This window comes from Trachypithecus francoisi, unplaced genomic scaffold, assembly GCF_009764315.1.
Source record: "Trachypithecus francoisi isolate TF-2019V2 unplaced genomic scaffold, Tfra_2.0 Lachesis_group12, whole genome shotgun sequence".
Classification (NCBI taxonomy): domain Eukaryota; kingdom Metazoa; phylum Chordata; class Mammalia; order Primates; family Cercopithecidae; genus Trachypithecus; species Trachypithecus francoisi.
This window is the reverse complement of record NW_022681457.1, coordinates 117876691-117989541: the sequence shown is the minus strand read 5'-3', so window position 1 is coordinate 117989541 and position 112851 is coordinate 117876691. Positions and strand designations below refer to the sequence as shown.

Below are 112851 nucleotides of genomic sequence, written 5' to 3'. Positions count from 1 at the left end.
CGGGTGGATCACAAGGTCAGGAGATCGAGACCACGATGAAACCCCAACTCTACTAAAAATACAAAAAAATTAGCCGGGCGCGGTGGCGGGCGCCTGTAGTCCCAGCTACTTGGGAGGCTGAGGCAGGAGAATGGCAGGAACCTGGGAGGCGGAGCTTGCAGTGAGCCGAGATTGTGCCACTGCACTCCAGCCAGGGGGACAGAGCGAGACTCTGTCTCAAACAACAACAACAACAAAACAAAAACAATTAAGCTGAACAAAAGGCTGAAACATTTGAAAAGCAAACCTTTGGTTATGCTCACACCTGCACTCAAGCACAGAGCTAAAATGAGAGACAGCAAGCTTTCTTGTATGTTCCCTCAAGTGGATGTAGTGTAGCTGCTGAGATTTAGGAAGGTGAAGCTATATTTGGTAACTCAATTAAAATAACCACATTCTCAAGTTACTTACTGGGAAACCATGGTATTCTTAGTATTTTTAACTTGTTGCAACCTGTGCTAACGCTGGCTTTTTTCCTCCTCTCCTAAGTAACTATAACAATCTGAGAATTAGTATTCAGCAGTAGGTATAATTAGTTTGTTTTTTGTTTTTAGCAGAAAAGGATCATAGACTCCAAGGATCTGGCTACTGTGGTGAATGTTCTTGAACTAATCAAGGAATTTCAGATTCGCCCCCTGCAGCCCAGGAGTAGTACAATACACCTATAAAAAAACAAGAGATACTGAACAAACTTAAGCCTGTCACACAGAGAAAATCAATGTTTTTTTTTTCTTTTTTTTTTTTTTTTTTTTTGAGACAGTCTCACTCTGTTGCCAGGCTGGAGTGCAGTGGCAGGATCTCCGCTCACTGCAACTTCTGCCCCCTGGGTTCAAGCGATTCTCCTGCATCAGCCTCCCAAGTAGCTGGGACTACAGGCGCATGCCACCATGCCCAGATAATTTTTGTATTTTTAGTAGAGACAGAGTTTCACCGTGTTGGACAGGATGGTCTCGATCTCTTGGCCTCGTGATTCGCCCGCCTCGGACTCCCAAAGTGCTGAGATTACAGGCGTGAGAAAATAAACTTTATTACTTCACAGCTACATATTATGAGATTGTTTCGGTCAACTACAAGTGGTATAGTCCTTTTCCTGAATTTAGGGAAAGGATGGTAAACATTAGTATCTACATTTCCTCCAAAGGGCTGTATTTCTTTTTCTTTTTTTTTTTTTGAGACAGAGTCTAGCTCTGTAACCCAGGCTGGAGTGCAGTGGCCGGATCTCAGCTCACTGCAAGCTCTGCCTCCAGGGTTTACACCATTCTCCTGCCTCAGCCTCCCGAGTAGCTGGGACTACAGATGCCCGCCACCACACCCGGCTAGTTTTTTGTATTTTTAGTAGAGATGGGGTTTCACCATGTTAGCCAGGATGGTCTCGATCTCCTGACCTCGTGATCCGCCCGTCTCGGCCTCCCAAAGTGCTGGGATTACAGGCTTGAGCCACCGCGCCCGACCCAAAGGGCTCTATTTCTAAGGGAAATGGAAAGACAAAAGAGGTCCTTTTTCATGAAGTTTTCTCTTTCACTGGAGTAGCAGGAAGGTACAGGTCATATCTATGTACTAAAAATTACTGTTTACTAAAAACATATTCAATAAATATCCGGCGCGGTGGCTTACGCCTGTAATCCCAGCTCTCTGGGAGGCTGAGACAGGCAGATCACCTGAGGCCAAGAGTTCGAAACCAGCCTGGCCAACATGGTGAAACCCCGTCTCTACTAAAAATACAAAAAATTAGCCGGGTGTTGTGGCACATGACTGTAATCCTAGCTACTCGGGAGGCTGAGGCAGGAGAATCGCTTGAACCTGGGAGATGGAGGTTGTGGTGAACCCATATCACACCACTGCACTCCAGCGGGGGCAACAAGAGTGAAACTGTCTCAAAAAAGAAAAAAAAGAAAGAAAAATAAAATCTCAAATTGGAAATGAAGGACTTACTCAGAATAATTGACTTGTTGACAAAACTGAGCTTAGAATTCAGGAGAAAATCCCAAACATGGATTGAGTCAGGGGACACATTTTCAGACCCAAGTGATAACTTTTGCTCAGAATGGGTATTCACGCCAGGCAGGCAAGGTTGCTCAGGACTGTAAACTACAATTTGGGAGGCCTAGGCAGGAGGATCCCTTGAGTCCAGGAGTTCCAGAACAGCCTGGGCAACATAGGGAGACCGTCTTAAAAAAAAAAAAAAAAACTAGGCGGGACATGGTGGCTCACACCTGTGATCCCAGCACTTTGCGGGAGGCCAAGGCAGGTGACCATTCTTTTTTTTTTTTTGAGATGGAGTTTCGCTCTTGTTGCCCAGGCTGGAGTGGAATGGTGCAATCTCAGCTCACTGCAACCTCCGCCTCCCTGACCCATGTCGGTCAGGCTGGTCTCAAACTCCTGACCTCAGGTCATCTGCCTGCCTTGGCTTCCCAAAGTGCTAGGATTACAGGTGTAAGCCACTGCGCCTGGCCCGATAATTTCTTCATCTGTGTGTGTGTGTGGGGAAGAATTTAATGTTTGTTATGTGAAACATTTACCATAGGGGATAATACTGAGGTGTGAAAAAAAAAAATTCCCTCTTCTTTCATTTGGGTTTCACCTCTAATAATTATTCCTGGCCAGGCGCAGTGGCTCACACCTGTAATCCCTGCACTTTGGGAGGCCGAGGCGTGCAGATCACGAGGTCAAGCGATCAAGACCATCTGGCCGACATGGTGAAATCCCGTCTTTACTAAAAATACAAAAATTAGTTGGGTGTGGTGGCGGGTGCCAGTAGTGCAGGCTACTCTGGAGGCTAAGGCAGGAGAATCGCTTGAACCCGGGAGGTGGAGATTGCAGTGAGCCGAGATCACGCCACTGTACTCTAGCCTGGCGACAGAGAGAGAGATTCCGTCTCAAAAAAAAAAAAAACACTATTCTTTTTGGTATTTACATTTTTAAACTACCAACAGGATCATCACCTTCTTAGCAGTGTTTCTTATTCTGGCAAAACAAGTTGCTCCTTGTGAATATGACCTTGGGCAATACTGGCTAACCTTGGGACCTCTGCTTTGGTCACAGTAACCAGGTAACATTCCAAATCTGACTAAATCATCTGAATGTGCAATTGTATAAAAAGTTGTTAATCAAGTCTCCTTGGGCCAAGTGCAATGTCTCTGTTTTAATCATAGTAATTCTATGTTTTATCTTGTAAGGTACCTCAATTTATCACCTCTGGGAAGCTCTCCAATGGAGTATAATATTGCAGAAATAAAACAACAACAACAGTAAGCTACCATTTATTTAGCCAGGCACTACGCAAAAAATTTAACAGCTTAGGAAACTGAGGCTCAGAGAAGTGTTTCTAAGATTAACACCATCTCCTATTAAATATCTTCATCAGAATGATCATAACCCTTGAAATAGCAACAGCCAGCTGATGTAGCATTAGGCGCCTGTCACATATATTACTAGTCTCTCCAAGAGTTCATTTTCTAATTTGAATTTTAAATTTTGTGTTACTCCCCTTTAACTTCTTCGAAGCTACCAAACGGGTTACTGAATCATCTGCGTTTTTTACTTACCTTTTCCCCCCACTTTCGTATGGTTATTAAAAATGTTCCCGTCAGGCCGCCTTTTGGTCATCGCATAGGGGCAGTCCCCTCCGTGTCCGGCCAGCCCTCCACACGTACAGCTGTCAGATACTCTGCGGTCCAGCGTTTACACACTGCCCATCCCAGTTAAACACCAGTGAACAAGTACCAGTCGATGCCAGAACCAAACACCGCGTCTCCGCCTCGCCCTGCGGGCCGGTCTCCTCCCAGGAGGATATTCAGGAGAGTGGGAAAACGGCCGGTCCCAAGGTTAAGCGAAGGCGGCAACAGAAAGCGAACTGAACGCACACCTCTTTAGAACACTGACAACGCTGGCCTGGTGTTTTTAATGAACGAACCCGGTCACCTCGAGTGAATTCCGCAGATGCCTAGAGAAGACCCCGGTCCAGTCCTGGCCCCGCGGGCCCGGAGCAGGGAGCCGCGCGAAGCCCGCAGCCGCGAAAACAACTTCGCTGAGCCAGGCCTGGCGCGGGGGCCCGGGCGACGACTCCGCCCTCAGCGGGGAGCGGGGAGCTGGGCCCGGCCGGGCCGCGACGTCAGCGTCCCCGCCCCCGCCGCCCCTACTCCCGGCCGGGCCTCGGGGACCCCCGCCCCACAAAGGGGTGCGAACCCCAAGCAAGAGACGAGGAAGGGGAGGTGCCAGCCGCCGCCGCCCTTCGCAACCCGGGCCGGCAGCCCCGCCCCCACCGCCGCAGCGACCCCCGCCCCGCGCCCGCCGAGACCGAAGCGCTACCGCTCACACTGCCCCTCCCCCCGCGGCCGAGCCGGCGCGGGCCCCCGCACCACCCCCGCTCCCGCGGCCTCGAGTCCAGAAGACCCGCCTCCACACACCGGGCCGCCGCCGCGGAGCCTCATGGGGGTTGAAGTCCCCAAGGCTTCCTTTGTGCGCAGTATTGGCGGGCCGTGGACTACCACTCCCACAAGGCACCGCGCCCGCCCCCCGCGCCACGCCCCCTCTCCGCTGGCTTCCAGTCGTCACCCAGACTACATTTCCCGACAGGCCTCACGGCTCTCCCGCCCTCCCTCCCGAGACACGAGCCGAACTGGGCGTCAGGTCGGGGAGCCGGTCGGGTTCCCGCTCGCCGCCGCCGCCGCCACCGCCCCCCGCAGCCACTCTCCCGCCTCTACCGCCGCGGGAGCTGCATCGTCCACTCCGCTCGGCGGTGGAACCGCCAGTCCGGGGTCACAGCCTGAGAAGCGACGCGCTGAGCCCCCCATCACCTCCAGCCCGGGCGACCCCTCCCGGGTCCGCCCTCGCCCTGCGCAGCCGCCCGAGCCCCCAGCCCCGGGCGGCCCAGCTCCCGCATCCTAGCTCCTGCACTCTCGCAGCCGCCGCCCCCCGCCCGGAACATGGACTCCGACTCTTGCGCCGCCGCCTTCCACTCGGAGGTGAGTGAAGCTGTGCGCCCAAATCGCCCCCGACCACCCCCTCCGCGATTTTGCTCTCCTCAGGCAGCCGGACCCCCGGTCGCCCGGAGCGCCGCCCTCCCCTTCCCCCGCTTTCCCTTCGTCGGCCGCCGCTGGAGCCCAACCCCCGCCCCCTGCTCGGGCCCGCGCTCGGTTCTCCCCACCGGGCCTCGCCTCCGCGTCCCCTCCGCGGACCTCCGCGTCCTCCCCGCGCCCTTTCCCCAGGGCCGTTGCGCCTATTTCTCTCCCCGTGGCCGCCCCTCTCCGGCCTCGCGTCGCCCCGGGACCTGTCGGCGCCCCCAGCCCCTCCCCACCGGCCTGCTTACTCTTTCCCCGCCCCCGGGGACGCGGTCCGAGCCGCCGCCCGCCCGTGGCTCCGGTTGCTCTAGAGGAGTTTTGGGCCCCCCTCGGACGGGGGTCAGCTCCCGCGGCCCCCGGCTGCTCCCCGGATCCCCCGGGCCGGGTGGCCCGCGCCCCGCCCCCTGACTCCGCGCGCGGCCCAATCGGCCCCCGCCCCCTACGGCTCTCGGGGGCCAAGTCCTTCGGGGGCCCCACCCGCTCTGGGGACCCGAGTCCTGCCCCCACCCACCGGCCCCCGGCGCGCTGGCCTCCCCCTTCGGGCCCCCGCCCCCCGCCCGCGGGCTCTGCTGGCTCCGCCCCGACTCACTCCCCCTCCTTCCGGGGATCAGCCCTCGGGGCTCCCGGCCGCCCCCCCGCGCGGTCCCCTCCCCCCAGCCGAGGCGCGTTGGGGTCGCGAGTGCGGGTTCGGCCACCGCGGGCGGGTGGGGGAGGGGAGGCGGCGCAGGAGCCCGCCGGTCTCGCTGCCGCCCCCGGGGGTTCGCAGGGCCTCCCCAGGCCTTGGACCCCCGAATCCTGCCTGGCGCCCCCTCCTACATACCCACGGGATGGGCCCCGCACCTTCCGGGGCCGAGTGTCGCGGGGGGCGGCTGCCGCGGGAGGGCGGGTGTGGGCCGCTCCGCCATCTGTTTTCGGAGGAGGCGGCCAGGCGGGCGGCGTGGGCCTGGTGGGGGCGGCGTGGAGCTCCCCCATTCCCCGCGCCGGTGCCTCCCGCGCGTCCCCGTCCCGAGGCCGCCGCCGCCCTCCACTTGGCATTCGGGTTCTTGACCCACTTCTGCTGGTTCCCCGCCGAAAGAAAAGTTGTTCGCGGGAGTTGGAGGCCGGGGTGGCGGCCCGCGGTTCCCGTGGCTCGGCAGGCTCGCCAGTGCGGGGAGCGCGGTCACCGCGGGCCTTCGCCTTCGCTCCATGGACGGCCCTGGGGTCCAAGGGGGTGGGAGAGGAGCAGGTTTGCCTAAACCAGGTTGAGAAAACAATTTTCTAAGGCGACTGACTTTCTGAAAGGAAACCCGCGGGCTGCACGCCTACTCCTCGCGGCGGTAGGGGCGGCCCGAGACCCCTGCCCCCCATTTCCCCGCCGGCTTTTCCCCAGCAGACCGGCGGCCGGGTAACAGCACCTCGGGAAGAATGGGGGTGGGTCGGACAAGGCACTGAAAGGAACCTCAGGGAACGTGCTGGGCGGATAAACAGCAATACAGCACACTTGTTTTGCTTAGGAGCAAATAAGACATCCATCTCTCCGTGCTTCTCTCAGGAGAAAATCTCTTCTTGTGATGGGTGTTTCTAGACTGAACGGGGCTGGGACCCGCGAGCAAAAACCTCCACTATTCCATTTAAATGTAGGACTAAGCTTCGCAGTAAGGTTCCTGGTTTATTGTGAGTTGAGACATTTGGGTGCCTGGCATCCCGAGTGCTGGGAGAGCGGAGGGGACTCTCTGAGCACGAGAGAGGGGTTCTCAGGTGGTGCTAGCTTGGCAGGGTCAGCCAGGAATCAGCTCCAGGGTCCAGGTCTCCGAGAACTCTGGAGAATGAGAGAATGAGTGGTTGATTATTTATTTATTTTTTTGAGACGGAATCTTGCTTTGTCTCCCAGGCTGGAGTGCAGTGGCATGATCTTGGCTCACTGCAACCTCCGCCTCCGGGTTCAGGCGATTCTCTTGCCTCAGCCTCCTCAGTAGCTGGGACTACAGGCTCACGCCACCACGCCCAGCTAATTTTTGTATTTTTGGTAGAGACGGGGTTTCACCATGCTGGTTTCGAACTCCTGACCTCGTGATCTGCCCGCCTCGGCCTCCCAAAGTGCTGGGATTACAGACGTGAACCACTGCAACCGGCGAGTGGTTGATTTTTGAATCACTTAACATCAGTTACAGCTGCTGCAGCAGTCATCCATACTCAGAATGTAAAATCTGGAGCAAAAAAGGAGTTTTTAGAGCTTCTCCTGATAGGCCTGTAGAGACTAATAGATAAAGTCAGAGAATGCCACATGAGCTCTAAGAAATAGTCCTTTGTACACGTTTTTATCTCCCAGCTGATTTCCCAGCATTCTTGGCATAAAGTGTTAATACTCCTCTTTCTGCTTTCTGAAAATGGTGTTATTTCTTGACCTGAACTTACCTTATCTTGTTTGTGGACCGTGTAAATCTAACGGTATTTTTTGAGTGGTTGACTACAAAAGTTCCAGCTTACTTTTGTTTCTGTGATTCTGCCTAGTAGCCTCTCCTTCAAACACATTCTCTCTTCTCTCTCGTTAATAGGAATACTCCCCCAGTTGCAAGAGGCGCAGGACTGTGGAAGACTTCAACAAATTCTGCACCTTTGTCTTGGCCTATGCTGGCTACATCCCTTATCCCAAGGAGGTAATCTGAGTTTCTGAGACCTTTCTGGATGGGTAGTCAAACCCCAGTGCTTCCACCACAAGCTTGTGGGCTTCTGACTGGTCAGTGGGTCAGTAGATTTGGAAGGGGCTGCTTGTGGTGACCTCAGTCACTAGTGTGGCAGAAATCTGTTTCTTGAGAGTTTGAATTAGCTAGGGAAATGGTTCTAAAACTCTGGTAAGAACTCTGGTAGAAAATGCAGGCTTGTCTAGAAAATGGTTTAGTAAACTTTCTTTTTTTTTTTTTGGAATGGAATCTTGACTCTGTCGCCCAGGCTGGAGTGCAGTGGCATAAACTCCACCCTTGGGTTCAAGGGATTCCTCTGCCTCAGCCTCCTCAGTAGTTGGGATGACAGGTGTGTGCCACCACGCCCAGCTAATTCTTTTTTGTATTTTAGTAGAGACAGGGTTTCACCTTGTTGGCCAGACTGGTCTCGAACTCCTGACCTCAGGTGATCTGTCTGCCTCAGCCTCCCAGAGTGCTGAGATTACAGGTGTGAGCTACTACCCAGCCAGTTTAGTAAACTTTGAAAGTTTATTTACAAATCAAGTATGTGATATCTTGCTTGCTCTTTTTGTTTGTTTGAAATGAAGTTTAGCTCTGCCGCCCAGTCTGGAGTGCCATGGTGCAATTGTGACTCACTGCAACCTCCGCCTCCTGGGTTCAAGCGATTCTCCTGTCTCAGCCTCACAAGTAGCTGGGTGTGCCATCACGCCCAGCTAGTTTTTGTATTTGTACTAGAGACGGGGTTTAACTGTGTTGTCCAGGCTGGTCTCGAACTCCTGACCTCATGATGCCCGCCTCGGCCTCCCAAAAGTGCTGGGATTACAAGCGTGAGCCACTGCACCTGGCCGTCTGCTTGCTCTTAATAAGGGTCTATAGTTATTGACTGTTGACCGTGCCTGGACACTATTCTTGGCCTTTGTAATGCTATGAGGTAGGTGCTATTTTTTTATCTCCAGTTTATAAGATGAGAAAACTGAGGCATAGAGAGGGAAAACTTTGCCTTAGGTCACCCACTAATTAGTGGTGGAGCTTGGGGTTCAAGCAGATGGCTGGACTCTGATGCACATGCTGTCTCTCTCAGCTCCCTGGCTGCCCAAAATGCGTATTATTGTCTTCAGGGACTCATGGCTACAACTTGATGTAGATGAAGGAGGTTTTTTTTTTTTTTTTTTGCTTGTGGGAAAAGGGCAGGACTGGAGGAGAGCTGCTGTGGTGCTCAAACTTCAGGCCTCTTTCATATTCTGTTATTAAGCTCAAAATGGAAGAATCCAGCTTTTTTTTTTTTTTTTTTTTGAGACAAGTCTTGCTCTGTTGCCCAGGCTCAAGTGCAGTGGCATGATCTTGGTCCACTGCAACCTCTTTCTGCTGCACTAAAGTGATCCTCCCACCTCAGCCTTCCAAGTAGCTGGGACTACAGGCCTACCACCATGCCTACCTAATTTTTGTAGTTTTAGTAGATACAGGGTTTCGCCATGTTGACCAGGTTGGTCTCAAACTCCTGGCCTCAAGTGAGCCACCGTGTTTGGCCATCATTTTATTTTTTTTGTAGAGACAAGATCTCACTGTGTTGCCGAGGCTGGACGCGAGGGAGTGATCCTCCTGCCTTGGCCTCCCAGAGTGTTGGATTTACAGGCACGAGCCACTGTGCTCAGCTGCATTCAGTACATTTCTAGCAGGCAAACTGCTAGCACAGGTGGCTAATGCCTACTTTCTTTTTTTCTTTTTTCTTTTTTTTTGAGACGGAGTCTTGCTCTGTGGCTCAGGCTGGAGTGCAGTGGTGTGATCTCAGCTCACTGCAACCTGTTTCCTGGGTTCAAGCAATTCTCCCTGCCTCAGCCTCCCAAGTAGCTGGGATTACAGGCGTCCGCCATCATGCCCAGCTAATTTTTTTTGTGTTTTTAGTAGAGAGGGGGTTTCACCATGTTGGCCAGGCTGGTTTCAAACTCCCGACCTCAGGTGATCCACCTGCCTCAGCCTCCCAAAGTGCTGGGATTACAGGTGTGGGCCACCACACCCAGCCTAATGCCTGTTATTCTAACAAGGAGAACGTTGCCACTGTTTGCAGATGATACACTTGTGATCTGAAGGAACCATAGAGTTTACTTCACTGCTTTGGGGCAGTAATTACCTACTGGATTTTGCAATATTTTGGAATGTCTAGTTTTTTAAGAGTGTCAGGAAATTCTCAAAACTAATTTAAATTTACTTAATACATCTTTTCGAAGGGCAAATGGAAGGAGAGGTTTTACAACCAGGGAGCGATTAGCAGATAGGAGTGGGCGTCCACAGCACTCCCTCCCACAGACACCTGTTGCACATGGATTAATTTCCTGTCTCTAAGATGGGGCTGAGGGTTCGTCAGGGAGTTTCTCTCCTTGTGGCATCACATTCAACTCATGGCACTGTGGTTTTTGTTTTTTTGGGTTTTTTTTTGACACGGAATCTCACTCCATTACCCAGGCTGGAGTGCACTGGCACAATCTTGGCTTACTGTAGCATTCGCCTCCCGGGTTCAAGTGATTCTCCTGCCTCAGCCTCCCAAGTAGCTGGGACTCCAGGTGCCCACCACCACACCCAGCTAATTTTTGTATTTTCAGTAGAGATGGGCTTTCACTATGTTGGCCAGGTTGGTCTTGAACTCCTAGTCTCCGGTGACCCGCCCGCCTTGGCCTCCCAAAGTGCTGGGATTACAGGTGTGAGCCACCGCGCCGGGCCAGAACTCGTGGTACTGTTGCTTCAAGTGTGATGCTGATGGGTAGAGAAGCTCAGAGTTGTGCGGACGTCTCTGGAGGTCTGACCTGGCTGGGTGGCTGGGGATGCTCTGGTCTGGGCTGGATCTTGTCACCAGTAACTGGAATCCACCACCTTTATCTTTTTAGGAACTCCCTTTAAGGAGCAGCCCCAGCCCTGCCAACAGCACTGCTGGTACCATTGACAGCGACGGCTGGGATGCGGGTTTCTCAGACATCGCGTCCTCAGTGCCCTTGCCAGTCTCTGACCACTGCTTTAGCCACCTGCAGCCCACTCTCTTGCAGCGAGCCAAGCCCAGTAACTTCCTGCTGGACAGAAAGAAAACGGACAAGCTGAAGAAGAAGAAGAAGAGGAAGCGCAGAGACAGCGATGCGCCCGGGAAGGAGGGGTACAGGGGTGGCTTGCTGAAGCTGGAAGCCACTGACCCCTATGTGGAGACCCCTACGAGTCCCACCTTGCAGGATATCCCCCAGGCTCCCAGTGACCCCTGCTCGGGCTGGGACTCCGATACTCCCTCCAGTGGATCTTGTACCACTGTGTCACCTGATCAGGTCAAAGAAATAAAAACTGAAGGCAAACGGACTATCGTCCGGCAGGGAAAGCAGGTGGTGTTCCGAGACGAGGACAGCACTGGCAATGATGAAGACATCATGGTGGACTCAGGTGAGTGGTCTCTGAAGGATGATGACCCTTGCTGGCTGCTGGTTAGAGGAGAGGTTATTTTATTAAGTGGTCATCTCTCTGGGGCAGAGGGTCTGGTTCCTTCTGTAGAGTGTGACAGCCCCAGTGTCCAAGGAGGAGAAAAGCTGCAGGAATGTGGATATGGAGATGTTTAGGAAGGGGTTGATTGCCGCTAGAGACAGCTGAGATTCCAAGACCTCAGAACATAAAAAGGATATAGTTCTAAGTAAGCATCCAAGTAAGCATCCAGGCTGGGCGCGGTGGCTCCACCAGTAATGCCAGCACTTTGGGATGCCAAGGCGGGTGGATTGCTTGAGCTCAGGAGTTGGAGACCAGCCTGGACAGCATGGCAAAGCCCTGTCACTGCAAAAATACAAAAAAACGGCTGGGCGCGATGGCTCACGCCTGTAATCCCAGCACTTTGGGAGGCCGAGGCGGGCACATCACTGGTCAGGAGTTCGAGAGCAGCCTGACCAACATGGTGAAACCCCGACTCTACTAAAAATAAAAAAAAAAAAAATTAGCCGGCTGTGGTGGTGCATGCCTGTCATCCCAGCTACTCAGGAGGTTGAGGCAGGAAAATCACTTGAACCCAGGAAGTGGAGGTTGCAGTGAGCCAAGATCGCGCCATTGCACTCCAGCCTGGGTAACAGCAAAACTCCGTCTCGAGAAAAAAAGAAAAACAATAGTTAGCCTAGTGTGGTGGTGTGTCCCTGTAGTCCCAGCTACTTGGGAGGCTGAGGTGGGAGGATGGCTTGAGTGCAGGAGTTTGAGGCTGCAATGAGGTGTGATGGCACCACTGCACTCCAGCCAGGGTGACAGAGTGAGACCCTGTCTCAGAAAAAAAAAAAAAAGTAAGCATCTCCTGGGTAATACCTGGTTCCCACACATTTTGGAGCCCCTTGTGCCTTTTCAGAGAGAACTGTCAGCTTCGAGTGGCAATTGGAAGTGTTGTCCGTTGAGTAGGGGGTTTCGTAGAAACCCAGCTGATGGCGAGGAACGGGGGGAATTTGTCTTCCCTCCTTAAGAGTATCTTTCCTTCCAGATGACGATTCCTGGGACCTCGTGACCTGCTTCTGCATGAAGCCATTTGCCGGCCGCCCCATGATCGAGTGTAATGAGTGCCACACCTGGATTCACCTGTCCTGTGCGAAAATCCGGAAATCCAATGTTCCGGAAGTGTTTGTCTGCCAAAAGTGCCGGGACTCCAAGTTTGACATCCGCCGTTCCAACCGCTCGCGGACGGGCTCCCGGAAGCTGTTCCTGGACTGACTGCTGGCTGGCGAGGAGGCTGCGAGCGTGGAATCGGAAGCGACGGTGTGCTTTTTTGCCCTTCTCTTAGTTGAGCACAGAACTCTCAGCTCTGGTGCGGGCAGATCCCTGCCATTTAGGTGCCTAAGCAAAAGGACAGGCTGTCCGAGGTAGAAACTGTACATAGCCGGTGACCGAATGCAACCTTTGCCGGCCAGCGATGCTGCCAGAGCTGCGTTCCCTGCAGTGGAGGTGGACTGGACACCCACGTGCAGCGGGTTTGGCGCGTTTGAAAATGAGGGTCCATGGTAGCTGTGCATTTTGCTATCTTTGCTAAGAGATTCCCGCTGATTGGGCTCAGTGCCAGCTGTTACTCTGCTTCCACTGTGTTGGGGAGAGGTGTTCGGTTTCCCCGGCCTGTTAATGAACAGCCATATGTGTACGCTTTTTCTTGCGTGTTAAGTCTTTTACCAAAAATGTCTGTACAGCAACCATCCAAGTTGTCCCTACTTAGTGGCTTGCCCTCTGCCCGCGTCAGCTGCTGCCTGACAGGCTGGGGGAGGCACTGGCGGGAGGCCTCGGGCTCCCCTCAAAGGGCGCTGGGGTGGCGGGTCAGCTCGTGGTTCTTAGGTTTCCTTCTGTTTGTTAAAAGGGACCATGTGGCCACTTCTCTGTGGAAAGGGGCTTGGTTGGGGGGTTGAGGTGGCCCATGTTCATAACTCAATTTCCTGTTTTGCACGATGTAAAAACCCTGTCTTTTTGCACGGTACAGCCAAAAGTATTGGCTGATTTCTTGCTGAGCGCCCTCTTAGTTGGTGTGTGAGGTCTTGGTGGGGCCCAGGCCAGCTGTTTGCGAGTGTGGGGACTCGTAGGTTCTGTCCTCGTCTCTTCCTTTCACCTCATTCTGGTAGCAGCATAAAGGTTAGGCAATCACTGGGACCCGCATGGTGTTCCTCTAAATGATAGGGTGAAGGAGAGTTAGGCGGGAGGCCTCTTCTGTTGGGTGATTCTCGTGTGCCCTTTAGACAGGCTGGCCTGCCGGTTCCACAGGGCAAGGTTAGGACTTGAGTCCTTTTTTTCTGTTTGGAGTTGGTGAGTGAGTGATAGGGTAACATGGGCCTTCAGGATGACCCCTTGGAACTGTGCCGAGTTCCTCAGATGTCAGCTGGGATCCTGGACCCGGGAGGCCCCTGCGAGGGCCAGCTCTGGAGAAACCTGGGAGTTGATGCCGGAGGCTGTGAAAGGACTCTGCTCGAGGGCGGGGTAGCCCCGGAACACTGGTGGTTCTGGGGCTGGAAGGGAGAGGGGCTCCGGCTTTCTCTGAAAAGAACACTGCTCTTCAGCAGTTCAAGTACTTGTTCTCAAAACATTTTCTAATTGATTGGTAGGTTTTCGTAAGCATTGTTTCTTTAAGGCATGGAAAGGGAAGAATACTCAAGCGAGTCATATTTGTTTTCAGCGGGATGGGCCCGCGTTCTCCCTGCTGGGGGCTTCCCCTTCATGTGGCACCTTTGTGCCAGGCCACCAGGCAGACTCTTCCCACCTTCCCCCACTGAAGCACCAAGGGGCTTGAACCGTAATTTGGCTAATCAGAGGCATTTTTTTGTCCTAGTATCTTTCACACTTGTCCAACCGTCTTAGTTTTTTAAAGTTCTGTTGCTCGTATTAACATGAAACTAGAGAGAAATAGTTTCTGAAGCCAGTTTATTGTGAAGATCTCCAAGGGGGAGGTTCTGTAGAGAAAAATAGTAAGCTGGTTTAGAAACTACCTTCTCTCCAGACACTTGTCTGCTTCTGACCAGGGCAAACAGCCAGGATGCATTGGAGAGGAATTTGCCAAATATCTGCCCTGAGATAATGCCTGTCCAGTGTCTTCACCATACGAATAACCAAAGCTCCAAAGTGGTTTTCTTCTTTTTTTAAAAAAATTCCACAAGCTTTTAAAGGTGCATTTAAGAATCCACGTGACTTTAGAGTGGAACTGCTGGCCCTGGCAACTATCCTGTGTGCTAGAAGGTTCGACGCCTCTGGACTGCATGTGCTACTCATCTCCATTTTGTTTCCTTGATTGCATTTTTGTTCTTTTAGCAGATCTGTCCCTGTGGGTGGTGTCTAAGAAGTCGGACACCTTGGTTTTTGTGTTAGATTGAGCTGGGCAGCTGCAATCAGCTTCTTTATATGCAAATTAGGCATGACCCATCTGGGGCTCCTGGTTGGTGGCTAATGAAGTGAGGGGAGGGAGGGATGTCACCCCAAAAGTAGGCCCTCCCGTCAGCCTTGGCCAGGCCAGACACTTCACATCGTTTACATGGTTCTGTGTAATTTTAAAGTTTATGTGTATAAAGCGAAGCTGTTTCTGTGAAACTGTATATTTTGTAAATAAATATATTGCTACTTTGAGGTTCATGATTCAAGGTTCAGGCAATTGTGTTGTGTGCTGAAGGACAGTTGTGTTACTTCTCTACTCACTACCTCCCCAAACCATGATTACATCAAGTCTCTGGGAAGGCAACCTCTCAGTGTGCACTTTAGCAGGATAGAAAATGTCCGCGGAGTTAATGTACCTTGCTGGTGAATTCCTCAGAAACAAACCACAGGATGAGTAGATGTGAATGGTTCTTGCAGTTTCTTCATCAGATTGTGGATTAGCTCAAGCCGCAGTGGGTGGTTAGCCTACTGTTGATTGATTTTTTTTTTTTTTTTGAGACAGAGTTTTGCTCTTCTCACCCAGGCTGTGAAGTGCAGTGATGCGATCTCGGCTCATTGCAACTTCCGCCTCCGGGGTTCAAGCGATTCTCCTGCCTCAGCCTCTGAGTAGCTGGAATTACAGGCATGTGCCACCATGCGCGGCTAATTTTTGTATTTTTTTTTTTTTTTTTTTTTTTTTTTTTTTTTTTTTTGAGACGGAGTCTCGCTCTGTCGCCCAGCTGGAGTGCAGTGGCCGGATCTCAGCTCACTGCAAGCTCCGCCTCCGGGTTTACGCCATTCTCCTGCCTCAGCCTCCCAAGTAGCTGGGACTACAGGCGCCCGCCAACTCGCCCGGCTAGTTTTTTGTATTTTTAGTAGAGACGGGGTTTCGCCGTGTTAGCTAGGTTGGTCTCGATCTCCTGACCTCGCGATCCACCCGTCTCGGCTCCCAAAGTGCTGGGATTACAGGCTTGAGCACCGCGCCCGGCCTAATTTTTGTATTTTTAGTAGAGATGGGGTTTCACCATGTCGGCCAGCCTGGCCTTGAACTCCTGATCTCAGGTGATCGCCTGCCTTGGCCTCCCAAAGTGCTGGGATTACAGGCGTGAGCCACTGCGCCTGACCAATTTTTTTTTTTTCTTCTCACAAGATGATGCCTTCCCTATGGCCTGCTTTGAGAAAGCTGCAGCCTCCTCGGAGTTTCTGCAAGGCCTGAGCTGGAATCTCCCTCCCCCTCGGTTGCCCTTTTTGCCTCCTCACGTTTGGGGGTTCCCAGTGACCAAACTTAAGGCAGTGAGCTGTCTGGCCTCTGAACTGACACCACCAGTGGCCAACTAGTACCACCTCCAGTGACGCCAGAGGAGTCCAGACCTATTCACACCTCAAAGCCCTAAAAACACTGACGGGTTGGCCTTTGGTTTCCAGTTGTCCAAGGCTGTGAGTGGCTTTGAGTCCTGGTTGGGTGCTCAAAGCAAGGAGGTGAAAGGCGACGGGCACTGGCGAATGGGGTAAGACTCGCACAGGCACAAGGCTAGGAGTTGGGGTTTCGGGCCTGAGTTGCGGCCTGGAGCACCCCGTGACGTGGCGCCCCGGGTCCCGTCCGACCCAGGAGAGACGCGGGTGGCTGGGATGGCGGGATGGCGGGATGAGCGCGCCCTGGAGCCGTGCCAGGCCAGTCACCACCTCCCGGCGGCCCCGCCCCTCCCCGCAGGTCCCTCCCCTCCCCGCAGGCCCCGCCGCCGCCATCTTTGTTGGGGGCAGCCGGGCCTGGCTCGAGATGCCTAAGTCGTGCGCGGCCCGGCAGTGCTGCAACCGCTACAGCAGCCGCAGGAAGCAGCTCACCTTCCACCGGTAAGAGGCGGGGACCTGGGGTCGCGGGAGGCCCAGACCCGGGGCCCGCGAACCGACTCCGAGGCCTTGGCACGCCGGGCGGGAGCACCCAGGAGGCCCGAGGGCGTGCGGCCCGGGGACAGGCCGAGCTCCTGGGCCCAGAGGGGCTGGCGCCGCCTCGCCCGCCATGGTGATGCGGCGAGGGGCGGACAGAGGGGCGGGCGGAGGGTCAGCGGCGCACCTGGCGGAGCTGGGGCCAGGACACGCCCGGAGCAGAGCAGGTGTCTGCTGAGAGGACGAGCGGGCCGCGGCCGGGGTTTGCTGTGCCCTGGCCCCTACAGCCCCCGTCGCGCGCCGCCCTGAAGGGAGCGCGGCACCTGGGCGGTGCAGTGGAGGAGTGGACCCCCCATGGGGCGTCCAGGCAGTGAGAAGGGACTTTGCAGGGTCGCGGGAGGATGCTGGAGGCTTTGGAGTCTGCTGGTGCACTCCCCTGGCCCGGCCCGGGAGCAATCGCCCTTGGTCAAAGTTGCGCTTTCTCCAAGGTCCAGCCACGGCACCATTTCTCTACCCACTTTGGGCACATCTCCGAAGGGCGGCTTGTGCTCATCGCTCGCATTCCCTCTGCTCCCATTGCACTGTTTTGTGATAAATGCTTTGCTTGAAGTATACATAACGTACATACAGAAAAATGCACGAATCATAAGTACACAGCCCGGCGAGTTTTCCCCAGGTGAATGCCACTGAACTGAAACGTTACCGGCTGGGCTCGGTGGCTCAAGCCTGTCATCCTAGCAGTTTGGGAGGCCGAGGCGGGAGGATCACTTGAACCTGGAAGTTTGAGATCAGCCTGGGCAACAGAATGAGAGACCCTGTCTCTACAAATAATTTTTACAAATTAGCCAGGCAAGGTGGCGTGCCCCTGTAGTCCCAGGTGCTCGGGAGGGTGAAGTAGGAGGATTGCTTGAACCCAGGTTCGAGGTTGCAGTGAGCTATAATCTTGCCACTGCACTCCAGCCTGGGTGACAGAGCGATACCTCATCTCAAAATAAGAAATAAAACATCACTAACCCCGAGAAGACCCCCCACCTGGACCCCCTCCCAGGCCCGCCTCCTCTCTCCTGCCCAAGGAGAACCCTATCCTGCCCTCTGTCAGAGTGGATTGCAGTTCATTTGCTTTCATTGCCACATTGAATGCAAGTACCAGAATTTACTGATTTGTTCTACAATGGAAGGGCATTTGGGTGGCCCCATTTTTTGGATGACCAATACATTGTTCTGGAGGCCGGGCGTGGTGGCTCATCCCTGTAATCCCACCACTTTGGGAGGCCGAGATGGGTGGATCACCTGAGGTCAGGAGTTCAAGACCAGCCTGGCCAACATGGTGAAACCCCGTCTCTACTAAAAATACAAAAATTACCCGAGTGCGCACCTGAAATCCCAGCTACTCAGGAGGCTGAGGCAGGAGAATCGCTTGACCCTGGGAGGTGTAGGTTGCAGTGAGCCGAGATCGTGCCACTGCACTCCAGCCTGGGCGACAGAGCGAGACTCCGTCTCAAAAAACAAAACAAAAAAAACATTGTTTTGGCCAGTTTTGGTGGGACTTGTTGTGGTGCATCTATCTGTTTTGCCTCTGTCAGGTATGTACCTGGGGATGGAGTTGCTGCACCTTCTCTCTTGAAGCCGTTCCTTCCATTCCCATGAGAGCTCTGTCACGTCACTAGTGAGCCTTGTGATGTTAATTGACTTTGTGGCATTTCACACAACTGACCCCTGAGCCTGGGTCACTTTTCTCGCATGGCGCCTGGTACACTTCTTGGCCAGAAGGGGTATCTCTTCTCAGTCTCCTTTGCTGGGTCCTCATTTCCAGCATGAAGTGTTGGAGCCCTGGGGTGTGGGCCATGGCCCAGGCAGGGGTGGCTTCTAGCCGCACTTGCTCCCCAGGGGCCCATCTCATCCAGGCTTATCGGTTCCGCAGGGTTGGCCTCCACACTGACGTCTCCAGATGCATGTGGCTGTCTGTCACCCCAGCACATGGAAAGCCTAAAAAGCACCTCAAATTTAACTCCTAAGATACAAAACCAACTTCTCTTTTTGGAGACAGACTCTCAATTTGTTGCCTAGGTGGAGTGCAGTGGTGCAGTCTCGGCTCACGGCAGCCTCTGCCTCCCTGGTTCAGGTGATTCTTGTGCCTCAGCCTCCCAAGTAGCTGGGATAACAGGAGTGTGCCACTATGCTGGGCTAATTTTTGCATCTTTAATAGAGATGGGGTTTCACCATGTTGGCCGGGCCGGTCTCGAACTCCTGAGTTGAGGCAGTCGGCCTGCCTTGGCCTCCCAAAGTGCTGGGATTACAGGCATGAGCCACCATGCTCATCCACTACAAAACAAACTTCTGATCCCTTTAACCTGCCCTCCTGTAACTTCTTTCATCTCAAACATGAAACTCCTTCCTTCTCAATGTTACCATCTACAGGCAAACCTTACTGCATGACTTTCAAAATACATCCAAATCTGCCCTCTCAGTACCACTTCCTGCCAACACCTGGTCCCACAGCAACCAGGGTGGACTCAGGTTCCATCTCACCTCTGCCTAGAGCCTCCAGGGACTCCCCAACTGCTCAGGGCTCTGTGTCATGCAGTCCCCACTCCCTCTCGCTGTCTCAGCTGGACCTGTGTCAGTGGCCACTCCTGCTGCCTGTTCTGAAACCCGCATCACTCGCGCTCCCACTTCCTGCGGTCTGTGCTCAAACATCACCCCTTCAGCTGCCTTTCCTGACCACCCCAGGGCTTCCCTCTGTCCGTTCTCTGGAGCAACTGTCATCCCTGGAAGACACTGTCCACGTGTGTATGGCTTGTCAGCTGTGCCCCTGCTCCAGAGTATGAGCTCCTTGGGGGCGAGGACTATCTCATTACCCCCGTTCTCCAGCACGAAGAACAGGGCCTGGCTCATGGCAGGCTCCTGGCAAATGTAGCATCGGAAACAGCTCACTTGGGCTCTCTGGCCATGCTCGTGGTCTCGGGTTTCTTGTTAAGAATGCTTTAACAGCTGTGACAGAAGCTTCCAGAAATTAGATGTGATTTAACAAAGCGAGAGGACTGAATGTCCGCAGCTGTCCAGGGAAATACTCTGTGGTGATGTGAAAATTCTGAATGACTCTGAGGCGCTGGGTCCAGCTTTGCTGGGCCTCACATCCCCTGCCTCTGCCCTTAGGTTTCCGTTCAGCCGCCCGGAGCTGCTGAAGGAGTGGGTGCTGAACATTGGCCGGGCCAACTTCCAGCCCAAGCAGCACACGGTCATCTGCTCTGAGCACTTCCGGCCAGAGTGCTTCAGCGCCTTTGGAAACCGCAAGAACCTGAAGCACAACGCCGTGCCCACGGTGTTCGCCTTTCAGGACCCCACACAGGTAGGAGGGCTCTGCGCCTTCTGTCTGGTCACATCCAGCCTGCACTGTTTACCAGCAGCTGGGGGCAGTGGGGGTGGCGGCATGTGCGGGAAAAGCCAAGGCCAAGAACTACAGTGACAACAGCACTGTTGCGCCTCCGGGGTCCACAGCCCTGTGGCCCTGCTGGCCATGACCTCGGCTTTAAGGGAAGTCATAAATTAAAGCCACTTTAAAAATGAATCATTCTATGGCTGGATGTGGTGGCTCATGTCTGTAATCCCAGCACTTTGGGAGGCAGAGGTGGGTGGATCACCTGAGGTCAGGAATTCGAGACCAGCCCGGCCAACATGTTGAAATCCCATTTCTAGGCCAGGCGCGGTGGCTCACGCCTGTAATCCCAGCATTTTGGGAGGCCGAGGCGGGCGGATCACGAGGTCAGGAGATCGAGATCATCCTGGCTAACACGGTGAAACCCCGTCTCTACTAAAAATAAAAAAAATTAGCCGGGCATGGTGGTGGGCGCCTGTAGTCCCAGCTACTTGGGAGGCTGAGGCAGGAGAATGGCGTGAACCCGGGAGGTGGAGCTCGCAGTGAGCCGAGATTGTGCCACTGCACTCCAGCCTGGGTGACTGACTGAGACTCCACCTCAAAAAAAAAAAAAAAAAAGGCCGGGCGCGGTGGCTCACGCCTGTAATCCCAGCACTTGGGAGGCCGAGACGGGCAGATCACGAGGTCAGGAGATCGAGACCATCCTGACTAACACGGTGAAACCCTGTCTCTGCTAAAAATACAAAAATTAGCCGGGCGCAGTGGCGGGTGCCTGTAGTCCCAGCTACTCGGGAGGCTGAGGCAGGAGAATGGTGTGAACCCGGGAGGCGGAGCTTGCAGTGAGTGGAGATCGCAGCACCGCACTCCAGCCTGGGCGACAGAGCGAGACTCCGTCTCAAAAAAAAAAAAAAAAGAAATCCCGTTTCTACTAAAAATACAAAAATTAGCTGGGTGTGGTGGCAGGTGCCTGTAATCCCAGTTATTCGGGAGGCTGAGGCAGGAGAATCGCTTAAACCAGGAGGCAGAGGTTGCCTTGGTGGAGGTGGGGTGTGTGGGCCTGGCACAGGGGTGGGCTCACAAAGAGTTGGATGCTGAAGCCTTGAGATCGGATTCTTGGCCACAGGAGCACCCACCTGGAGTGGGCAGGCAGAGCAGTGGCAGGACAGGCCACAGGCCAGCAGCTCCCTGTGCTGGTGGGTTTATCGGGAGAGGAAAGGGATCTTGAGTGAAGAGTGGAGCCGATGGGAAGAGCAAGGTGGCCACGGAGCAAACACACCCAGAACGGCTGCCTAGGAGCCCTGCCCCATCTGTCCTCCCCAGCGCCCTTCCCAGATGGCCTCATGCACTCTGCCTCAACCTCTTCGGGTCGGCCGTCCCTTCCTTCAGGAAGCCCTCCTGGACCCTCAGACCCCAGCTAGCCTCCACCCCTTCCCGCCCGCCCCTCGGTCTTCCTGTCCCCTGTGGTCCCTGCTGTCCTTCCTGTTTCCCTCATTGGTTTTGTCTTCTCCCCGGAACAGAGTCTCCATGAGGGCAGGGGCTGCTTTCCCTGCTCCAGGCCCCAAACCCAGGACGCTGCCTGGCACAGCACAGGTGCTTGGGGGGGTGTCCATAGATGAGCACTCTCATTACTTTCATGTATTTGTGGTAACGTCTGTCCTGGAAAGATGATACTTGAGCCACTGGAAGTGGGGGACGTTTGTCATTGTAGCCCTCAGTGCTTCCAGTGCCAGGTTGGTGGGGAGAAGCTGGGTACGGCCCCTGCCAGCTCTGCCTTGTGGGCCCTGCACCGGGCTGGCCTGGGGGCTGCAGGTTCTGCATCAGTGGTGCCTCGAGTGGTGAGCTGGGCTTCTGCCGCGTGCTGGCGGTCGTGGGGCCGGGTGCCAGGCCCTGGGGTGACGCATAGGAAGTAGGTCTACAGGGACCTATTCAGGGCACTCTGACCATGATTTAGGGACATCTTTGGAGAAAGAGAAGCACACCAAGTGAGCAGTGTGAACTGGGTTGAGCTTCAGGTCCCTTTCATTTAGCGACCGTTCATTGATTGTGGCACGCAGTGGGCCAAGCAGCAGGGACAACCATGATGCCCGAGGCCTGCCCTGAGCTCTGAGGGTTCTTGGGGTCTGCATCCACTCTGTGTGTCTCTTGCAGCAGGTGAGGGAGAACACAGACCCTGCCAGTGAGAGAGGAAATGCCAGCTCTTCTCAGAAAGAAAAGGTGAGTGCACCGGACCAGGCACTTGAACGTTTAAATTATGCTGTGGGTTGAGACAGGGAGGCAGGATTTTCCCAGCAAGGCCGGCCTGCAGGGCTGTCGCCTTTCCTCATATGCCAGTTTGGATTCCATGTTTTTCTGGAGGGAAGGCCCAAGCCTCTCAGCTTCCTTCTTTTCAATATAAAAGAATCTCAGTTGCTAGTAAGGATGGTGCCTGATTCCCTTTTTCTTTTCTTTTCTTTTTTTTTGTGACAGAGTCTCGCTGTGTCACCCAGTCTGGAGTGCAGTGGCGTGATCTCGGCACACTGCAACCTCCCAGGTTCAAGTGATTCTCCTGCCTCAGCCTCCCGAGTAGCTGGGATTACAGATGCCCGCTACCACGCCAAATAAATACAACAATTTAGCTGGACATGGTGGTGGGCGCCTATAATCTCAGCTACTCTGGAGAAAAATCACTTGAACCCGGGGTGGAGGTTGCGGTGAGCCGAGATCGCATCACTTCACTCCAGCCTGGGCGAAAGCGTGGAACTCCATTCCAAGGGAAGAAAAAAAAAGTTGGCTGGGTGTGGTAGCATGTGCCTGTAGTCCCAGCGACTCAGGAGGCTGAGGCAGAATTGGTTGAACTCAGGAGGCGGAGGTTGCAGTGAGCCAGGATCATGCCACTGCACTCCAGCCTGGGTGACAGCTAGATTCCGTTTCAAAAAAAAAAATTTAGCCGGTCATGGTAGTGGGTGCCTGTTTAATTCCAGCTACTCAGAAGGCTGAGGCATGGTAATTGCCTGAACCCTGGGGGCGGAGGTTGCAGTGAACTGAGATCGCACCACTGCACTCCAACCTGGGTCACAGAGCGAGACTGTCTCCAAAAAAAAAAATTCAGTTCCAGGGTATGTGCTAGGAAGAAGCCTGCAGTTTGTCGAGGGGCACAGACCCCGGAGCTGGTCCCTGGCTGCTGCCACTCCCCCAGAGGGACAGGTAGTAGCTGCGGGAGGGCCCTGCATCTACAGGGCTATAGTGCCTGACTCCGTGCTGCTGTTCCCAGGTCCTCCCTGAGGCGGGGGCCGGAGAGGACAGCCCTGGGAGAAAGATGGACACGGCGCTTGAAGAGCTTCAGTTGCCCCCGAATGCCGAAGGCCCCGTAAAACAGGTAAGACTGAGTGCAAAGGTGGCCTGTGCTTGGACCCAGGATGACTTGCTCCACACAAAATGGAAACCAGTGAACACCCGCCATGAGACCCGTGTGGCCGGGTGTGCAGCCTGCGTTTCAGAGCTCCCCAAATTCTCCACCATGGTATGGGCACATCTGGATTTTGGGAGACCAGCCAGGAGCGTCCGGCTGCCTGGGGGTTGTGCTGGGTGCGTGTCTGGTGGCCTGCTCACCCTGGCCCGCCTTCTTGCTGGTGATGCAGCTCTCAGCTCTCACTCCCCTGTCCTCAGGTCTCGCCATGGAGGCCGCAAGCAACAGAGGCTGTTGGCCGGCCGGCCGGCCCTGCGGGCCTGAGAAGGCCCCCGTCCAAGCAGCCATCTGATCACAGCTATGCCCTTTTGGACTTAGATTCCCTGAAGAAAAAACTCTTCCTCACTCTGAAGGAAAATGAAAAGCTCCGGAAGCGCTTGCAGGCCCAGAGGCTGGTGATGCAAAGGATGTCCAGCCGCCTCCGTGCCTGCAAAGGGCACAGGGGACTCCAGGCCAGACTTGGGCCGGAGCAGCAGAGCTGAGCCCCACAGGCTCCAGACGCAGAGGCGGCAGTGGCACCAGGGCCAGCAGGGCTTTGGAGCTCTGGCTGTGGACATCTTTGTCTGCTGTAGACACTGAGAAAGTTGGTCGTGAGGCCTGCCAGGCGAGGGATTGAGACAGTAGCCAAGCTCCCCGGCGAGAGCCCCGATGCCGTCTGGGGGACGTTTAGAGGCATGGCACCGAGTGCACGTCTGTGAGCCTGACGAGCTTATCCTCCCACGGGAACGGCAGTCCAGGCCGAGGCTGATTCTGGACGCTGTCCTTTCAGCACACGCAGAGTGAGGGTTGTTGGAAGCCCCAGTGTGGGAGATGTTCTTCAGGGAGGAAGCCATGTGACGGGCCCCGCTCCGTGGCCGATGTGTGGCCCCCTCCTCCATCAGCCTGGACGGCAGCTCAGGGTTCTAAGGCGTGACTCCTGTCCCGGCCTGGGGTCAGCGGCCACTGTAATAAAGTGTCTTTCTCTCTGGTGTCACTCCCGTCATTTTCTTTAGTGCTGTGATTCCTTTTGCTAAGAAGACTGACTTCCATGGCTGGGTGTGGTGGCTCACGCCTGTAATCCCAGCACTTTGAGAGGGCGAGGTGGGCGGATCACTTGAAGTCAGGAGTTTGAGACCAGCCTGGCCAACATGGTAAAACCCCATGTCTACTAAAAAGACAAAAATTAGCCAGGCATGGTGGCGCACACCTGTAGTCCCAGCTACTTGGGAGGCTGAGGCAGGAAGATCAGTTGAACCTGGGAGGCAGGGTTTGCAGGAAGCTGAGATCACTCCACTGCACTCCAGTACTGTCACTGGGTGACAGAGCGAGACTCCATCTGATTAAAAAAAAAAAAAAAAAAGACTTGCCTATTTTGTCTAATTTATAGCTTTAGTGAATTAAAGAAAACAAAAGTTCTGGCCTGATTTCCTAACTCGGGGTCTATTTCTCAGGCAATGTTTAATGTAGAAAATGGAACCCCAGCTTCACGTGAAGCCCTGTGGTTGAGTGAGGAGTGAAGGAGGAGGAGGAAGCCTCTGGGGAAGGGGTTCCCTCCCTCCTGAAAATGAACACATGATAAACAGAAGAGCACCAGCCTCTGCTTTCAGGAAAGGTTTATTGTGGTGAGTGCCTTCTGTACAGTCGACTGCAAATGAAACGCAGAGGAAGGTGCCCAGAAGCGCCTGCGGCAGAGGCGCACGGGAAGCCCGGGGCCCAGGCTCATGCAACATGATGCTCACCGCGGCTTGGGCCGTGGGGCCGTCAGAGAAACCTTTTTAAAAAATGGAGATGAATATTACAGAACTAGACAACCCGAACTGCTTTTCAAAACCAGAAGAAGGAGGTTCTTAGCCGTTACTCAGATACCAGTGCTGGGGAGGGAGGCCTGACTTTAGCAACAGCTGTGGGTGGGCTGGAGGCCGGCACAGCTTGGGGCCCCTGCGCCAGCTGTCTCGGCCACCGCCTGTGCAGCGCTTGCTCCAAGGGGTCAGCAAAAGCGACTGATGGCTGCCACTTCCAGGACCCACGAGACAGGCCTCAGGTAACTTTACTGCAGCCAAAGCCCAGGCTGGAGGGGGTCCCGGCTCTGCCGCATTCTGCATCCCAAGTGGGCACATGGAGGAAGGGGTCTGAAGGAAGGCTCCGGAGCACAGGCCCTGGTGTCCCTGTGAGGACGCTGGACCTGCAGGAGCGGGGAGCTGCAGTGCCACCTGCTGGGTGCCACGGGCCAGGCATGGGGTCCAGCCGCCGGGTTGGGTGCGTCTGATGTCTTGCCGAGCGCCTGGTCCCGTTCCTCTTGAACTGCCCTTGCCCAGCACTGCACTCTGGAGGTGGGTGGTGCAGGCGGTGGAGGGGCACAGGCCAGCTCAAGCCCGCTGGTGGCAGGGCATTTTCCCACAGGGATACGGGAAGCCACCTGTGTCAGGGCCAGGCCCTGGGATCGGGAGTTACACTACCCTGTCCCAGGCCAAGGGGGCTGGTGGAATGATTTGAGCAGCTCTGGGAGTGGGGAAAAAAGACTAATTTCCAAACCCGTTTGTTCTCAGATAAAAAGCAGTTTTATAAACCCGCAATCTGCTCCAGATTCAAGCAGTACTATTTCAGCAGGAGGAGGTGGTCATGGGAAGTCAGCGCAGCAGACGCTCCCTGACCCGGAGGCCCGCCTGCTTTCCACGTTGTTTCCCATGTTCAGGATTTCAGGAGAAGCAGCTCACGCTCCTCTGGTGGAGGGCAGGGTGTTCCACAAACACCTCCAGACCCAACCAAGAGCTACGGGGCGGCGGGCTGCGGGCCACACGCATACTCAGGGGACCCGGCAGAGTCAGGGCCAGGGCCCTTCCCTCCAGGAACCGGTCCTTGGTAAAACAGCCACAGGCCACGCTGCAGTCTGGTTCCCAGTGGGGCTGCCTCAGTCTTACCCCCAGCACCCTCAAAAGCTGGGGTGTCTGCATGTCCCTTCACATAATTGATATGGTACCACCTCCTATAATAATAATATAAAATAAAAACATCTGATGTCTGGGTTTTTTCCCTGTTTCCAAATTTGTAGACTCCCAGGAAAATATTTTTTGCAGCCTTTTAAAAATCTGGTTCTTGGCAGTTTATCCATCTGTATCGATCCTGTGGGCTGTAAAGGAAAAGACAGACACAGGTGATCAGAAGGTGGCTGTTCCCACGCTCCTTTCTACTGATGGGGCTCAGCAGTCACCCGGACCAGCAGCTGGCTGGGCCCAGGTGAGGCAGAGCACCCGCTGCCAACAATCAGCTGCTTCTGGAATGTGGAGGTCTGTTTCATCCCCCGCCACTCAAGCCACAGTTTCCAACGAGCTCACTAATTCCACCTGTGAAAGCCCCCCCCCCCCCCCCACCTTTTTAAGGCACAAATCACAGGCTCTGAGTTAATCATGGGTCAAGGGCTAGTTGGCGTCTCTGCTCCCAGGCAGGCAGCTGAGGGAAGGTCGCCGGCAGCTCACACACTGAGCAGCCGCTTTGAGGTCCCCGCCTCCGTTAGCTGGTGACTGCGAAGGGACAGCTACTCACACTGCTTTGGTATCCGGAGTGCCTCACTGTCCAGCACCATCACCTGATGCAGGACGCCCCGGAACTGATAGAGCACTTTCAGGTTCTTCTCTTCCCCCACACACGGGTCATAAAAGCCAGGCAGCCCAGCCTGTAACAAATTGCTACTCTCAGTACTCCAGAAGGTCTAAGACCAGCACTCCTCCTCACTACCACCGGAGGGGCAGTGTGCACAGGCTCTGACTCCTGGGGAGATGCAAACTTTGGGGCTTGAAGAAAAAGAAACAAGAATTTTAAAAAGTTGCCAAGACTTGCTTCTTTTTTTTTTTTTTTTTTTTTGAGACGGAGTCTTGCTCTGTCGCCCGGTCTGGAGTGCAGTGGCCGGATCTCAGCTCACTGCAAGCTCCGCCTCCCGGGTTTCCGCCATTCTCCTGCCTCAGCCTCCCGAGTAGCTGGGACTACAGGCGCCCGCCACCTCGCCCGGCTAGTTTTTTGTATTTTTAGTAGAGACAGGGTTTCACCGGGTTAGCCAGGATGGTCTCGATCTCCTGACCTCGTGATCCGCCCGTCTCGGCCTCCCAAAGTGCTGGGATTACAGGCTTGAGCCACCGTGCCCGGCCGACTTGCTTCTTAATAAAGGCCCCATCGTCACACTAAGACAGGGCCACTAGATGATTTCTAGGGTGCCAGGAGCTCTCTGGCCTGAGCTAACGTGCATTTTCATCCTTCTGGATGGTCCACGCACCAGGCCCCAGAGGCGAGACTCACACATGTTACAAGTGACCTCACGCTCTTTCTGCAATGAGGCAAAAATAAACAGAATCAAATGCCATGAAGGCAGGCACGTGTTCTGTTTGCTGGTGTGGCTGGCCCACAGGCGGGGCTCAGTAAATCCTTCTTGAGTGAGTGGTGAAAGAAATGACTGAATGAAGCAAATAGCTCCAACGTGGGTACTGCTCAGGAGCTGAGCGGCATCCCATGCAGTAGATGCCGATGATGGCAAAGATCCCACTTCAAGGGGCCAGGCTGTCCTTGTCAGACTGAAGCTATTCTTCAAACCACTGTTTGTTTTTTTTGAGACAGGGTCTTGCTCTGTCACCCAGGCTGGAGTGCAGTGGCACAATCACAGCTCACTCTAGCCTCAACCTCCTGGGTTCAACCAGTCCTCCCGCTTTAGCCTCCCGAACAGCTGGGACAACAGGCACATGTCTAATTTTTTCTCTTTTTTGTAGAGATAGGGTTTTGCCATGTTGTCTAGGCTGATCTCAAACTCCTGGGCTCAAGCAATCCGCCAAACTCCTGGGCTCAAGCAATCCGCCCACCTTGGCCTCCCAAAGTGCTAGGATTACAGACGTGAGTCACCGCACCCAGCCCGTTCCGATCTGTGAGCACACGGCATGTGGTGGCTGGTGCTGCTGTACCTTGGAGGCCTCCGTCAGGATGAGCTTTGAGTCCTTCACCAGGCACTGCAGGGGCACAGTCACGTCAATCACCTTCACCTTCTCACTCTTCCTGCTCTTGTCATTGACAAACTTCCCGTACCAGGCATTGACGATGATGAGGCCTAAGGACAGACTCCGAGTAGAGGAAGGCCTTCTCCGGGCACCTCCCTGTGCCGCTCGGAGACCCCCAACGCCCACCCTGGCCCAAGAGAGGACACATATTCTCACCCATTCTGGACTCTTCTGCCTCAATTATCCTTCGGACAGATTCCTGCATCAGCCGGACCTGCCAGAGAACAAGGATGACACAGTCAGGGCCCCACCAGGCCTGCTCCACCTCTGGTCAGAGGGCCACGGGCAGGCAGTCTTGTCCATGCCAACATGCCTGCTCAGGGCCTGGAAAGCAAGGGACCTGACAGCTCTGCTACCCAAGTGGCTCGCTCTGAAACTCCTAGACTTAGGGCAGGCAGCTCTGGGTCAGAAGGTGAGAAGCACCAGAAACGGCATGACCCTCCCGTGGCCACCGGTGGGAGCTCCCTTTCTGGGGATCATAAATGTGTGGGTGGGATTTCTTGACCCAATAAAAAAACACTGCATGCGTTGTCAGCTTTAAAAATAAAGGTATTTCACAGAAGTTGGAATCCCAGCTCCTCCTGAGAAAGGACCTGTGTTCTCCTGTGGCGCCACTCTACTGGGCATAGCTATGCTGCCCACTCAGACAGGCATGTGCTCGCCAGGCCACGCACACAGCCCACAGCCACCTGGGAGTGTGCTCGCCACTTACCCAGGAAGCCTGCTCCCTCCTGCTCCGTAGAAAGGCAGAGCACTCAGAGGGAAGGAAAAGAGGCCAACACTCACCACTTTAAAAAAGCCCTTGTTATGCCTTTGGAGGGTAACTATCTTTAGGGCAGGGCCTGCAGAGCCCAGTAGTGCATCCCACAGTAAAGACTACATGGAGAGGCAAGTTGTTGGAGAAGAGAAGTCTGACAGCCAAGGCCTTGAGACCAGCATGTGGGGTGTGGAGTGTGTCCCCACAGCCGTCGCTTAGGAGCGGTGGGGCAGCACTCACAGCAGACTCCGCCTCTTGCTTCTTCTGCAGCACGTCGCTGGCGGCGCTTTCCCTCTGCTTCTCCAATTCCCTTACGCGAGAGGAACACAAGCCCCATGTTAGCGTGGCTCTGCCCAGCTTCCAGCCAACACAGCGCCTCCCGTGCTGGACCCGAGCCCAGCAAACAGTCTGTCATCTTACTGGAGTTCCAGTTCTAGAACTTTAAAAAATATTCCCACGACAGTCTCAGGCAAGTCTGTTGGTCACAGGCTGCCAGCGTTCATTTTACCCTTAGATGGCTCCGCCCCACCTCCTCACCCAGCTGACGGGACACCCACTGACGGGTCAGTCTCTTTGGAAAGAAGACCCCAGCACACGAGAATTTCATAGATCCCACCAATCTTGTGGGATTATTATTTTTCTTAATTTTAATTTTAAAATAGAGATGGGGGTCTCACTATATTGCCCAGGCTAGTCGCGAACTCCTGGGCTCAAGTGATCCTACTCTCTCGGCCTCCAAAAGTGCTAGGATTACAGGCATGAGTTACTAAATAAGACTTTTGGTAGGAACAACTAATACCACTTTGGACACAGAGATCTGCTTTCCTGTAACAAAATATGGGCCTTGGGGTCAGCATATGCCTGTCCTCCCAGAAGACTGTTCCAGGCCTCAAGCCTCCTAGGGAACTAGGATTCTGAATCCAAAGGCCAGAGGGGCCCAGAAGAGGAGATTCATTCCTTTATCTGAGATTCTCTAAGTGCAATGCTTTATTTACTAAATGAGATATTACAAAGTAACAAATCTATACCAGCTCTCAGTTTTCTGTAGAGATGCTTGCACTAATAATTTAGGTTTCATGGCATGCCCCAATGGATTATCTAAGAAACTGCAAAATAAATTGCGTTTCCATGACTTTCAAGACTATAGTTAATGCAGGCCCCTTACATAAGAATCCAGAACGCATTCCTCTTAAACTCAGGGCCGGGAAAGGAAAACTGTTTATATCTTGAGGCCATGGTTTAGAGACTCAACACTTTTTTTTTTTGAGATGGAGTCTGGCTCTGTTGCCCAGGCTGGAGTGCAGTGGGCGCGATCTTGGCTCACTCCAGGTTCCACCTCCCGGGTTTACGCCATTCTCCTGCCTTAGCCTCCTGAGTAGCTGGGACTACAGGCGCCCGCCACCACACCCGGCTAATTTTGTTTTTTGTATTTTTAATAGAGACGGGGTTTCACTGTGTTAGCCAGGATGGTCTCGATCTCCTGACCTCGTAATCTGCCCGCCTCGGCCTCCCAAAGTGCTGGGATTACAGACGTGAGCCACCGTGCCCAGCCAAGGCCCAACACTTCTATAAACTCTAGTCCTTTCTAAGAGCAGGAATTACAAATGAAGAGAGAACAGCAGTCCAACTACTGACAATGATGAGAAATAGTTAACATTTACCAATCGTGGCCCAGACATCAGCCTAAGCGCTTTACATGCATTAATTATCTCAGGTTTTCCTCATCACCCGACGCAGTAGGCTCTGTTATCCCCTCCATGTTAAGGGTGAGGAAACTGAGGCACAGGGCTGGCTAGTGACATGCCCATGATGTGTCAACTCACTTCTCTTTCTGAGCCCTGAGGTATGGTTTGATGATCAGACGGTGCATGGCAAAGTAGACCACGAGAGGCCCCACGGTGGCATAGAACACGGCGCTGGGCAGAAGCTGGTCCGTCAAGTGAATAGGGAAGAAGTATGTCTGACTGGCCCTGTTGAGCCTGGGGAAAAATACAAAAAACAAAACACCCAAGATGAATCAGGTTTTCCAGGGAAGGGCAATGGGGTGTTAGCCACAGGAGAACTTGCGCTGCGTACAGCTGCGAGTTCAAGGAGGCTGCAGTCTGCTCCTTTCACAGTCCACCGCCTTCTGCTGGCCTCCTGTTCCAAAGTCTGGCTGATGGATCTGACACTGTGACAGAAGAAAGATCCCAGTATCTGCTGACCTCCAGTCAAAGCAACAAGAACAGTTCACAGGGTCAACGTCCCCTACAGGTGCATTCGGTCATAGGCTGGAGAGGACAGGAATAGGCTCCTCCAGATGGCGCTGGAGAGTCACATCTCAGTCCTTAGCTGAGGTTTCCAAAGAAGTTGGTGAAGACTTCAAAAGTTAGTCAGTTAAGGAGGTTCTGCTTCTAGTGGTGGCCGAGTAGCTCCTACTGGACCAACGTGTAAACTCTGGACCACATATAAAAAAATTTGGCCAGGCGTGGTGACTCACGCCTGTAATCCCAGCACTTTGGGAGGCCGAGGTGGGCGAATCACCTGAGGTCAGGAGTTTGAGACCAGCCTGGCCAACATGGTGAAACTCTGTCTCTACCAAAAATACAAACATTAGCCGGGTGTGGTGGTGCCTGTTTGTAGTCCCAGCTACTTGGGAGGCTGAGTGAGGTGGGAGAATCACTTCAACCCAGGAGGCAGAGGTTGCAGTGAGCTGAGATTGTACCACTGCACTCCAGCCTGGGTGACAGAGCGAGACTCTGTCTCAAAAAAAAAACAAAAAGAAAGAAATTATCCAGTATGAAGAACAAAGAGGAAAAGGATTGAGGACGCATGGACACAATGTCAGAAACCCATGGAAGAGTGGTAAGAAGTTTAATACATTGGTAATTAGAGTCCTGGTGACGAAAAGGAAATTTACAGATGCAAGAAGTTTAGGAAACCCCAAGCATGATAAATACAACAAAAGCCATATCTATGTACATCACAAACTGATGAAAAGCCAAAAAAAGAAAAAATGTTGAGTAGCCACTGACAATACCTGACCATACCCTTCCAGAATAAAAGCAATTCCAGAATCGATACAGAACACTCAAAACCTGGCCGGGCGCGGCGGCTCACCCTGTAATCCCAGCACTGTGGGAGGCCGAGGCAGGCGGATGGCCTGAGGTCAGGAGTTCGAGACCAGCCTGGCCAACATGGTGAAACCCTGTCTCTACTGAAAATACAAAAATTAGGCCCGGTGCAGTGGCTCAAGCCTGTAATCCCAGCACTTTGGGAGGCCGAGACGGGCGGATCACGAGGTCAGGAGATCGAGACCATCCTAGCTAACATGGTGAAACACTGGCTCCACTAAAAATACAAAAAAATAGCCGGGCGAGGTGGCGGGCGCCTGTAGTCCCAGCTACTCGGGAGGCTGAGGCAGGAGAATGGCATGAACCCGGGAGGCAGAGCTTGCAGTGAGCTGAGATTTGGCCACTGCACTCCAGCCTGGGCGACAGAGCAAGACTCCACCTCAAAAAAAAAAAAAAAAAAACAAAAATTAGTTGGGTGTGGTGTCAGGCGCCTGTAATCCCAGCTACACAGGAGGCTGAGGCGGGAGAATTGCTTGAACCTGGGAGGTGGAGGATGCAGTGAGCTGAGATTGTGCCACTGCACTCCAGTCTGGGGAACAAGAGTGAAACTCTGTCTCAAAAAAAAAAAAAAAAAATATATATATATATATATATATACACACACACACGCACATACACATAAACAGATAGGTTAAATGTGAATGGGCAAAAAAATAAATAGTAAGCATAAGAAGGCTAAAAGAGCTATATAATAACAGATAAAGTAGACCTCAAGACAGAAAGTTTTTTTTTTTTTGAAGTGACGGGGTCTCACTCTGTCATCGAGGCTGAGAGGCAGTCAGAGCTCACTACCACTGTGAGCTCCTGGGCTCAAGTGATCCTCCCGTCTTGGCTTCCCAAAGTGTATGAGCCACTGTACTGAGCCTTCGAATATTATCGGAGGAGAGATGGCTGATGCCAACTCTAATCTTGGTAAGTGATTTGGCTTTTGTTTCCAAAACTGAGCTGTGATCCACTTTTATTCACTCGCTGAGTTCCTATCAAGTACTAGGATGGGTTTTAGGCTCTAGAAGTGCAGATGGGAATAAAATGGACCAAGTCCAAGTGCTTATTTCTGATGAGGAGTGGAGGAGATTGCCCTTCATACGGAGACTGGTTCGCTGGAGACTAAACATGGTGGGGGGATCACCTGGGGCGAGGGAAAGGGCTACTTACTATGTATACAAGGTGAATTAGGGGACATTTGAGCAGATACCTACCGGGAGTGAAGGAAATGGCCACATATTTATCTGCAGACTGAGAACTAGCAAAGACCACCTCATAAGCAGGAGGCCCTGGTGTGTGCCAGGAACAGCTCAGGGGGTCGGGGTGGCTGGCGTCGGGGGAGAGAGGAAGACTACATCATGGAGGGCGTTGCAGGCTCCAAAGTCTCTGAAGGGCTTTGGCCTCTGCCTGGAATTGAGGGAATCTCTGAGGTTTTAGGCAGAAGACAGACGTGAACTGCCTTCAGTTTTAAAAAGGACTCTCCTATGGAGAGCAGACACACAAGGAGGGAGAGGGGTTCAGTGGGGAGGGTGCTGTGTAACTAAGACAAAGATGTTGGCGGCAGTGAGGTTGAGAAATGGCCAGATTGGGGATACACTTTTGGAGTACATGTTCATGAGATGATTTTGAGATATGTCTGATTTGGAGTGTGTGAGAGAGAGAGAGATCGAGGCTGACTCCAAGGTTTTTGGACAGAGCAAGTAGAAGGCTGGAGCTCTCATTTACCGACAGGAAAGGAGGCTGGGCACTGTGGCTCACACCTGTAATCCTAACACTTTGGGAGGCCGAAGCGGGATAACTGCTTGAAGTCAGGAGTTCAAAACCAGCCTGGGCAACCAAGTGAGACTCTGTCTCTATAGAAATCAAATTAAAAAAGAGAGAGATGGGAAAGACTTCAGGCAGAGCAGGTTCTGAAGCACCTGCGTGTCTGGGGGCACAGGGAGAGATAGAGTTCTGTTTGGATACGTGACGTTAGTGATGCTGTTAGGTATCCAAGTAGAGATTAGGAAAAGAAAGCTGGACGCATATATGAGCTGGAGATTAAGGGGGTGGTCCAAGCTGGCGCTTGCAACGTGACAGTCCTCAGGGCATGTAAGCCACGAGGCTGGACATGACTGCTTGGGAGTGAGTCTGGAGAGAGAAGGGCTGTGCCCTGCAGTGGTGCCTCCATTTAGAAGTTTGGGACACAGAGAGCAGCCATCTGGTACGGAAAGCCAGAGCAGGGCATGGTATCCTGTAACTCAAGGCAGAGAGGCCGTGAGGGCAGGAGGGAATGGCCACCGAGGCAGCAGGTGCAGAGGCCAAGGGAGCTGAAGAAGAATCACCCTCTGGTCTGTCACAGGAGGGAGGGTGCTCCACTGATGCCCGAAAGGGCTGGTTTTTCTGGAGAGGAGGGAGGGTGCTCCACTGATGCCCGAAAGGGCTGGTTTTTCTGGAGAGGAGGGAGGGTGCTCCACTGATGCCCGAAAGGGCTGGTTTTTCTGGAGAGGCCTGACTAGAGCGGGTTTACAAAGAAAGACGACGGATGCAAGCAAAAACAGACAACTCCTTTTTTTTGAGACGGAGTTTCACTGTCACCCAGGCTGGAGTGCGGTGGCGCCATCTCGGCTCACTGCAAGCTCCGCCTCCTGGGTTCACGCCATTCTCCCGCCTCAGCCTCCGGAGTAGCTGGGACTACAGGCGCCCACCACTACGCCCGGCTAATTTTTTGTATTTTTATTTATTTATTTATTTTTTGAGACGGAGTCTCGCTCTGTCGCCCAGGCTGGAGTGCAGTGGCCGGATCTCAGCTCACTGCAAGCTCCGCCTCCCGGGTTTACGCCATTCTCTCGCCTCAGCCTCCCGAGTAGCTGGGACTACAGGCGCCCACCACCTCGCCCGGCTAATTTTTTGTATATTTTAGTAGAGACGGGGTTTCACCGTGTTAGCCAGGATGGTCTCGATCTCCTGACCTCGTGATCCGCCCGTCTCGGCCTCCCAAAGTGCTGGGATTACAGGCTTGAGCCACCGCGCCCGGCCATTTTTTGTATTTTTAATAGAGACGGGGTTTCACCGTGTTAGCCAGGATGGTCTCAATCTCTGACCTTGTGATCTGCCCGCCTTGGCCTCCCAAAGTGCTGGGATTACATGTGTGAGTCACCGCGCCTGGCCAAAAACAGACAACTCTTTTGAGGAACTAAGGAGAGGACAGTGACTAGATTCAGGTGGAGCAAGGGTGTGTGTGCCAATGAAAGCCGCCGGTGAGAGGGGTGAATCAACACGGCAGCTGCTACTGGAGATGCTGTGCCTGGGTGACAGCTACCAGGCCAGTGACTCCAGGAGGCCTGGGCTGCTAGACTGCCATCCTGTGACATCAGGCGAGGCTGCTGGAGCTCAGACACACACCTCACTCACTCAGAGTTGGAACTATGCACTCCTTGAAATCTGCTTACTCAGCAAAAACAAGCAGCTGTAATTTTTTTTTTTTTTTTGAGACGGAGTCTTGCTCTGTCGCCCAGGCTGGAGTGCAGTGGCCGGATCTCAGCTCACTGCAAGCTCTGCCTCCCGGGTTTACCGCCATTCTCCTGCCTGAGCCTCCTGAGCAGCTGGGACTATAGGCGCCCGCCACCTCGCCTGGCTAGTTTTTTGTATTTTTTAGTAGAGACGGGGTTTCACTGTGCTAGCCAGGATGGTCTCGATCTCCTGACCTCGTGATCCGCCCGTCTCGGCCTCCCAAAGTGCTGGGATTACAGGCTTGAGCCACCGCGCCCGGCCATATTTTTTTTTTTTGAGACGGAGTCTCGCTCTCCCGCCCAGGCTGGAGTGCAGTGGCGCGATCTCGGCTCACTGCAAGCTTCGCCTCCTGGGTTCACGCCAATCTCCTGCCTCAGCCTCCAGAGTAGTTGGGACTACAGGTGCCCGCCACTGCGCCCAGCTAATTTTTTGTAGTTTTAGTAGAGACGGGGTTTCACCGTATTAGCCAGGATGGTCTTGATCTCCTGATCTCGTGATCCGCTCACCTCCCAAAGTGCGGGGATTACAGGCATGAGCCACCACGCCAGGCTTTTTTCTTTTTTTTGAGACGGAGTCTTGCTGTCCCCCAGGCTGGAGTGCAGTGGTGTGATCTCGATCTCAGCTTACTGCAACCTCCGCCTCCGTGTTCAAGCAATTCTCCTGCCTCAGCCTCCCAAATAGCTGGGATTATAGGCACGTGCCACCACATCTGGCTAATTTTTGTATTTTTAGTACAGATGTGGTTTCGCCATGTTGGCCAGGCTGGTCTCGAACTCCTGACCTCAGGCGATCTGCCCGCCTTGGCCTCCTAAAGTGCGGGGATTACAGGCATGAGCCACTGCACCCAGCCAAGCAACAGTGTCTTTAAGAACAAAATTACAATGCAAAGGCTATTTCAGCCTTAACTTGGATAAAGCCTGGTTGAGTGAAGGTGACAGGCATTCCTTGACCAGAAAGGCCTGAGTTCAACTTACTTGACTTTGAGAGAAACGCCCTGTGGAACTCCAATGCTGACAGCTGCACCCAAAACGCTGTGCCTGGAGATCTTCCTCTCGGCTCCGTACTCCACCACCGTCCCAAAGAAGCCTGCTCTGCAGGGAGAGGACAGGGTCTGTACCTGTGTCCCCCTCATTCATCACTTCAGCGGCAGCTGTCATTTGAGAAGAGGCCAGGTACCTGTCCCTTCCCTCCCTCCAGCCTCCTCGACCCCCAGGGAGCAGATTCATGACAGAAGAAAGTCGGGACACCCATGGTCTAGTTCTTCCACGACACTCTAAGCTCCTCAAGAGCTGAGACTGTAGTGGTAAAGCCCCCACAGCCTCAAAATAGGAAGCTCTCCAAAAATGTCACACACATGTAGATATTCACATGAGCTGGTATCTTATAGCAACTGGCTCCACGTGAAGACCGCATGCAGAGCCAGTGTGCTTCCACGCTAGCCAGGCCAGGACTTACTTGAGGGATCCTTTCACGCGAGTCTGATCGTCATCTTGGAATTTGTGCTGATAGCTGATCAGTGCAAAGGAGTGAGGGATTCCCAGCTGGGGAGAGAGAGGTACAAGGATGCGTGGCTGGGATGTGCGACTCCTTAGGGAGGTGGGTATCTGCCCTCCCATTAGCTCTGGGCATCTGCTGCACACAGGCCTTTAAGGCCAGGGTCACGGTCTGGCAGCCACACCGAGTACACGATGGTTTATTAGCAGCCAGTAGTTAAAAACTGGAAGAATTCACAGAAACCCAGTGTTCTAGCTTCTCACCAGAAATAAAAGCTCTGGCGACACTGAGCCTGTGCTCCTAGGTGGCAGCGGCTGGTGAGAGCCAAGGAGCAGTGGCCCGTGTGGGGCGGCTTCTCATGCACTAGCCCTGGGCTGGCCACAGGGGTGTCCGAGGGCAAGATTCTGCTGTGGGGCTTCATGTGCCCGCCCCTGATTCCACGGGCTGTCCCACCAGACATTAAGATGTTGCTCTGCCCTAGGCAGATGATCTGACACAGCTGCCCTAGGCGCCCGAAGGCAACTGCATTTCATACTGGAAGGTTCCACCAGGGTCACTCGAGTGTGAGCACCGAGAGCCTGCCCCTCAGGGCCCTGCGTGGGCTCAGACTTAGTGGTGATCAGAACGTAGGATTTAAGGAGCGCACTGAGTGCTTGGGAGGAGGGGTCCGCCCAGAGCTCTGTCTGCAGGAGACGATGGCTGCTCGGCTCACCTGCAGGGCCACAGTGAAGTGGCTGGTTTTAGTGTCCCGGACGATGCTAGTGTTCATGGCTGACTGGATACCCCATCGCCACTGCAGGTAGCCCACGGTGTTCTTGTCTAGGTTCCGAGCTAGGACGGTGGTCAGGCCAGGTCGGATTCCACGGGATGAAAACTGCAGAGCACAGTTTGTTGTCACAAAGCTGGAGAGACACACAGACAGAATAGGTCCTGGATGGCACCTGCTCTCAGCTGTTCTTTGTCACTTCCTCTCTGCCTGGCTAAGATCTTACTGTCACGTCTAAGCATCCCTGGGCCAGCTCCCAGTAAAAAAAAAAAAGCAGAAGATTAGGCCTCTGTCCACACAGAGGGGGGAGGGTCCTAGCCAGAATCTTCCCAGTAACTTCTCCACTCCCCTCAGCTGCCCTAACTTTAGCTACAACCAAAGAGGCACCTGACTGTCTGCATTCCTAAGCCAGCAGGTGCAACCCCATTCAAGCTAGAACGTATGGGGTCCGAGGGGTGTGACTCAGAATCACCTACGGAGGGTCTCAAATTAAGTAGTCCAAGACAGTGGTGCCCAAACTACTGCACGCTGGAATCACCCGGCTCATCCCCAAATCACGGCTGGCTGGCTGGCTTCGCCGCCGGCATGCTGATTTCCTCAGTGCGGGCTTGGAGTGCGAAGTGCCCCAATGATTCCAAAGTGCAGTAGAGTTTGAGAATCACTTACCTAGAGGACACCCTAGACCTCTGGAACCAGAATTTCTGGGTGGAGGCATGAGTATACTTTTGGAGCTGCTGTGATTTTTGATGTACACCAACAGCTGGCTACTAGCGACAGAAACTACAGGCAAAGCGAGCGCAGGAAACAGGTTCCCGGAAAGAGCCTCTGCAGTTTCTTTCCAAGGGAGTCCAGCCCCATCTTCTGGTGGAAAAGGGGTATTTCATTTTACTAACAACGAAATTCACACTTCATTCAAGGTGATGAAGGGTCAACTCACAGCTGGTTTCTTTAATAAAGAGCTCAACATCAATTGCCTAAGTTTCTTTCTCTCCTTTCTAAGTTCTGGAGGTGATGTTTATGCCAATAAAATAACAGCAGGCAGGCTCATTGGCTCACACCTGTCAACTCAGCACTTTGGGAGGCTGAGGAGGCAAATTGCTTCACCCCAGGAGTTGGAGAACAGCCTGGGCAACATGGCAAAACCCCCATCTCTACAAAAAATACACAAAATTAGCCAGGTTTGATGGCACGTCCTATAGTCTTAGCGACTTGGGAGGCTGAGGAGGAAGGATCACCTGAGCCTGGACAGGTCGTTTTTTTGTTTTTTGGACCGAGTTTCGCTCTTGTTGCCCAGGCTGGAGTGCAATGGCGTGATCTCAGCTCACTGCAACCTCTGCCTCCTGGGTTCAAGGGATTCTCCTGCCTCAGCTTCCCGAGTAGCTGGGACTACAGGCGCCCGCCACCATGTCTGGTTAATTTTTTGTATTTTTAGTAGAGACGGGGTTTCACCATGTTGGCCAGACTGGTCTCGAATTCCTGCCCTCAGGTGATCCATGGGCCTTGGTCTCCCAAAGTGCTAGGATTACAGGTGTGAGCCACTGTGCCCAGTCAACAGGTCATTATTTTTGACTTAAGATGGTTTATTGGGCCGTAACTCCATCGTAAATCAAGGAACATCTGCAACTTGATCCAAGGATTAGAGAACCCTGGTTAGCCGACATCCATAACTAATCTGGTCACCATATATTAAGAAACTGGACTGGTAGGCCAGGTGCGGTGGCTCACGCCTATAATCCCAGAACTTTGGGAGGCCAAGGCGGGTGGATCACAAAGTCAAGTGATGGAGATCATCCTGGCCAACATGGTGAAACCCCGTCTCTACTAAAAATACAAAAATGAGGCAGGCGTGGTGGCGTGTGCCTGTAGTTCCAGCTACTCGGGAGACTGAGACAGGAGAATCGCTTGAACCTGGGAGGTGGAGTTTGCAGTGAGCCGAGACTGCGCCACTGTACTCCAGCTTGGTGACAGAATGAGACTCCCTCTCAAAAAAAAAAAGGAAAAAAAAAAGAAACGGGCATCTTTGGCCACACATCATCCCCTTGTTTATAAATCAGTCGTCCTTCCATTTAAATCTGCTCAAGTCTAATAAGCTCTGGGCAGCAGCACTAAATTCAGTTTCCAAGCCTGTAAGCACTGATCATCAGTCCACCCCAGACTCTTGGTGGCCACTCCATGAACAGACACTGAGGCTTGAGCAGACAAAACGGCCAGATTTTCCTTAATGAAGTGTCTTCCAAGCTTGTGTAACCTTAAGAATCACGTGGGGGGCTTCAAACACCTCGATTCCCAGTCCCTTCCCTCATAGGACCCAGGGCAGGTTTTTCTTTTTCTTTTTTTTTAAGACAGAGTCTCGCTCTGTCACCCAGGCTGGAGTGCAGTGGCGCGATCTCAGCTCACTGCAAGCTCCGCCTCCCGGGTTCACGCCACTCTCCTGCCTCAGTCTCCCAAGTAGCTGGGATTACAGGCGCCCGCCACCACGCCTGGCTAGTTTTTGTATTTTTAGTAGAGACAGAGTTTCACCATGTTGGCCAGGATGGTCTTGAACTCCTGACCTCAGGCGACCCGCCTGCCTCGGCCTCCCAAAGTGCTGGGATTACAGGCATGAGCCACCACGCCCGAACAGCATTTCTTTTTTTTTTTTCTGAGAAAGGGTCTTGCTCTGTCACCCAGGCTGCAGTGCAGTGGTGTCATCATGGCTCACTGCAGCCTCGACCTCCTGACCTCAAGCAATCCTCCCACCTCAGCATCCCACATAGCTGGGACTACAGGTGTGTGCTACCATGCCTGGTTAATTTTTATGTTTTTCATAGAGTCAAGGTTTTGCCATGTTGCCTAGGCTGGTCTCAAACTCCTACCTCAAGTGATCATCTCACCTGGCCTCCTAAAGTGCTGGGATTACAGGCGTGAGCCACCACACCCAGCCCCCGAGGCAGCTTCTAACCAACATCTGAGGTGACCAATCTAAGAAGACAGGGTCAGGACGCTGATGTGTGTACAGATGCGGTTTCCCTGCTGTTCTCTTCTAAGTTTGAATCCCGGTCCCCTTCTCAGATGCAGTAGGTGAATCCAATGACATAGAGCAGCACCCACGCGATGCCCCATGGCATGTCCCGCTTTCCTTCCACCTTTTTTACATTATTTTTTTCGGGGCAGTCTTGCTCTGTCGCCTAGGGTGGGGTGCAGTGGTGCAGTCTCAGCTCATTGCAGTCTCAACCGCCTGGGTTCAAGCAATCCTCCCACCTTGGCCTCCAAAACCCTGGGATTGCAGGTGTGAGTCACACAGGCTCCTTTTCCTCTTTGTGTGTTTGGAAGCACTGCTTTATTTATTTTATTTTTATTTTTATTTTTTTTTGAGACGGAGTCTCGCTCTGTCACCCAGGCTGGAGTGCAGTGGCCGGACCTCAGCTCACTGCAAGCTCCGCCTCCCGGGTTTACGCCATTCTCCTGCCTCAGCCTCCTGAGTAGCTGGGACTACAGGTGCCCGCTACCTCGCCCAGCTAGTTTTTCGTATTTTTTAAGTAGAGACGGGGTTTCACCGTGTTAGCCAGGATGGTCTCGATCTCCTGACCTCATGATCTGCCCGTCTCGGCCTCCCAAAGTACTGGGATTACAGGCTTGAGCCACCGTGCCCGGCCTTTATTTTTATTTTTATTTTTTTTTGAGATGGAGTCTCGCTCAGTGGCCCAGGCTAGAGTGCAGTGGCACAATCTTGGCACACTGCAAGCTCCGCCTCCCAGGTTCACACAATTCTCCTGCCTCAGCCTCTCGAGTAGCTGGGACTACATGCGCCCACCACCATGCCTGGTTAATTTTTTGTAGTTGTAGTAGAGACAGGGTTTCACCGTGTTAGCAAGGATGGTCTCTATCTCCTGACCTTGTGATCCACCCGCCTCAGCCTCCCAAAGTGCTGGGATTACAGGCGTGAGCCACCACGCCCGGCCAGGAAGCACTGTTTTGGTGCCTCTGCTTAAGCAGCCTCTGCCTGCCCCACAGACCACGCCCTCCTGTTTCGCAGGCTCCCTCTCAACACTTTCCCTGCTCTTCTTACAACAGGCTGACCTGCAAGCCTGCCTGTGTTCCCTGCCCCATGCCCCACAGACAAATGACCAGACTAGTGGGCAGGGATTAGGTCAACCCCTGCAGAGCTTGGCAGGCACATAGACACATGTCTCACTGGAAGTGTAATAACTTTCTTTTTTTTTTGAGACAGTCTTGCTCTGCTGCTCAGGCTGGAGTACAATGGTGTGATCCTGGCTCACTGCAAACTCCGCCTCCCAGGTTCAAGCGATCCTCCCACCTCAGCCTCCCAAGTAGCTGGGACTACAGGCAAGCACCATCACGCCTGGTTAATTTGTATATTTTTATTAGATGGGTTTTGCCATGTTGGCCAAGCTGGTCTCGAACTCCTGACCTCAGGTGATCCTCCCGCCTCAGCCTCCCAAAGTGCTGAGATTTATAGGCATGAACCACTGTGCCCAGCCTAGAGTACATGTTTGATAAGGAAGTTATTCATGCCACTGTGCCTAGGCGCACTTTGGAGGCCAAGGCGGGAGGATGGCCTGAGGTCAGGAGTTAAGAGACTAGCCTGGCCAACAAGGCGAAACCCTACTCTACAAAACCCAACTCTACAAAAATTAGTCAGGTGTAGTGGTGCCCATCTATAGTCCCAGCTACCTGGGAGGGTCACCTGTGCCTGGGAGGTTGAGGCTGCAGTGAGCTGAGATTGCACCACTATTCTCCAGCTGGGGTGACAAAGTGAGACCTGTCTCAAAACAAAAAACATGTACTCCAGGCTTGGTGAAGTGGCTCATGCTTCTCATCTCAGTGCTTTGGGAGGCCGAGGTGGGAGCACTGCTTCAATCCAAGAGCCTGAGACCAGCCTCGGCAACATAGAGAGACCTTTTCTCTAAAAAACTAAAAAATGAGCCAGACATGTTGGCACATGCCTGTAATGCTAGTTTTTCATTACAGCATTACAGGAGGCTGAGGGAGGAGGACTGCTTGAGCCCAGGAGTTCAAGGCTGCAGTGAACTATGATTGGGCTACTGTACTCTAACCTGGGCAAAAGAACAAAACCTCATCTCTAAAAAAAATAAAGTAAAATAAAATAGGCCAGGTGCGGTGGCTCACACCTGTAATCCCAGCACTTTGGGAGGCTGAAGCAGGTGGATCACCTGAGGTCAGGAGTTCGAGACCAGCCTGACCAACATGGTGAAACCCTGTCTCTACTAAAAATACAAAAATAACTGGGCATGGTGGCACATGCCTGTAGTCCCATCTACTCGGGAGGCTGAGACAGGAGAATCACTTGAACCCAGAAGGCAGAGGCTGCAGCGAGCCGAGATCACGCCACAGAACTCCAGCCTGGACAACAGAGCAAGACTCTGTCTCAAAAATAAATAAATAAAATAAATTCCGTGTACTCCATTCTGGGACTCCTTCAGCTGTATCTTCCCCTGGAAGAGAGAGGTATTATTTACCCTCCACCAATTCTTTTATCTGAGCTCACAAAGACATCACTGCCCCCACCATATAGGAAACGAAGACACTGCTGTCATTCTAGAAGGCACAGGGATCCACAGTTCTAGGAGTGTGACATCATGGCAGCACAGAGACGACAGGAAGCAGAGGCTGGCTGGGGACTCCGTCTCTGGTATATGTCAATCAACCTGATGATAAGGCAGTCTGTCATTCTCTGGGACAATGGAATGATCCATAAGTCTGTAAGTGTTTCGGTCCACTGACCACCTCTCCCTGAAAGCACTCTTTCTCCGTGGCCTCGTGGCATAGGTGAGGGAGGTGTGAGGCCTGGATGGTGCAGCCTGGCTGGGGCTGGGACAAGGGTCCGCTCCCGCAATCCCACCTCTTCCCACCTGCACACTGCCTGGGCTTCACGCCACTGCTGCACCTGCCCTTGATGTACGCAGTGACCTTGTAGGACAGACAAGATAGTGCCAACTGCTCTGATAAAAAGAACACGGTTCTAGTCTCCTAAGTCAACAAAGACCACCAAAGAGGAGCTGCTGCCTCTCGTATTTACCATCTTGGTGTGAGATTACGGAACAGCTTGAGACCAAATAAAGGTCCCTGCAGGTCTCCGGCTCCAAATTCCAACTGTTTGAAAAGGAAAAAGAGAAGGCGTTAGTGGTGTTTTATCTCATAGCAGCAACCCAGGCTCAGGTATGTACCTCTGGGTATAATTCATTCATTTAATTCACTGGTCTTGCCAGGGCTCTAAAAGAAGGGGGTGGAAGACTGTTAATGTCTCATCTTAACCTTAGCCAAATGGAGATGTCTGCTGCCGCAGATCCAAAGGAGACCCAGCTTTCAATGGCACATGTTTCACTGGTGTCCCTCCAAAGAAAAAAACTGCTCACCTCCGATCCTTGCCTCCCAGGCTGAGGTCAGGAGACCAGCCGGCTCCCCACCGCTCCTGGTGTAGCGCCCCCACCTGCAGAGCACCTGCTGCGGTCAGTGCGCCGCCCCCCCGACCCCCGCCCCGCTTGCACTGCTGACTCCTTATTTTCATCCTGAGCCAAATGTCTCCCAGGTGACTGGGGTGGTCCTCAGGGGTCTGACGTTAAAGCCCGGCAGCAGTTCCACACTCACACAGCCTTGGAAGTCACAGCTGAGCCTGGCTGCCGTGTTTACTAGTCTGGGTGACTTTCAAGCAACTCTTCAATGTTAATTTGATGCAGCTCAATTTGCTCGGCAGAACTGGCTGTTAAATGGCCACCAATCAGTGAACCATTGCACTGGAGAGAGCACCTGCCTTCTGAATTGTGCAGGAAAAAGAGCCCACAGGCTTTGTGCTCAAGGGAACACTGAGTTTCCGAGGCTGGATTTCTAGAAGTTGCTGTCTCATAGGAAACCTGAGGAAGACTGACAAGACTTCTCAGATATGAGACCTATTTATCTTTTTATTTTTGAGACGGAATTTTGCTCTTGTCCCCCAGACTGGAGTGTAATGGTGCGATCTCGACTCACTGCAACCTCTGCCTCCCCGGTTCATGTGATTCTCCTGCCTCAGACTCCTGAATAGCTGGGATTACAGGCAGGCGCCACCACGCCCAGCTAATTTTTGTATTTTTAGTAGAGACGGGGTTTCATCATGTTGGCCAGGCTTATGAGACCTATTTTTCTTTTAGGACCAGTCAACTGATGGAAGTGTGACACTTGGTGCCATTACACAACAACGGGGCCCCCGGGTGAGTTTGAGGGTGAGCTTTGAGCGTGTAGATGTTCAGAAATGAGCCTTTGCATGGACAACACAACTCAGCCAACAGACATTCTTACCTCTCCCCATCCCTTTGCCGAAGTTACTCGTCTGAGCGCAAAGTTAATGGAACCTCCTCCATTTCCATTCTGGGTTGAGAGGCTTCCAGAGAGGATGGCTGTGTCTGTCGCTGTCAGGGGTGCCTAAAAATGATATTTGCTGGTAATGAATGAATTAAAACAACAGGAAGTGCCAGTGGCAGCAGCCTAAAGAACGCACTGTGAGTCCAAGGCCAAAGGTGCAGATGACTCCTCTGTTTAGAAGCACACATGGATGCAGAACTGCCGCAACAGCTTGACTTTTCTTTCGCTTTGTTATTTGGTCTGCATGTGACCACAAGGATAATATGCTTTGCAAAAGCTTTAATGGGCAAATTTCACAACACCACGGGAAACATGGGGCTGCATGTCCCAGTGATATCAGCACAGTGACTTCACTGTGTGCCTTCCCTCTGTGGTACACCTGGGGCCTCTCCTGTCCTTGCTTGCCATCAGGGTTCTGGGGGGACTGAAGACTTTTCCATGGCTGTATTCTGTATCAGCTGACTCAGGGAGCTCCAAGACGGGGCAAATTTCCCCAAGTTAGGACTCCATGTTGTTGGCTGATGCAATGGAGAATAAATTAATGAGCTGAAGAGACAAAGATCTACTATCAACACTCAGGAGAATGGCCTGACCTTGCCACATTCAAACAGTGGGCAGAATGGTGACATTTTCGTGTGCCCAGGGCTCACCATTTTCCCAAGAAAATGGTGAGATTTTCGTGGGACCTGCTATAGCCTTGCGGCACGTAGCAGAATTTGCCTTAAAACTAAAATCGGTGGTTAGAATGATCCATGGAGGTCTACTTTCTCTCCCAGAACTCCATGACCTTGGGCCTCTACTTCTCCCAGACCATTAACACCCTCTGCTGGAAAGGCCCAAGACCTTGGGAGCCAAGTGCCCCAGCCCACACTCCTGCTGGCTCACATGCCAGCACAGCGGTAACACACGGCTGGGACTGAAGCGCTTTCTTTTTTAAGTGGCTAATTGCATCCTTTCATAAATAAAGATGAGAAAAACCCTGGGCAGACTCTCGTTCCAGCTGCTTGGTGTGCTGTGCCTCATTAACTCGAGCCCTTGCAGTACTCGGAGAGGTGGTTGTGTGCTTTACCTCAATGGACTGGGATATGTGCATTTTATTAATTTCAATCTGAGGAAAGCTACTGCCGGACACATCTTCATACTCCTCATCATAGCGATCAAAAAGGTCAGTGGCATCTACTCCAACGCTGATCGTTCCCTGGGGCAGAAAAACAAGCTGTCAGCAGAAGGGGTGGTATTTGTGGAATGAAAGACAATGCTACACTTCAACAGCCAGCTTGCTTTAATTGAACAGGTCATTCGACTTCAGGGTTCACTGGGTTTAAGTAGGACACGCCACCAGGAAGCCCACAAAGCATGAATGTCACAGTCCGAACCAAACTGCAGAGCACCACAGACGTCCGGACCTAGAAAACGTCATTTGACCAGGAGAGCTGGTCTGCATGTCTGCAGAGCAATGACACGCCAAAGACAAAGTGTTAGTCAAAGAAGTAAGAGCAGCGCAGTTTGATTTTCAGAGACCAAACAGGCCCCATGAATGCATAAAGCAACCTAGAAATGAACTACATGGATCAAACATTTTTTGGTAAACACCGTACACGGCAAAACTACCCTAAAACTCTTTAAATAAAAATACCTTCAAAGATAAAGTAGCACAAATTATGAACAAATGGGAGACTTAAAAATCCACCTTCTCAAATTAATTTGAGAATTAAGTTTGAGAAACAAGTGTATTCGCTCAAGGAATTCTAAGCTAAAATTTTGCTGATAAAAATGCTTGTTATAAGGCCGGGCGCGGTGGCTCAAGCCGGTAATCCTAGCACTTTGGGAGGCCGAGACGGGCGGATCACGAGGTCAGGAGATCGAGACCATCCTGGCTAACACGGTGAAACCCCGTCTCTACTAAAAAATACAAAAAACTAGCCGGGCGAGGTGGCGGCGCCTGTAGTCCCAGCTACCTGGGAGGTTGAGGCAGGAGAATGGCGTGAACCCGGGAGGCGGAGCTTGCAGTGAGCTGAGATCAGGCCACTGCACTCCAGCCTGGGTGACAGAGGGAGACTCGGTCTCAAAAAAAAAAAAAAAAAAAATGCTTGTTATGCAGAAAATCAATGTTTATTATTCTTTTATAGGCACAACTTTAAAATGGACACATATCTTAATCCAGTATATAAAACCATGGCCACATACACTTTTTAAATTAAACTTTCGCAGCCCATTACAACAATTTTTTTTTTTTTTTTTTGAGACGGAGTCTCGCTTTGTCACCCAGGCTGGAGTGCAGTGGCGTGATCTCAGCTCACTGCAAGCTCTGCCTCCTGGGTTCATACCATTCTCCTGCCTCAGCCTCCTGAGTAGCTGGGACTACGGGTGCCCTTCACCACGCCCAGCTAATTTTTTATATTTTTAGAGATGCGGTTTCACCACGTTAGCCAGGATGGTCTCGATCTCCTGACCTCGTGATCCGTCCGCCTCGGCCTCACAAGGTGCTGGGATTACAGGCGTGAGCCACCACGCCCGGCCTTGTATTTTTTTTTTTTTTTTTTTTTTGAGATGGAGTCTCACTCTGTCGCCCAGGCTGGAGTGCAGTGGCACAATCTCGGCTCACTGCAAGCTCTGCCTCCCGGGTTCATGCCATTCTCCTGCCTCAGCCTCCCGAGTAGTTGGGACTACAGGTGCCCACCACCACGCCCAGTTAATTTTTTATATTTTTAGTAGAGATGGGGTTTCACGTGTTAGCCAGGATGGTCTTGATCTCCTGACCTCGTGATCCGCCCACCTTGGCGGCCTCCCAAAGTATTGGGATTACAGGCATGAGCCACCGTGCCCGGCCGGCCGAGAGAGTGTTTTAAGTGGTCAAGAAAGGGACCTCTGAGAAGGGGGTGTGGGAACCAAGACACAAATGAGGATGGCCCTCATGGGCACCCAGTGGAGGGGCAAGGAGGTCTCTAGGGCTGGAGCGGAGGGGGCGATGGCAGGTGAGTTCAGACAGGGTGGTGTTTGGGTAGTCTCTGGAGTGTCACAAGTGGGGTTTAAATCTGTTGTTTCTGTTGGTTTAGCCAATAGCTCAGATTTTTCACTTTTATGTCAGAGTGCATTTTGCAGATGGACCATCACTTTATTTCCAGCATCCGCCATGGTCTCATCTAATGTGTGAGACGCACCGTGCCTTCAGGAGCTGACCAGTGAGATTCCACCACTCTTTTCCCCTTTCTTTGCAGATGAACCATAGGAAGCACCCCCCTTTCTAGGTCGGGCATGTGTGCTGCACGCTGACGCCGTGGTGAGGTGCAGCTCACCCCTGGCCTCGGTAGTGGGGAAGTATCAGATGCTGCTGCCCATGTGGCGTAGCCGGTGGCGGCCAGAGCCTTGGCGTGTGGGGCAGCTGAAGCTGTCGAGCCCACTGGTCAGCCACATCCCTAGGAAACTCCAACTATATATGAAAACGTGTGGGGAACACTGGTGGCCTGTGCTGCGGAGCCTAAGAGCACCCTGAGCACCGCTGCCACGATGTTTCCGTCACCTGTTGAAGGATACCCGTCAGGCTTTGCACATGTCTTCTGTGAAGAGCCAAAGTGAAGACTTTTGGTGCCGTACGGGCTGTTGTCGGAATTCATCTCTGCTACTCAAATGGGAAAGTGGCCAGATAAACAGTCAATGACTGAGTGTGTCTGTGTTCCAGGACAACACTGTTCATGAAGCTGAAATCTGAATTTCACATAACTTTCATACGTCACAAAGGCCTCTTCTTTTGGTTTTTCTTGACCATTAAAAAATGCAAAAACCATTCTTCGCTCACAGGCCTCAGGAAAACAGGCAGTGGCTTGAATCTGGAAATCCTTGATATAAATCTACAGGTTTTTGTTGCTGTTTGGCAATGCTTTCTTTTTCAATAAACTCTTCAGGCAGGGCTGACACTGAGTATTAAATTTCCATTTTCCCAGAGAGCTGATGAACTTATAAGTCGCATAAAATGTTTTTCCACACTGACCATCCAAAGTGCTAACTCTGAGCACGTGAAAATCAAGTCTCAGATCTGCTGGAGAAGCACCAGTGTCAACGGTCAGTCATTCCTCCAAGAAGACTGTGCCGGAAAGTGGGCTGTAGCAGCAGGTGTATTTACATATAACTGTGAAAATCATTTTTCATTTAGATCAAATGGTAGTTCCTCTACATTAATTTCACTCACATTTCCATTCCAAGGTCTGCAATGCACAAATGAAAGATAAAGCAACAGCTGTTTCTGTGTTGGTTGCCTTATTAGCCCAACTTCCCAACTGTTAATGATGCTAGCTTTTTTTTTTTTTTTTTGAGATGGAGTCTCGCTCTGTCATCAGGCGACATTAGCCATTAGTCCAGTGCAGTGCAGTGGCACGATCTCGGCTCACTGCAACCTCCGCCTCCCGGGTTCAAGTGATTCTCCTGTCTCAGTCTCCCGAGTAATTGAGACTACAGGCGTGCGCCACTACGCCCAGCTAATTTTTGTATTTTTAGTAGAGACAGGGTTTCACCATGTTGACCAGGATGATCTTGATCTCTTGACCTCGTGATCCGCCCACCTCGGCCTCCTGAAGTGCTGAGATTTACAGGCGTGAGCCACCGTGCCTGGCCAGATGCTTCAATCTGAAAATGCATTAACCCTAATAATTACCTGATTTCTGTTGAGGGTGAAACGCCTGACATTATAAATGCTACTATAAACTCAATTTAAAAGTTCCACATTGAAGGTAAATGTGTTTTTTTGTGTGTGTGGTGATATTCAAATACCAACTTTGAGGCAGTATAGTGTTATGGTAAAAAATATTTTTATTACATCAAGAAACCCATGGGCTAGAAACATCCTTAGAATTAGTTGTAGTCTTTGGGAGGCCGAGACGGGCAGATCACGAGGTCAGGAGATCGAGACTATCCTGGCTAACCCGGTGAAACCCCGTCTCTACTAAAAAATACAAAAAACTAGCCGGGCGAGGTGGCGGCGCCTGTAGTCCCAGCTACTTGGGAGGCTGAGGCAGGAGAATGGCGTGAACCCAGGAGGCGGAGCTTGCAGTGAGCTGAGATCCGGCCACTGCACTCCAGCCTGGGCGACAGAGCGAGACTCCGTCTTAAAAAAAAAAAAAAAAGAATTAGTTGTAGTGATACATAACGTATAATTGTGTCAAAACAAGCTGTGGTACTCTACCCATGGAAAATGAAGTTGTAGTTGTCAAAATTCACAAATTTTTATATTCACAGAGTAACAGCACAAACACATCTCTGTGATGATGATGATTCTGAATAATAAAAAAAAACTGCATGGCAGTATATGAACAATTTGTGGCCAGGTGCGGCAGCTAATACCTGTAATCCCAACGCTTTGGGAGGCTGAGGCAGGTGGATCACCTGAGGTCAGGAGTTCGAGACCAGCCTGGCCAGCATGGTGAAACCCTGTCACTACTAAACATACAAAAATTAGCTGGGCACACATCCCAGCTACTCTGGAGGCTGAGGCAGGAGAACTGCTTGAACCTGAAAGGTGGAGGTTGCCGTGAGCCACGATTGCGCCACTCCACTCCAGCATGGGTGACAGAGCAAGATTCTGTTTCAGAAACAACAGGCTGGGTGCGGTGGCTCATGCCTGTAATCCCAGCACTTTGGGAGGCCGAGGCAGGCGGCTCACGAGGTCAGGAGTTCGAGACCAGCCTGACAAACATGGTGAAACCCCGTCTCTGCTAAAAATACAAAACTTTGCCAGGCGTGGTGGTGTGTATCTGTAATCCCAGCTCCTCAGGAGGCTGAGGCAGGAGAATTGCGTCTACCTGGGAGGCAGAGGTTGCAATGAACCAAGATCGTACCACTGCACTCCAGCCTGGGCAACAGAACAAAACTCTTGTCTTAAAAAAAAAAAAAAAAAAATTACAATCACTGAAAATAAGGCTTGTAATGAAAAATACTCTGAGGCTGATCTTTTTTTTGGGGAAAAAACCATACAAAATAAATAAGAGTTCAAACGGTTTATGAGATATAATTTTGAAATTCCATAATGGCATTTTGGAGTATCTTTATTTTGGGTAGGAATCTTGGTGGAGCTGTCATGTTTAATTGGGTAAATTTATATTCTCTTTTAGAATGAAATGGAATTGAAAAGGTCTACAGTTTTGTAGCATCTAAATTTGATAAAACATTCAAAAGATCATAAATAAAGATGATTTAGAAAAATATGTCAAGGTCGGGCGCGGTGGCTCAAGCCTGTAATCCCAGCACTTTGGGAGGCCGAGATGGGTGGATCACGAGGTCAGGAGTTCGAGACCATCCTGGCTAACACGGTGAAACCCCATCTCTACTAAAAAATACAAAAAGCTAGCCGGGCGAGGTGGCTGGTGCCTGTAGTCCCAGCTACTCGGGAGGCTGAGGCAGGAGAATGGTGTAAACCCGGGAGGCGGAGCTTGCAGTGAGCTGAGATCCGGCCACTGCACTCCAGCCTGGGCGACAGAGCGAGACTCCGTCTCAAAAAAAAAAAAAAAGAAAAAAAAAAAAAGAAAAATATGTCAAAGAAAACTGTTGTGAATAAAGTTAAAAAGACAATACCTGTCAAAATACTTGGGCCAAGATATTTTTATGTTCTAATATGAAGAAATTTAGAATTGAGAGAGTATTTTCTAAATTAAAAATATGATACACAAAGAAGAATCAATTAAATGTGTCAAAAATTTCGGCTGGGTGCTGTGGCTCACTCCTGCAATCCCAGTAGTTTTGGAGGCTGAGGCGGAGGGATTGCTTGAGCCCAGGAGTTTGAGACCGGCCTAGGCACAACATGCTGAGACTCTGTCTCCACAAAAAAAACTAAAAAGATTAGCTGGCAGTGGTGGTATCCGCCTGTGGTCCCAGTCATCTGGGAGACTGAGGTGGGAGGATTCCTTAAGCCTGGGAGGTCAAGGCTGCAGTGAGCCATGACTGTATCACTGCACTCTAGCCTGGATGATAGTATGAGACCCTGTCTCAAAGTAAAATAAAACTTGATAAATATAAATGCAACTTTCATAAAGATAGTAGGCAATGGTATTAAAGAAAAAGACACTGGAAATACACTCTTCACAAAACAGCGTGACATACTGTGGAAGTTAGATCAAAGGCCTCCCAAGGAACCATGCCTGCGGGTACTCATGTCCTCATAAAGAGCCCTCTCCTTGATCCTGAACCTCTTGGGTTCATAAAAGCAACTCTCAGACTTGCTTTTGTCCAACAGAATGCATGGATTTGATGGTGCTGACTTCAAGACCAGCTCATGAGAAGCCTTGCAGCTTGGCCCAGGTCTCTAAAATGCACTATCTGGGGGACACTAGCTAATATGTATTAAGTCCAGCTACCCAGAGACTGCTGTTGGCAAGGAAGCCTGAGGGGAGAGGTTGCCTGGAGAGAGAGTGATGCCAGCCAACTCTGCTGAGGTGCATGAGACATGAATGCAGAAGCCACTGCTGACGTGCAGACCAGCAAGCCTGCAGGGGATGAGACCCAGCTACCATCTGACTGCAACCCCTGGGAGCACCACCCCATCCCCTGGGAGCACCGACCCATCACAGTCAAGTCCCAGTCAATCCACAGAATTGTGAGACAGTATGGAATTGTTGTTGGAAGCCACCAAGTTTGAAAATGGTTACACAGCAGCACATAATCAGAACACTGATACTGGAGACAGACAAGGTTGATGAGCAGACTAAAAGTCTGTGGATACATGCCCCAAATAATGATTCCTACTCTTTTTTTTTTTTTTGAGATGGAGTCTTGCTCTGTCACCTGGGCTGGAGTGCAGTGGCGCCATCTTGGTTCACTGCAAGCTCTGCCTCCTGGGTTCACGCCATTCTCCTGCTTCAGCCTCCCGAGTAGCTGTGACTACAGGTGCCTGCCACCATGAGTGGCTAATTTTTTTGTATTTTTAGTAGAGACGGGGTTCCACCATGTTTGTTAGCCAGGATGATCTCGATCTCCTGACCTCGTGATCTGCCCGCCTCGGCCTCCCAAAGTGCTGGGATTACAGGCGTGAGCCACCGCGCCCGGCCACATGTTTTCTTAAGAACATTTTATTTTATTTTAAGAGACAGACTCTTGCCCAAGCTGGAGTGCAGTGGCACAAACACAGCTCACTGCAGCCTCAAACTCCTGGGCTCAAGTGATTCTCCTCCCTCAGCCTCCCAAGTAGTTGGGACCACAGGCACACGCCACCACACCTGGCTAATTTTTGTATTTTTTTGTAGAGACAGAGTCTCGCTATATTGCCCAGGCTGATCGCCAACTCTTGGGATCAAGCAATCCTCCTGCCTTAGCCTCCCAAAATGCTGGGATCACAGGTGTGAGTCATCCTGCCTGTCCCAATATTTTATTTTTCAACTACCTTTGAATAAATTATTTATAGTTTATCTGATATAATAAAACCAATATTCATTAAAACATATTTCAACAAATGATATCATCTGAATATTTTTATTTTATTTTTTTAGAGACAGGGTCTTACTTTGCTGCCCAGGCTGGAGTGTGGTGGCTTGATCACAGCTCACTGTTGCCCTGAACTCTTGGACTCAAGGGACATCCCTTCCTCGGCCTCCTAAATAGCTGGAATTACAGGTGCGTGCCACTGTGCCTGGCTAATTATTTAAAAAGTTCTTTTTTTTTTTTTTTTTTTGAGATGGAGTTGCACTCTTGTCGCTCAGGCTGGAGTGCAATGGCACAAGCTCGACTCACTGCAACCTCTGCCTCCTGGGTTCAAGTGAGTCTCCTGCCCCAGCTTTCTGAGTAGCTGGGATTACAGGTGTGTGCCATTGCACCCAGCTAATTTTTGTATTATTGGTAGATATGAGGTTTCACCATGTTGGCCAGGCTGGTCTTGAACTCCTGACCTCAGGTGTTCTGCCTGCCTCGGCCTCCCCAAGTGCTGGGATTACAGGCGTGAGCCACCATGCCCGGTCCTAATATATAATTTATATATTGCATTTACTGCAGATTCTGTGTCCCTCAACTAGATCATTAAGCTTCATGGCGGGATTAGGTTGTCTGTTTTATTCTCTGCTGAATGTTCACATTCCTAAAGTGTCTGGCACATTACAGGCACCCAAATTAAATTACTTTGTGAATAAATCAACCATTTTCACCCATCTCCAACCCACAAAATTGCTAATATTAAACCAAGTCAACGAAAGATGACCATTTGCCCCATTTTCCCCCTTTCGTAGCTAGCACATTTCTCCCTGTTAAATCTTTCTTTTTTTTTTTTTTTTTTTTGAGACGGAGTCTCACTCTGTTGCTCAGGCTGGACTGCAGTGGCATGATCTCGGCTCACTGCAAGCTCCACCTCCTGGTTCACGCCATTCTCCTGCTTCAGCCTCCCGGGTAGCTGGGACTACAGGCGCCCGCCACCACGCCCGGCTAATTTTTTGTATTTTTAGTAGAGACGGGGTTTCACCGTGTTAGCCAGGATGGTCTCGATCTCCTGACCTCGCGATCTGCCTGCCTCGGCCTCCCAAAATGCTGGGATTATAGGCGTGAGCCTCCGTGCCCGGTTGTTAAATCTTATTTTGTAGTTTAATCCCTTCATTCTTATTAACTGGGCTCTTTGAGAACCTTCTGCCTTGGGTTAACTGTGAATGTGATAAAACGTCTTCACTGACATCACTCAGAAACTCTAAGCATGAGTTAGAGCCTTTCTCCTACAATGAGAAACTTCTTACCAGGTAGGAGATGATGCATTTGTACTCGTTGAGTAGAATCAGTTGTTTATTCAGCCAGGAATGTACCATTCTAAATTCTTTATTTTTTGGTTTCAAATCTTGTTAAAAAATTTAAAACATTTAACTGACAGAGATCGCACACGTTCCAGGTGTACAGTGTGCTGATTTGATACATGCAGACACTGTGTAGTAATGATCACAATCATGTTAACACATTCAACACCAACCAGGCGGAATTATTTTCATGTTTATATTTATCTCGCCATGAGGGAAACATAAGAAATTTCTGTCAATTGCAATCTCAAAAGGAACTCTTTACTAACTGAAAATTCCACCAAAAGAGGTGATACAAGGCAACGTGAAATCCACCTGTTTATAACCGATGAACCCACCAGCACGGCACTCATGACGGTTCCCACAGAATTCACTTCATCTCAAACGGAAGTCAGAGCCTGTCCTCCTATATAAACAGTAGTCTCTAATTCTGAAACTTTGTTTGTAAGTGATTATGCTGACATGAAGGGGTCAAACAGCCCTCTGATGGATACTCACTTCAAGACAAACAGCTGTTTTACCTTTGAATCCCTCTGTGCCTTCTATCCCGATTGCCAAGACCACTCTTCTCCAGGGTTTGTTTCATTGTCACAGCACTTTCCCAGACCTGATTCACCAGGCTTTGGTCCCTCTTCTCCTTACCAGACAACTTCCCACAATCTCCAATTGCAACAGCAGCCCATTTCTGCAGAAGGTAAATTGCCTTTTCCTGTCACTACGCACAACAAACATATGGGTCAGACAATCCTTCTTTTGCTCTCTCATGCTCTCAGCCAAGTCCGGGCAGTTCTATGACATCAGAACCACCTCCACAGAACAGACTGAAGTCATAAGCACGGGCGAATTTTCTGGCTACGGTCATTGCCAAGGCAACCCCAGAATCCTTTAAAAATAATCAAGTGATGCACTCTTACAGCTTTATGAAAACATTTTGGCATTTAAAAATATTTTTATGGGCCGGGCGCGGTGGCTCAAGCCTGTAATCCCAGCACTTTGGGAGGCCGAGACGGGCGGATCACGAGGTCAGGAGATCGAGACCATCCTGGCTAACACGGTGAAACCCCGTCTCTACTAAAAATACAAAAACTAGCCGGGCGAGGTGGCGGGCGCCTGTAGTCCCAGCTACTCGGGAGGCTGAGGCAGGAGAATGGCGTAAACCCGGGAGGCGGAGCTTGCAGTGAGCTGAGATCCGGCCACTGCGCTCCAGCCTGGGCGAAAGAGCGAGACTCCGTCTCAAAAAAAAAAAAAAAAAAAAAAAAAAAAAATTTTTATGGTTATATGCCTTCCTTGATATGTTATTCATTTATTTTTTGAGATGGAGTCTCTGTCACCCAGGCTGGAGTGCATCTTGGAGGCTGGAGCCAGGCTGGTACAATCCTGGCTTACTGCATCCTCCACCTCCAGGGCTCAAGCGTTCCTCCTGCCTTAGCCTCCTGAGTAGCTGGGACTACAGGAGCACACCACTATGTCCAGTTAATTATTATTATTATTTTTTGTAGAGATGCGATTTTGCCATGTTGCCCAGGCTGTTGATATATTATTTTTATATATTTATTTAGAGATGGCATCTCGAGCTTTTTGCTCAGGCTGGACTGCAGTGGTGTGATCTTGGCTCACTGCAACCCCCACCTCCCAGGTTCAAGCAATTCTCCTGCTTCAGCCTCCCAAGTAGTTGGGATTACAGGCACCTGCCAGCACACCCGGCTAATTTTTGTATTTTTAGTGGAGATGGGGTTTCACCGTTTTGGTCAGGCTGGTCTCGAACTCCTGACCGCAGATGATGCACCCACCTCAGCCTCCTAAAACGTTGGTGAGAGATGAAGCCAGATGGACTTCCTGGGTCGGGTGGGGACTTGGAGAACTTTTCTGTCTTACAAGAGGATTGTAAATGTACCAATCACCACTCTGTAAAAATGCATCAATCAGCACTCTATGGTTAGCTAGAAGATTGCAAATGTACCAATCAGCACTCTGTAAAAATGCACCAATCAGTGCTCTGTGGCTAGCTGGAGGATTGTAAATGCACCAATCAGCACTCTGTAAAAACGCACCAATCAGCGCTCTGTGGATTGTAAGTGCACTAATCAGCACTATGTAAAATGGACCAACTGGCACTCTATAAAATGGACCAATCAGCAGGACATGGGCGGGGAGAAATACGGTAATAAAAGATGGCCACCCCAGCCAACAGCAGCAACCCGCTTGGGTCCCCTTCCAGGCTGCAGAAGCTTTGTTCTTTTTGCTCTCCACAATAAATCTTGCTGCTGCTTACTCTTTAGGTCTGCACCACCTTTAAGTGCTATAACACTCACCGTGAAGGTCCGCAGCTTCATTCTTGAAGTCAGCGAGACCACAAACCCACTGGAAGGAACGAACTCTGGATACACTGGGATTATAGGCGTGAGCCACCGCACTTGGCCGATACATCATTTACATTTTTTTCTAATAAAGCTGAATTGTGTTTCTCAGATATTACACAAGCCACGCTGATGATGGGGTTTTCTAGATAAGAGAGGTCTTGCCAAGGAGTGTATATCAACCTCTGTAATAGCAAAAATGGCCCAGAAATAACGTAAATCTCCATCAAACTATTTTGTCGTAGGGTCAAAAAACTAAAGCAATATATGCTCACAGAGACAGTCAAGCTCCTTTGCCCCCATACCCCCAAACAAACCTAACTTAATCATCTGCTGCACATGGGATGTAAACAAGTTCACGAAGGAGGCAGCAATGAAGTCAGACAAGCTGCCTGGGATCAAATTGCCTTCTAAATATGCTCAAAGTGGCTGCCGTCCACAGAGAGAGAAGATTTATGGGTATTAAGGAAAAAAGGAATTAAAATAATCAATACGAAGTGAATACAGCACAGAACGACACTGTTACATGATCTTAAGTCCTTAAAATGCAAGAAATGTGGATGGATTATGCAAATAAGACAGAAATCTGATGACGGCAGGAGGATGCCCAGGGTGGTCCAGTCAGGCTCCAGTTTCACATACTGTTCTCAGGGATGAACCCCACGTCCTCCCCAGCCACCAATTATCTCCCTGATGCCAGTTCAATGTGGAGGGCCCTAAAGACACTGGGACCACAGCAACCCGAGGGTGGCGTTTTCCAGCAGGACATACAGACAGGAATTTACTCCCACAGGGCAAAGCAAAGGCAGAAAACAGGTAATTAGAGCTAAGGACTGTGGGGTCCAAAGACTCAACCCAGAAAGTGGGCCTGCCATTTCATGGAGGCAGAAACTGGACTAAGAATGCAGAAGGGACTTGATCAAGGGCACAGACAGGAAGGTGGAATCTGAGTCTGGATGCAGGACCCTGGACTCTAAGTCCAAGGTTCTCCCATGCTGCCTCCCACACACGGATGTGCCTGTGTGTGTGTGCATGCATGCGTTCCATCAGTTGGAGCCAGGGGCAAAGTGGACACACCCCGGGGCTGGGGATTCTACTTGTTCTCTCCCAGGCACCATGGTGCCTGGCAAGGCACATTCCACACAAGTCCATAACACAGCCAGCCATACTGCAAACAGCACCGGGCCCCGCCCCAGGCAAAAGCTGCGGGAATTGTTCGAGGGCCATTTTCTTTTATTTTTTTTTTGAGACTGAGTCTCTCTCTGTCACCCAGGCTAGAGTGCAGTGGCATGATCTCGGCTCACGGCAAGCTCTGCTTCCCGGGTTCAGGCCATTCTTTTGCCTCAGCCTCCGGAGTAGCTGGGACTACAGACGCCTGCCACCTCGCCCGGCTAACTTTGTATTTTTAGTAGAGACAGGGTTTCACCGCGTTAGCCAGGACGGTCTTATCTCCTGACCTCGTGATCCGCCCACCTCGGCCTCCCAAAGTGCTGGGATTACAGGCGTGAGCCACCGTGCCCGGCCTCGAGGGCCATTTTCAAATCCCACCTCACAGGTCCCACCATTCCTGACCAAGTTAAGAATTTCCTCCTCAGTGTTGAATGAACCACCACCACATTTCGTTCTGAACATCATTTTGGTACCAGTACCACTTTGCATTTATATAGCAAGATTATCTTTCCCTAATAAATTGACATCTATTTCATGTGTTTTCAATCTTTCCACATCTGTCCTCATTTTACAAAAGAGAAAACGGAGCACTGTCCAAGGGCTCACTCTGTGTCCTGCCTCCTGCTGGCAGTTGTACCTTCTAACCTGGGCTTTTCCTCACTAGGCTTTTTTGCTTGGTAGATACATTAACCTACTGGAAATCCCTACCTCATCTGCTCTTATTGGTGAAAACAGAGAGAAATACGCACCTGCATTGCGGGCGGCAATAATATCACACATGGGATACAGCCTGCAAACCCCTCTGAGCTGAGGTCCACTGTGGGGGTCCAGCTGACAGGCTGATCCCTAAGTCATCAAAAGTGTCCTTCTGTTTTTGTTTAAGACAGGACCTTGCTCTGTTGCCCAGGCTGGAGTGCAGTGGTGCAATCACGGCTCACTGCGACCTTGAACTCCTGGGCTAGGGCAATCCTCCTTTGTCTGCCTCCCAAGTAACGTGGACTACAGGTATGTGCCACTGTGTCCAGCTAATTTGTAAATATTTTGTAGAGATGGGGGTCTTGTTATGTTGCCCAGGCTGACCTCAAACTCCTGAACTCAAGCAATCCTCCTGCCTTGTCCTCCCAAAGTGCCAGGATTACAGGAATAAGCCGCCATGCCTGGCTTCCCCATGGTCTTTTTGTTTGTTTGTTTGAGACTCTGCTGCCCAGGCTGGAGTGCAGGGGTGTAATCTTGGCTCACTGCAGCCTGGACCTCCCAGGCTCAAGGGATCCTCCCACCTCAGCCTCCCAGGTAGCTGGATCTACAGGTGCATGTTACCATGCCTGGCTAATTTTAGTATTTTATTTGTAGACATGGAGTCTCACTATGTTGCCCAGGCTGGTCTCGAACTCCTGAACTCAAGTGATCAGCCCACCTTGGCCTCCCAAAGTGCTGGGATTACCCACCACCACACCTTGCCTCCATGGTCTCCTTAAAGCGGAGATCACCCCTTTCTTTTCAGGACAAAAATGTTTGCTCATCTTGAAAAGCAAAAAAACCTGTCAGAAATGGAATGAAAGATCTACCTCAAATCCTCTCCTTAAAATGCTGGACAGCCAACATCTGGTTATCGCTCAAGATTTGTCATTAGAAAATGTCTGATTTATTTGGAAGCAGTTTTATGGAAGTACCAAAGTATAGGACATTTTAAAAATCACTTGCATGTCTGTGTGAGATGGTCACAGCTGCGCTCCCTCATTCCACAGAAACATGGCCTTCAGACACATTTGCAGAGTCCTAATAAGCAACTGTCACACACCCCCAGATGGCCGATTTGATCACAGGACATGGGTGCAGGATGATAGTGAGGTTCTCGTTCCCTTTCACTGCTCCTAACACAGCAAACCTCCGGCCAGAACAGCAAAAACGCCAAAGGCACAGCCTGCTCCTGCCAGGCACCCTGACCCCACCTCCACCTGCCAACACAGACCTTCCCAGCTGGACCTCCCCTGGGCACCTGGCTGGGAGATCCAAGCAGGAATCATTAGCACAGCTCAGGGCACCTCGGAGACTTTCAACTCCCCCAGTTATCCCAAACTCCCTGACTTGGTTCACCCAGGGTTTTGATTCTCTGCCTCCATCTGACCAAAAGGTAACCCTGCACTTCTGAGGACCTCACCTGCTGAGGGGAGAGTGAGTAGATGGGAGCGGAGGTGTTACCATTTTCAAATATACATTTTTTCCCAAGAGAATTAAAACATTTATTGATTATACATGATAATGGATGATACAAAACCTTCATTCCCATCCATAATTTTTTTTTTTTTTTGAGACGGAGTCTCGCTCTGTCGACCAGGCTGGAGTGCAGTGGCTGGATCTCGGCTCACTGCAAGCTCCGCCTCCCGGGTTCACGCCATTCTGCTGCCTCAGCCTCCCGAGTAGCTGGGACTACAGGCGCCCGCCACCTCGCCCGGCTAGTTTTTTGTATGTTTTAGTAGAGACGGGGTTTCACCGTGTTAGCCAGGATGGTCTCGATCTCCTGACCTCGTGATCCACCCGTCTCGGCCTCCCAAAGTGCTGGGATTACAGGCTTGAGCCACTGCGCCCGGCCTATTCCCATCCATAATTTTATCTGGTCAAATATATTCTGAAATGTGGGATTCAAGTAGATGGACATGTTCTGGATATGTGGTCCTTTAATGCTGTATGGGTCTTAAAACAACGGCTTTCTAGAATGTATTTCATCAGAGGTTTATCTTACTACGCATCCCAGTTTAAGCCAGCATTGGTTCTTTTCCTTTTTTTCTTTTTTATTTTTTTGAGACAGAGTCTCACTCTGTTGTCCAGGCTGGAGTGCAGTGGCGTGATCTTGGCTCACTACAACCGCTGCCTCCCTGGTTCAAGCTATTCTCCTGCCTCAGCCTCCCAAGTAGCTGAAATTACTTGGGAGGCTGGTGGTCATGTATCACCAGGCCCGGCTAATTTTTATTGTATTTTTAGTAGAGATGGGGTTTCACCATATTGCCCAGGCTGGTCTCAAACTCCCGACCTCAGGTGATCTGCCTGCCTCTGCCTCCCAAAGTGCTGGGATTATAGGAGTGAGCCACTGCACCCGGCCTGTTCTTTTCCTTTACAAGGTTTAAAGAAAATAATAAGGCTTCTTATAACTTTGTATGGCTTCCGCTCTCCTTCCAACAATGTTGATTTGACACAGATCATGGGAGAAGAGGCTGACGGAAGACCGGGGGGGCTCCCAGCTCCTTATCATGACAGATACAGGCTCTCTGCCAGGCCGTCCTGGCCACAATGATAGGGTCTGGCCACTGAGCCCTCTTTTCAAACACAGCTGAATAGTACACCAGGCCATGTTTCATTAGCCATTCAGTACAACTGGAATCTCAAAGTGACCAAGCTTTCTATTTGCCACAGAGCTGGGGCACACATGCAAAACAATCTCCCCAGCAAATTGAAAGGAAAAAGAGAGCATACTTAGCATTGAAAAGTAACTCAGACTAAGTAGTGTCACTGGGTTAAAGGACTTAAACTCCCTCGGTGATCTGGGACACTGATGCTGCTCAAACAGCCCAGTGACCGGCGGTCATGGCACCAATGCCCTGGGGTGATGTGAGCAGGGCCCTCTGCCCAAGGCAACACAGACATGCGCTGAGCCCTCTGCATTTTTTGGCTCTCCATATCCTAATGGGTAAGCAAGGACTTCTGCTGCCTCAACACTTAGGTGATTTAGGTGGCTGTCCTCTGCCCTGCCACTGTCCTCTGATTTCCAGCATCAAGGACTTGGGCAGCACAGTCGGAGGAAACGGCTTTCAATGACTGGCCTGTATTATCTGCTTGGCAAAACTCCCTGACTTCTGGTAAAAACAGGGGACTGGTTTTGTCTTCCCTCCACATGGTATAAAACATTCATCTCCTGGAGATGAGCAGCAGCGTGGCTGATGGCTGCCAGGGAGGTGTTTCCAGAAAGATATGACTTTGACATAACATAAGCCAAATTTTGTCCCACCAGCTTGTATGTTTTTACTTTAACAATCCACCAGCACCTCATTATTTCAGACCTGGCTTCTAGGTATGAGGCCTTTTCATGAGGTGTCCTCATGAAACCTGGCCCCCGGCTTACCTTGGGATTGGTTCGCTGCTGCAGTCTCCTTTCTTCCCTCTCTCTCTGCAGCCGCTCAAACTCCTCTCGAATTTCAGCTGGGGTTCTCCTCCTTTCCACAACCTATGTGCAGAATCAAGATGGGAAGACAGTTGAGGACCCAGGAGGTAAGGGAAACGTACACAAAGAACTGCAGTCATTGATTTTGGTGTGTGCATGCTGCCTGGGGTCCAGCCATGGCCTTTCCCCAGGAAGTACCCCAAACCATGACTTCTGCCATCCGATGGCTCAGGCCTGGGTGAGGCAGAGCTCACTGCCCTCCTGGACCTTCCCAAGGTTGAAATGAGCTTTCACTCAGCTCTCCAGAGTGACTTAAACATTCTTTATTTTAGCAACTTATCTCTAAGTCTGCAGAAATCTTACAAGGAAAATGTCACCTTAAATTTCTTTTTTTTTGTTGTTGTTGTTTTTTTTGAGACGGAGTCCCGCTCTGTCGCCCAGGCTGGAGTACAGTGGCCGGATCTCAGCTCACTACAAGCTCCGCCTCCCGGGTTTACGCCATTCTCCTGCCTCAGCCTCCCGAGTAGCTGGGACTACAGGCACCCGCCACCTCGCCCGGCTAGTTTTTTGTAATTTTTAGTAGAGACGGGGTTTCACCGTGTTAGCCAGGATGGTCTCGATCTCCTGACCTCGTGATCCGCACGTCTCGGCCTCCCAAAGTGCTGGGATTACAGGCTTGAGCCACTGCGCCCGGCCGTCACCTTAAATTTCATAGTGTAAATTTCCTAATGAATCTCAGATAACAAATGTTAAATATCAGGACGAAGGCAAGCTGGCTCTCCCTAGTGGTCTGGGACAATCGCTAAAGACTCCTTTTGAGCTTCTTGGACCACGGATCTCAAGCTGTCGGGTCTGGGTGTTTTTATTCTGTTGTTGTAGAGACGGGGTCTTGCTATGTTGCCCAGGTTGGCCTCAAACTCTTGGCCTCAAAGGATCCTCCCACATCAGCCTCCCAAAGTGCTGGGATTGCAGGCATGAGCCACCATGTCTGGCGGGTCTGAGTGTTTTCAGAATCATGGAACTCTTCTTCTTAAAATAGTATATGAACCTTAGAATGTGGGCTGTCAGTTATAGGCTGGTGTAACAATACTCAGGTACCACGCAGCAGACCTTGTTAAACTCAGGGATGCACAGTGATGTCAAATCTGAGAAAATAAGGTATTCCGGCCTGGCGCGGTGGCTCACACCTGTAATCCTAGCACTTTGGGAGGCCGAGGTGAGTGGATCACCTCAGTTCAGAGTTAGAGACCAACCTGGCCAACATAGTGAAACCCCATCTCTACTAAAAATACAAAAATTAGCCAGGTGTGGTGGCAGGTGCCTGTAATCCCAGCTACTTGGGAGGCTGAGGCAGGAAAATTGCTTGAACCCAGGAGGTGGAGGCTGCAGTGAACTGAGATCATGCCACTGCACTCCAGCCTGGGCAACAGAACAAGACTCTGTCTCAAAAAAAAATAAAGGAAAAAAAAAAAAAGAAAAGGTATTCCAGGTCTGGTGTGGAATACCTTTGGGAGGCCGAGGTGGGTGGATCACCTGAGGTCAGGAGTTCGAGACCAGCCTGGCCAACATGGTGAAACCGTCTCTACTAAAAATACAAAACATTAGCCAGGCGTGGTGGTGGGTGCCTGTAATCCCAGCTACTCGGAAGGCTGAGGCAGGAGAATCGCTTGAACCCGGGAGTCGGAGGTTGCAGTGAGCCAAGATCACGCCATTGCACTCCAGCCTGGGCAACAAGAGCAAGAAACTCCATCTTGAAAGAAAAGAAAAAAAAAAAAAGAAAATACAGCATTCCAATTTCAGTTCAGCCCTTCTTAGCTCGTCATGAAAGGAAGACCACCTCGTCGAGATTTCAAAGAAGCGGAAAGGGCAGTCTTTCATCTGTGAAAGAGGCAACTGCACTGCACGATTTCTGGTTTTTTTTTTTTTTTTGAGACAGAGTCTCGCTCTGTCGCCCAGGCTGGAGTGCAGTGGTACAATCTCGGCTCACTGCAAGCTCCGCCTCCTGGGATCACGCCATTCTCCTGCCTCAGCCTCCCGAGTAGCTGGGATTACAGGCACCCGCCACCACACCCAGCTAATTTTTTGTATTTTTAGTAGAGATGGGGTTTCATCATGTTAGCCAGGATGGTCTCGATCTCCTGACCTCGTGATCCACCCACTTCGGCCTCCGAAAGTGCTGGGATTACAGGCGTGAGCCACCGCGCCTGGTCTGCACTGCACGATTTCTAAGGGTCCTGTTTATGGTGTGAAATTGTGTGCACTGATGAGAAACACACAGTGTGGGAATAGGACAGAAAAAGTAGTTACTCTTTTTCCTATCATGACCAAAGGTATCAGATGGCTGGGGGAGGGGCCAGGGGTGTACGAGAAAGCAGATTCCACCCATTGGTGGGAGAAACACAGGGGAGTCTTGAGATGTTGCTCACAGACTATCTAAAAAGATGTGATGTGAGAAAATGTTTCCTTGGAAATTTCAAGTTTCAAAAAATTATTTTTAAAAATACAAGCTTATAGCAAAATATCAATAGAACAGAAGGAAATAAAAAGTTTGTGATTCCCATATTCCCTCTTCTCACAGGCTCACACTCAATTTTTTTATATCATTTCCTAAAAATCCTCTATGCATGTGTATGTACCTACGTATGTGCGTGTGTGCACGCACACACACATACACACATTCAATATAAATATTACAGGCTTTGTGAAACGATTTTATTTTTCAACAAATAATAATAAAAAAAAACCCACAAAAACTCATCCAAAAAAAATCCTAGGAACTTGTCCACTACTTTAAACATTAAAAATAGTGAAAACATTTTCTTCTCTAATAACCCAATATAAATAAAAAATTACAAAAAAGGGGGGAAGTGGTTCTTTTTAAGGAAGCTTTAAAATAAAAAGATTGTTAAAATCATCCAAGAACAAACTAAAGGTCCTAAGTGGCACGACAGTGATTGCTCTGTGACCTCGCAAGGACATTCTGGGTTCTATTTTGTGAACGAGGTGCATTCCCACTGCCCAGGCTTAGAACCACCGAGGGCGCGTCACCTATCTACAGCACTCTCCCTTTCCAATGCCACCCGTCCTGATGTAGACAAAAGCAAGGTGCAGTTTTTCAAAGTTTCCATTATCTTCTCAATCTCATGTCAGTCCCTCCTTGAAGCAAAAGAAAAAAAAATAAACGAGCTTCAGGGAAATGTAGGTAATCAACCATTCCATGTAAGTTTGAAGATCCAGAAAAAAATGCTTCAAAATACTTTAAAAATTATTCATGACTTTACAGCCCAATTCAGTGGACCTGACTGTGGAGCCAGTTTCTCTGGACCCAACAGATGGTGACTTAAGTGACCCATCACCAAGGACAAGGAGGTCTAAGTGTGAGGCTGTCTGAATGGAGACAGTTTCTCTACATAGCCCAGAGGATGCAGGCTGTTCCAATCTGGATAAAGAGATTTTATTTTATTTATTTCTTTGAGACGGAGTCTCGCTTTATTTATCTATCTATCTATCTATCTATCTATTTATTTATTTATGACAGAGTCTCGATCTGTCGCCCAGACTGGAGTGCAGTGGTGCGATCTTGGCTCACTGCATCTCCTGGGTTCATGACATTCTCCTGCCTCAGCCTCCTGAGTAGCTGGGACTACAGGCGCCCACCACCACGCCCAGCTAATTTTTTGTATTTTTTTTTTTAGTAGAGACGGGGTTTCACCGTATTAGCCAGGATGATCTCGATCTCCTGACCTCATGATCCACCCACCTCGGCCTTCCAAAGTGCTAGAATTACAGGCGTGAGCCACCGTGCCTGGCCTTTTTTGTTTTTTTTTGAGACAGAGTCTCGCTCTGTCACCCAGGCTGGTGTGCAGTGGCGCGACCTTGGCTCACTGCAAGCCCCGCCTCCCGCGTTCACGCCATTCTCCTGCCTCAGCCTCCCGAGTAGCTGGGACTACAGGCGTCCGCCAAAACATCCGGCTAATTTTTTTGTATTTTTAGTAGAGCCGGGGTTTCATGGTATAAGCCAGGGTGGTCTCCTGACTTCGTGGTCCGCCTGTCTTGGCCTCCCAAAGTGCTGGGATTACAGGCATGAGCCACCGCGCCCGGCGAGATTTTATTTTATTTTAATATTTTATTTTTTTGAGACAATCTTGCTTTGTCACACAGGCTGGAGTAGAGTGGTGCGATCTCAGCTTACTGCAATTTCCGCTTCCTGGGTTCAAGCAATTCTCCTGCCTTGGCCTCCCGAGTAGCTGGGACGACAGGCTCATGCCACCATATCCAGCTAATTTTTTCATTTTTAGTAGAGATGACGTTTCACGTTGGCCAGGCTGGTCTTGAACTCCTGACCTCAAGTGATCCACCAGCCTCGACTTCCTAAAGTGCTGGGATTACAGGTGTGAGCTACCGCGCCCGGCCTGAATAGAAATTTTATAATTGAGTGTTCTATTCAACAGGATATTAGTTTTTAAAAATGCAAATTTAACAAAAGTTTGATTCGCCATAACTTTAATCAGTGACATAAGCAGACCCATGAATATGCCCATATACTACTATTTTTTTTGGAAACAGATTTGTAAGCTGCTGATAATTAAAATCCTGGACTCAAACCCTGTAGGAGAAAAAAAAAAAAAAAACCTGGAAAGTGTGAGGCTTCACAAAGGCTGCAGCAGGACAAGATTCATTTTCAGGAATTTTAGCTGTTTAATCTTTGAAGACTGAACAGCTGAAAATTACTTTCTCTCTGTTACATTCTGTGATGAATTACAAAGGCAAATAATCCAAAGGTGGCAGATCATTCCATTTTTAGTCATATTTTACACAAGTTTTGCAAATAGTTGGTGCATAATCTGAGCTAACAGCAAAGTCAAAATGGCCAGCCTTTCTGGAGCGGTGAAGACACTTGGCAGGGCAGGGCACTTCATTCTCAGCTCCCACAGGCCTCTGCCATTCATTCATTCATTCATTCATTCATTCATTTATTTATTTGAGACGGAGTCTCGCTCTAGCCCGGGCTCGAGTGCAGTGGCCGGATCTCAGCTCACTGCAAGCTCCGCCTCCCGGGTTTACGCCATTCTCCTGCCTCAGCCTCCCGAGTAGCTGGGACTACAGGCGCCTGCCACCTCGCCCGGCTAGTTTTTTGTATTTTTTAGGAGAGACGGGGTTTCACCGTGTTAGCCAGGATGGTCTCGATCTCCTGACCTTGTGATCCGCCCGTCTCGGCCTCCCAAAGTGCTGGGATTTCAGGCTTGAGCCACCGCGCCCGGCCAGCCTTGATTATTTATACCTTCCTTTAAACAGAATACATGATGCCGGAAAGGGGAACAGGACTAAGCCAGCGGTGAGCTGCTCTTCTCCTTATCAGCAACCCTTACAGACAGAGGCATCTGGGAACACAGCATCTGAAGCTGCATGACAGTTGACAAAACCAGACACTGTCAGTGTTTCTCATGGACAGAGTGTATCACATGCAGCTTGTGAATCCATACAACTGCTGTTCACCGAACCATTCACCTACTAGGTCCATCCCTATGCTAGTCAGAAACTGAGCAGTGGCTCACCTGAGGTCACGTGTTTGAGACCAGCCTGGCCAACATGGCAAAACCCTGTCTCTACTAAAAATGCAAAATTTAGCCGGGCGTGGTGGCAGTTGCCTATAGTCCCAGCTACTTGGGAGGCTGAGGCAGGAGAATCGCTTAAACCCAGGAGGCGGAGGTTGCAGTGAACGGAGATTGCACCACTTCACTCCAGCCTTGGCAAAAGAGTGAAACTCCATCTCAAAAAAAAAAAAAAAAAAAAAAGAAAAGAAAAAACCGACTGAGCCCAGGAATTCTAGAACAACCTGGTCAACATAGTGAAACCCCATCTCTACAACAAAAAAACAACCACCAAGAAGACTGACTTTATTGATGAAACGAATGAGGAGATCTCCAAAAGCTGGGTGGCATCATGGAAGGAGGACAGACAGGACCTTAAACCTCCTGGGAAACCTCAGGCAAGTCCTTCTCTAAGCTTCAGTTTCCCTGCTATAAAATGAGGAGGGTTAAGCGACATCATTTGAAAAGTGTCATCTGGTTCTAGCTAGTAAACTTTTTATTCTGGGATATTTTTAGAAAATTATTTAGAAACACTATAACAACAGTACAGAAAGTTCTAGTATAGCCTGCACCCAGGTTCCCCCAATGTTAGCACCTTATATAACCATGGAATATCTGTCAAATCTCAAAAACCAACATTAGTACCCTTCTACTAATTAAACCTAGGGTTCAGATTTCACCAGATTTTCTACGAACATCCTTTTTCTGTTCCAGGATCCAATCCAAGATTCCACGTTGCATTTACACATGAGGTGGACGTCCTTAGTCTTCTCTGCTCTGTGACAGTTCTAAACCTTTGCTAGTTTTTCATGATCTTGACCATATTATTGCTTTTAATACAGGCTGACTTTCTCATATACTATAAAACCGATGTCAAAGACAGGGAAGGAAAATATAAATAATATAAAGGACTGCAGACAAAAACCAAACTGCAGATGATCTGGGCCAAAGGATGCAACTCGGATGTAACACAACATCTGAAAATGACATCTGCAGGAGATGAGTTACGTGGTTTCCATGGCAGTTGCCAGCCATTACCAGAATCAACACTGTCAAAGCATTCACAGTTCAAGGTTAGATTTTTGCCATTCTGAAAACATGGCTAATTTTGTTTTCAATGTGGGTATCTGCACAAACATCACTAACCAATCTCCGTAAGTAAATAGTATGGCTGGTTTTGTAAGTTGGGAATGGTTACATCTCATTCCTGGGAATCCTCCCAAAGAATAACAGTCTCTAGAAGCCTTAAAAAAAAAAAAAGGGGGGGGGGGGCTGGGCACGGTGGCTCACATTTGTAATCCCAGCACTTTGGAAGGCCAAGGCAGGAGGACCACCTGAGGTCAGGAGTTTGAGACCAGCCTGGACAACATGGTGAAACCCCATCTCTACCAAAAATACAAAAATTAGGCCGGGCGCGGTGGCTCACGCCTGTAATCCCAGCACTTTGAGAGGCCAAGGCAGGTGGATCACGAAGTCAGGAGATCAAGACCATCCTGGCTAACATGGTGAAACCCCACCTCTACTAAAAATACAAAAAATTAGCCGGGTGTGGTGGCGGGCGCCTGTAGTCCCAGCTGCTTGGGAGGCTGAGGCAGGAGAATGGCGTGAACCAGGGAGGTGGAGGTTGCAGTAAGCTGAGATCGCGTCACTGCATTCCAGCCTGGTCAACAGAGCAAGACTCCATCTCAAAAAAAACCAAACCAAAAAAAAAAAAAAATTAGCTGGGCATAGTTGTGCGCACCTATAATTCCAGCTACTCGGGAGGCTGAGGCAGGAGAGGCACTTGAACCCTGGAGGCAGAGGTTGCAGTGAGTCAAGATCATGCCACTACACTCAGCCTGGGCAACAGAGTGAGACTCTGTCTCAAAAAAGAATAAAAAAAAAAAAAGTAGCAAGGCATGGTGATGCATGCCTGTAGTCTCAGCTACCTGGGAGACTGAGGTGGGAGGATGGCCTGAGCTGGGAGGTTGACACTGCAGTAAGCCACGCTCGCGCCACTACACTCTAGCCTGGGTGACAGAGTGAGACTCTGTCTCAAAAAAAAAAAAGAAAAGACTGAAAATTTACCTCATGACTAACAACTGGGCTAGTATTCTGTACATTCTAAAGAAGCTCCAATGGTTTGGGGAGTGATTTCTAGTTGGTGGAGTGCTTTGAGATCTTTGGATTAAAGGCGTCTCAGACACTCAGGATACCAACAATCAATGCCCTTCACCCTTCACTGACTACCCATATGGTAGCCTAATAAATATGTGGTAAATGGATACCCTTCAGCAACTGAAGAGTTTAATAGTCTAAAAATATCAGCAACAGCATGAAGGGAATACAGCTTCCTCCCTGGAGTGAAAGCTATTATTGCAGTGAGAGAATCGTCATATGGAACAATCCATCCAGCTGTAGAATTCCTTGAAGGAATGTTGATGCCAGCTTCATAAAATTTGCTTGAGTTCAATGAGACTTTCTGTGTAATATGAATAATGGGTCCAATTTTCCTACTGTATGTTAAACACTAATACATCTCTGAGTAAATATCTGGGGAGGTATCTTTATTTAGTTTTCTTTGAAGGCATTTTCATCTTGCAGCAAAAGCTTAGTATCAATATGAAAAAAAGCCAATCCGATCCATGAGAACCTGACTTGCTTAGTTTACTTAACAAATACGAACATAATGTTTAACCACTTGCCACCCACAACTGTACACATATTTTTATTTTCATTTATTTATTTCATTTTTATTTTTTGAGACACAGTCTCACTGCCACTCAGGCTGGAGTGCAGTGGTGTGATCATGGCTCACTGCAACCCCGACCTCCTTAGGCTCAAGTGATCCTCCCACCTCAGCCTCCCAAGAAGTAGGATTACAGGCACACGCCACCATGCCTGGTAAATTTTTTTATTTTTTATTGCTTGTAGAGATGCGATCTCGCTGTGTTGCTCCAGCTGATCTCAAACTCCCGAGCTCAAGTGATCCTCCTCTGTCAGTCTTTGAAAGTGCTGGAATTATAGGTGTGAGCCACTGCACCCAGCCCTACATATTTGTATAACCACCATTTGTGTGTGGATTTGCCTTGTTTCTAATGGGAAGATAATCTGGTTTGATAAGAGGAAACCATACAATATTTGACCAGCAGACCCCACTGCTCCACTGACTGGGATAATGCTGCTGGGGACTCAAAACCTGGTCTTTGAAGAGGGAATATGTAATGAAGTCCTACAGCTTTTCAGTGACTCCAACTGCTGACTTGAAAAACTGTAGGCCGGGAGTGGTGGCTCACGTTTGTAATCCCAGCACTTTGGGAGGCCGAGGTGGGCAGATCATGAGGTCAGGAGTTCGAGACCAGCCTGGCCAACACAGTGAAACCCCGACTCTACTAAAAAAAATACAAAAATTAGCTGGGTGTGGTGGTGGGTGCCTGTAATCCCAGCTACTCAGGAGGCTGAGGCAGGAGAATCACTTGAACCCAGGAGGCGGAGATTACAGTGAGCCGAGATTGTGCCACTGCACTCCAGCCTGGGCAACAGAGCTAGACTCCGCCTCAAAAAAAAAAAGAAAAGAAAAGAAAAATTGTAGCCAACCTACATCTTAAAAATACAAAGAAGCTTTAAGGGATGTATAAAGAGTGAGGGGGAAATTGAATAAATACAACAGAATTCTATTTTCCTTTTTGGATGAGAAAATGCTAAGTTGTTTGGCTTAATACCTAGCTGCAATGAACCAAGGCGACAGGAAGCACTGCTATTCCCATCAAGCCAGAGGCCAAGTACCAACCGCCCACTGGAGCCAGGAGGACATGCAGATGAGAAGAGCCAGACGTAACACAAGGGGGAGTGGTGGGGACTGGCACAAATTGGACAGTCCAGTCCCATCTGAAGGGGAAGGGCTCCTCAGATCCAGTGTTACCAGATCCTCAGATGTTTCCAGAAACGACAGAAGACTGAATTATGATGCAGAACCTCCCAGGGTTGAAATGTCAGCAACCAGAATTCACTGTGTGAGGCAATCAAAAAATGGCAACAGGCTGGGTATGGTGGCTCACACCTGTAATCCCAGCGCTTTGGGAGGCTGAGGTGGGAGGGTAGCTTGAGGGTAGGAATTTGAGACCAGCCTGGGCAACAATAGCAAGACCCTATCTCTACAAAAAATAAAAAAATTAGCTAGGCATGGTGGTGTGTGCCTGTAGTCGCAGCTACTTGGAAGGCTGAGGTGGGAGACTCACTTGAGCCCAGGAGGTCAAGGCTGCAGTGAGCCATGATGGCACCAACGCACTGCAGCCTGGGCAATACAGCACGTGCACGCTCTCTCTCTCTCTCTCTCACCCCCCACCCCTCCCACCAAAAAAGGCTATTAGTGGAATATGGCCCACAAGCCACCAATATGAAGCAGTAGTGGAAAGGTGGGAAAGGAAATAGGATCCTCTTTTGCTTCTCTTCCACTCCTCATCTGAAGACCTTTACAAGGCTTTGATGCTAGAACTAGAAGAGACAGGCATACATGCTTGAGATTAAACATTGAATGAACTTTGGCCGGGCGTGGTGGCTCATGCCTGTAATCCCAGCACTTTGAGAGGCCGAGGTGGGCGGGTCATCTGAGGTCAGGAGTTTGAGACCAGCCTGACCAACATGGAGAAACCCTGTGTCTTCTAAAAATACAAAATTAGCCAGGCGTGGTGGCGCATGCCTGTAATCCCAGCTACTCAGGAAGGCTGAGGCAGGAGAATTGCTTGAACCTAGGAGGCGGAGGTTGTGGTAAGCCAGGATCGTGCCACTGCACTCCAGTCTGGGCAACAAGAGCAAAACTTGGTCTCAAAAACAAACAAACAAACAAAACAAAACAAAACAAAAAAACATCGAAGGAACTTCAAGGGAAATCTTATATGATGGTGAAAATATAACTCAATAAAGGTCAATTCCATGTTATTAACAGACTAGCAAATTTCTTGGGCATCAGAACCAAGTTTCTTTCTTTCCTTTTTTGAGACAAGGTCTCGCTCTGTTGCCCACGTTGGAGTGCAGTAGCGTGATCATAGCTCACTGCAGCCTCAACCTCCTGTGCTCAAGTGATTCTCCCATCTCAGCCTCCTGAGTAGCTGCGAATACAGGTGTGCACCACCAAGCCCGCCTAATTTTTTAAAAAAATGTTTTGTAGAGACAGGGTCTTGCTATGTTTTTTCTCAGGCTGGTTTCAAACTCCTGGCCTCATGTGATCCTCCCAGCCTGGCTCCCCAAAGTGTTAGGATTACAGGTGTGAGCCACTTTGCCTGGGTCAGAACCAAGTTTTTTTAATGATACCTATATATTCCTGCAGCAACTTAAGAGTTTCACAGCGAATCTTCATATTCATTTTTCAGACAGTAACATGGAAGCACTAGCAACCCAAGTACTTGCCCAAGGCTCTACTGCTAGTCAGTGGCAGTGTGAAAGCAAACAAATTGTCTGAATTTTAGTGACTGTTCTCCCACAGCATGGCTGCCCAGGGTGACACATTTGCTGTATATTTTGTTTCACTCATCACATTTGACAAAGCTTGAATATTATAATACATGAGAATTGAAAGGGTCATTACAGGCAATGCAACCCCAGCAACTCTGCTTCCATTTTGCTCACATGCATAACATACTCCCATCTGAGATATTTCCTCACCGCAATTATTCAGAACTGAGGAGGAGAGAGAGGCACAGAACTGTGGAGGGTGGAAAGGAGTGTATGTGGAGTCAGAGCTGCACCCTTGAAGAAATCGTCTCCCATCAACCGCCAGCTCCACTTGCTCCCACCCCACACCTGGGTTAAAAATTACTCGTCCAGTCCATCCCTCTTCCGTTTTACTTGACAGGTTAGGAAACGAAGGACAAGTCAGATGAGTGGCTGGCCCAAGGTCGGAGTTACAAAGTGGCAAAGTTGTCGGGCGCCGGTGGCTCAAGCCTGTAATCCCAGCACTTTGGGAGGCCGAGATGGGCAGATCACGAGGTCAGGAGATCGAGACCATCCTGGCTAACACGGTGAAAAGCCATCTCTACTAAAAAAATACAAAAAATTAGCTGGGCGTGGTGACGGGCGCCTGTAGTCCCAGCTACTCGGGAGGCTGAGGCAGGAGAATGGCGTAAACCCGGGAGGCGGAGCTTGCAGTGAGCTGAGATCCGGCCACTGCACTCCAGCCCGGGCGACAGAGCGAGACTCCGTCTCAAAAAAAAAAAAAAAAAAAGAAACAAAGTGGCAAAGCCAAGTCCGGAACTGAACCTCTAACCTAAAATACGGGGCAAGGAAGGGGGCTCTAATGTCTTCAAATATTCCCAAAGACATTATTACGGATTGCAGGGTTTTGGGGAGATGTTTTGTAGCTGTTTAATGACTTTTCTGGGACACCAGACGCAGTTTCTCTTACCTCCCATCCTTCCATTTCCAGTCCTCTCTTCCCATATATATCATAGATGGCCCTGGTTTGGGGATCACTAAGCACTGCAAATTAAAAATTAAACATGTTTATAAAATATAAAATTCACCTTCAGTCCTTTCTGAGAACACTGATATCATTAGGTAAGCCCATCTCCTGTTCTCCCTGTCTGATCACAATCTTCCTAGAGACCCCTTTCATTTTCTATGCATCTTTCCACCTAACTGCTTTTTTGATTCAACCTAGGGTTTGTTTATTGACTTACTGACTGAATGGTCCTTCTCTGTTGTCCTGGCTGAAGTGCAGTGGTAAGATCACATAGCTCACTGCAGCCTTGAATTCCCGGGCTTAACTAATCCTCCTGCTCCAGCTTCCCAAGCAGGTGGGATTACAGGTGTGTGCACACATGCCTGGCTAATTTATTTTTTGTAGAGATGGTGTCTCACTATGTTGCCTAGGCTGATCTTGAATTCCTGGCCTCAAATGATTCTCTTGCCCTGGCCTTGCAAAGTGTTGGGATTACAGGTGTGAGCCAATGCACCCAACTCATTTAGGATATGTTTAAAGGTGGCTATAAATGAGAGAAGTCACATTTTCCCAGTGTCCAAGCTACTCTTGAGTGGAAGGTACAGGTACAAGGTGTACAAGGTGTACCATGCAGGAAGTGACACTGGCTCCTGCATTGCGAAAGGACATGAAAGTTGTTTTAAAAATAATTTGGTAAATTTCTGCCACGGTGTATAAAAGTATCCTGACTTGAAAGAGTGGGTTCCAGTTTCTAAAGAAGCTTGCTATAAAAGCAGAAAGAGGTTCGGATAGTAGAAAAGGCTGATTTGTTACTTACTCTGTAGAGTTCTATTAACTCCAAAGACAGGCTACATTTCTTTTGTGCACCTCTCCTCTTTATTTGTAAATAATTTTAAAAGACAAAAACACCTCTTACCATGTTGTTGGCCACATCACCCAAAGTACATCAGAAAAGGATTTCTCAGTTAAGGATGAGAGCTGTTCAAACGATATTCCAACTGAACTCAAATGTCAGCAAGGCCAATGGTCGTTCTCTTCCCCCTGTACTTCATCAATTTCTGCCAAGACCTTTGGGTCTCTTCTCCCCTGAGAGTTCCCACAGATTTGTAGGCCTCATTTAAAAACTACATAAATGATCCTATGCCTAATCAAATCTAATGGGAAAGGAGGAAATGCTGGCCCGTGGAAAACACAGGAGTCAAACTTGTGTTCCTCTCCAGCATTTAATAAGGAATTATTCATTCACTATTTCACCTGAGTCTCCCTTTAGGCTAAACAGGAGGCCAGGTCTGCTGCTGTGGCATTTTCACTAGCACTGGTAGGGTTTTTCTGTTAACTCTTCCCCAGGTCTCCAACACAATACAAGCAAACTATGTGGCTCATTTAGACAACAGTAAAATGAATGCACCCATTTAGATAACAAAATACAATAAAAAGAACAGGCTACTCTTCACAATTGCCATGCAAGTGATCTGAATAGTGTTAAATTTGGTAATGACACTACACTGATTACACATTTATCACACACTGCAGCCTGATTTTCATTGGCCATTAAAATCTAACTTTTTGGAAAAACTCTAAAGTGAAATACACTACAAGCTTAACATTATGTATACAGTGAGATGACTTTATGATTTTATAAAGAAACACAGCATCTAATTTCTCGTCTAAGGAGCCAATCACCAAATGGTTCTGGAACAAATAACTTACTGTACTTGATGTATATAACAGTGATTTAACATTTTTTTAAATTTAAATTTTAAAAATGGTGGTAAAATATACATACAAAATTTACCACTTTAACCATTTTAAAGTATACAATCAATAGCATTAAGTACATTTACAATGTTGTATAACCACCATCACTCTCCTATTTCCAGAACTTTTTGCCATCCCAAACAGAAGCTCTGTATCCAGTAGTGACTTTAATATTTTATAAACAAGGCTGGGTGTGGTGGCTCAAGCCTGTAATCCCAGCACTTTGGGAGGCCGAGACGGGCGGATCACGAGGTCAGGAGATCAAGACCATCCTGGCTAACATGATGAAACCCCGTCTCTACTAAAAATACAAAAAAACTAGCCGGCGAGGTGGCGGGCGCCTGTAGTCCCAGCTACTCGGGAGGCTGAGGCAGGAGAATGGCGTAAACCCGGGAGGCGGAGCTTGCAGTGAGCTGAGATCCGGCCACTGCACTCCAGCCCGGGCGACAGAGCGAGACTTCTCAAAAAAAAAAAGAAAAAAATTTTATAAACAAATATATCACAGAATGTTCTTTCTGACATACGTAAGACGTAAGTATAAAAATGTGAATCGTCCGGGCGCGGTGGCTCAAGCCTGTAATCTCAGCACTTTGGGAGGCCGAGACGGGCGGATCACAAGGTCAGGAGATCGAGACCATCCTGGCTAACACGGTGAAACCCTGTCTCTACTAAAAAAATACAAAAAAAAACTAGCCGGGCGAGGTGGCGGGCGCCTATAGTCCCAGTTACTCGGGAGGCTGAGGCAGGAGAATGGCATGAACCCGAAAGGCGGAGCTTGCAGTGAGCTGAGATCTGGCCACTGCACTCCAGTTTGGGCGACAGAGCGAGACTCTATCTCAAAAAAAAAAAAAAAAAAAAAAAAAAAGTGAATCGCTTGATTCTATTTCCTATAACATCGTTTTCGTTCTTTTATTAGAACTGATAACTGAATGCTTCAGAACCAATAAAATCACTTTTAGATGAAAAAATGTCCTTGTATCTTCTAACAAAAAAGAGAACAAAGAAACCTTCCCTGTGATGATCAGCCTTTACCTATAAGAGTTCCCTTTAGAAGAAACCTGGTAAACGATTTAAAACTTGAGTATTCCCTTGCAATCGAGACTCTGTCTATTACTGCACCCGGCCTCTCATTTTCTACTTACTGGACACGTATTGATCTCCAAAGCAAAATACTACTCTTTCAAAGGACCCTGTCAGTAAAAAGTACTAAACTAACCACCTCTTCTATATACCTCTAAGGACTCTCTTTTTCTATCCTCTATAAATCACATCCCCTAAAAATCGAATATCTGCTACCAGGATGTTTCTACAAAGTCCAGCCCTCCACTGACCTTCATAAGCCTGGTGAACAAGGTTAAACAGTCGTTCCGCCTGTGACTTGAGCTCTGGGTCTCTGTGCTTGTCTGGATGGTAGAGCATACACAGCCTCCGGTAGGCAGCTTTCAGCTCTTCAGAAGAGGCCTAAAGAAAGAAAAATTCAATTAGAGAACAATCAATGCTACTTAAACATTATCATTATCAGAATCAGCCCTGAAATGGGAACCCATCAGCCACGTCCCAATGTGTTTGCTCTCGACATACAGGATGTAATGAAGTTAGGTTTATTACCTCAACAAAGCTTCTTTTTGCCAGTTAATAAAGCGATCAATTACATACATCAATAGTGACTGGGTTTTGCTGGGAAGTGCTGCTATCTGATGAATGAACATTTGTGTCTCTGGAATGGCTCAGTGTGCTCTGAGCTGAAACCAAAATGTCAGAGACCTGCTAACTCTTTAACTTATTTGAAGTAAATCATGCCAAGGCACTCTCAACAGAACAGGTTCAGGCAAAGAAAAGCTATATACCATTAGACAGAAATGACATCAATTTAATGACATAACGAACATGAATCCTTGAAATTCAAAGACAAACTTGTAGGGTCCACATGTACTCGACTGCAACCTCTAATTCCAGAAGGCAGCACATTCAGAGGCAGAAATGCTTCCCTAACCTGTAGTAACCAACCCTTCCCAAAACGGCCAGACCTCCCTAAAAACCAAAAGGCATCAACTCTCCAATTCTCCTACGCAGGACGGACATCTGAAGGGGCGGCACAAGGCAGACGGGTTCTGGTGTGCTTTAACCACAGTGGGGGGGCGGGTGCTAACAGGCAAACCTGCATTCACTGTGGCCTGCCTCACAGTCACCAAGAGGGTCTCTAGACGGGACCCCTCAGAGGCCCTGGGACACTGAGCGGGCTATGTGGCTGGCCCCTCAGGTCTTCTTTGGGGAAGTGTTATGTTTGATTCTAGAGGCTATTTTGGCCTATCAGGGGTGGTATTGGATGGGCAGCTCTACCCTTTGGTGTATCAGTTAAAGAACACTTGATTTGGGGACATATCGCCACCATTTTGACAACTGAAGCACATTTCTGGGTCACTGACAACATGCTAGAGGGGCTCCCCAAATCTGCCAACTGAACAGAAGAACAGGTCCAGGTCCCAGGAGGGGATGTGAGGATTGACAGTGCTCCAGGATGAGGGCCTGGAACACAGATCCTCAAAGAAAGAGGTCACAGAGACATAGTCCTGGGACATAATTACCAAAAAAAACCAAAAAACAAAAAAACAAAAAAAAAAACAAAAAAAGATGACTTGTATGCTCTGTTACTTCCACAATTTTTTAATATCTTTCAGTCCCAGGACTAATGAGCTTCTTCACCAGAAAAAAAGAAGTGCAATTTTACTGTATTTTAGTATTAATTTTTGGCCCGGAATAGAAATATTTTCTACAGGATTAAGTTATTCAGATGCTAGAAAGCCAGGGCATTTGTGTGAGTTTACCAGGGGTTCTAAACAAGGAATTCTGAAGGACTCCAAGAGAAAGACAATCAATGTGATTGGAAAGACATGTAGAGGACATCGGCCCATCCCACGTGCCTGAGGGGGCAGCAGTGCTGGGGCCTGGGTTCTGCTCCTCAGCCCTAGACCAGGCTCAGGCCGGCTTCGTCTGTAGAGTAGGTGATGGCGTGGGTGACCTCCAGGAGCCTTCTGGCTCTAACTTTACTGGATTCTGCTATCCACAAAAAAAACAAGGCTGGACGCAGTGGTTCACACGTGTAGACCTAGCACTTTGGGAGGCGAAGGTGGGCAGATTGCTTGAGCCCACAAGTTCAAGACTAGACTGGGCAACATGGCGAAACCCCACATCTACCAAAAATACAAAAATTAGCTGGGCGTGGAGGTGCTTGCCTGTGGTCCTACCTGGAAGGCTGAGGTGGGAGGATCACCTGAGCCTGCGGAGGTTGAGGCTGCAGTGAGCTATGATTGCACCGCTGCACTCCAGCCTGGGTAACAGAGGGGGACAAAAACTAGCTAGACCCAAGCCATTCAGCTTGCCCTTTAAAGCAGGCCAAGAGAGCGTCCCGCTGGTTTGGAGAGAGGCAACTCTGCCGCATGCCATTTTAAACCAGGAGCTCCTTGAGGGTTCCATGAAGTGCTCTGTCAGAATAGGGTCAAGGATCTTGCTGAATGAGCAGCTCCTGGCCTCTGAGAATTGGTGAGACCCCACCCCATGGCAAATCTCTTTCTCCCATCTTCCCTTTGGTGCACTATCAAACTGGGGCTGGCTGCCTGTCTTCCAGCCACGCCCATGTGGTTCGCTCTGGGGCAACACAACCTTCCATTCTGCCCATGTCTGGATGCAGGATCTGTCACTTCCAAGCTTTGTGATCATGACAAGTGAGATTTCTGGCCTTTAGTCTTCTCCTTCATAAAAGATGACAACCCTTGCAGGGACAGTGTGAGAATGAAACCAGACAGTGACTATGAAGTTCTTCACACAGTGTCCAACACACAGCAAAAACTGAGGAATTATAGCTCCTTTAAGCTCCTTTCCGTTTCCCCATCTGCAAACTGTGGACAATAGTGCCTCTTTCTGAGTCTTTGTGAGGCGTAATTGAGATAATACAAGCACGACTGCTTAACAATGTCCAGCTCATACTAGGACCATAACCACTTTTGTTATTACCATCATCACAATTCAGCTGTGGTATCTTTTTGGCAACAGGAGAACTGAAACTGGAACAATTGGGAGGGCACCGCCCTGGTGCACGGATAACGGAAACAGTAATTCCGGAAGTAGTCCTGCTTGTGAAAATTCACTGTGCCGTATACTCAGGAAATGACCACTTTTCTCTACGTATATTCTATTTCCATAAAAATACAAGGCCCCCTAGAAGAGGGGGGCCTCCGTATTCCCATCTCTGCATTTTCTCCTTCTTCCTCTTGCTCTAGTGTTTTGTTTTCCTCCCGACTTTAAATGCATTTCCTGCTACACTTATCAATACACCACCTGCACCAACCCTGGTGTTTCAAACACACATCATGGGAAAGTCATCTTTTCCAGGTAGGTTTACTTATGTGATGATGTAAAAGGGGCTTGTTTTTTTTTCCCACGTGGCCATTACAAATTATTTTCTTTCTTTTTTTTTGAGATGGAGTTTCACTCTGCCACCCAGGCTAGAGTGCCGTGGTGTGATCTCGGCTCACTGCAGTCTCCGCCTCCTGGGTTCAAGTAATTCTCCTGCCTCAGCCTCCCAAGTAGCTGGGACTACAGGCGCCCATCACCATGCCCAGTTAATTGTTTGTATTTTTAATAGAGACAGGATTTCATTGTGTTGGCCAGGCTGGTGTTGAACTCCTGACCTCAGGTGATCCGCCCACCTCGGCCTCCCAAAGTGCTGGGATTACAGGCGAGTCACTGCGCCCAGTCACAAATTATTTTCTTTCTGCAAATTTTAACTGTCCTTTCCTGTATCTCATAAAAGTTACAAGTACTGTATTAGACAGATTTGACTGACTCCCAGTTAGACTGCTATTTCCTGGTTATTAAAATTAAACTAGATGGCAAGAGAACAGAAGATCTACCCCGCAAGACATTCTTTAATCTTATTAATAAATGGCTTAATATGCTATTGATTAAGTAATGGAAATAAGATGCTTCATTTTTAATAAATATAACACTCAATGAAAGGTTAGATTGGTCCTTTCATCACAACTGAATAGCTAAGGTCACTGGTTCGATATTTCATAAATGAGAACCTCTTTCACTACCACAGAAATACTGTTATCATTTCAAAATGCAATGAGATATCATTAAGAATGATACCTAAAGGTACATTTTTATCCTAAAATTCTCTAATAAAATTAAGAAATGTATCATACTTTAAGTCTATAAACTTTCATCATCCCAATCACCTGGTTATATTTTCTGGCTAGACTATATGTTAGGCCCCAAATTAAGTCTCAATAGACTTTAAAGACTGACACCATACAAAATATCTTCTCCTACCACAAGAGGATGAAGTCAGAAATCAATAACAGGGCTGGGTGCAATGGCTCACACCAGTACAGTAATCCCAGCACTTTGGTATGCCAAGGTGGGAGGATCGCTTGAGGCCAGGAGTTCAAGACCAGCTTGGGCAACAAAGTGAGATCCTGTCTCCACAAAAAAATTTTTAAAAATTATCCAGGTGTGGCCCAGGTGTGGTTGCTCACACCTGTAATCCCAGCATCTTGGGAGGCCGAGGCAAGTGGATCACAAGGTCAGGAGATCGAGGCCAGCCTGACCAACACGGTAAAACCCTGTCTCTACTAAAAATGTCAAAATTCACTGGGTGGGGTGGTGAACACCTGTAATCCCAGCTACTCGGGAGGCTGAGGCCAGAGAATCGCTTGAACCTGGGAGGTTGCAGTGAGCTGAGATTGCACCACTGCACTCTAGCCTGGGCGACAGAGCGAGACTCCATCTAAAAAAAAAAAAAATTTATCCAGGTGTACTTCCAGCTCCTCAGGAGGCTAAGGCAAAATAAGCTAAAACATGTCTGGATAGTATGTCTGTACCACGACTGCATTTGGTTAGGATAGGCTAGATCAGTGGTTCTCAAAGTGTGGTCTGGGGCATCCCAGGAATCTCTGAGACCCCTCAGGGATCCACAAAGTCAAAACTATTTTTCTAATAACACGAAGCTGTTATTTGCCTTGTTCACTCTCATCCTTTCTTGAGTGTACAGTGGAATCTTGAGGTTACAGGACGTGTGATGATATTGGGAACAAACGTGAGCCTCAAAGAGGCAGTCCTTCAAGATGGATCCTGAGATACCTAAATTTAAAATAGAGTCAGGTGGCCTTTTGCTGACTAGGGGTCGCACAGAGTTTTCCAAAATCCACATCTTTTTATCTTTGGAGCTCAGCCACCTCAATCAATCAGAGCTCATCCGCCCAGCCAATCAGGGCTCACCCGTATCAATCGTTCAGAACTAAGCAAGTTTCAATCCTTCACTTACATAAATGGACCTGATTGGGAACCCAGGCAGGAACTTTGGCTATAAAACCTGAGTTTTCTTTTCATTCTCTGGAACCCACCTTTGTTTTATACTGGAGGCTGGGTTTCCCTGGTTTGCAAAGTATTCACTGGAGTAAAATCTCTTTTTTCCACATTCCCTTTCAGAGAACTTTTAGTTACAATATCATTGTTCTGATGTTTAATGGAAAGTGTGTACATGCCTTATGTTTTCTAGAAATTTCTAAGGTTGGTATAAACACAAGAGTTTAATTAAATACAGGGCATAAATACAAGAGTTTTTGAGCTTAACTCACTTAGTTCTCAGTTCCTTGACTGTGCCCACTACCGCTGGCTGCACCTGCTGTGATGCCTGTGCATCTGTAACCTCATTATTGTCCAATACGGTCATTTTAAATCCTTAAAACGCTTGCCTTGTGCTTCTATTGAAATACATTTGTGGGGGGAGGAGGGAGGGATGGCATTGGGGAGTTATACATGATATAAATGATGAATTGATGGGTGCTGACGAGTTGATGGGTGCAGCACACCAACATGGCATAAGTATACACATGTAACAAACCTGCACGTTATGCACATGTACCCTAGAACTTAAAGTATAATAAAAAAAAAAAATAGAATAAAAAAAGAAACTATTCCTATCACTAGTGCCAGTGAAGGCAGACAGAGGATATACGCTCTTATGTACTGGTGGATATAAAGAAGCTTATATTTACTTTATATATCCATAAATATATAATGGGTATGCTTTTGGAGGAAGCAATATTAGAATACTTGTTAAAATGTCCATACCCTCTGACCTTAAGATCTACTCCTAGTAATCCATTTAATTGCATGAGTACCTAGACATAAAGATGGTTATAGAAGAGAAAATACTATAAACAAAGTAAATCTCTCAATAAGTGGAGGGTTGACTAAGCCATTATTCACCAATAGAACACTATACTGATATTAACAACTATAGAAGATGTAAAAACTATGTAAGTAAGACTTACAGATATATGAAATACCAAAAATCAATAAAGCAAGGTGGAGAGAAAAAAAAAAAAAAAAGAAATACATTTGTATTTGTGTCTTGTTTTACAACAATATTTTAGCAATTACTCAGTTTTAAATTTCTAACTAAATATCAATAGCTATAATTCACATAAACAAAAGCTCTTTGGGACCCTCAATAATTTAAGAATGTAAAGGAATCCTAACACCAAAAAGCTTGATAACTGCTGGGCTAGATGATACTGCAGTAACAAACAATCCAAAAATTTCAATGGTTTATTTCTCTTTCACTTGACATGTCCATCTGAGGTCAGCTAGTACGGTTTGGCAATGTCTTCAGGTCCCAGGTTGACAGGTCCCAGGATGACACAGCAGTCATATGTGCCAATCACCAAGGCAGAGGGGAGAGCAGGCTCCCTGGCTCACACTGGCATTTAAATGCTTGGGCCTAGAAGTGACACACCTCACTTCCACTGACATCACTGCCTAGAACTAGTCCCATGGTCTTGCTCAACCACAAGGACACTAGCAAGTGCAGTCTTCCCATGTGCTGGGCAAGCAAAACCACGTTGGGTGAACCGTACTTATACCTACCATGATGATGACATTGAACTTGATACTTCGAAGACTGAATAGAGCATGCAAATAACTCAATAATACCTCATATTTATACTCACTTTGGGAATACTAAAGCCACCAGGTTTTTTGTTGCTTTAGCCTGTATTTTCAAACTCAAACTTCCAGGCGATGTATCTGTATTACTACATTTCACCAACCAAGGCTCCACAAACTATATTCTATATTCTACTGGATTTTGGGAAGTTTGTCTGATTACCACAATTGAAGATTCATTACTGTCCATATGTTCCACAATAATCTGATGGAAAGAAACTGCATTAGCTCATAAAAACCTGCAGTGTTTTTTTTTTTTTTTTTTTTTTTTAATGATAGTTGGTGCTTATACACTTTAAAAGAAAAAGCAGATTTCACAGCTAATTAACACCAAGACAGCATGGGTGCTTTGTGCTGAGTAAGATCTGTTCTATGGAGAGAAAGGGTGTCACATATTATTTGATGTCATTCAGTAGATACCGATTATACTAAGAAACCAAGCCACTTACTTATCAGGCATTAAAAAGCAACCACGTAACTGGACTTGATAAAAAAAAAAATTCCCTATTTCATTTTGTAAAGGTTCCAACCATATAGCCTGAGGCTTTACACAACGCAGTCCCTCTCACTCCCAGCTCCACCATATTCTGATGGTACTTTTCTGGCTCAACCCCACCTCCTTTCATTTTCATTTACATGTAGAATATCTGCGGAAAGTCTGGAAACATGGGATTCATCCTCAAACAGAAATAAACCCCAAGGATGCATTTGGAATCATCCTACAACATCGAGCACTGTGTAGACTGGAGTAACTCGTTCTGTCTGACTGATCTCCACAGGAACGCTGCAAGTAGAACAGATTGAACGTGAGACTAACCTGTATCTACCCCATACAAAAATATGTCTGATCCATCTGAAACTTATTTTCTTTTACAAATATCATTAGTGGTGGTAGTGCAAAAGATGATCAAGTAACCTTCTCCCACCGCAATAAGAAACGTAAGAGGAAGATAATCAATATCTGCCAGATGAATGAAAGACAAGCCCAGCAAGGGAAAAGCCGTCGTTACAGCTTCTGGCATGCTATTCAGTGCTGGACTGAGTCTCCATAGGCCTTGACTTACTCTGGAGCCTGAGCATAAAGGCGTATGTTTGAATTTGCTCTCTTCCTCTTGTGCCTGCGGTAGATTTACCAAATTAACAACAAATAAATTCCTTCCAATAATAAGTTCCTCTAGAATAATTTGATGTCGAAAATTGCAATATGTTCCTCAAGAATACCAGTAGACAAGGTGAGTATGTCGTTAACGAATACTTATCACTTCCATGAGTAAGTTTACTGAATGTCAACTGGCTTTAGAAACCACTGCGGCACAAAAGAAATACAATATGGTCGTAGCTCAAAGAAATTACACATAGATTCCTGTCTATTTCCTATTCCCCATGCCCCAAAAAAACTCCATGTAAACATGGATTTAACTAAACAATATAAAACAGGAATGCTAACATTAATGATGCAGAAATAAGTTCACAGGAGTCAGAATGCAAAGAAAACTTCACGGAGGTGGTGAGAACCCCAGTGAAAACACAAAGGTGGACTCTGATTTGCTTTGGGTATCCAAGATGGGCTGTGGCATCTCAGGGGACAATAACACCCGGAGGAAACAGGCCGGTGTTGGGGACAGAAACACAGAACACTGACCAAACCGGCAGAGGCATAAAGGGGCATAAGAAGGCGGGAAGTAGGTAAGAAACTAATTTGGACACCCATCTGTCTGCTCAATTTATTCAGCAAACATTTGCTAACTAGCATTATGTGCCTGGCACTGTGCAGGGGATATAATGGTGACTCAGATAGCCACGGCCGCTGACCACACGGTGCTTCCTCTGCAGTGGAAGAGGGCAGAACATCACCACAAAGTAGCCAGAAAATACAGAAAACATCTAATTTATACAGGGCTTTAAAAATGGAGCCAAGGAGTTTGACCCTGACCCAAGAAATAAGAGGAAGTCACACAAGGTTTCTGGGTAGAGAAATAATGTGACCAGTATTATTTGTTAAGATTAATTTGGTACAGCTTGACTGAAACAAACAAACAAAAAACAAATCCAGAGAGATCTAAAGGAAACAGCAGCAGAAATTCAAGGCTGAGGTTCTGCGACCAGCAGCCTGGAAGCTGAAACAGAAATGACGGATCAGAGTCTGCTGAAGTTCTAGGGGATTCATGGATCTAAGGGACAGTTATTCAATGTGAAATGGAGAAGAATCAACGAGCATTCCAGGGTTTTGGCTCGAACATGGGTTAGGGAGAAATCGGGACGTAGTCAGGCTTGGGGCAGAGGTGAATTTGAATACCTAGGTGGCGTGATGTCCAGAAGGCAGATAGAGATGCAGGGTTGAAGCAAGAGACTTAAAGAGCTGGCTGGGCGCGGGGGCTCCGCCTGTAATCCCAGCATTTTGGGAGGCTGAGGCGAGCGGATCACCTGAGGTTGGGAGTTCCAGACCAGCCCGACCAACATGGAGAAACCCTGTCTCCGGTAAAAATACAAAAAAAACAGCCAGGCATGGTGGTGCATGCTACTCGGGAGGCTGAGGCAGGAGAATCGCTTGAACCCAGGAGGCGGAGGCTGCGGTGAGCCGAGATTGCACCATTGCACTCCAGCCTGGGCAACAAGAGTGAAACTCCATCTAAAAAAAAAACAAAAAAAAAAAATCCAAGGAGGTGAGGACTGAACCTGGACAAAGGGCTATGTAAGGACAGGGAACGTGTAACTGGCAAGGTAAAAAAAAAAAAGGACCGAGAAGCATCACAGAGCTTTAAAGACTTGTCAATAGTGTCACAAATGCATTTATACAGATTTACAGCTAACAAAATAATTCCACTATTTCCTCACTTAATACTTTCTTTTTTTTTTTTTTTTTTTTGAGGCGGAGTCTCACTCTGTCGCCCGGACTGGAGTGCAGTGGCCGGATCTCAGCTCACGGCAAGCTCCGCCTCCCGGGTTTACACCATTCTCCTGCCTCAGCCTCCCGAGTAGCTGGGACTACAGGCGCCCGCCACCTCGCCCGGCTAGTTTTTGTATTTTTAGTAGAGACGGGGTTTCACCGTGTTAGCCAGGATGGTCTTGATCTCCTGACCTCGTGATCTGCCCGCCTCGGCCTCCCAAAGTGCTGGGATTACAGGCGTGAGCCACCACGCCCGGCCAATACATTAATACTCCAAATGCCTTGAAGTTGGTATCAGACTCCCATTTTACAGACAAAAATCCCAAGGACTGGAAAGATCAAGTGACTTGTTGAAGATGGAGGAGGAGTTTATTTGGTTATGGACCTCTAACCTGAAAGATGGTTAGAAGTTAATAATGTGTAGCCTAACTCAAACCAAACTTCAGTTCATGAAAGTGAAAGGCAACACAGAGAGGGAAGAGGCATTTACAACATATATATATATACCAGATCAAGGATCAACCAAATTATATACTAACCAATAAGAGCCTTCCTTATTAATGGCTATGCTCATGACACTAAGAGAAATACACGGCATTCATGTTAAAGGCATATGTCCACTGCTATGTCAAGCATTTCCATGCACTCCCACAAAAGCTCTATGACAGTAAAACTGTCTGGATTTTATGCATGAACGGGCTCAGACAGGTTAGGTAATTTGCCCCCACAAAACCTGCTAAAAACTCAAACTTGGATCTGACTCCTGCGGCTGTGCTATCTTCACAATGACCCCTTTTGAAGCTCTACCGCTGTCCCTGGACATTCAGATCATCACCAATGAATGCTCCTTGATGTTTAAACACGCAAGGGGTGGGCTAGGTGATTTCAGCTGTCCTTCACTTAAAACTCCTGAACTGCCCGGGCGTGGCGGCTCACGTCTGTAATCCCAGCACTTTGGGAGGCCGAGGCGGGCAGATCGCGAGGTCAGGAGATCGAGACCATCCTGGCTAACACGGTGAAACCCCGTCTCTACTAAAAATACAAAAAATTAGCCGGGCGTGGTGGCGGGCGCCTGTAGTCCCAGCTACTCATGAGGCTGAGGCGGGAGAATGGTGCGAAACCGGGAGGTGGAGCTTGCCGTGAGCCGAGATCGTGCCACTGCACTCCAGTCTGGGCGACAGAGCTAGACTCCAACTCAAAAAAAAAAACAAAAAAAACCCCCTGAATTCTATCACATCTTTGTTGAGGACAGAGGTCAGCTTGACCTACACTGATTTTGGAAGTTTGGCTCCTACAGTCATTTTAAGTTTCACTTTGGAAAGAGCTTAGTAGATAAATAATCAAATCACAAATGAGTCAGAAAAGCTGAACAGAGAGACTGATAAAATAATTCTAAAAAGTTCCTACATATAGGAATAATTTTTGAAACTTAAGTGAGTTCTACTTAACCCAGAGTTAAGGAAAAAACTTACAAAACTCACAGAACACAATACCTCCTAGATGGCAATGTAAATTTGAAAAAAAAGATTAACACAATGAGTAACAACAGAATTCCAAATACAAACAAAAAACAAACAAAAAACAAAGGCAGGAAGCACATCACCTGCTGCAAGGTGTATGGGGCAGAGGAGGAGTCAAATCCTGCAGCACACACCTCGGCTACAATCACAGAATTCAAGAACAAATGGGCCAAAGGAGCAAACATCCTGATTCCCAATCAGAGGTCATTCCAAGGGCTTAGGAAATCTTTTGCTACCATGGTACAACTGGGTTTTCATTACTCTTCCTGATCATGTTCATATATTTATTTGTTGCCCTTGAGACGAATAGAAAATAAAAAGGCCCCAGTCTCTAGAAACAAGCTCCAGAGTTGCACCAAAATTGATGGCTCAGATCCTATCTTAACAGTAAGAAATTGGCTTATTTCTCCCTAAAAGCCTGATCTTATACCTTCTCTCGTCCGTGTTCATCTGTTATACCCTGCCTACTCATGCAGACTTCTTGTGGTTGATTTCTATTGGCTTGGCATTTTACTGCTGAAGAATTTTCTGGCTCCTGTCAACTAGGAGGGTACGCTGTACACTCAAAACATGCAGAAGTGGTTCCAACGGTCCATGAGCCAAACCGGAATCCAGCTGTCAGATTTTCATCTCGAAGGAGGTTCCACTCCAAGCTGCAAGCTCCTTCACCGAGTGCAACCTGTACCAGGCGTGTGCCATTAACAGTGGTAATAAAGCAGCAATGTTCTCAGTTGTCTTCTTTTTAAGAAATGTGTGTCTCTTTTAAAAAATATATGCTATTGGCCGGGCGCGGTGGCTCAAGCCTGTAATCCCAGCACTTTGGGAGGCCGAGACGGGTGGATCACGAGGTCAGGAGATCGAGACCATCCTGGCTAACACAGTGAAACCCCGTCTCTACTAAAAATACAAAAACTAGCCGGGCGAGGTGGCGGGCGCCTGTAGTCCCAGCTACTCGGGAGGCTGAGGCAGGAGAATGGCGTAAACCCGGGAGGCGGAGCTTGCAGTGAGCTGAGATCCGGCCACTGCACTCCAGTCCGGGCGACAGAGCGAGACTCCGCCTCAAAAAAAAAAAAAAAAAAAAAAAAAAAATATGCTATTTTATTTATTCATCTGTTGTCTTACATCCTTTCTTAAACAAGGTAAGGTGTAAATAAGTAAAATTAAAATGAAAGGTGAATAAAAAGCAGACACAAATTCCACAGCCAGGTAAAGCATGTTGCTCTCATGTCCCCTATTTTCCATTGTTTTATTACTAAATTCACAGCGAATACAAAAGTTTTCCATTGAATTCTCTTTAAGAAAGAAAATAAAAGAGGTATTTTGGTAGATAATGCAAAATTAGAGCATTAACATTTCAAGAAGCAACTGTTTGAAATGCCCAAAGCAGAAAATAACTGGCTTATAGGCCATTAAGGAAATACACTGTAAAATGTAACCTCATGTTTGCCAGTCACATTATGAGATGACATTGGAAGTGGTGGGGCATCCTCAACCGCTCCCTCCCTGCACACAGGCAGCTTCTCTAAACTCCACGTCCCCAGCACCCACTTGAGCCCACCCCTGCCCCCAGCTCTGCCTCCTCTCTGCTTGGCTCACAACTATCCTACCTTTACCCCAAACACCCCAAAAAGGTTATCCTTGAGCCCACAACCTACTCCCATGCTTAGCCCCAACTTCCAGGAAAGCTCCCTATCCCCATGTCAACTTTCCAGGAAGCCCAAGTTCAGAGAGATCACTGTCTTTTAAACAGAACAAACTCAGTGTTTTGAAAAGAAAGTAAAAAAGCTTCAGGAATTTCTTTTCTTTTCTTTTTTTTGAGACAGGGTTTTGCTCTTGTTGCCCAGGATGGAGTGCAGTGGCACAACTTCAGCTCACTGCAGCCTCTGCCTCCGGGTTCAAGTGAATCTCCTGCCTCAGCCTCCTGAGTAGCTGAGATTACAGGCATTTGCCACCACACCTGGCTAATTTTTGTATTTTTAGTAGAGATGGGGTTTCTCCATGTTGGACAGGAGGGTCTCAAACTCCTGACCTCAGGTGATCTGCCCGCCTCAGCCTCCCAAAGTGCTGGGATTACAGGTGTGAGCCACCACGCCCAGCCTCTTTTTTGATAGTCTTGCTCTGTCGCCCAGGCTGGAGTACAGTGGCACAATCTTGGCTCACTGCAACCTCCGCTTCCTGGGTTCAATTAATTCTCCTGTCTCAGCCTCCCAAGTAGCTGGGATTACAGGTGAGCACCACTCCGCCTGGCTAATTTTTTTTTTTTTTTTGTATTTTTAGTGGAGATGGGGTTTCGCCATGTTGACCAGGCTGGTCTCAAACTCTTGACCTCAGGTGATCCGCCCGCCTCCGCCTCCCAAAGTGCTGGGATTACAGGCATGAGCCACCATGATCAGCCTCAGGAATTTCATAAACTAATGCTTAGCATACATTCTAGCACTATAATTTTTAGTAATATTACAAGTGGACAGCAAAGTTCATCCTTAGCCAGGATGAAGCATACCAAGGCTTTTTATGAACATGTATGTCTTTTACATTTTAAAATTTTATTTATTTATCATTATTATTATTATTTTTTACATGGAGTCTCACTCTGTCGCCCAGGCTGGAGTGCAGTGGTGCGATCTTGGTTCACTGCCAACTCCGTCTCCTGGGTTCAAGCAATTCTCCTGCTTCAGCCTCCTGAGTAGCTGGGATTACAGGCGCCCATCACCACACCTGGCTAATTTTTGTATTTTTAGTAGAGATGGGGGTTTCACCACATTGCCCAGGCTGGTCTCGAACTCCTGACCTTGTGATCAGCCCGCCTCGGCCTCCCAAAGTGCTGGGATTACAGGCATGAGCCACCATGCTTGGACTTTTATTTATTATTTTTATAGACAGAGTCTTGCTTTTTATAGACAGAGTTTTGCTCTCTTGCGCAGCCTACAGTGTGGTGGTATGACTGTAGCTCACTGCTGCCCCAGACTTCTGGGTTCAAGCAACCCTCCTGTAACCAAGTACTCCCATTATCCTTTTTTTTTGAGATGGAGTCTCATTCTGTTGCTCAGGCTGGAACGCAGTGGCATGATCTCTGCTCACTGCAACCTCCACCTCCCAGCAGAGATTCTCCTGCCTCAGCCTCCTGAGTAACTAGGATTACAGGCGTCCGCCATCAAGTCCGGCTAAGTTTTGTATTTTTAGTAGAGATGGGGTTTCACCATGGTGGCCAGGCAGGTCTTGAACTCCTGACCTCAAGTGATCCACTGGCCTCGGTCTCCCAAAGTGCTGGGATTACAGGCATGAGCCACCATGCTTGGACTTTTATTTATTATTTTTATAGACAGAGTCTTGCTTTTTATAGACAGAGTTTTGCTCTCTTGCGCAGCCTACAGTGTGGTGGTATGACTGTAGCTCACTGCTGCCCCAGACTTCTGGGTTCAAGCAACCCTCCTGTAACCAAGTACTCCCATTATCCTTTTTTTTTGAGATGGAGTCTCATTCTGTTGCTCAGGCTGGAACGCAGTGGCATGATCTCTGCTCACTGCAACCTCCACCTCCCAGCAGAGATTCTCCTGCCTCAGCCTCCTGAGTAACTAGGATTACAGGCGTCCGCCATCAAGTCCGGCTAAGTTTTGTATTTTTAGTAGAGATGGGGTTTCACCATGGTGGCCAGGCAGGTCTTGAACTCCTGACCTCAAGTGATCCACTGGCCTCGGTCTCCCAAAGTGCTGGGATTACAGGCGTGAGCCACCATGCCCGGCCCCATTTTTCTAAGAAATAGTTTAATTATTTTCTCCTCTCCCCCTTTCCCCTGTACCCTGTTTCCTACTTAGCCCTTTAGAAATGCAAATATAACCTTTCCCCTCCCCCTCACCAGACATCCTCTATGGGACAAGTTCATCTAACTATGTGCTCCAAGACAGATCTCTTGACAGTGGATCTGCAGACCAAATCATGTCTCCATGGCCACTTTTACTTATTTCTGCCCAGGAAGGTGCCAACTCAACTGCCAGGTAGATAAAGTACCCAGACAGCAGGGGGACCCCTGCCCTTGCTCATTTTCTCCTATACCTTATAAAAGTGCCCGCTTTCTGCTCCAAAAGTGAAGCGGTACGGCAGGACATCGTGCCCCTTGCTCAAGCTGGCTTCGGAGTAAATTCACTGGCTTTGTATGCGGTCTCAATCTTGTTAACTGGACTCTGCATGCAGTGAACAACTGACCCGCTTTTCGGTTGCACTCCCACCTTAGGCTAGACTACAGGTTACAGTGCACGCCACCATGCCCGGCTAGTTAAAAAAAATTTTTTTTGGCTGGGCACGGTGGCTCATGCCTGTAATCCCAGCACTATGGGAGGCCGAGGTGGGCAGATCACAAGGTCAGGAGATCGAGACCATGCTGGCTAACACAGTGAAACCCCGTCTCTACTAAAAAGACAAAATAAAAAATTAGCCGGGTGTGGTAGTGGGCGCCTGTAGTCCCAGCTACTCGGGAGGCTGAGGCAGGAAAATGGCGTGAACCCAGGCGGCAGAGCTTGCAACGAGCCAAGATTGTGCTACTGCGCTCCAGCCTGGGTGACACAGCGAGACTCCGTCTCAAAAAAATATTTTTTTAATTAACGATGGGGTCTCGCTATGTTATGTCACCCAGGCTGGTCTCAAACTCCTGGCCTCAAGCTATCCTCCTGCCTTAGCCTCCTAAGGTGCTGGAATTACAGGTGTGAGCCACCCCCCAATCCTTATGTCTTTTTTTAAAATAAGCAAAACTTCAAACTTATCAAAATTCAAGAAATAACAACAGTAAGTATTAACTAAACACCTACTTATGCCAGGCACTTTATATACATCCTCAGCACCTGGCAATACACATACCACACAGGTCATCCTGGCCTACAGTACGTGCATAAGACATTATTACCTGTTACCTACATTTCAACATTAAAGAAATTGACGGCCAGGCGCGGTGGCTCACGCCTGTAATCCCAGCACTTTGGGAGGCCGAGGTGTGTGGATCATGAGGTCAGGAGTTTGAGACCAGTCTGTCCAACATAGTGAAACCCTACCTCTACTAAAAAAACAAAAAATTAGCTGGGTGTGGTGATGTGTGCCTGTAATCCCAGCTACTCGGGAGGCTGAGGGAGGAGAACTGTGTGAATCCAGGAGGTGGAGGTTGCAGTGAGCCGAGATCGCGCCATTGCACTCCAGCCTGGGTGGCAGTGTGAGACTCCATCTCAAAAAGACAGAAATTGAGAAGCAGAAAGGTTAAACTACTAGCCTTGAAGCACAAAACTTCCAGAAGAGTAAAATGGGATTTGAATACTGGACTCCGGCTGCAAAGCCCTACATGGTGGCCTCACTCTATCCCATTGTTAACCAAGAAGTACTGATGCCTCCATTCTTCAGGTAAGTAGAGGCTGAGGTTAAATGACTTGTTGAAGGTCACACAAGAGGCAGGCAGCACGGGCTGAAATTTTTGCTCCTCAGCCTCTTGGCTTACAGAACACCCTACGGAATGCGGACATCTGGATAAGTTGTTTTTGGACAACTGAGGCTTAACTCTATGTGCCCAAGGCAAACATTTAACTGGAGTCATTATAAATATCAAACTTTAACATAATGTAGTAGATGGAAAATGAAGGAATTGACCTTTTCAGAGCCATCTTTATTTTTCTTATTAAGACAAAATTAACTGCCCATCATGAGGTTTGATAAGAAAGCAATGAATGCGTAAACACATACCGCCTCACCGCTTTAGGGGTTTGAGTGGCTCCAATTGGCACAGTTGAGCCTTTTACACGTCAATTTCTGCAGATGGCTGAGTCAGCGGTCCTGACAGGAGGGTCTGCTGCCTCCTTCTTTGTGGGTGACTTTGACCCTAGGACAATCTTGAGAGTGACCAGGGGACCTTCCTCTACTTTTCTAGCCCTTTCTCTCAGTCTGCAGTTCAAACTCAATGGGTGGGCCTTACTCTGTGGCTGTAACCTGCAGCCGAAGAAACCCAGACAACCCAAAATTGTGAAAATAATGATCTACCCTGTACCAGAGAAGGAAAGAAAACGCAGGGGCTTGGGGTAAACTTTTTACTGGTAGGTGATACTTTTGTACTTCTGGTTTCATGGCTGTTCTGGAAGGATAAAGATCCCAGAACACTGATTTCCATACATGGACTGCAAGAAAAACTTTTTTATTTATCAACAACTTCATTTTTTACTTAACTGTGTTTTTTCCAAAAGTGTTTAAAACTTGAAAAGAAGGGTGGCTCCTTAAGGTTAAAACAATTGGGACCAGAGATCTTCAAACAGGTTATAAATACTGCAAAAATGAAATTCTTTCAAAGACACTGACAAAGAACTGTAGCCATTTGTCTTGGGAATAAATTAGGTTTGAAATGTGTCAATTCAGTTCCTAATTAAAGGATCAGGTAAATTTAACCCTGATTTATAGTTAAGGAATCCTTTCTCCAAATACATTTTGCAAAAATCATCCTGGAAATCTCAGAGAAGTCAGATTTTAGGCACCCGATGATGCATCTAACACTAAACCAGAAAACCAGTCTGGTTTTAGTGCGCCCAGGTAATGATAAATTACTCCCTCCTCTCAATGTGAGGCAGACAGGACAGATGATGGCCCTGCTCTATAAACAGGAAATCTAGAAGGAGAATCATTAAAGATCATGGGGTCTTGTAATAGGAGAATGGGGGATCCTGTCCAGCTGCCTGCTTCACTCTCTCCAACAGCAGCAACAGTGGGGTCTCCAACCTTTAACACCAGGTACTGACAGATAATTTTTCCAGACTAGTGGGAGTGGAATGAAACTGTTCCACCTGGGATCATCAGGCGTTAGATTCTCCTACGGAGCACGTAACTTAGATCCCTTGCATGTGCAGTTCCCAACAGGGTTTGTGCTCCTATGAGAACCTAATGCCACCACCAATCTGACAGGCAGAGCTCAGGCGGTGACGCCTGCCCGCCGGACGCTAACCGCTTGCTTGCCCACCACTCACCTCCTGCTGTGCGGCCCAGTTTCTAACAAGTCACAGACCAGTACTGGTCCATGGCCAGGGGGTTGAGGATCCCTGCTCTAGAATACAAATTTAAAGGGATATTTTAAAGTTTAAAAACCTGGAGAGGGAGATTCTTCAGCTGATTTTTGACATTTCTGTATTAATCCAATTATATACTTCTATTATGCTTATAATTTTAAAGTAGGATTCCCTGGTTTTGTCTGGAGTTGTTTCCATTTGAGATTTCTAAAGAAAAGTCTCTGAACTCTACTGAACATTGAGAGTTTTGAAGACACTCTTTTGAAGGTACTGTGGAGTGGGAAGAGGGCCTTGCCTCTCACAGCTATACTTAAATGGCAACTACTCTAGAACTGACAGCAAACAGACAAACAGGTATTAAGATATTCTTCCAACCATACATGTAAGAATTCAGATTACCCTGATTTTTTCCAACTAAATCACGTTATTTCAACTTCATGTTTGATTTCACACAATAAATTCCAGTAAATATCAAGTCCAGACATTACATTCAGAGCTTCTAGTGGAATTCCAGGACAGAAAACCAGCACACCACACCTGAGTATGATATTTAACACCAAGTTTGCTGACAAAGACAACAAAAGTGTCTTCTGCAAGGGGGCATGTTTCATATGGATTTAACCTATAGCCATATAGCCATAAATATGGAAAGTGCCTTCACTCACTGGGAGAAGTAAAACAAAATTTTTTAAAGAAATATTTCTTGGCTGGGTGCAGTGGCTCATGCCTGTAATCCCAGCACTTTGGGCGGCTGAGATGGGCGGACTGCTTGAGCTCAGGAGTTTGAGACCAGCTGCGGCAACACAGTGAGACCCTGTCTCTACAAAAACTACAAAAATCAGCCGAGTGTGGTGGTGTGTGCCTGTAATACCAACCACTCTGGTGACTGAGGCAGGAGGATCACCTGAGCTGGGGAACGTGGAGGCTGCTGTGAGCCATGACTACGCCACTGCAATCCAGCCTGGGTAAAGTCTAAAAATATATATTATATATATATATTTTATATAAATATATATTTATATAAAAATATATACACACACATATATACGTATATATACATACACACACACACATATATATGTATATATACTTCATCCTTAAGTCTAATAACAGTGACAGGCCTAGCCAGGCATGGTGGTTCATGCCTGTAATTCCGGCACTTTGGGAGGCAGAGATGGGAGGATGGCTTGAGCTCAGGAGACCAACCTGGGCAACAAAGAGAGACCCTGTCTCTACAAAAGATACAAAAATTAGCTGGGCATAGTGGCATGTGCCTGCGGTCCTAGCTACTAGCAAGGCTGAGGTGGGAGCACCTGAGCCCGGGGAAGTCGAGGTTGCAGTGCACCATGATCCACCTCTGCACTTCAGCCTGGGCAACAGAGCGAGACCCTGTCTCTAAACAAACAAACAAACAAACAAAAAACCAAACAAATAACATTTCTTTGGCTCCCATCCGTAAGTCCAAAAACAATGACAGGCCCTACAATTTCAGCAGTTTCAAGGTACACCTTTGACAAAATGTTTACCTAGCACTCCGGCTAAAACTATTATTCTAGCCCGCCATTGCTGAGGCTTAAGTAGGTAAAAAAAAAAAAAAAAAAAAAAAACTATTATTCTAGACCTGCTTGATCATCTGCAGCTGCCTAAGGTTCAGTACGCCTGATAAATGGCTGCTCAATACTGACATCCCAGACTAAGTATGCATGATTTCAGAAAGGCTGGTTTCATTTATTGCTTGACTTCTAAAAACTGGAAAAAAAGAATAACTAGCCAGACATCTTCATTTAAAGGGAGAGAAACTGAAGGCTAAAGAAGTGATGAGCCCATTAAAACCTAGATGACGGGTTGATGGGTGCAGCAAACCACCATGGCACATGTGTGCCTATGTAACAAACCTGCACATTCTGCATGTGTATCCCAGAACTTATAGTTAAAAAAAAAAAAAAGAAAGAAAGAAAAGAAAAAAAAGAAGTGATTAGCCCAAAGTGTTGATTAATGAGAACAAGAACCCCCAGGTACCCTACGGCAACCTAACAAAATCTGCAATTTCCAAAGATATTTCACTGGACATTCTCACAGTACAGTGGCCCATACGTTTGAAGGATTCTTACATGCGGTGCCCAGTGTCAGGCCTCTGAGTCCAAGCTAAGCCCTCACATCCCCTGTGACCTGCAGGTATCCGTCCAGATGGCCTGAAGCAACTAAGAGCCACAAAAGAAGTGAAAACAGCCAGGTCCTGCCTTAACTGAAGACATCCCACCACGGTGATTTGTTCCTGCCCCACCCTAACTGATCAATTGGCCTTAGGACAATACAGGCTCCCAGCCCTTGTGATAATGTACTTTGTGACATTCCCCCGCCCTTAAGAGGGTACTCTAATATTCTCCCCACCCTTGAGAATGTGCTTTGTAAGATCCACCCCCTGCCCACAAAAAATTGCTCCTAACTCCACCGCCTATCCTAAACCTATAAGAACTAATGATAATCCCACCACACTTTGCTGACTCTCTTTTCGGACTCAGCTCGCCTGCACCCAGGTGATTAAAAAGCTTTATTGCTCACACAAACCTGTTTGGTGGTCTCTTCACACGGATGCGCGTGACACTCAAGGATACAGTACCAGAACTAGCAGCTTTGTAATCCAAGGACTGGTAAGGTAAAGTGACAGAACAGCAAGGAGCTCACAAGCTGGGCTTCAGAGTCAGACTGCCTGGGTTGAGTTCAGGCTCTTGCATTTTCTAGTAGTGTGTCTAAAGTCACACTACTTAATCTCTCTATGCCTTAGTTTCCTCAAGTGTAAATCAAAGGACTATCCTCAGAATTAAATGAGATAACAGTACAAAATTCATTCAGCATAGCGGTCCCACACAAGGTAAGTTAGTATTATTTTATTTTATTTTTTTTTGAGACAGAGTCTCCCTGTGTCTCCCAGACTGGAGTGCAATGGCGCAATCTCGGCTCACTGCAAGCTCCGCCTCCCGGGTTAAGGCCATTCCCCTGCCTCAGCCTTCCGAGTAGCTGGGACTACAGGCGCCCGCCACCACGCCCGGCTAATTTTTTGTATTTTTTTTTTTTGAGACGGAGTCTCACTCTGTCCTCCAGGCTGGAGTACAGTGGCGCGATCTCGGCTCACTGCAAGTTCCGCCTCCTGGGTTCACGCCATTCTCCTGCCTCAGCCTCCCTAGTAGCTGGGACTACAGGCGCCCGCCACCGCGCCTGGCTAATTTTTTCTATTTTTAGTAGAGACGGGGTTTCACCGTGGTCTCGATCTCCTGACCTTGTGATCCGCCCGCCTCGGCCTCCCAAAGTGCTGGGATTACAGGCGTGAGCCACCGCGCCCGGCCATTTTTTGTATTTTTAGTAGAGACAGGGTTTCACCGTGTTACCAGGATGGTCTCCATCTCTTGACCTCGTGATCCACCCGCCTCGGCCTCCCAAAGTGCTGGGATTACAGGCGTGAGCCACCACTCCCGGCCAAGTTAGTATTATTAACACCACATAGACCAATATTTACTGACAACACACACTGAACCCGCTTTGATTAGCATAGCCAAACTTGGCTAGCTTTCATTACCACTGGAAAACCTGAGAGATGGAATTAGAAATTCTCTGGCAGGGCTGAAAAATCCGGACCCACCGGCTTAGAGAAATCGATTGACTTGACCCCGGAAGCCTTCTCGCCCTTCAAACCTATCTCAACTCCAGACTAGTCATGAAGAAAGGAGGTGTAGTGGGGCCCTACTACTGCCAGACTACGTGAGACTCTCTTGTGTTCTCTTTTATTCGTTGAGGAGACAGGGTACAAGTGCTTGGTGTGAATGTTAAAGGTGTTGTTACGGCACCACTTCTTTTCTGGCCTAGAGCTTCTTCCTAATCTGCAGCCTCCCAGCCGAGGGTCTGTATCCCGGAGGCTCTGCCTTAAATTTCAGGAAAGCGGGTCCAGAGGAATGAAAGAGGGCACCAGACGCGTGCCTCTGAGGCCGGACCCACTTCAGAGGCAGGGAGTTCCCAAGAAAGACGGATAGAGCCGTAAGGACGTTCCCTAGTGGCCTTGACCTTGGTGGGTGAGACTCAGTTTGCCATCCTGCTGGCGGCGGGCGATGACACAGCCCCTCAGCCAGGACGGGTATGTGGGCTGAGCGCGGGACGGGGTCTCGGAGGACTGCGAACCCCACCCCGGTAGCCTCCTCGGGGACCCTGTTTCCTCTCGTGGGTTTGGAGACCTCTGGCCCTGCCCGGACACAGTGCACGCGACGCACTGGCCTCTAGGAGCTGGGGGGGTGGCCGGACCCGGCACCCGCGGTGGGAGAGTCTGGGCAGTGGGGACGGCTCCGTCGGCCGGCTGGCGCGCACGTCGCCGGGGTCACGCGGCCTCCCCGCCGGACCCGAGCCTCCCGTGGCGGGGGTGGGCGGCCGCCGCCAGCCCGGCCCTCCCGAATGACCGGGGTCGGCCTCAGCCCCCAGAGCGTCCAGCCGCTGGCCTCACCTCCCTGCGCACGTTCAGCAACGAGTAATAGTCTTCATTGTCCAGCTCCTCCTCGCTCAAGGCCGTCGCCATCTTCTCAACCTTTCACCCCGCCAAACCGGCAAGGCCGTCCTCAAGAGGGGCCAGTGATCCGCGGCAGGGACAGCGCGGGTCAGCCCGGCTGCGCCACAGCGGCCCCTGGCGGTCCGGAGCCGTCCGCGCCCGACAGGAGTGCGCCTGCGCTTTGCGCCCCCGCGCGGCGTAGGGCTGGACGCGGCGCCGAGGCCGCCCTGGCTGGGTGACCACGCGGGTCTCTTCTCGTGCTCCCAATGGACGCGTGGCACGCGGCGTGGCTGGGTCCTCGGGGGCCTGAGATCCAGCCACCAGGACTCCCTAGACTAGAAAGGGAAACTTTGCTTTTTTTTTTTTTTTTTTGAGATGGAGTCTCACTCTGTCGCCCAGGCTGGAGTGCAGTAGCGCGATCTCGGCTCACTGAAACCTCCACCTCCCGGGTTCAAGCGATTCTCCTGCCTCAGCCTCCCGAGTAGCTGCGACTGCAGGCGCCCGCCATCACGCCCGGTTAATTTTTTTGTATTTTTGGTAGAGACAGGATTTCACCATGTTGGCCAGGCTGGTCTCGGACTCCTGACCTCAGGAGATCCTCCCAAAGTGCTGGAATTACAGGAATGAGCCACGGCGTCCTGCCTAGAAAGGGAAACTTTGAAGTCAGCTCTAGGAGGTTGTCATCCTCTGGGAGACAAACCCCGGTGACACCACCTGTTACCCCACTGCCCGCAAACTCCTGGAAGAAGCGCAAGGTGCCCCCAGTGCAGGGCGCATCCGGATCCCAAATATCCCCAAAATGAGATTTGTTCCTACCTCCATTGTCTTTTGGCCATCCAGAAGCCTTCCTGCCCAGAACAGGCCTCCTCGTTTTAGTTATTTGTTATTGCTCTAATTTAGGAGCACCTGGCCATCTTTTCTACTGCTTAAATGACGAGGCAATACCCATTTGGTTCCCGATATAATTGTCTCTGGCAGGCATGTGTACCTGCAGTCCCTACCCCAGAGCCATTCTCCTGTAAATTTCTCCCTCATAATTTATCGGTGGAGTCTAATTGATTTCAACCTGGTGCCTGCTGTTTGGTGCATTATTAAAGATGTCTTGGTTACAATAATCTAAATAATTTAAACGTCTTCGAAATTACGCCATTGTCAAGGGAAGGTGGACAGCAGCCCCCTCATGCCACCTGTTTGGTTCCCGCTGACCTGCGCCAAGTCTCAGAAACCTTTGTTGTTCCTTTACTAACCACCAGTCCAGAGCCATCCCCATTGCCCTTCATCAGCAGGTCTCCTGGGAAGCCCCGAACACCTGTCTGTGGATTTGAGAGGCTGATTTCTTTCTCTTTCTAATTTTTGGCCAGATGTGCACCATCTGGGCCTGTGTCTCATCCCTTCCAAGTTGCCGAGCCCTCTTAGGATCTTTTGGCATGAGGCACTTAGGTGTGCTGAGACAGATTGTTCGGGTGGGATGAGTCAGCCTGAAAGAAACTGTCAGCCTAGTAAATTAAGGGCTATTTCTTTAGTTGTGTGACGCTTCCCCACAACAGCTTCCACAGTCCATCAGCTCTTCCAGCAATGTTTGGGCTTTTCCTTTTTCTCCTTTGCAGAGAAAAGAGCTGTAGTTAGGGCCAAACTGCATGCTGACATTTGACAGTCTTTAAGAATTTGTTTTTTTATTTTTATTTTTATTTTTTATTTATTTTTATTTTTTGAGACGGAGTCTCGCTCTATCGCCCAGGCTGGAGTGCAGTGGCCGGATCTCAGCTCACTGCAAGCTCTGCCTCCCGGGTTCACGCCATTCTCCTGTCTCAGCCTCCCGGGTAGCTGGGACTACAGGCGCCCGCCACCTCGCGCGGCTAGTTTTTTGTATTTTTTAGTAGAGACGGGGTTTCACCGTGTTAGCCAGGATGGTCTCCATCTCCTGACCTCGTGATCCGCCCGTCTCGGCCTCCCAAAGTGCTGGGATTACAGGCTTGAGCCACCGCGCCCGGCCTTCTTTGGTTTTTTTTGAGACAGAGTCTCCCTCTGTCACCCAGAATGGAGTGCAGTAGCGCGATCTCGGCTCACTGAAACCTCCACCTCCCGGGTTTGAGTGATTCTCCTGCCTCAGCCTCCCAAGCAGCTGGGACTACAGGCATGCACCATCACACCAAGCTCATTTTTGTATTTTTAGTGGAGACAGGGTTTCACCATATTGGCCAGGCTGGTCTTGAACTCCTGACCTCGTGATCCACCTGCCCCGGCCTCCCAAAGTGCTGGGATTACAGGCGTGAGCCACTGCGCCCGGCCTTCTTTGGTTTTTTTTGAGACAGAGTCTCCCTCTGTCACCCAGGATGGAGTGCAGTAGCGCGATCTCGGCTCACTGAAACCTCCACCTCCCGGGTTCGAGTGATTCTCCTGCCTCAGCCTCCCAAGCAGCTGGGACTACAGGCATGCGCCATCACACCAAGCTCATTTTTGTATTTTTAGTGGAGACGGGATTTCACCATATTGGCCAGGCTGGTCTTGAACTCCTGACCTCGTGATCCACCTGCCCCGGCCTCCCAAAGTGCTGGGATTATAGGCGTGAGCCACCGCGCCCGGCCAAGAATTTCATACAGAGAGACTGGGAGGGAAAACGACAATGTTGAGACATTCCTTTTTTCTTTAGGTTTGTAGACATTAATTGGGCCATAATGCTCACTTGGATAGAGAAGCTCTTTGCCATCCCTCCTCTGCTTTGGAAAGCGCAGCCTCTAGGAATTATATAAATGGAACATAACATATGTTTCACTACGCCCAGGTCTGTGTTTCTATGATTGAGAGTGACCTGGTTTTTATCACCACTCAAACAAGATAAATAGTGACTCAGGAATGCTCTGTGGCTGTCCTCTCTTGGGCCCACGAGATTTTGTGTTATGGTTACTTGGAAAGTGGTGGTGATAAATAGAAAGCTAACTTAGATGCACCACAGGCTTGAGGAATGTTTCTATTTCTGAGGCTGGCTCTCTCGTTTCTCTCCTCCAAAACCCTAATCTTCAACGGGCAAAGTAATGGAAACCAGGGGCAGTACAAATTTATAAGTTAAAGACGCACATCCAACAAATCGCTCACGCCAGAGCAACTGACAAAACCGAGCCGCTTTAACTCACGCCTTGTGCTTTGTTTTCTTTTTCTTTTCTCTTTCTTTCTTTTCTTTTCTTTCTTTTTTTTTCTTTTTTGAGACGGGGTCTCACTCTGTCACCCAGGCTGCAGTGCAGACACATAATCGTGGCTCACTGCAGCCTCCACCTCTCCAAGCTTAGGTGATTCTCCCACCTCAGCCTCCAGAGTAGTTAGGACTATAGGTGCCCACCACCATACCTGGTTAAGCTTTGTATTTTTTGTAGAGACAGGGTCTTACTGTGTAGCCCAGGCTGGTCTGGAACTCCTGTGTCAAGTGATCCACCCGCCTCAGCCTCTCGGAGTGCTGAGATGACAGGTGTGAACCACCGTTCCTGGCCTTTTGTTTTCTTTTTGTTGGGTGAAACCACCGAACAATCTGTAACATAGCTGTAAAGCAAAACTTAATAGGTAACATTTAAATATAAACGTATATATTTGTGTAACTATATATACATGGGCATATGTATTTTATATTTATGCAAATATTATATGTAATGTACACATTTATGCAACTGGTAACAAATTCTCTCATCTTTATTTTATTTATTCTTTTGAGACAGAGTCTCACTCTGTTGCCCAGGCTGGAGTGCAGTGGCATGATCTCGGCTCATTGCAACCCCCGCCTCCTAGCTGCAAGTGATTCTCATACCTCAGCCTCCTTTGGAGCTGGGATTACAGGCATGTGCCACCACGCCCAGCTAATTTTTGTATTTTTAGTAAAGACAGGGTTTTGCCGTGTTGGACAGTCTCATCTTGAACTTCTGACCTCAAGTGATCTGGTCACCTTGGCCACCCAAAGTGCTAGGATAACAGGCATGAGCCACTGCGCCTGGCCAATTTTTTTTGGTTTGTTTTAAGATGGAGTCTCACTCTGTCTCTCAGACTGGAGTGCAGTGGCACAGTCTTCGCTCACTGCAACCTCAGCTTGCTGGGTTCAAGCAATTCTCCTGCCTCTGCCTCCCAAGTAGCTGGGATTACAGGTGCCTGCCACCATGCCCAGCTAATTTTTGTATTTTTAGTAGAGATGGGAGTTTTGCCATGTTAGCCAGGCTGGTCTCGAACTCCTGACCTCAGGTGATCTGCCTGCCTCGGCCTCGCAAAGGGCTGGGATTACAGGCGTGAGCTACCTTACCCGGCCCCATCTTTAAATAATAAACATAAGAATATTTAAATAGTAAACATAAGAATGTCTTAATAAACATATCTTAATAAACATAAGAATATGTAAATAGTAAACATAAGAATATTTACCTCCACCATGATTCATATTCAGAATGACCCCAAAACATTTTTTTTTTTTTTTTTTTTTGAGACGGAGTCTCGCTCTGTCACCCAAGCTGGAGTGCAGTGGCCAGATCTCAGCTCACTGCAAGCTCCGCCTCCCGGGTTCACGCCATTCTCCTGCCTCAGCCTCCGAGTAGCTGGGACTACAGGCGCCCACCACCTCGCCCGGCTAGTTTTTTGTAGTTTTTAGTAGAGACGGGGTTTCACCGTGTTAGCCAGGATGGTCTCGATCTCCTGACCTTGTGATCCGCCCGCCTCGGCCTCCCAAAGTGCTGGGATTACAGGCTTGAGCCACCGCGCCCGGCCGACCCCAAAACATTTTGACTTCCAGCACAGCTACTCTGTGTAACCACTCAAGAAGGTTTCTCTGTTAATAACTCAATCCAGTGCTGTGGCCCCCCACTCTAGTACTGGAGGTAGGGCTGCCAGATTAAATACACAATGCTCAGTTATATTCGAATTTTAGATAAACAATGAAGAATTGTTTAGTGTAAGTATACCAAGGACTGGGTGCACTGGCTCATGCCTATAATCGCATCACTTTGGGAGCGTCACTTTGGGAGGCCAAGGTGGGCAGATCTCTTGAGCCCGGGAGTTCAAGACAAGCCTGGGCAACATGGTGAAGCCCCCAACTCTACACGAAATGCAAAAATTAGCCAGGCATGGTGGCACATGCTTGTGGTCCCAGCCACTCAGGAGGCTGAGATGGGAGGATCACCAGAGCCCGGGGAGGTCGAGGCTGCAGTGAGCTGTGATAGTGCCACTGCACTCCAGCCTGGGCGATAGATTGAGACCCTGTCTCAAAAACAAAAAACAAACAAACGAAAAAATATATATACACACACGAATATATATACACATGAATATACATATATATATACGAATATATATATACGAATGTATATATATACATGAATATTGCATGGGGACATATACATATACTAAATAACTACTTTTCTGGGAATCCTGCTTTTTCTTTTGAGATGGAGTCTCGCTCTATTGCCCAGTCTGGAGTGCAATGGTATGATCTTGGCTCACTGCAACCTCCGCCTCCTAGGTTTAAGCGATTCTCGGGATCCGCTGCCTTGGCCTCCCAAAGTGCTGGGATTATAGGTGTGAGCCACCGCACTGGCCAGAATCCTGTAGGATTTGTAACCCCAACTGGAGGCCTTGCAGCCTTTCCCTGTTTTCTTGAGTAATGCTTCTGAGAGCAGAGGTGGGCCGCCTGCCCTACCCCTTCTACAGCCAGGCTGAATCCACACCCTCTCTATAATTCAGGAGGAAAAATTACCTATAATCTTTTTATTACTCCTTTGTCACTGAGTCCAGACTGGGATTTAGTACATGCTTGCCATTCATAGCCTGCCCTTCCTCTCCCTCATGAGCTCTGACAACCCTGTTAAAGAAGATAGGGAAAAAAAGGTCCTTTGCTTAAGGAAAGAAGGGGAAATTTGCCAGCATTCAATAATTAAATTTTCTTGGGCGGGCGCGGTGGCTCAAGCCTGTAATCCCAGCACTTTGGGAGGCCGAGACGGGTGGATCACGAGGTCAGGAGATCGAGACTATCCTGGCTAACACGGTGAAACCCCGTCTCTACTAAAAAATACAAAAAACTAGCCGGGCGAGGTGGTGGGCGCCTGTAGTCCCAGCTACTCGGGAGGCTGAGGCAGGAGAATGACGTGAACCCGGGAGGCGGAGCTTGCAATGAGCTGAGATCTGGCCACTGCACTCCAGCCTGGGCGACAGAGCGAGACTCCGTCTCAAAAAAAAAAAAAAAAAATTTATTGATGTTATCTTCTTCCTGAGTACTCAATGACAAGTCTTTAGCCAAGATGATCTTTACAGAAGAGTCGGGATACCGCGGGGGAAGAGCCACACCTGCCTCTGCGGAGATAGCCGCCCAGAGAGGCTGAGAGTCTAACACCATTCAGCATTTTACCTGCAATGTCATTCTTCCGTTGTGCCTGTGGGACTGGTTTTCACTGCTTGGGACTTTAGGTCCTCGGTCTCTGTGTATTGATCTATCCCAATCCGTCAGGTCCCTTAGGGGTACCCCATTCCAGTCTGCTTTCTTGGCCGTTTCAGTGATACAGTCCTTTGTCCTTGGACTCTGCCCAAAATTTGTGTTGTCTCTGTTATCAGCCTTTCTACTCCCTCCCAGGCTGTCAAGGGTAAGTGGAGAAAGTCTTGGAAAATACAGAGTTCGTGCTATCTAACTTCAACTGGACTGCAGTGTTACCTGGCAATCTTTTCATTTTCATCTCATATTAATACCCTATACGTTCCCCCCACCCTAGCATCCATTCCTCTTATCCTTAAGTTTGAAGACAGAGTCCTGAAATGGGCACTGGAGTTTCAGCAATTCACAAGAGAGAAATGGATTCTGGGCTAGTGAAATTAACACTCAGTGTGGCACGGGGGAGGTGCAGACAAGAAACAAATTAGTGAATACACAAGATAATTTCAGATGATCAGTGCTGTAAGTAAAATACAACAGAGTGATGTGATGGTGGAGGAAAGGTACTCTACATTGGTTGGTCTGGGAAGATCTATCCCAGGAGGTGATTTTGAACTGAATGATGAGAAGGACCCAGCTTTGCAAGACCAGGGGGCAGAATCTTCCAGGGCAAAGCCTTTGAGACGGGAACAAGTTTAGTGTGTGGGACCAGGGAGAGAGCAAGTGAGCACAGAGCTGACAAAGGTGGGAGAGCGATAGGAAAGGATAAGGTTAGAGAAGCCACACCAGGACAGGATCACCAGGGGCCTTAAACGTGGTGCTCAGAAATTGAAATTTCATTCTGGCCACAATGGGGAACCACTGAAGGATTTTAAGGAGGGAAGTGACATGGTCTGATTTTTGTCCCTCCTGAATGATCTCTCCAGGGAGACTGGATTCAAAGGAGCAAGAATGGAAGCATCCCCTCACCCCTGCCCATCAGAGGCTATTGCAGTGTTCCAAGGAAGAGATGATGGTGGCCTTGGACTTGGACTCAGCCAGGAGCAATGGGAATGGTCACGCATGGACCACACATTGGACTGGAGGCAACAGGAATTACTGATTGATTGGGCTTGGGGAACAAAGAAAAGAGGAGAACTGGTAGCTACTTCTGTATTTTGGCTTGAGTTACCAGGTAGTAAGGCTGTTTATGGAGCTGAGGAAGACTGGGGAAGAGGCAGACTTGGGAGGGGAGTGATCAAGGGTCCTATTTTGGAGAAGTAGAGTTTGGTCTTTGTTAGAACTCTAAGTGGAAGCACCTACTGCTTCTGCTTCCTTTACCACTCACTCTTGGTGTTTTTTTTGTTTTGTTTTGTTTTTTGAGACAGAGCCTTGCTCTATTGCCCAGTGCAGTGGTGCAGTCTCGGCTCACTGTAACCTCTGACTCCCGGGTTCAAGCGATTTTCCTGCCTCAGCCTCCCACCATAACTAGCTAATTTTTGTATTTTTATTAGAGATAGGGTTTCATCATGTTGGCCAGGCTAGCCTCGAACTCCTGACCTCAGGTGATCCCCCCGCCTCAGCCTCCCAAAGTGCTGGGATTACAGATGTGAGTGACCATGCCTGGCCACCACTCACTCTTGAATTCTTTGCTCATCCCATCATTTCATGAATATCACCTTCTCAAAGTTTCCTATGACTTCTTGAACCCAGTGGCCTTGTTTTCTTGCCGTCTGCCCGGACTAGGCCTTATATAACAGTATCACCCGACTTCTCTTCGTTGTAACCTTTCAGTCCTTGGCTGTTCAGCTTTTTCTCCCTCTTAACTTTTTTTTTTTTTTTTTTTTTTTTTTTTTAGGAGATGGGGTCTTACTCTGTCACCCAGGTTGGAGTGTAGTGGCATCATCATACCTCACTGTAGCCTTGAACTCCTGGATTGACGTGATCTTCCCACCTCAGCCTCTCCAGTTGCTGGGATTACAAGCATAAACCACCATGCCTGGCTTCTCTTAACTTTAATATTTCTCCAGATATGCTCCTCTTTCTTCTTCCTCCTGCCTGGCATTAAGGACCCTTGGTGATCTGGGTTCACATATTTTCAGCCTTATACCCTCCGGCTTTCCTGTATAGATCTTTGGTTCTCGTCAGAAAAAATATATCGCTTATTCTCTGAACACTCCTTGAACGTCTTAGTTCCTCATTCTTTTTTTTTTTTTTTTTTTTTTTTTGAGACGGAGTCTCGCTCTGTCACCCAGGCTGGAGTGCAGTGGCCGGATCTCAGTTCACTGCAAGCTCCGCCTCCCGGGTTTACGCCATTCTCCTGCCTCAGCCTCCCGAGTAGCTGGGACTACAGGCGCCCGCCACCTCGCCCGGCTAGTTCTTTCTATTTTTTTAGTAGAGACGGGGTTTCACTGTGTTAGCCAGGATGGTCTCGATCTCCTGACCTCGTGATCCACCCGTCTCGGCCTCCCAAAGTGCTGGGATTACAGGCTTGAGCCACCGCGCCCGGCCAGTTCTTCATTCTTTGCTGCATCTCTGAGCTTCCATGTGGAGGTCATTGATCTTCAGCCCAAAAAACGCCCTACGGAATTTCTTTCAGTTGCGGGGGTCTGCTCTTGGAGAACTCTCTCAGCTTTTGCTAATCTGAAAATGTCCTTCTCTTATTTTCATTCATAAAGGAAGTTCTCTCTGGGTAGAAAATCTGTCTTAGCAGTTATTTTGTCTTCCAGCACTTTGGTGGCATCATTTCACTTCCTTTAGGTTCTGTTAGAGCTATTGGAAGGGGATTCTTTCTTCTCGTTTTGGGACTCAAAAAAAAAAACATGTTAGACCTTTCGAGCATGTCATACCTGCTTTTTATTATCTCTTCTGTATCTTGCTTCTTTTTATTTCTATGGCTTCTTTGTGGATAGTTACCTCTGACCAATCTTCCACTTCACCAATTCTCTTGGTTTCCTAATTTTTTTTTTTTTTACTGCTTTATTGGTAGAAAAGGTGTCAACCGCCAGGTATAGTGGTTCACACCTGTAATCCCAGCACTTTGGGAGGCCGAGGCGAGCGGATCACTTGAGGTCAGGAGTTTGAGACCAGCCTGGCCAACATGACGAAACCCCATCTCTACTAAAAATACAAAAATTAGCTGGGCATGGTGGCAGGTGCTTGTAATCCCAGCTACTCGGGAGGCTGAGGCATGAGAATCACTTGAACCCAGGAGGCAGAGGTTGCAGTGAGCTGAGATCATGCCACTGCACTCTAGCCTTGGTGATGGAGCGAAACTCAGTCTCAAAAAAAGAAAAAGTAAAAGAAAAGTGTCAACGAAATAACAGAGAGAAGTTCTCCAAAAGAAAAAGGTATTATTTGGGTATAGAGCATTGCAGTGGAAATATGCATGCCGTGGTAAACTATATGCATATTCAGACAGGAAGACACATTGTTTACAGGAAACAGTGAGGAAGAGATGGGGTGCAGTGGCTCCTGCCTGTAATCCCAGCACTTTGGGAGGCTGAGGTGGGTGGATCACCCGAGGTCAAGAGTTTGAGACCAGCCTAGCTAACATGGTGAAACCTTGTCTCTACTAAAAATTAAAAAAAAATTAGTTGGGTGTGGTGGGACGCACCTGTCGTCCCAGATACTCGAGTAGGCTGAGGCAGAAGAATCACTTGAACCCAGGAGGTGGAGGTTGCAGTGAGCCAAGATCACGCCACTGCACTCCAACCTGGGCGACAGAAGGAGACTCCATCTCAAAAAAAAAAAAAAAAAAAAAGACAAATATTACATAATTGTCTTGGCATAATTATCCTTGCTACAAAGATCAATAACAAGGGTGGCACAAGTCTGAGGTTGGACAGGCAATTGCCGAGCAGCTATCCTTGCAGAAGTATTTTTTGTGTAAGGTTGGGATGGCCATTGTGCTAGGTTGTGTTTTTTGTAGCATTTGTGACAGTGTTTGATGAGGCATATGAGCATGAGGACCCTCTCTTCAGGACCTTCCCTGACTCTATGTATCAGGGTTGGCCTTTTATTGTTTTTTATATTTATTTATTTATTTTTATTGATTCTGACAACTTGATTCTGATTTAAGGTGCAATAAAATGCATATATTTAACGTGAACAATTTTATGAGTTTTGACACACGTACACCCATTAGTCCATTAATATAATTAAAATAATGAGCATTTCCAGCACACTCAAAAGTTTCCTCATTCTCTCTTATAATCTATTCCTCTCTTCACCCCTATGTCCAGGCAACCACTGGTCCACTATCTATTATAGATTAGTTGCATTTTCTAGAATTTTATATATGGAATCCTATGGCCTGCTCCAATCCTGTATCTTCTCCCCGTCATCACTGTAGGATAACCCTTTTTCTCTCTCCAAGGCCTGCTCCAATCCTGTATCTTCTCCCCGTCATCACTGTAGGATAACCCTTTTTCTCTCTCCAAGGCCTGCTCCAGTCCTGTATCTTCTCCCCGTCATCACTGTAGGATAACCCTTTTTCTCTCTCCAAGGCCTGCTCCAGTCCTGTATCTTCTCCCCGTCATCACTGTAGGGTAACCCTTTTTCTCTCTCCAAGGCCTGCTCCAGTCCTGTATCTTCTCCCCGTCATCACTGTAGGGTAACCCTTTTTCTCTCCAATATTAGCATCCCTGTTTCCTGAATGCCGTGTTTCCTATTCTTTTGTCTGTTTTATTCCACTGTTTTGATGAACCAAATCTTCTCACAGTTTTTTGAGAACTTGGATATTTTTATTCTACCTGTATATTTGATAGTTTGATAGGTAGATTGTTTGGCTGGGTATAAAAGTCTAGATTGGCCTGGCGCGGTGGCTCAAGCCTGTAATCCCAGCACTTTGGGAGGCCGAGACGGGCGGATCACGAGGTCAGGAGATCGAGACCATCCTGGCTAACACGGTGAAACCCCGTCTCTACTAAAAATACAAAAAACTAGCCAGGCGAGGTGGCGGGCGCCTGTAGTCCCAGCTACTCGGGAGGCTGAGGCAGGAGAATGGCGTAAACCCGAGAGGCGGAGCTTGCAGTGAGCTGAGATCCGGCCACTGCACTCCAGCCCGGGCGACAGAGCAAGACTCCGTCTCAAAAAAAAAAAAAAAGTCTAGATTGCAAAAATTTTTCCACAGACTTTTGAAGACATTATTATACCATCTTCAGTTTCCCAATATTGTTAGCACTAAGACTGATTCTATCCTAGGCTTTGTAACTGTATTTTTCTTTCTCTCTTTGGAAGCATTGCATTTATTCTTGGTGTTTTGAAATTCCACGTGATGTACCTTGTATGGGTGGTTTTTTTTTTTTTTTTTGATGTTGTTGTTTTTTTTAGGCAGAGTCTCGCTCTGTCACCCAGGCTGGAGTGCAGTAGTGCGATCCCAGCTCACTGTAACCTCCGCCTCCCGGGTTCAAGTGATTCTCCTGCCGCAGCCTCCCGAGTAACTGGGATTACAGGCATCTGCCACCACGCCTGGCTAATTTTTGTAGTTTTAGTAGAGACGGGGTTTCACCATATTGGCCAGGCTGATCTTGAACTCCTGACCTCTGGTGATCCACCTGCCTTGGCCTCCCAAAGTGCTGGGATTACAGGCGTGAGCCACTGCGCCCAGCCATGTTTTGGTCTTTTTTTTTTTTTTTTTTTTTTTTTTTTTTTTTTTTGTGGGTGGACTTCCCTCAAAGCTCTAGTAGTCTTTGGCTGTCTATTCATGGGAGCTCCATGTGCATGTTCGAAGCTATTCTTCTGGTGAGCGTCATGGAGAGTCATTAGGTCAGGTCCCCAGATGTTAGATCTGTAGATTTTTTTTCCACCTTGAGTGGATCAGTTTTCCCAGAGAGTTTTCCTCCTTTCTCCTGCCTGGGAAGGTAAAAGCCCTGCAGGGGAAGGATCTGGGAATAGCATCTCAGTACCCAAATGTTCACAAAATTCCCATTTTTGGAACAATATCTGGTGTCTAGCTATGTTCTGATATTGAGACTCCAAAGTCTTCCTTTGGAGTTTAATAAACTTCGTGTAGTG

At 49.0% G+C, this 112851-nt stretch overlaps 3 protein-coding genes and 1 long non-coding RNA gene across 7 annotated transcripts; 3 read left to right on the top strand and 1 right to left on the bottom strand.

The window, feature by feature from the left end:
* Positions 1 to 4607: 4607 nt before the first annotated feature.
* PHF13 (PHD finger protein 13) lies at positions 4608 to 14851 on the top strand. Its single transcript, XM_033228562.1, has 4 exons — positions 4608 to 5003; positions 7634 to 7735; positions 10639 to 11173; positions 12237 to 14851. The coding sequence occupies exons 1-4, from the start codon at positions 4965 to 4967 to the stop codon at positions 12461 to 12463; spliced, it is 903 nt and encodes a 300-aa protein (XP_033084453.1). The 5' UTR covers positions 4608 to 4964; the 3' UTR covers positions 12464 to 14851.
* Positions 14852 to 16045: 1194 nt separating this feature from the next.
* On the top strand, positions 16046 to 24307 carry THAP3 (THAP domain containing 3). Of its 4 annotated transcripts, none has more exons than XM_033228560.1 (6): positions 16053 to 16137; positions 16341 to 16480; positions 19670 to 19862; positions 22038 to 22103; positions 23140 to 23244; positions 23535 to 24307. In XM_033228560.1, exons 2-6 carry the CDS (start codon positions 16407 to 16409, stop codon positions 23814 to 23816), a joined length of 720 nt encoding a protein of 239 aa, XP_033084451.1. In that variant the 5' UTR covers positions 16053 to 16137; positions 16341 to 16406; the 3' UTR covers positions 23817 to 24307. The 4 variants fall into 4 exon arrangements, with proteins under 4 accessions (XP_033084450.1, XP_033084451.1, XP_033084452.1 ...); XM_033228561.1 differs by having other exon boundaries at positions 16123 to 16137; positions 22041 to 22103; XM_033228559.1 differs by having other exon boundaries at positions 16046 to 16137; positions 22041 to 22103; positions 23140 to 24307.
* Positions 24308 to 24909: 602 nt separating this feature from the next.
* DNAJC11 (DnaJ heat shock protein family (Hsp40) member C11) lies at positions 24910 to 100641 on the bottom strand. The gene is made up of 16 exons (XM_033228557.1): positions 100428 to 100641; positions 77834 to 77963; positions 74709 to 74782; positions 62700 to 62801; positions 46382 to 46510; positions 45250 to 45372; positions 43994 to 44067; positions 37900 to 38089; positions 37149 to 37234; positions 36668 to 36784; positions 30927 to 31082; positions 29344 to 29413; positions 28503 to 28560; positions 28254 to 28396; positions 26854 to 26983; positions 24910 to 26440 (listed from the first exon to the last, which is right to left on the bottom strand). The coding sequence occupies exons 1-16, from the start codon at positions 100497 to 100499 to the stop codon at positions 26415 to 26417; spliced, it is 1680 nt and encodes a 559-aa protein (XP_033084448.1). The 5' UTR covers positions 100500 to 100641; the 3' UTR covers positions 24910 to 26414.
* On the top strand, positions 76981 to 86973 carry LOC117093388. The gene is made up of 3 exons (XR_004441124.1): positions 76981 to 77033; positions 80553 to 80891; positions 85158 to 86973. It is a non-coding gene; the product is annotated as an uncharacterized LOC117093388 (long non-coding RNA).
* Positions 100642 to 112851: the final 12210 nt, after the last annotated feature.

Bases quoted from the DNA above. Each gene is read 5' to 3' on its own strand.
- PHF13 (XM_033228562.1), top strand. From the start codon at position 4,965: ATGGACTCCGACTCTTGCGCCGCCGCCTTCCACTCGGAG. The intron at 5,004-7,633 runs GTGAGTGAAGCT...TCTCGTTAATAG, and splicing joins CCGCCGCCTTCCACTCGGAG to GAATACTCCCCCAGTTGCAA. The intron at 7,736-10,638 runs GTAATCTGAGTT...TTATCTTTTTAG, and splicing joins ACATCCCTTATCCCAAGGAG to GAACTCCCTTTAAGGAGCAG.
- THAP3 (XM_033228558.1), top strand. From the start codon at position 16,407: ATGCCTAAGTCGTGCGCGGCCCGGCAGTGCTGCAACCGCTACAGCAGC. The intron at 19,863-22,037 runs GTAGGAGGGCTC...TGTCTCTTGCAG, and splicing joins CCTTTCAGGACCCCACACAG to CAGGTGAGGGAGAACACAGA. The intron at 22,104-23,139 runs GTGAGTGCACCG...TGCTGTTCCCAG, and splicing joins GCTCTTCTCAGAAAGAAAAG to GTCCTCCCTGAGGCGGGGGC.
- DNAJC11 (XM_033228557.1), bottom strand. From the start codon at position 100,499: ATGGCGACGGCCTTGAGCGAGGAGGAGCTGGACAATGAAGACTATTAC. The intron at 38,090-43,993 runs GTAAATACGAGA...GTGTCTCTCCAG, and splicing joins CGTAATCTCACACCAAGATG to CTTTGTGACAACAAACTGTG. The intron at 37,235-37,899 runs GTGAGCCGAGCA...CTCTCTCCCCAG, and splicing joins ACTTCACTGTGGCCCTGCAG to CTGGGAATCCCTCACTCCTT.